Source organism: Molothrus aeneus, chromosome 1, assembly GCF_037042795.1.
Source record: "Molothrus aeneus isolate 106 chromosome 1, BPBGC_Maene_1.0, whole genome shotgun sequence".
NCBI lineage: Eukaryota > Metazoa > Chordata > Aves > Passeriformes > Icteridae > Molothrus > Molothrus aeneus.
In genome coordinates this window covers 98,242,171-98,386,349 of record NC_089646.1, presented here as the reverse complement: position 1 = coordinate 98,386,349, position 144,179 = coordinate 98,242,171, and the positions used below count along the sequence as shown (strand labels likewise).

Below are 144,179 nucleotides of genomic sequence, written 5' to 3'. Positions count from 1 at the left end.
TCTTGGCTTTATTTCAGAGTCATGGCACTGAGGATCTGTGTAAAGGGGCAAAGAGAGTCCCCATCTGCAAAAATCTTGTCCCAGACTGTGGTGAAGAGGAAACACAGCAGTGAAATCTAAGGGGTTCTGAGTGATGAGAGCTTTTCTGCAGCACAGGCAAGGCTGGAAGGACCACCAGTGTCCCAAGAGAATGGCATCACCCCAGGCATCACCCCAGCCCTACTGACCATGTGAGAGAGCACTCAGAGGGCTGGTCTGACACAGCTGCTTTACTGAGCAAGCCACTAAAAAAGAAGAGTATGGAAGAATGCAACTAAGTCCTTTTTTACCTGTTCTGACTGCTCTTGAACATTAAAAGTTCTTTTTTTTCCCTTACTGATTTTTTTCCTTGCCTATAGAATTAATCTTTTTAAAATCAAAATTGAAAATGCTTTTGAAAGAAACATGAAAAGCTAAGACATATAGATATTTCTAACGCATTTTGGTTAATAAAACACATTTTGCTTATTTATTATTTGTTATTTATGTTTTTTGTTTTTTTTTCTTTTTTGACCAGATGAATCCAGCCCTAGATAAAACACAATTCCATTTTTCCCATTTTCTTTCAGCTCTCTGACAAGTGTCAAAACACTTCTGTCCATCATTTCTTGATGACACAAAACAGCGATTATAAGTTTCAAGTTATAATAATAACATAAAATATGCCAACATAAAGATTGTCAGAAAAATATTGTGAAGCTAGCACTGCAATTACAACCAAGTATGTTTTCATGAGCTTCCTAGCCTCAGAAGAGTTAAAATACTGGTATGGATCCATAAACTAAATATAGGAAATTGTTTTCAAGTTGCTGATTGGGAATAAAACTTTTAAAATACCCAGGTTATTAACAAATATGCCACCTTCTCATTATTATCATTTCTCTGAGACACAATCTTGTCCGGCCTGAGACACACAGTGATAAAAGATATAGCAAGAAAACTAACTTTCCATTTGGCATTCTGGTACTTTTTTCAGGTTTTTTTTTTTAATCAGGATGGAGGCATTCAAAAGCTCAAGAACAAGTCCTAAGAGTGAGAGATGGGGTCTAGAAAGGGCTACAAGGAGTCAGGATGGATCAGTAATGACAGCAAATTAAAGACATTACAAAGACTCTTAATCTTACTGCAAACTATGCTCCATCAACAGTTCCAACTGCTGAAGCAATCCAGAACTAGGGAGGGGGACATGCAGCCTAAGGCTCCAGAATCCTTCTTTCTGAAGGGTTCCACTTTGTTCTGTTAATCTGAAGTAGAGCAGACTTACTGAACTATCCCACCGTGTGTAAATTAAATGCATACTTCTGAGGGAATGTTCATTTCATAATTACAGAATCTGTAGCAAAAGGCATGGGAAATAGCAATGTAATTTTAATAATCACACGTTAGCCATTTAAGATTGAAGAAAAACACTATACTGACAGAAAATGTTTCAAAAAATAGTGCTATATATTTATCTAGAGAAATATAATTGTCTGTGCTTCTTTACTGTTTTTAATGGCTATTTTGTTAAATATTTCAATTAATTTTTATTTTACAAAGTAGAAGAAAATTAATTGCACTATAATTTAAACAAATATGTTTCTAGACGCTTTTTTGGTGCTCCTTTTTTTAAGAAAAAATCTTTAAAGTCCCAAGAAATATTCATTTGCTACAACTGTCCATACTTAAAACATAAGAATATCTAAAAAATCTCCATTAACATAAAAATAAGGAAACATTGAATTTCAGCATGAAATAGCATGGATGAGGATGAGAAAATGTCACATACGCTTTTAATTTATCTTCAGTAAATCTGATGTGTGTTGCTAAAAAGTCTTAAAATAGATTGATTAGTAGTGCATTAAATTATTTGAAAATATTCAATAACACATATTCAAAATTATTCTGCTCCTGTAAAAACAAAAAAAATCACAATACTTGTTGTTTCTGATGCCATCAATTATACTAAAAATAGTTCAAGAAAGAAACCCAGAAATATAATACAGCTGTGGTTTCTCTATTTGGTCAAAATGTTGTCCTTACACCCCTAAAAATCATTAAGGATTCTTATATAAAAAGAAAAAAAACATAGAAAATTTTTGTGATAAAGGATTTAATAATGAGAAAATATATATGTGAACCTAAATCATCCCTAACCATAGAAGATTATTATTTTTTCTGACCTTAGGTGGACATCATCTGCTCATTAATTCAGATTAACAAATGGGAGTTCATGGTGTTATGTTTGAGGGTGACATATCTAGGACATATTTGAAAACCATAGTATTACCAACAATGTAGGCATATGTTAAGTGCTAAGAACGTTGAACTTCCCCATTTCAGGGTTAGCATAGGTCTGCCCAGACAAATGCTGAAAAAAAATATTTTTGTCTGGATATGTGCACTCATTTTTCTTGTCTTTCTTGCATCAAAAAATATGTAAATATGAATGAAAAAATACAAAAGTGCAATTCTAGTTACATGTAAGCTGGTAAAAAAACTTTTGATTTTATTTGGGCTGCTTTCTGTGACAAATATAATAAATATAATTTAATGTAGAGCATATTTTATTACAAAAATTATACTGCAACTGCATCAAGTACATTAAAATATAGCCAAAACACACTTCCTGCTTCCTTGTCTTTGCTTAGGTTTTAGATGAATTCTGAGACCTTAAAATGCAGTTGTAATTTTCTTCAGCATAGCAGCAGATGTCTTTCACATGTCTTGCAGCCTATCCAATCCGTAGTCCAAAGTAAACAGCTTTTGTTTCTGATGCAATTTCTGGGAAAAATCAATTGCCTTGAAACGAAAGAAAATAAGGCCAGTTTCTTTACTCAAAGAGTAATCTGCCATGGACAAATATTTGTAAACAGAAGTAAACCCTAGACAAAGTTAAAAAGCAAAGTAACTCAGGTTATCAAGTAGATACCTAAGCAAACCTGACACTCTATGTCCATAGGCCAGGCAGGATGCTTCCACAAAGGATGAGAGAGCTAACTGATGTAATTTCATGGTCACTTTCAATAAGATTTGAATGATCCTAATGAATGGGAGAGGTTCCTAATGAGTCAAGGCTCAAGGATATTAATTTGAGTTTTGAGATATCTTAAAAATGCCTCATGAAGCTGGATCATCCAGTGTGCTTAATTTATACACTCAACAGCATATGAGATCTTGTTTATGCTCTTAGTGTCAGTGTTACTTTTATAGTTTAGATAGGCTGAAATGGGATATTTAGTTTTAACTTGTTGCTGAGGATTATCAGATCCTGAAAGGTCAGTGTGGATTTCATAAAGCATGCAAATTTATACCAGCTAAGACAATAGCCCATTGGCACTAAAACCCCTGCTTTTCTTGTGTTTCCATATCCTGCTGAGTGAAGAAGGTTAACTTGTCATTGCCTGGATCATTAACTTTTTGGAGAGAGATTTTTGAATGCTCTCATACATAAATTTACATGGCAAGATGAACTTCTCAACTCCATAAAGTAGACACTTCAGAATCTCCCAAGGACAGCATTTGGAAATCAGCATTTTGATGAGCAAGTGGGTTTTTTTAAAAATGTAATTTTGAAATAGCACTGAAATACTATTACAGAGGTATAGGGATGATGGATGCATGAGGTAAACAGAGAAGAAAAATTCTCTTTTCTTCATGAAAAGGATCACACTCCCCAAAGACAAATTTGTTTAACATATGTGGAGCAACAAACAGGCTACAAATAGTTGCTACCTTTTTTTTTTTGAAGTCTGTTTTGAAAGAAAAGTGTAATGGAAAAAAGAATGAAGTCCTACCATGACTATTTTGTTTGTATTCAAATAATGTCATAGAAGCTCAATGCAACTTTGTACTGTCATAATTTTCCCACATTTCACCTATTCTATCCTACTGTCCTGTAAACTTCAACAGCACTATGCATCTGCAGCTACGTGCACCAGCTTTTTGACAGCAATTAAACTTGGCATGTAGAGGCATTCTGAGATGAAATCTTATAATTGACAGGCTGTGACACTAGCCAAAGGGGTATTCATTTGGGTAATCCCTGGGCTGAAACACTGCTGGTTTGTCAGCCTCTGAAATTATTGGCAATCTCATAGACTGTATCTAGCAGCTGAGAGGAAGCTGTGCCAACTGGTGGCAGGCTTCAATAGGTTTAGAAACGCCATCAGTGTAATTGTCATCTTTAACACTGAAAAGTGCTTATCTGCCATTGTGATAAGTGTGATAGAAACTGTGTAAATAGAAAAGAGCCAGCAGAGTCTTGGAAAAGGCATTCTGTATTTACTGTCCCTTGCTGCTTTGAGCTGCCTGCAAACAGAAACTTTAAAACAACAGACAAATATCACATCCCATAAAGTACAAAGCATTATGAGAATGACCTTAGTGAATTTCTCTGATGCATTGTGCTGCATGGCAACAGGGGGATGAGGGCAAGAGCTGGCAGTTCTCTGGATCAGACAAATGCAAGATGGGACTGTGTCTCTGTTCCTGACACTGAGAGAGCCAAAAAGCATGGGGGGTGGATAAACACTTGCTGGGGAGTTTTGAGCTATTGTTAGTTTGCTTTATTCAGGGGAGGACAAAAACCCCACCATATTCTCAAAGCTTTAAGTATTTCAGTACGAGGGCCTTTGAACTAGCACAGAAATATTAAAGCTATATCAGTCATGCTACACAGTGTGAAGCTGATATAATTTTTCAGGTTTATTTTGCTGGTTTTCTTTTAACAACAAACCAGTCACTTCTTTCATTGTACAGGATGGTTGTATGTTGATGAATGGAAAACAATTCTATCATCTAAAAGTCTGTAAGTGTTAAGGCATGATGTTAGAAAAAGTATGGATAGTTTTGAAATAATTTCATTGTTAAGTGCCATAGCACTAACAACAATAAAGGCAAGAGAGAAGCAGGTGAAAGTTATTCTAAAGCAAATAATCTGGAAGACGTTGTCCTTGTGTATTGACTATTTATTTTAAAACAACCAAATTGAAACAAGACTAATTCTGACTTTTTGAAAAAGTGATTTATTTCCTGCTTTTTCTGAATGATGTAACATATGCACACATTTGTACACATGTAGAGGAACGCTATTATCTGTCAAACAGAAATGTGTATAATGCTTTTCAGCTTCTCTTACCCCAGTACTTTACCTGTTGAGAGAACAACACAGCCGGGTTACATGAAATGTCATTTTAGGGAAAATATCACTACTTTTTCTTGATTTATAGTGTGGGGATTTTTTCAAGCTAAAAGAGAATATTTCATTTGTTGTGTAAAATATATTGGTCAGCACAAATGTACTATTGGTCAGCACAAATATACTAAGTAAAATCAAATTAAGTTTTTTCTTTTTTTTTTAATATGCTAAAAATAAAATTTATGGGGAATTTTATAAGCATTCTCTTTAGTGGAATCCTTCACCAAGGATTATGGGCCCATTAGGAACCCACTGTGTCACTGTTGGCCTGTTTGTACACAGTCCTCATTCAAGTGTTACATGTCTGTCAAAAAATTAATTTTGAAAAGCATTTGAGTCTTCTGCATTGCATTTTCTGAGGTGCCTGTGTCTCTGTTTCCAGGCAAGCTTGAATTTGTTTATCTCAGGCTCAAGAAAGGGTTTGTTCTTACAAGTGGGTGTGCTCATGCCTGCTGAGTCTGGCTCTATCCAAATTGCAGCAGAACCTAATGCCTCCTTTCACAGAGAGCTGTTCAAAGAGCCATGGATTATTGGAAGAGGCCTCCAGCCCAGCTGGAGAGAGAGTTATGCTGAATTTGCTACTCTGGCACTTCAAATAGCCTCTAGAGAAGTGTGATAAAAATCAAGGCAAAGGGACCCAACCAGGTAGAAAAAGAGTCCTCAGAATGAAATGAGGTAATTCCATTAAGTAATGCTAGACATTCCTTCGAATGGAATTAGAATGAGTCAAGGGTGATGCTGCAACTTTTAGAGGAGACTCCTCTATCTGAGAAGCTACAGGGCTGTGTTTGTGTGATTCTGCTCTTCAAGCCAGCGTGGTTCAGTTGGTGGCACAGCTTGACAATCTAGCTCTGAGACTGGGCTGGCAAACACCATCTTCACATGAGGTCAGGAAAATCCAACCAGAATTTGTTTCTAGACAAGGATCCCCCACATGTTAAACCTGCACACCTTCAAACCTCCATATCTCTAAGGAGTTAAATATGCTGAAAACCTCCCCAGATCCAAAGGTGGGAGTTCCTCTCCTGATGTGCAAAATAAGAGGGTAAACTGGGACAGTATGTATGTTATTATTTAAGAAAAAATAAAAAAGAAAAGCACATTTTCATATTCACTTCTTGTATGGGAGAATGTCTTTACAAAACTACCTAATAAATCTCTTATAAATTTATGTTGTTAAAATAAAACACATTTTTTAAAAAATATTTCTTTCCAATGTCTTTTCTGCTCTGCCAAGAGAAGGATGAATAATGAGCATTTGAAGAACAAACATGATCAGCACAGGGCATACACTGAACTGTTAGTAAGATTGCAGATAGCAGAGCCTTTTTAGATCTCTTTGATTAGTAAAGTGAAGCTTTTCCTTTGTACACATAATGTTCCACCATGTATTTACACAATAAATGGAGATGAATCAACATCTTATCTCTAAAGGAGATTAAAGCATCTCATTCATAAAATAACAACTCAGAAGCATCTGCTTACACATCCTTATTTAGACAATATGATGCACAGTTTGGTTGCTTGTAGAAATATAGCACATGTGAAATAGCACCAGTGGCATTCCCGTATTTTACAGACTTGCATAAAAGTATAATGGGCTACTGCACAATACTGAAATTATTCTAATGCAACTGCAAGTAAATATGGTTTTTTCAGTGTTTCTCTAAGATTATAGATTTTTTTTACACTTCATGCAAATAAGGTTAATGAGGTTCACTAGTTTATTAACATCTTTTTCTAATTTCAGAAATATTTGCCACCAGTCACTTAGTGTAGATTGGCTATTTGGTGAATATGCAAATAGTGCTTTTCCCTTGTATTCACTTTCAGGAAGGACCTGAAATATTTAGGTTTTATTTGTAATGAACAAATAAAATAACTGGAGTTTCAATTTTCCACAGGAAAAGGCTTTTATAAAATAAACCCACAAATTGCACTGCACTATTCTTGGCCAGTCTTGGATGCTTTTGTTTTATTGATATTGGTCAAGTTAAGCACTACTGTTTTGCCCTTAAATATATTCAGTGTAAAGCCAGGGAGCAAGTGTAACATTTGAAATTTTTATTTAATGCCTACAGAACAAGCATAATCTCCTATAGGTTCAGAGGAAGGCTGTGCTGTAGGTACTCTACTCTGCATACAGAAATGTGCTGTAGGTAGTCTAACCTGCATGTTTTTGTGGCAAGTAAAGATTCATTAACAAAAGAAAAATACACACTCTATTAATTTAAAGATATTCTGACCTGATTTAATTAATCTATCCTGCTTTTTTTTCTTCAAAGGCAGTTGTTCTTAACTAAGATACTTCTCAGCAGTGTAGATAAGCTCTGATTTTCTAATGAAAATTCTGTAGAATTATTTGGACAATATTTTCTTCTAATGATCTGAAAAGCCCAAAAAAGTGCCATAAAAAGAATAAAATTGTTGAGTGCATTTTATTGTAATTGCCTACCACAGATTTTCCACTCTTTATTAACTTTTAATAGGCATTTTTTAAATCCCTAGTAGGATCTACTTAAGAAAAAAAATCATTTATTTAGCATGTGTCCTTGTGTGTTCTGAATAATGAAATCACAGAATCATATTCTAATAGTTTTGGTTGGAAGGGACCTTAAAGACTACTCAGCCAGGGCCAGGGACTAGATGTCACCTTCCAAGACAAGGTGGCATCAAGACTTATCTAACCTTGCCAGTTTCCCTGGGCAACCTCTTCCAGTGTCCCAGCACCCTCAGAGTTATGGATTTCTTCCTAATATCTGATCTAAACCAATCCTTTTTCAGTTTGAAGCTATTACCTCTTGTCCTGTCCCTGCACAACATTGTAAAGCACACCTTTTTTTCTTTTAGGTCCATTTAGGTACTGGAAGACCGCTGTAAAGTCTCTCCAGAGCTTTTTATTCTCCAGGCTGAACAACTCCAACTCTCTCAGCCTGTCTTCATGGGAAAAGTACTCCAGCCCTGTGACCATCTTCATGGCTCTTCTCTGGACCCACTCCAACAGGTGGAGTTCCACATCATTCTCATGTTGCAGGTCCCAGAGCTGGATGCAGTACTCTGGTGGGGTTTTACCAGAACAAAGTAAAGGGGCAAAATCATCTCCCTCTTCCTGCTGCCCACACTGCTTTTGATGTAGCAAGGTTACTGTTATAGCTTTCTGGTATGCAAGAACATGTTGTTGGCTGATATTGGGCTTCTCCTCAACTAAGAAAAATTCCTCTCCTCAGGGCTCTTCTTGATCCATTCTTTCTACAGCCTGTATTTGTACTTAGCAGTGCTTCAAACCAAGCGCAGGACTTAAAACTTGGTTTTGCTGAGCCTAATGAGGTTTGCATATGCCTGTGTCTCAAGCTTGTCAGGGTCCCTTCTTTGCATGGCACAGCTCAGTGCTGTCAGAAAACGTACTGAGGGTGCACTCAATTGCACTGTCCATGTCACTGACAAAGATGTTAAACAGCACCAGTACCAATACTGACCCCTGGGGAATCATTCATCACTGGTCCCCACTTGGACATCGACCTGTTTGCTGCAAATATTGAGTGTGACCATCTAGCCAGTTCCTTATCTACTGAGTAGTACATTCATCAAAACCATGTCTCTTCAGTTTAGATACAGAGATGATGTGCAGGATAGTGTCAAATTCTCTGCATAAGTCCAGGTAGATGCCATTGGTCACTCCCTCCTCATCCACCAACACCATAATCTCATAGCAGAAGATGTCCAAAATTGACTGGCATGATTTTGCCTTGGTGAAGCCATGTCAGCTGTCATTCTCATTTTTTATAGCTTCAAAGATGATCTGCCCCATGATCTTGCCAGGTACCAGTGTGAGACTGACCAAGGTATGTGGTTTCCCAAGTCCTCCTTATTTCCCTTTTTGAAGATGAGGGTTATATTTCTCCTTTTCCTATCAGTAGGAACTTCATTGTATTGTCACGACTTCTCAAATATAATGGATAGTAAGTTACTTAGCCACTTCATCCACCAGTGCCTTCTAGATCCATGGATACACCTCATCAACTCCCAAGGATCTGTGCACCTTCAGGTTTTTTAAATTGTCTCAGACCTGTTCTTCAGTGGTTACTGGTTTTCCTGGTCCCTGCCTTGCTGTCTGTAACCTGGGCAGTGTGGCTGCAGCAATTGCTGGCGAAGACTGTAGCAAATCTGTCATTGACTACCTCAGCCTTCGTCACACACCAGGGTGGTCAGATCTCCCATTTCCTTTCAGAGACAGTCCACATTATCCCTAGTCTTTATTTCATCACCAGTATACCTACAGCAGATTTTATTGCTATCCATGATATCCCTGCCCAAATTTTATTCTGCCTAGGTTTTAGCTTTTCTAATCTGATCCTTGGCTGTTCAGACAACTTCCCTGTATTTCTCCAGGGTTACCTGTACCTGCCACCCTCTGTAGGCTTCCTTTTTGTGCTCTTGAATTTGTCCAGGAGCTTTTTATTCATCCATTCTGGTCTGCCAGATTTTTTTTGCCCAACTTCCTCTTTTTTGGGATGCATTGTTCTTGAGCTTGGATAAACTTGAATATTAACTGGCTTTCTGGGGCCTTTCTTCCCTTAATAAGCTTGCTTTCTTCACAAACAAATGAAAGGTATATAATGAATGGATGAAATACCATAGATTACAAAGGTCAGTCATCTCCTCTGAATTCCTAATACCCAAAACCTGTTTGCTATCCATTTTCTCATATGCTGCAGCACAGGTAGTATAAGGACAGTCTTACAAAAATAGATAGAACTGTGTCCAAGGAATGTAGAGAAGGACTGTTCAGCTGGTTTTGTAATTTTTTTTAACTTTATATGCTTTTCAGCAGTGATTATTAAGGATTTATTTTTGTAAGATATGCTTTAAGGAAGTAAATGGCTGAATTCAATATGCATTGAAGACCCAGACTTTTCTTAGGCATAGTCTCAGAGTAATGCTAAATAATTTTTTCCCTTGCAAACAGAAAGAAAATCCTAGGAAAATTCAGTAATAATTACCTAACCAAAATATATGCAAAACAACCTAACCAAGAAAAAAAAATGTAAGCCTCTTTTGGAGGCTTTTGGAATTCTTTTGGAATTCAGTTTACTTTGTAAACCCTGCTGTGTTTCATCCTGGAAAGAAAGAGATGGGCAAAATAACCTAAAAGAATCAGATGTCTCAACACAGCTTAGTATTTATCAGAGCAAAAAAATAAAATAAATAAACGTGAAAAGGAAATTGGAAGATCAATTTTATGTGAGCAATAAACAGCAATGTTTTTTTGAAATGTCAGCTCAGAAAAGGAAGAATAATAAATAACAAGAGTATTTACATCAACAAGAATAGTGATAAGCCAAAATGATTACAGTATTTTGCAGATTGTTTTGAGGCACTTTCTTCCCTTTATATGTTAGAATAAAACCTATAATCTTTTGCCAGCAAATGAGAAAACAACAATTTTAAGCTATTTGACACAAAACTGGTTGATATAAAAACCAAAAGTGCTGTGAATGGCGATGAGAAGTTTCATGACTGCATTTTATAATGTTGAGGTCATTCAGTGAACACATGTATGTAGCATATATAATTGGGAGAAAAAAATTCAATGCAGGCACAAAATACAGTCAAAATCTTCTTGTTATTACTGTTATAATTTTCCAAATGAATTCTCTATTGAATGTTGATCTATGCTGGATCTGGCTGCTTTTAATGTTTTTTTACAATACATAATTAGACATTCCTGATACCAATGCAGCTTGTTAATGAGTATATTTATCTGAACTTTGTGGTAGTTAGAGGCTATGGCAGTCATTTCAGATAAACTAGAAACAAAAAACTGAAAGTAATTGACCTTGTTAAAATGGACACTCAGGATGAAGTAAAGTAAATGATTATGAGTTTTGTTGAATAATAAGAGATTGCTGAATCTCTTGTTCTAGGCTTCATCTGCAATGTAAAATTTTGAAGTCATTAATTCAGAATTTATCCATATCTCATTACTTCCTATCAGCTGAGGGGATGATTATCTATCATGCTTACATTTCTGTTAATGTAAGCATGAAATTAATTATTTAATTAATCTATCATGCTTACATTGCTTTTAATTTCATTCTCACACAAATAAAACATAGTTTGGACAAATTCTTTGCTATCTGGTGTTTCAGGAGGACAATATTGTAAACTATAATTCATTTTGCAATTTCCTTATTATATTCTTATTGTCTCTATTCATGTTGCTTTGCTGTGTGTGGTTGTTTTGTTTTCCTGAGACCTTTACATATTGCCTATCTTAATCTTAATAGGTTAGAATGTGTCTTTCTTAAAATCAGTTGGCCCAGATTTCATAGTGATGAAGCTAAAAGTGAATTGGTGAGTTGAATAAATACATTCTCTTGTATTTCAATCATTCAGGATGGAATAGACTTCTATTAAAAAGTTAGAAGACAAACTGGTTTAATTCCTATGGTACTTTTAAAAAAAAACAAAAACCCAAGTCAAAATACTTAGTCTAGAGCATTTTTTATTTTGAAAGTGTTCCATTTGGAAAAAAAAGTAATTTATTTGTTTGATTGACAAACTTATCATGAACACAGTGGTCCTGTGAAATTCACTGAGAATTTTTTGAAACTGGTAACAACACTGGTTTCAGGAAGGCTGCTGGAGAAGGCAGGTGAGAGGGGCGAAATACTGAGGTGGTTCCTACACTTCACATACTCAGTCCCAGTGTCTCACATGTCTGCTGGAGAGTTCAGAGGGTTCTCAAGCACCTTGTACCATAGGAGAAAGATACCTTCAGCTACTGTATGAGAAGACATTTTATAACTTTAGAGAAAGTCTGGGTAATTTATAAATGTTCACAGGATGGATACTTAATTGCAGCTAGGATTGAGAACCTCTCATGTTAGGGTTTCCTTTTGTAAGAACTATGATGCTCTGATGTGTTTACCATGTGACATATTAAGTGATTGGCATATTGCAAAACTGAATATTTAGGGGAGGGTTGAGTTTGTTTCAGGTTCAGCTGGAAAGTCATTGAATTCAAATTACCAAATATATTCCATGATTTTCAGCTGTTGATATCTTTTAGCTACAAGAAATTGCCTCAGAACATCTGAACTGAATGGAAGATATACAGTCAAGAACCTTTGATTCATTAAAAAATTACATGTTATTGTCTTTAAATTTTTCTATCTCAATGTACATTTTAATATAGGCATGCAAGGCACCTAAGAGCTTACTTTGCATAATCATGAAGTATAGCATAAAACTGCAGGAACTTCAGCACAAGCACTTTAAATAATTTTTTGAAGTTCACCTCACAAACCAGGAAGATCCAGAATCAAAACCTAAATCTCCTTACAAACCTCTTTCTTTTAGTAAGGTAAAAGATTTTTTTCTGATGTTCTTTCTCAGTGAAGTAACATACTTCTCATTAATTTTAAATAAAAGATAAAATCTTTATGTCTTTTCATACTGTGGTACAAAAAAAAGCATTAATAAAATACAATCTAGAAGGGAAACATAACATTAGAAGCAATACTTCAGCTACAGGGCCTTCCTTGAGCTTTAACCAAATATTGAACAACATTAGATTAGTTTCCTTCTAATCTTTTACTTCTCCCCCCATTCCTGACCCCCCCACCCCGACCTATTTAAAATTCCAAATTCCAGGAGTGTGGGGATTTGGTCTTTTCAGTCGAACAAAGAGGTAGAATGCCATTAATAATACGAAATTTCTAGCCTTTTACTCAAAACTAATTTTAGTCTAGATTTAAGTGTTCCTACCAAAAAGGAAAAAAGGAAACATTCATGCTCTAGAAAAAAAATGTAAGTACATGCTGAAATTTGAAATAAATTTTATAAAACAGCATTTTTTTTTCCTGAAGGCTGGATATATGTTACCTTCAAAATATTTTCCAAGCTGAGTTTATCCATTCTGGCTGGACAAAAATAATCCTTAAGAGACAGACTTAGGGAAAATTTCCATACACATTTTGTAGAACACAGAATGATAATTTTGTATAAGACCAAACCCAAAATATAAAAAATACATAATTTAAAAAACAACATAAAAGCAACATAAAGAATGATAAGCAAGGTGGTATCTTTAGAAGGAGAAATAGTTTCTAAAATACCAGAAAAAAAATCTCACTACTGTTGATGCATAATCTGACTAACAGAGCAATCCTTATCAGAGAGACACAATCATTTTCCTTGGCTCACACTGAATTATTTTTAAATTATGAATTGAAACTTGAAATAAGAAAAAAATAGATATTAAATTTACCTAATTTATTTTTCTATCAATTTGGAAAGCCCAAGTTCACATATGTGGCAGTCATGTTGAATTTTAAATTTTCCAGGATTTTTGCAACACAGCTTACTTTCATGGAAAAAGAGTCATATTCTTCTCCTGTTCTGCAATTTTATATATAAAAAAGCAAGGAAGGAAGCCTGTTTTCCAAATTCACTAGCTCTTTCCTTGTTGGTGCTTTGCACCATTTCATTTACCCTAAAAGTGAAATCTAGACCTAAACAAAAGGAAAAGACCCCTCCTAACAGGAAATGTCACCAAAAGGTTCATAAGGTACAACCAACAGTTTGTCTCTCTTCCCTGAAGTCCTTACATGTAGATAACCAATGTTTCTGTTTGGTTTTTTTTTAGCATTGTTAACCTGTGAAGTCTTTGAAGCAAATACGATCATTTGGATCACAATTTTTTCACTCCTAAGTGCAAAAGAGACTCATCCATGACTGGTTCTCTAGGAGGTATGATAAGGCATTTAAAAGTATACTTATAAAATTAAAATTAAAATTAAAATTAAAATTAAAATTAAAATTAAAATGTATCTCTGCAAATGGATCATAAAACTAGTTCTGCAGCGGACACACTTTCCTACACATGAAGTGTGAGCAGAATGTTAAAAATAATGTCAAATGCAGATTAAAATCCACAGCATTAAAACGCAACACATTTTTTACTTGGAAAGAAAAAAAAAAAGTGTGTACTCAAGTTTAACATGGTAGGTACCAATTAATTAATTCTGAAAATAAGAAGTTAAAGTTTTCTTATTTATTTTTGACAGTTTATTCCTCAAATAGTTAATGTATTAGCTATTACAGGGTAATTTTAGTGATGCCAGTCAAGATATCTTTAGAGTAATAGCTACTATTGCTTACAAGTGTCAGATGTTTTATTGTAAACCAGGAGAGAAAAAAACCCAGCAAACAACAAGCCAACAAGTAACACCCACCAACCACTCACTTCCAGAAAATAAAAATCCTCTCTGCCGTCATTATTTGTGATTGTGGATGGACAAAAAAAAAGGAAGCACTTCAAAATAGACAATTTTAATAGAAGCCACTATTTTATCTGAAAAGTGAACACTGACAAGCCTTCCATCAAATTAATTATCTTCCAGAAATTTCTAAATAAATTTCTGGAAGCTTCCCAAGCTCTCTGTAGTTTAGTGATGTCCTTTGGTTCTCATGTTTACAATTCAATGCTTAAAATTTATTGCCAACCTGAATTTGGAAGCTAGCCTATGAAATCAATGCGTTTATAAAAGACTGGAAAGACATTTCAATGAATGACAAGTTCAAGCTAATAATTTTCTGTCTCTGAAATCCCAGATAATTTTCTATGGTTCTGTTAAACTTGGAATAATACATTTCACTTGTTTAGAAGCTACAGACAATTGTTTTGTAAATGTACCATTTTTAATGTGTTTTGCATTATTTTAATCTATTCTTGAGTCAAATTGTAAAATAAACTAAGTGATGAAAGATTGAGAAAGAATTTTCACTTGCCTAGATATATTAGAAAAAAAAAAGCCACCTGGATTTTACAGAACATTTTAAATTCAGGTGCCAGTTAAAAAAATCTGTTTCATACAAAGCAGTAAAATACTACTTAGTCTATTTTACAAGTAGAAAAATCAATCAAGATTGTCTCAAAGTCACTAATATTCCAGAGGTTTGAACATTGGTTTCATTGAGATTCTGCTGCAAGATTGGCACTCAAATGCAGTAGAACATAGGTCATAAACAAAAGGTGAAATCCTAGAATAACTAAATCTGGAAACCATTTCCAGGCACATAATGGGCAAGAAGTTGGTTAAAAATGATCAGCAAGGATTTGCAAAGGAGAAGACATGTTTGACTACATGTGAGAGTCTTCTACAATTGAATGACTCTGTGGGTAGATGTGGGGAGAGCAGTGGACATTGGATACCTCATCCTGTGGAAGGCTTTTGGCTCTGTCTCATGTAAGATCTTAAAAGGCAAGTTGCTGAAGTATGGGCTGCATAAGCATGGAGATGGATTGAAAACTGTTGAGCAGCTGAGCCCAAAACGTTGTGATCAGTGGCATAAAGTCTAGTCAGAGGCCAGTACCAGTCAGTGTATCTCAAGGATCCATACTGAGTCCAGTCCTCTTCAAGATCTTATTAATGATCTAGGGGAAATTCTGAAAAAATTCACATTCTGTTCCACAAAACAGATATTTGGCTTGTGGAGAGGTAAGAGGGAGAACCTAGGACCCCCTGCCAACGCTAGATATGGCAGTGCAGGTCAACGATAACTTGTGTGACTCTCATAAGGAATCATTCACATAATAAATAACTTTCTCAAAAAAAAGTCATTCAAAGAAATAGTCGAGTGAAAAGTTATGACTGAGATGTAAAACCAAATGCTACAAAATCTTGAAGCCAGAGAAGCTATTACTGAATGAAAAAACAAGTTTCACTACTTTGACAGCTGATTCCTACAGATGGATGTTAATATATAACAGAACAAAAATATGTTTTAAAAGCAATTCCACTTGAAACAATAAGACAACAACTGAGGAGGAAGTTAATACTAAAAAGAATACTTGAGAGATTAGAATGTACAGAAGAGAAACACAGCAAAACAACCATTTTTATGGACTAAGACAGCCTTGTTTTAGTCTGGGCTCATGCTGGAGTCCCAGCATACCTGACAAACTCAAATCAATGTCATGACATTGCCTCAAATGTTCATCAGGAATATATATATATACTATATATATATCTATATATTATATATATTTATACACACATATATGGAGCTGATAAAATGGTTGTAAAATATCTTACTTCCGAATCTTCTACCAGGAAGTGTAATGAAAAAGAAAAACAGAAGAAATGAAAAAAAGAAAGAAATCAATGAAACTGACTGAGCAAGTATCATCAGCTGTGATAGCTGGTGTCACATATTGAACAACCAGAATTTGTCATTCTTACTTGGTGCCAACTCTCTTCCCTGGCATCCTCGCCAAGAACTTGATGGTCAAGAGAACCTTCATGCAAATTTTATAAAACAAGTTAAGGGGAAAGATACCAGCTGCATGGGAGCTTCTATCTGAATTGCCTTTTGTGGCAATTCGGAATGTATGGGAACTTTTTCATGCCCCTTGCACAGACAAAGCTTGTCATGCCTTAGCAGAGTTCATTCTAGAGCCACGTACCTTCTGGCTTTCAGTTTAACTTTTTGTGCACTAGATTTGGGTATCTTAGATTTAATCACCAAGCCTAACTTACCATTAGCTGACCGTGCTGCTTAGAGTGAGGCACTTTGTGTAAGTTCTGACCTCATTACCAACGAGGAGGATGAGATGGGTGCCCCTTGCTTTTCCTAAGCTCGGGCTTCTTTAAGGGAATGCTGGTTGTTTCATCAACAGCTCCCTTTCCTGGTCTCCGACTCTCTTACAGAAACCACTGCAGGCCCTGAACAGCAAGAGACCTATCATGATGGAGAAACAAAGGAAGCTCAGTCCCTAAAACCTTCTACAATTTCCTTTTTCTATTATTTTATAAGAATTCTTGCTTTATTCTTTTTCTTAGAGATCTTTTCATATAATGCTCTCGCTTGGCCTGATTCTTCAGTATGTGCAGTATTTCAAAGCTTTCATTTAAAGCAATAACATTTCTCCATTGGCTGGTATTGCTTATTTTTCGTTCTTAAAACGATAATAATGTCAAAACAAAACAAACATCTGCTCAACTGCAGTAAATTATCTGGCTTTCCATTCTCTGTGCAGAGCAAAAATAGCTGAAGTTTATTTCATAAAGTGAGTGTTTTCAGGCTGTAGCATGCCTGACATGAGTACTGCTCAAAGGCAGAATTTAACCTTTCATATCTGGTTTAAAGTGCTCAACTATTCTCCCATAATTTCCAGCAATTTTTGGCCCTGAGTTTCTATAAGTCTTACATGATCAATTAATTAAAAAACAGAGCATCACTTGAAAAAACAAGTGATTTCTAATGCAAGGTCCACTTCTGTAATTTGCAATGTTACTGGACTCTGTTAAAATAGTTAACCCACAAAATACTGATGCCTGTTCCCCTGAGAATCTGCTCTTTTGAATTTGACCCCTACAGTAAAATAAACCTCACACCAAATCCTCATGCCAAAATTAGTCAGGATGAGGCTAATATTAGATCACCTCTTTGCAGAGAAGTGCAGGTGTAGATATGTCAGGGCAGGCACATGTAAACCTGTTGTGATTTCAGAGCTGCATAGTGGAGCTGCTTTTAGAACAAGTTAGCACAATTTCTTTCTAATAAGGGTTTATTTATGGGCTTGAATGATAATATGGTTTCTATAGCTACAGCTGGCTGGTATCTGGACAGCTCAGGGGATGGTGGGACTATTCACAGTGCTCTTTTTTTTCACACATACAGACACATGAACCAGAGTGACAGGAGCAGAAAAACTCCAGTGCAGATCCTCTTTGTGACACCTTTCTTTTGCCACTTTTCCAGCCGCATCTCATAAAGCAGAGCATGCTCCACGACTCCATATGCTGCATTGGGTACCACTTTTCACAGCATTTTTGGTGAACCCATCAAGCATTCCTAGTCTCTTGCACAGAAACTCTTATTGTCTGTATACAGCTAAGTAAATAATTTTGAGCTGTTGAAGGATGGGGATCAAGATCCAGACTAACAATTTGTTTTTATATTTAGATTTACTATGACTATTGTTTTAGAAATCAGAAGTAAAAAAAGTTCACGAGGCAGAAAGATGCTGTACATGAAGAGGCTTAGATAAGAAAATCAAACAAACAAATAAAGGATGCTAGTTTGTATACCTATAATCAAATTAAATTTATGGGTTTTTTTGAGACAAAATATCACTGCATGGAGTATCAGCTGCATGGAATTATATATGTCTTAAGAGCTCTACAATACATACATGCTTATCACAAGAATATCAAATACTTTAGCATTTCTTATACAGAAGAGCAATAAAAATATCATTTTCCTACTCTCCTCTTGGAGCTGAACCCATATAGGTAAGACACAAATAAGCCTGAGTTGTTTACCAGTGGATTTTGCATTAACAGTTACATGTTATTTGATAGAAAAATCACTTGGAAAATAAAATAACTGAAATATTAGCATTCAAAAGCCTTGTGTGAATCTATGATGAAGTGAATCCTTTAAGAAAGAATTAGAATTATTTGCAAAATTGGTTTACTAGAAGCTGAAAAAGAGGAAGTAGAATAAAAGCATTTTATGTGGAAATAGTGTATTTCTAACCAAAGTGTTCAACTGATAAGTGACATAAACTTATTAAAACCTAGAATTAAAAATCCCATTCTGTTGCCACTGAAAAGTTAATCACAGTGTGAAGCTAATCCTGGATATCTGGATTTTCCCACCAATAAGCTCCACAGTATATAAAGTAGGCCCTACAGTAGCACATCTATGCTTTACATGCTAAAACTTGAGCCCATTTGAACCATCTTAAGTAAAAAAAAAATAAATAAATGAAAAGAAAGAAAGAAAATGAAAAAGAACCACAATAATCAGCATTTAAGTTAATACAGGAGCATGAAAGGATGTATATAATCATCTACTTAGTGGAAGCTGCTTGTGCAGTAATTCTCAATAAGTACTGGATCTTTGGGTCTTCTGTAAAGCAGAATTGCTTAAATAGAGGAAAAAACTGTTTTCTGCAACCATCAGAAAAATAAACTAAAAAAGCCAGCAGACCTAGCTATATTTCATTAGGATTGTTTCAGTAGCTTTGCAAGATAAGTTCAGTTGATCGAAGGTTTTAACACCACAAATACTCTGCTGCAACAACAAAGATGTGTTGAGTAGTAGTTCATACCTCAGGAGCTTAGTCCTATTCCTTTACTCGAAATTTTTGCAGTAAGGTGCAGAAAGCTAATGGACAAATATTAAGGTACTTAGTGAAGTGTATAGGCTAGCCGAGAAATTCAGAATACCACTTACATAAAAAGGTTGGGCAAACGTTTTCAGGATTCTTTCAATGGTATAACATTGTATAAAACTTCTCATTGTTAAAGCATATGAGCATAGCCTTAATGAGTCAGTGTGCTTCTACAGACACACAGAATTTCCAGCAGGGCAACTGTTTAGTGATCTTCTTCCCATCCATTAGTCTAAGCAAATCTGCATGAAGCATAACCCCCAGTAAATGTCTCCACACTTTAAAAAAAAATCAACACTATACATATCCCCAAAATGACACTATTTTAAGGACTTTTTAAATATGGTTTCTCAGTGTATGGACAATTGATTGTTCCAGCCAAAAATCCTCTCAGTAAAAATAAAAATACCTTCCAAGAAAATCAGTAGACACTTGTTTATTTTTTACTTGTTTTATATAAGACTGGGTTAGGACCTCAGAATATCAGTTTCAGGTGGTAGGAATTTAGAAAATGTGTTGTAAATTGGATAATTAGTTTTTTTTAATTAGCTGTTTTGATGAGGAAGCATGCACAGTCAAAAAAGGCATCTGAGAACAGAAGAAGAAAGTTTTTGAAAGTTATATTGTCAGATTGAGCTGGTCTGCTGCCTGGAATGTACTCGAAGATTAGCCTAAAAGCTCAAAGTGTAAATAGCATTGAAGAAAATAGTTTTTCTGTCAGAAAATTATGTTTTCCTCTCTTTACACTGTTGCCACATATGTACTTGAAAACTCAAAGGGTGGTTCAAGGTATAGTGTCATTTTAAAACAATCACAAAGGAAAGAAAATTGATGTTTCTCTCTCAGGTTCATCTTTAAATCTTGCCTTTTAATGGCTTTTCAAGGTCTGAGTTTTTTCTGATTTCTTTGTTTTTATACTTTGTTATAGAATATGAGTTATGGCTTAATTTTCTTAATTTGATTTTGAGATGCATGGCATTTGTTTTCTTTCTTGTCCTCACACATTCTTCTCTAAGGTACAGGTTGCAGACCTTTGCTTCAACTGCTATGAAAGATAGCAGTAAACGGGTAGGAATACAAGAAGGCCTTTGGGTATGCCTAGGTTCAATCTAACATTTTTTGGGGCATGCCAGCTTCTGGAAAATGGCAGGGAATATTAAATTCCCAGGAAGTCAGAAGCAATCAAACATATGCAAGTTACCTAACTGTGATCGAAGAAAGAAATAAGCAAGAATTGTTGGGATTAAGATGATGTGATTTATCTAAAAAGCCAATATGCTTTCCCTACCTACATAATACGGTTTTCACCTCTTAAAAAAAAAAAAAAAAAACAAAAAAATACCCAACAGATTTTGGGGTGGTTGAAGTCCCCTTCAAGAACCAATGGAACTTGTCTTATTCTTTCTTGTTTGTTTGTTTTCTTGTTTTGTTTTTTTTTTTATTTTTTAAAGTTTGTTTTGTTTTGTGCAAATTGACATCAAGATATTATTAGCTCTTCCTTAAACATTACCTGTAGACAAGGAGCACTCATTCTTGGACTGTTAAACCACCAGACTTCAGAGGTCACCTTTCATACATGAAAAAATAATAATAATAAAAATCAAAGGAATATGAGATCAGATAGTTTTTGTTTAGTGATCCAGATTACATCTTTGAAATTTTTCCCATTTTCAACTCCCAAGTAAGGATTATAAAAATGCTTCTCACCACACTATCATGAATTTAAAATCTACAGTGAAATATCCATAGTATATCACTCTAAGGCAACAACATAATGGAAAGCATTTCTAATGTCTTAGGTCTCTGCAATAGAAGGAGTGCTGTTAGGCATCAATAAACATATTTTGCATCCTAAAAAGATAAAAAAAAGGCTGAAATTCTTATTTTATTACAGCTAAATACAGTTGTAAAACTCCCAGTAAGTTCCATTTCTGATTGTCTTTCCAACTCCATTCCACAATGACACTTTTACATGCCTGCTGAGGTTTTGGTCCCCTCCTGCTCTTTTTTTTTCTCTCTCTTCTTTCTTTTTTTCCTTTTTTTTTTTTTTTTCCTCCATTTAAAGGTAAGCATTAAAGAAACATCAAGAAAATGCTCAGAGCAAAAAGTGCACACTTGTCAGAATCCTACAAGCCAGTAAATCAATAAGGAGGAGAGACACGGAAAGCAAAAATTGTTCTGCATGATCTTTGGAGAAAACCAATATACAAATGCAATGTGTATTTTGCAAGGAATGTCAGGAACAGTTAATTTATGTCCTGGATAATGCAAAGGAAAAATTAGAAATATGGTACAAACTGGATTTAATTTTCAGTGCCAAGAAATTGTTTGTTGCCATTTACACTTCTATTTAGTATCAACACAATATATTAACTATACTAATAGCCTGAAAACATCTACTTTATCCCTGAGGAGTGAAGACTCCAGAGACCTCTGCTGCAACAGCTATTTGGTGCATTTGGCTGTCCCTACAATGACTTGCATTACAAAGTTATTTTCTTGGACAGCAGAAAAAGCAAACAGGAAAACATCAGCCAAGTATATTTTTTGAAATTTTGCTGTTCCAAAATCAGCAATCAGTTTGTGGATTTTTTTACAGGACTGCTCCTCTAATCATTACGTTCTCATTGTCTCTGCCACTCTCCAATAATAATGGAAAATAAATATTTCAATCCTGTTGCGATAAATCTTGAAAATGCTTGTGGTTGGTTGCTTGCTTGGTTGGTTGGTTGCTTGGGTTTTTTATTGAATCCAAACCATCTATCACATAGGAGCAGTGAGACAGCAGAAGAGCAACAAATTTTCTGTTGGATGAATTAATAAAAATGTGGTGAACAATTAGGAATTTCATATTACAAATATACTCTGAAGAAATAGCAAGGATGAAACTACATTTCTGACAAATACATACAAATTATAATGTTCTAATATTGTTTACTTTTTCTCTGGTAATGCAGACCAACAGAAAGGTAAGGGAGATCACCTCCTTTCAGGGAAATTCCTCTTCCAGAAATACTTGAAATTTTAGGAGATTAATTCTCAGTTACTTAATGTGTTTTCCCTTTGAAAACTTTCCAGTGATTTTAGATGTGTAGGTAGTAACTATGCAGATGTTACTGTTTGTGAGTGGCTTGGTATTAAGATAACACAGGCCAGCTATTCTCTGGATTTATCTTGGCCTGAGAGAAGAAGTTATGACTTGCTTAAACATAAAGAATTACATAACCATCAGGTAACTATTATCTGATTTGTTTCAGATCTGTTTAGCTTTATATAATCATATGGTGTAACTATATTTCTGTATTTGTATTTCTGCAGTTTTTTGAAAGAGTTATTTGCTGTAGAATGAACCTATGATCTTAAAATAAAATCCAGACTATAATAAAGTAATAAAATGAGAAGAGGCCTTGAAAATATTGTTCCAGGATTCTTCCATTGGAATAAGAGGCTACAAGGTGCAAACAGCTTACTAGTGCTTAGTTTCTGATCACTGAATGGATGCAATATTGCAACCTGGTTAAAATGAGCTTTAGAATAAAGAAGTATTCAATCTATGTAGAACAAACCATATAAAATATAATCAGACTTGTAGACCAGCAAATAAAAACTAATGAGTTAAAAATTCGAGCAAACATATAAAATGTCCTCCAGCAAATATTTTAGTCACAGGCCAAACATTTTTTTCCCAGTGACCTAGAAAACCAGAACTGACCAACTCAGGTGAATATAGAGTTTTTATATGAAATGTTGTGGTTTAAAACTAGCTGGGAATTAAATTCCAAATGAACTGTGCCCCCTTCGCTGTGCCCCCTTCTGGTAAGAGAGGGACAAAGGCAGAGCCTATGGCTTGAGGTAAAAATTTACTGAAAACAAACATTAGTGGGATGAGAAATGAACAGTAACAACAATATTAATAACAAAAGTATACAAAAGAGAAGGTGATTTACACATAAACAAGGTGCTCACCACTTTGACTCAGTTCCACATGGTCACTGAGACAAAGAAAATTGAAGGATGATATTTCAGGATCTACAAGTTGTTTCCAGCTCAGTAGCTTAACAACTACAGGAATCATTTGACCTCTTTTGGCCTTGATTTCATGCATCTTTCTCTGTATTTCCTGAAATTTGTGATATCACAATAGCTATTTCCACAAGGAGCTAACTTGGAAACCTTCAGCTGTTAGCAGGAAAATATAAAGCAATATTAATCATTCAAGACTGACAGGAACTATCACCAAAGAAAAAACATGGAGTTTTTAAAAACAAATCCAAATGTACATGAAGGTAAAAGGACTTAGATAAGTCCTTATACCACTATCAGTTTGGAGAAAGTAGATGAAGCTTTGGGAGTCATTATCAGTGAGTTAGTGTCCACAGTGAGATGAAGGAAAGGTATTAGGAGGAATTCTTTGCTGTGGAAGGTCTACTGTGTCTAAGTCTTTCCCATAAGGAAAGATGCCTCTATTATTTTGAAGTCCTGGAGAGTCCATCCTGCCTTGAATTTCTATGATGTCTGAGGTAGTGGCAGCACAGGATGGGGAGGAAGTTGAATAACTCCAGGTTTTTAGGTGTGTGAGGTTGAGTGAGATGTACCACAGGGGATGCGAGTGCTTATAGAAACTGTCTAGGATGTTTTTACATTCAATGGTGGAAAAGCAGAGCAAGACTTTTGTGATAACAAGATACAGAAAGAACCTGGGAGATGTATTACTTTAGACACTAATCTTTGAGAATTCTTATAAAATAATTGTAAAGTAATTGTACTAATACTTTGAAGTCATAAGTGATCTGAGTAAATTGTCATTTGCAGCCAATGAAATGAAGTTCATCAGATAACAATGAAAGGTGGGCATATTGAGTTAGGCTGTTGAAAGTCAAGAAGGAGATGTTTAAAGATAACTTATCACCTTTTTTATATATCTTGGAGACCTTATCTTGGTTTGCCAAAGTGTTTGTACATTTTCAATAAATAATAAATTAGAAACTAGATTTTTTGTCCTATGAAAACATTTTATAGCAATATTGGGTCTATTTTTGGCATACTGTTTAAATGAATGGGCGAATTTCAGAAACAATACTAGTGTGGCTGGTCAGAGTCTGACAAACAGTATGAGCTGTCAAGTAATTAAACAGTGGGGTAGTCTATTATTGATTTAGCTTCATAGTCAACATTTTATATTACCTATTGTATTGTACAGGTGTTGTTCATATTTGATTTTTTTTCTGGAATGAATGTTGTTGTCATTTCATAGTTATTTTAGTCGCTAGACTAACCTTGCCCTGTTTAATTGCCTACTGAATTAGTACCCAGTATAAGAGCAGATTTTTATTTTTTTGAGTACTATTTCTAGAGTGGATGATTTTTATTTTTGTCAATACATTTTACCAATTTTCTATTTTTCTCTCTTCAGGGTCATCCAATTTTTTTATCTCTCAGGTGTCCCCACTATTAATAATGCAGGATATTTTTTGACATTTTTAAGCCCAATTTACTGAATCAGTACATAAAAAATTCCTTTTCCAGCTCCTAAGCTACTAAAATTTGTCAAAGATGTCCTTTTTAAAGTCTTTTCAGAGGAATTTCTAATGACAGAGACTGATTTACTTACAACAGTGTCAGAAGTAATGCTTCATATATTATTTTGTATATATATATATGTATATATTCCTATGGGTAAGTCTGTATCCTTTTAAGCTTTAATGTAATAGCTTTTGTAGCATCCATTTGGTCAGATACATGTATGCAGACTTTAGTGTCTCTCTACAAATCAAATCTATTTGAATCACCATATGTGGAGCATTACTTAAATTATAAACTTTAATATTATGAAAGTATTATCTAAATAATAATTAAAATGTATGGGGAATTAAGATCCTTTGATATCCTGTTTCAGTTTCTGCTATTTGAGAGTTTTTTGAAGCACTGATGTTTTCTAATTATATTTATTAGGTTTTGCTCTTAGTGCAACATATCTAACTGCCTTTGCTGGCAAACTTCCTATTCAGTCCTATACATATTTCTGACAAATGTTATTATCTGTTTGCTGCAGGTAAGGTGTTTCATACTGATGCAAGCAATTTCTCTGTATGCATGTTTTAGCCTTCTCTGGATATCAGAGTTAAATGTTACTGTTCCTTGAACTCCATGTATGATTCAGAAGGCTGATATAAGATCATGCATGTAGAATTTTTCTGTTCCCAAACAAATACAAAAGCAAGCAAATTATTATTTCAAAATTTGTCATTTTTTATGAACATTAATTCTCTCACTTTTTCTTTATAAGACACAGGTTTTTCAGTTTTCTGGTAGAAAAATGTTGCGGGCTTTACTAATAGCTACTAGTTTTTTCATGTAAATTCTATTCTATTTTTTTGTAATCTAGATCAAGGTGAAATACCTTTTTTTCCAGAGTGAAAAATCACATCAACTTCTACTCCTGAGAGAGCATATAGTAGATCTGATTTTCAAGCATAAAATGTGCATTGTCATTTCAAACAAGTGTTACCCTCATCTGACAGGGTGACCCCTTATAATTCAGAATGATTGTTAAAATAACCAGATTTCCAATGCAGATTTTGAAAGCAAAGCTAGACATGTAATGACAATACCTGTGAGAAAAAATGAGGTAGGAAAATTATGTGAATTGAAGACTAAGACTTCCCACAGTAATGTGCACAATTTCTTCCCAGTGTTATGATAATAAAAAAACCTGCATTGGGATGTATGAAGTCAAAACCAAACTGAAACTTTTTATTTTGGTTTAATTGATAAAAAAATATAGTTTTCTAATCACAGCAATGAGTCTGAAGCTGCAATATGCTATTCAGTGATTTGCATATTTTTTTTTAGTTTTAGACATCTGAATGCTAATTATTACTAGTATTATATATGCATCGTGTTTATTTCCTTGTTTTTTATACAATAAAACAAACCCACAACACTCAGTGGGTTTGGTATGAATCTTTATGAGTCAGACTGAAACAGGAAGCCAATCTTTTGTCTGGTATTTCACCAGTTCTTAAACTCTCTTTTTGCAAGCTTACAGAAAAAGACACCTGTAGGAATATCTCTTCAAAGTATTCATACAGAAAAGCAGTCTGTGTGATGCTTCCTTTCACCATAAGGAATCCTCAAGCAATTAAGTCTTCCTTATATTCCCTTGGGCAGGTCATGAGCAGCTGAATATTTGTTTATCATCTGTCACCCTACCTGCACTCTTCAGTTCAGCCAATAACATAGTGAATTCTAGCTAGTAATCAAATTTTGAAAGATAAAGATAGTGGAAGATTCTGTTGGGAAAACCATGCTACAATTTAATAGATTTCATCATCAGAAACTCCATCTTATAACTTATCCTTTATTAATTTCATGTTACTCATGATTGTGATCTCTTACATGATATTTTTTTAGAATATTTACTTCCTTCAAATAATAAGAGAATTCTAAAAAATAGTTTTCTACTCATTTTTCAGCAAACTTAAAGAAAGTGTGAAGTTAAAGTGTGAAGTTCAGTGGTTCTTTTCTCACATGTGAAAATTGACAAGGCTGGGGTAGATTGAATACTAAGAACCTAATAAGATGTGGTCCAGTAACAGCTAGGAATAAATTCTTGTTTCAGAGCAAAACATGCCCTTTGGCTGTTATGTAAACATGATCTAAGGCTTTTTCAGCTAAAAATCATTTAAGATCCATTGCAGGCCATCATTCTTTTTTACATAGAAATTACTGACAGTGGCCTACATGGGGTTAAAAAAACTATGTTAGTGGTATGCACTACTTACAAAAAATATTTGTTGTTAAAATAGCTCACAGTAAAGACAGGAAATTATAAACATGATGGTTTAGTGTTGAAGGCTATTTCCCACATAAATGGACAAAACCTCTGGATTGAGAAAGGATCAGACACTGTTATCCTTTTTGTACCAAATACAACCCGAAAGCACAGAGAATTCTCTTAAAGCCACTGGGACCATCTGTGGAAGAAAGATTTGTTTAGGGTATAACCCACATAAATCTATAGACCTAATCCTAAATATGTAGCTTTCACTGTTGTCAACAACTAGTGGTGTATAGTCTTTCTCTCTCCATGAAGCAAATTATTAATATGTAAAATATTTTCTCAAATAAAAGTAATTTTGCCACTTGTGTTTGAAAGTCATTGGTGTAAAAGGTTGAAGTCATTAACACAATGTTTTAATTTTAAAGCTCGTTTGTAGCTGCTCATTCACACTGGCATCCTACCATGAGATTGAGAAGAATCTTTTTTCTTTCTTATGAAAACAGGTGCTGCTTCATCTGCCTCTGGTCAGATGGCCACCCTGTCCCTTACCCCCCTACCCATAATTTTTCAGCTATGAATACAATGACTAATATTTCTGTTCTTACCAGACCTCACACTAGAAATCTCTCCTTATTTTCAAACACGTCCATGTTTTATTTTTAGGTAACAGGAATTTAAACAGCACTAGCACTTTTCCACTTAGCCTACATACCTTGGTTTTCTTCAGTAAATAGCAACTGTAGTAAACATTACAGAATTTGTTTGTTGGGGCTGGTTTATTTGTTTGCTTCTTCCTTGCAAAAGCTTTCCTGAATTTGTAATTCAGTTTCACTCACCTAAAATTTTACTTAGAAAAAGAAAGAAAAAAAAAAAGGAAAATTGAAAGAAACATGTTGCATAATTTGGTTTATTATGATGCCAGATTTTAGGTGATTGAATCAGTTGATTGCAGGATATTATTTCTGTAAGATGAGCCCTCAGTGAAAGAGAAGTGAGTAAAATAGAGAGGGGTTGTTTTTTTTCAGACAGACCATTTTGAAAACATTTGATGACCTCAGTTCCAAAATTGCTGCTGGGTAGTAGTTTCAGTAAAGAATTGTTCTGGGATAGCTATATATTTGTTATGGAATGGTTGGAAAAAAATACAGTGTAAAATGAATTTTGAAATCTTACTTGAGTCTTGCAGAATGATTCAGGATCATTTTCAAAGTGGATTAGCATTTAAAGCATTTTATTATCTTATTATCTAATGTCATACATAAAGTTTTATAACCATCAGTTTAGCATTTTAAAGATTCTTAATATTGTTATTATAAAACTGACTACTGCAGCTAATTTTATATTCCATAATAAAAAAATAAATCTGTGCTGGTAAATCAGTCATCCTTTAAACTCTTAATAAAAGGTAAAAATGCCTGTATTTGGACAGCATTTTGTACTAAGTGCAGTAATATATAATGTGGTCGATTGCAGTATTTAAGTTAAATATTGATTCTTTTTCCTATCTTATTTGCTAAATTAAGTATTGGTTTACACATTTTCCAATAGCTTCATTAAAAACTAAAATGGCAGCAAATACTTGCTGATGTCGTAATGTGCTTTAATTTTTCTCATAGGAAAAGACATTTGTTTTAGTTTTATCATCCTAAGAACAATAAATAGATGATCTTGTAAGCTTTTGACAATGGTATTAGAATATCTAGGGTCTACTTTTTCACAGAATTATATTTATATAATGAAGCATTATACAAATATGTGTGTTTAACTTTGGTTAATGTATATGTTCAACCGCAACAATATAAGTCTGTCAGCTTTGGAAACTGTTTAAAGCTTATGGATGACAGAATGTTTACAACATCCATTTATGGCTTCTATTCCTCCTTTTATCCTAGCAAGATCCAGATTTTCAACATCCAGAAGAGGATCTAGATATCCAAAGCAGCAAGGTTTGCATTTAAGCACTTAGATTTCCACAAGGTTTTCAAACTATAACCTCCATCCCTTCATGCAGTAACACCCCTGGTGTGTTTTATCCTTTCAAGAGGTTTCCACATCCAAAACTTTCCATATTAAATCCTTTGGACTTTTATTTCTCCTCTTTAATGTGGGATGACCTCCTTTTTAAAAATCCACAGTTGTGTTTGGTTGCTGAGACTTAGGAAAACAAAAGAACAATTCAGAAAGTGCCTAATCCTCCACAGTTCTGTGGGAAGAATACATGCCTGCAAGCTGCTTAAAGTGAGGTCCCCAGTCTGCAAGGTAGTCATAGCTCTGATCCATGTCTGAGGTGTTTGAACCCAATGAGCTAAGGGATCCTGCCAAGGAGCCAGTCCCCTCAAACGCGTAGGTCTGAAGTGAGTCATAGGGAGGAACGCTAGGATCCGTATTTGCTTCTTCGAGCTTTTCTGAAATGAATTGCCTGAAGATTGCGCTGTCTGGGCCAACCTGCAGAGACTGTCTGTAGAGGCTCTGGATTTCGGAGGCCATCTTCTTCCGAGGTTTGTGTGTTCGCATGACAGTGCGTGTCCTCAGTGCTGAAATATCAAAGGCTTCTGTGTCCTCCTCGCCCCCTCCTTCATCATCATAACTAACAATGTTCTCTCTGAATTCTTCCATCTTCTCTGAAAAGGGAGGCTTCTTCTGCTGCTGCTGCCTTATGGTTACAATTGCCAAAAAGAACACTGACAAAATAAAAAGAAAAGAGAAGGGACAAGAGAAAAAATTACGCAGAACTAGATCCTATGAATGTGCTTGGAAATATTTAAAAAATCGTTTCTTATCTTAGTATCAAGGCTGTTGAATAGTGAAGCTATCTTAACAAATTTATAGAGCTGTAATTTTTATGCATTTCATGGTTTTGAGATGAGCAATGGGTGTGTTGGAAAATGGCTACAAAGGGACTTATAAAAAAAGTGAATTAAATGGAGCAGTTCTTTTGGTAGATGCAAATTTGAAACTGACAGGTTATGTTTTTTGAAAGTGCTTTTTTTATCACATTCATTTTTTTATCACATTCACAGATATCCATTTCACATTCAGAATTTAAATTCTTAATCTCTATCAGTCTCTCTGATAAAAGCCCCATCAAGATCAAATGAAAAATGAGACAATGAGCAAGATATCCTCCTCACCTGGTTGAATCATTCAGTTCCACAGACTGTGCTGAATGGTGTTCAACTATTTCTGTTGTGCTGATTTTAAAATTTGAAGACTCACTAAATTCTGCGTCATTTTACTGTCAAGCCTATGAATCCAATGATCTTATTTCTTTAATATGTGAAAAGTTTCTTACATTTTCTGTTAAAGCATTATTTTTTAATCCCACATAATTTCATTTTAACTGAACAATCCCTTTGAATTAGTCTATGATTTTCAAAGAAATTAATTCTTTCACTTTTCACTATATCTTGCTGCAGTTCTATGTAACAAGTATTTTGTGGACTGTAATGTTTTTACTCAGAACATAAAAGGATACAACTATCAAGAAATATAGCATTTTACTTAAGAACTTGAGGAACCTGAAGCAGTTCTGTTTTCTGCCTAGAATAGTTTACAATATATATTCTATTTGCATGGGAGATACCAATACAAGACTTGAAAGCACGGAAAACAAGAATTTCTACTATGTATTCACAAAACAGGTGGTTTTCCAAATGCTTTGCCTGGTGAACTCTTCTGATGGTATACTTTCTACTTGAAAATTAAATTTCCAGATATAAATGGCAAACATTATATAGAGAACATGTTATTATTTAATTTTAAATAATTTCAAAAATACATTCAAAGAATTAAGGAATTTAAAATATATGTATTTGTAAAGAGTGTAGTAGATTAAGTTTTTTCTTCTTTTGGACTAATATATTTATCTATATTCCTGCTTTGACCTTGGTGATATGAATAGGTCCAGTAGATGCCATGGGTTTATTCGACCTGGAGAGAGAACTTTTCTGCAAGAACCCAAGAAATCATCGATTAATAATTCCCATGATGGCCTGGATAATGCAGCGGTACAATTTGCCTGAGCCATAGATCCTGAACTCAATAGCACAAAGTGAACCTATTCAGATACCCTGCAATCATCAAGCAAAACTTGAAATGCACACTGACCTGTAAGCTTAAAGTGACCAAAAGACATAAGGCAGATATCTAAGCTCAGATTTAAATAAGACAACTCTGGAGGTGCAGGCAAGCCTAGAAAAAACAAATTCATTGTATGTTCCCACATCTTCAATTGGAAGCCAGGGCATGGATGTAGGAAATATAATGCATCCCTGGGCTTTTCTATGGAGTCAAGAAATGGCTGGTGTCTAGAATGGCCAGCCTTGAGTTGTTGGTTTGGCTATGAATGCTGTTTGTCAGCTGTGCACGACCCTTTACAGAGGTACTAGAAAAACTTATGTGCATTTGAACCACTCTCAATCCCAGTTTTCACATCCACAAATTCCCAAATGTATTGGAGGTTAAGCTGGTGTCTCCAGAGAGGAAAAAGGAGATGTCCAACGTTTGGAGAAAATGGTGTCTAGAGATGAAACCTTAATTGGGAAAGAAACTCCCTGTGTCTGGAACTTTCTGGCTGATGTCAGATTCCCTGTTTCTTTTATTATTCATAATTGATCTCAGTTCTACATTTGCCATTCCTAAGGCAGAATAAGTAGGGTGCTACTTCTTTTAATATATTCCTACACTAGCAAATTTTCTTGAATAATGCTGTCTTCAGCTTTACTTGTGATCAATACAGACTTTGGGCTCTGAAATCTTTGTTATTTCACTGCCAGGAGAGTTAAGAGGACCATGACTCAACTACACCCAACTTTTAGGAAATTATGTTAGAATTCAAATTTTACTGAAAACTGGGGAAAGGAAGGGAGAAATTATAGTTAAGAAAACAGGAAAGAAATGAAACATTTGCCTTATTTCAATTTTTACCAATGGCTCAGAATTCCAGTCTTCAAGTGAAGGGTCCATCTTTGTTACTTAACCAACCCCTCTGTAATAGGAAGCAAAGTCATTTTTCTTACTTGTACTTACCTAGGAATATTAAGATGCAAGCCAAAACAGCAACTAAAGCCTCTGTGCTGAGGCCCAAGGAATACATGAAAGCTCCGTATCGGCAGTAGAAGGTGTTAACTTCAGTGTCACAGTCGCAGACAGTGACAGTGAGAGTATTTGTGCTCGTCAGCGGTGGGGTTCCATTATCCTGAATTAAGATTGGCAAGTAAAAAAAAAATTGCTCTTGCCTGCTGAAGCCACTTTTTCCTGTGAAAATTCCAGCTGTGTTATCTAGAAGATAAATTATTATGATGATATGCATATATGTATGTTGTAACCACAACAATAATATTTAGTGTTATCTGACCTGTTTAAAAGCAATCATACTCTGCAAAGCTACACATTAGCAAAAGTTAAAAACATAAAAGCAGGCACTGACATTTGGTGCATATTTTGTCAATTGTGAATAAATTGTATTTAGTTTTGATATATTTACTCCAGGGGCAATAATAAAATTTGACTGAGGAGCTCTGGTTTTAATGTTCAGAGCTATAGAAATTAACATCTTTTTCAGTACCTGGCACCTGCTTAGACTAATTAATTGGTTCTTAAAATGGTTCCATGTATCCAGCTGCTACCAAGCCAGAAGTTCACAGATAAAGTACAGACAGTTTGTCAATCAAAAAGGTTAAAAAGTATTTCTAGCAGCACATTGTGAAAACAGGTGGCAAGGGAAAGAAGAAAAAGCAAGAAAAAAGTCCACTAAAATGGTCTTTTATTTATTTCCCTGGCACAAAAAACTCAAGCTAGCTGGACTTTTACTGCCTAAAATAGCAAAAAAAATTAGATGCTTTCAATTTGCTTTGTATTTAAGTATGAGTGTTTAGAAATCTGTTCTGTAAAAAACACAGTAAACAGTTTAAATTCAGGTCCTGCTGCATATCAGTTAGAGTATGTAACTTAGATTGCTGCAAAACAAAATAGTCCTGTCTACATACATGTGTAATGAAAAGAGGAAAAAAGAATCTAGAAATATTTCTCTGTCAGAACTTTTTCGCATGGCAGAGTGAAAGACTGCACGTGTGTATATGTAGAAGTAGGGAAAAAAGGGTTTCTACCATTATTTGCACAATACATCTATACAAACAGTCTACTGAAGTTAATTCCCTCACATATAAGTTGTTCTAGGTTTCTATCACAGTTCAGAAAGTAACTCTGAGATAAAATACTAGAAATCTACAGTCTCTTTTTCTCTTCCTTAGGGCTATCAGAATTCAACCAGCCATTTCTGTTGGACGTAGCAGAAAGAGGCAGGATGATATCTTATTGCATCATATTTCAAAAAGTCTTTCTTTTCCCCATTAGTAACCATCAAAAGGAACTGAATGGTTTGCTTTGTGTGAGGCTCTGCTTGGGTTTTGGGCAGAAAGAGGAAAGGTGGGAAAGGCTCATGGCTTGTGCACAATTTGACCTTAATATAATGACTTATCTCTTCCTGGAGGGGAGTGAGAGATGAAGATGGGAACTGAAATTCTTATTGATACATTGACTAACTTTGACGATAATTGAGAAGTAGTTTTGCATTTAATGTATTTGGAGCTCCCCAAAAGTCATTTCCATTGATTTCCTCCCTTAGCCAGAGCATTCAAATAATTACCATGGTCAATAAGAACGATGTGCACTTTAGCTTAGTCTGACAAAATTTTATTTTGTAGTCTCAGCAGACTGACTATGAATGGTCACCTCCTTGAAATTCCATCAGTTATCACACCTGTGTTTTCATCTTAGTCTGTTTTTGCTTGATATTATATATTAGAAAATAACATTCCATTCCTAGTTATCTGTTTTTATAATGTTGGTCTTGCTGAATTAATGAAATAACAATCTTCTTATATCAATCTTCTGTTTCTAATGGTCTTATTTCTCAGGAAAATAATTTTAACAAGAAAGTTGGAAATGACCACCATATTCAGCATTAAGAAAATAATTTTTAAGAAATATCAGTGTATTTTTCATCTCAGCTGTTTTTTCTTTCCCTGAAATAAAACTGCCTTTTGCTGTTTATATTATTCACTTGAAAAAGAAAATGCACTTTTTGATACTATTAAATTATTGTTTTGAAGTGGACCTCAGAACATATTTAATTTTTATGACAAAAATTTGTCTTTAAATGGAAAATTTTAAGAAATTAAGAACCAGTTGGAAGCATGCATCTTCCATAGGAGGGTCTTAAAAAACTGCATGACTGACACTACCTTGATTGTCTTTGACAGTAAAATGTGAGCTGTTTGAGTCCTCCTGAGCCAATGAGAAATAAAAATGGTGACCTTCTGCTGAGTCATCTTTATCCACTGCACTGATCCTTTGAATTAGCTGGAAAAATAAGAGAACAGAGTTGTTTGGAGTAAAAGAATTTCCTTGTCCTTTAAAGCAATAAAAAGAATATAAAAGATATGTTAAAATTAAACTATTGATGTTGAAGTTGTGATCCGTGAATCTGTGTTGAGTGCATAATATGCAAATATTCACCAAACACCCAAATAGGCTTATCGAGACTTATATTCTGCAAGTACTCTGCTTTAAGTTTTCATCCATTTGAGACAGGCAGGCATTGAAATCTTGAGAAAACTTAAAATGCTTTCCAGATCAAAGGACCAGGAGCAAATGAAGTCTCCATAAATCTAAAAAAAATTATATAAAGAATGTTTTGTTCCTTTTTTTTTTTTTAATCCAAAGTGAAGAGTACATCATTCTGCATTTGAAGAAATCTTTCTATGCAAAACCCATTCCTTTTGAGTCCACAAACACATTATCATCATTCAACTGGTATATTGTGGCTCCAGTAAGTTACATACGTTGACAAGTTCACATGCTGAATTGTTGATTCTGGATATTATAACAGATTGATTATGGAAATTTTTGGCTGCTTTTTCTCAAGAAAACAAAATAGTCTTCATTTAGAAATCTGTCAAACCAGACAGTCATTGCAAGATAAAATAAAAAGTAACAGCATTCAAAAGAATGTTTTTCATCTCTGTAAATAAACAACCACATAGTTAACATAATTAGCAGTATTTCTTTTTAAAAAGTCTATATTTCTTATATTTATCAGTAAATATTTAATTATCAGCATATATTAGTGAACATCCTTGCTGATCAGGAGGAAAGCAAACTGCTGGAAGTTGACCAATTTTCAGAAAAGAGAGGGTCAAATTTGAACTTTGGCTCTATTTTATCAGTTATCTCATGCTCTTTATGTATTTGAACACAAGAACTTGAACCCTCAACTTTTCTCAAACCACAGATCACCTGAATGATACAAGCAGGGCTTTAAGTCAGTGGAAGTGGCTACTGATGGTTTCCATCTGTGCCTTTGACAACTCTTTTCTGGTTAGATCCTTTTTCAAAGATCCAGAACTTCAACACAGATTCTTTTTCTTTTTAAGCAAGCCAGGTTTGGTGAAATCATCACAGCAGAGTGCAAAATGTGGCTTACACACCAAAAGCTTTGTATTCTTAACACTGTTCCCTCTTCATATGTGAAATTTATTTTAAATCTATTTTTGTTCTATTGAAACATGAGGACCTTTGAGGTTTTTAGGTTTGGTTTGTTTGTTTGTTTGTTTTATTGCCATTAATGAGAGGAATAGCTTCTCAGTGATGTCATGGCGTACAAGGGAGAGAGATTCTTGAGGGATTTTTTTTTCTTTCCTCAGAACTAACAAATTAAGTGAGGTGATGCAAATACAGGTAGAAAAAATTCAGGTCAAGAAATCAGTGAGGATAAACTGACAACTATCATTTCCTTGACTACCACAGGCATCATTTTTATAAGAAAATGTAATTCCCAGAATATGCTCAACATGAACAGAAATAGGGTACCAAGTTTAATGTCCAGTCTAAATTGCAAAGAAGGACACATTTTATAATATTTTGCCACCTACCTCAAAAAAACTAAAAGAGACCATACTGGCTTTTCTTGAAAATTTGCTGGTTACATGTCACAGATAAGGATAAATTTCGGTATGAATGTACGCCTGTTCTTAAAATTCAGGGTCTATTAAGATATGCAGAATAAAATAATGATCTACAAAGACATCTTGGCCACATTTAGTTTGTTTTATTTTAAACCAAGATGTTTTGGTTTTAGTTCAGTTAGTTGGTAGACAAAAATTACCTACCAAAAACTAAAAAAAAAAAATCATTCAACCAGGCATTACCAATATCTTTTGAAAACATATTTTTAAGAGTATATAATGTATGAAGATCATAAAGTTACAGCAGTTGTGAATTAGATACTGCTTTACTATTTCATTATTGACTTCCATATGGTACATATGGAATGTATTTGGCTCTGTACATTTTATCTATGTGTGATTCAATCAATAAAATTCTAAGGAGAATGTGGCTAACTGAAAAAAACCCCAAACTATTTTCCCTTGCTTTGATCTGTGCTGTCCCATTCTGCACAAACTTAAGATACCCATGTTTGTTCTAGATATAAATATAGATATATATAGATACATGCCTTTAAGGATTCACCTTAGCAGCAGGGGAAAATTTGGAACATAAGGACAGGACAAATTCTTATTGTTTACTTCTTGCTGTAGCACTTCTACTAAGATTCAACAAAGCCCACATTATGCTACAAAATATGCAGAGAGCAATAAGTACCTCTGATTTTACTGACTCAGAAGGAAAAATCACACAGAGTGAAGGAAATCCCTTTTTTTTCTGATTTCCTAGGTTTTTGTACATCTAACCTAGGAGATTCTAACCTCGTACCAAGGGAACTGGCATCACATTCTGCAATTACTGCTTGTGGGTTGAGGCTTACACTTTAGTGTATAAAAAATAAAATATGAATGATTTGTTACTTTTGCAAGGTTATGTCAATTGTTGTGTTGATTTGGCTGAAATTTAATTGCTTCAAAAACTCTTATTTCAAGTCTCATTAATGTAGAAGCTTTAAAGATCCATCAGTTCATTTAAAATGAGTATTTCTTTGAAACAGATTGATTCACTTGATTATTTTAAAAAAACTGATTTAAATTTATGATGGCTTTTGAGGACTTAAAGAATGCAGTGAAATATCTCAGTGTGCTAGCAAAGAAGAAAGCTTTCATAAGATGAGCCACCAGAAGCATAGACGGGAAACATGAACATGCTCATTTTAGGCCTAAATGGAGGTGAAGGTTTGGAATCTGAACATTGGACAAAATTCCCCTGTGAGAACTTATCATAACTGTAGAAGGTAACAACAGGAGAATACCAGGAGTGGTAAATCAGTTGTGAGTGATCTATCTGAACAAATATTCCCACCCTGGCAAACTGAAAGAGGAAGAAATTCCTTATACACATGCCAGCCCAGGTTGTCTGAATGGCATCTTGTAACTAAATTATTTATTATATTTGATTGCATTTATTCATCTTGTAAATAAAAACCTGTGGATTATGGGATAGTTGACTGCCAGGTAAGCTTGAAAAAACTTAATTGGAAATGTATTTCCGGAACTCCAAATGGTTTTACTTTATTGGAATTATGGAGAGGTCCAAAAGGAAAGGTCAAATCTTCTTTGTTGCAGTCCTTTCTGCTTCTATTGGCTTTCAATCAAGTTAAATTTAAGACATAAATTGTCTATCTGATCAACAGTAGTCCTTATTTTGTTGCTAGAGAACTCTGAATGTAGAATTTTGAGTCCTTTATGTGTTAGTCTACCAATTCCATTAGAGAAATGGAGGGAAGTAGAAACATTTACCACCTCTCTCTTTCCACTTCAGTTTCTTTATTTTGTTTTCCACAAAACATCCTTCGATAGGAGTTCTGCTGTGGATTATAAGATGAAGGAGATCTAATCATCCATTTTTTTAGGGAGTATAGAACTGATTTTGTTTAAATTGGCAGAAGTCTTATAAGCAGCAAGATATTTCTCAGTCTCATAAAATTTACTGATCATCAGAGTTTAGAGCAGGTAAAAGATTAAAGTGTTGATTACTAGTCAGCACTACATGTTCCAGGTAGAGCTTTTACCTCAAGAGCCAGGTTCTCCTGTTGACTGCTTCTGTTTTGAAAAGCAAATTGGCACAGTATTCAACTGATTTATCTGGGTCTACTGTAAATGTTTCTGCTCAACTATAAATAAAATTGTGTACTTATCTGCAAAGAATTAACAATTACAAAGCTCATGCCGTGACACTGAGGTGCTTTTTTTATGTTTGTTCACATATGCTAATAAACTTCTCCCACCTGTGCCATTTTGCTAAGAGATAATGTTGTGGAATCATGGTCCACGTAAAGCAGAAAAAGGAATTTTCCATGGGTCACTGTGCCCCCTGTTTCAAAACATCACATGTTACACTCAGTGCATCTGCAGGTATAGCTCAGAGTAAGAGTCTGTTATATTATACATTGCTTTCACAGCTTCATCATGTTTTTACACTCTAAAGGATGCATTCATTGTTGAGGGTTTTTTAACTTTTTATTTTCTTATCATTATTGCTCAGATGCTTTTTGTAAATGTTGAAGAAAACATGGAATATGAAATAATAAACAGTCTTACCTCTCACTTTCATTTCTCTGCTAGGAAAAACAATTTTGCATCATGATTTGCTAGAAAGTATCTGTTTTAGCAAACTACTCATTTTTAACATTAATCATATGCTCATAGGATTTGTTTAAAGATTTCCTCTCTTTTCTTCTGTCAAAATTTCATTATGCAGAGAAGTAATAGCAAATGAGTACTTTTCACTTACACTGTAACTGATTATTATTTTATTATGTGCCAAGTACTGAGTAAATAAATTTGGTTTTTTTCTTATCTCTGACTGAAAGTTTCTGCATACTCAATCACTTCTTTGAATCTAATAAAAATTGCTAAGCCAGCTGTAAAATCAAAATCACTTCATATGTGATCCCCAAACTAAAGGAACTCAGAATTACCAGAATAAATATGCATTAGAGATGACAGATTAATTCAGAATATAGGTAGTTCGGTATAGTTTATCTTCAGTGGAAATCAGCTTTCTCTCTGATAGGAAGAAAGATCAATATTCGCAAAAGGGCTGAAATTACCATGCATAGGTACATTATGGACAGTCAGCTTGCTCACATATAATATAAGGATTTTGATACAGTCTACATCAATCTTTCAAGCTGCATCATCCAGATGAGTTAATTTGTTAATATCTTGGAAATTAGGCTTTTTTTTTGAGATTCATTCTTGATGAGATGTCTCTAGTGCTACCTTTGGGGTGGATTTGGTCATCTTGGTGTTTTGACTATTTGGAAAGCATATTTCCTTGGAAGTTCAAAGGTTTGTACTTACTGTACACACCCATAAATGGTAAATACAAACAATTTATAGAACATTGTGGTCATAATTTACTGTATTTACATGCAGTTATAAAGTCAAAAAGTCTAATCAAAAGGTAATCACAGGTTTGAATGCCTTAATAATTTTGTTCTATTTTATCTGATGATAACTATAGCCGTAGTGGAACAGAAGACTATTTAACAATGCAACTTTCATGTTCGATTCATTTGGAAAACAGTTTATACAATGGTGGTGGTGCAGTGAAAGTATTTTTCAATGTTTTAAAGAAAACTTGAGTTGTGGTGTAGTATACAGCTGACTTCTGTATTATAGGACAGTAGTAAACGATAACATTAAATGGATAGTGAAAATTCCATTCAAGATGTCTAATAAACACGATGAATGCATTCAGTATGATGCCAAAAACACCTAGCTATCTTCTTTATATCCATTTTTTATTGTCAAATTTGGATTATAGTCCCACAGACTGAAATCTAATCCTTTTGTTTGGATGACTTTTGAAGGCTAAGCTAAACATAGCTGTAACTAGCACAAAAACACTGTGCAGGGGCTTGAAGGTCAGCACTTAGCAGATAAAAGCGACCAAGAATTTTCATAGTCTTTCAGAAAACCCAAAACTTCAAAGCAAGCTCTCTCATCTAGACTGAATTTGTTATTAACTGTGTCTGAGTCTGGATAATTAGGACAACAATTATTTTTACTCATGATGTGTTTTATATTCTATATCACAAATCAGCATACTCTTAGGCTATGTAAAAATAACTTAATTGGGACCTCACTCTAAATTACTTTTATAGTAAACCCAGCTGACACCAAGATAAAGTCTAGATTGAATAAGACAATTCATTTTTTGGTGGTATCTTTCCCTCCACAGTGGCTTTCCTTCCTTTTCCCCTAAACATTTTAAACTCGTGCAAATGTATTTTGGAATTTCCCATGAAATGAGACACAACTCAGCTCAGATCAGGGTAAGAAGTGAATTGCAGAAGTGCAGAATATCTCTGAAAACATCTTTCAGCACAGTGATTCCAGCTAAAATGCTAGATAGGTGTTGTGATAGTGTAGCTACACAATCTTTAATCTCAACACGTAAGCAGATTCCATAGCTGCTTGAAATTGATTGCAGAAATATGGTTAAGATAAAAAGGTATGTAATATCCTGAATAAGTCCTTTAATTGTTTATACTAATTCTTCTGAAATGTAAATTTTCTTATTCATTGGACAACCAGGCCACCTATAAAACACATTTGAATATTTTGGTTTCTTGCTGAGAAAAAAAAAGGATGTTTTTTCTGGGACTAAAAATTAAAAAAAAAAAAATTAGCAACAAAGAAGACACATCAGCTAACAATTCTGTTTTAATCTTAAACGCTGAATAAAATATCATAAACTCGGACAGTGGTAATTATGCACTTCAGTAGCATTTTCCTGTTGTTCTTCCTAAGATAATTTGTTAATGAGAAAATTATTTAACATTACTGTTGCAGTCTCAACAGGCTAAACTAAAGATGCCTGTGATTCTCAAAAAACATATAAAAATGAAAACAATGAAAAAAAAGTAACATTTTTTGTAAAAAAAAGTAACATTTGCTTTTCTGTAAGGTGAGAAAAACATCACATTAATCCCTCGTTCATATATTGCAATGTCAAAGAAGAATTATTCAGTGTACTATAATTAAAGAATTATTATTAATACTTTTAATACTGCTATTCTTTGTAGAACAGTTTTATCCAGTGATTCTCAAAATACTTAATATATATATAATTGACACTGAAAAGTAGCTATTGATAGGTTAGCATACAGATATTATTTATTAGTGGAATACTAAAAACCTTGAGAAATAAATCACCTGGGTTTTTATCTTGTAGGCAAGTCTAAGACATGGATAACAAATATCCATGTTATAAGCTTCCATATTTAATTCACGGTGTCTTGAAGCCAAGGAACATAAAGTGCATGCCTGCACTTTAAACTGTCAATGAGATACCCAAAGACCAATAGAAATGGCTTACTACAAATACCTCCTAAACAGAGGTGGCCTTTGCAGACAGGAAGATTTCCAAATGCAGAACAACGTAGTTTCTGATAGAGAAATATATAAATGGTCATAAAGAGATCATTTGAGCAACAGAAAAGACTTTATTTAACCACAGAGTAATTGAGGTCAAAATAAACCAAAATGGCATAAAAAGAGAGATGGTTTGACTGAGAAACCAACACAACAAAACGTTTGAACAGAACCATCATATATATGCTAAAGGTCTTTTTTTTAATGTCCAAATAATGCTTTAGAGTGGTGGAAAAACATATAGATGATTTTCTTCTTATATACCTTTATTTGTTTGGTTGGGTATTTTTGGGTGTTGTTTATGTCGTATATTTTTCTTTAAAAAAGATCCAAACCAACCAATCAAAAAAAAAAAAAGCCTATCCAAAAAAAACCCATTTTTTGAACATCGTGTTTTTTTTTTTTTACAGGAGGAAAATGGAAAGACAGCAGTGTAACTGGGAATTGGGGTAGCTGACTGATGATACTCCATTCATGTGGGTATCAAGTAGGAAATGGAAAATAACCTCCTGGGAAGGATGTTAAATATAACAATAAATTAAGCTGCCAGCTAGGGAAGGTGTTGTGAGGGCTGTGTCTTAAACATTTTAAGACTTGCACTGAACTAGTCAGGATTTGAATTCAGTTCACAGTAAAAGATTTTTACCTGAAGGACACAATGGATCTGGTTTGAAATTGGTCTAAGCCTGGATCTTACGTTGTTGCTGAAGTTACCAGCCACAGGTTTTTTAACTGTGACCCTAACATGAAACAAATTTGTGTCCTATATTTTTTTCAGAAGTCTCTGCCTGCACTTTATTACATTTTTTAAATACAAAAAAAGATATACAGATTTTCTTTTACAGGGGGAAAAAATACACATCACTGTACAGAAATTTAAATTTCATATTATGCATATATCAACAGAACTAACTTTGAAATAGAAAAAATGCAGTCTGTACTCACAGAACTGAAAGAATCAACGCTAAACATCTCAGAACAAATCTTGATTATAGTGAGAAAAATGATGACTAACTACTTCATGCTCACCTGTCCAGAAACTGCATTTTCACAAACAAATGTTTCATAATTTTTAGGGAATTCTGGTGCATTATCATTAACATCACGAACTTGAACATACACATTTGCTTCTGAAATTTTTTCAGGATTTCCTAATGGTTGAAAAAAGACAGAAATAAAAAAAAAGTTATGAATAATCTTCCACATATTTCAAAGTAATATAAAGATTAGAAAATTTTAACTATATTCTGCAGGGAAGAAAGTAATTAGAAAGACCTATGGACATATTTTTATACTATTACAAATAATACAGTACCATTATAATTGTATGTCTTGAAATAAGATAGTTCATGTAAAATTTTGGATTCATTCATGCTTTTCTTTACCCAATCAGAAACTGATTTAAATGTAAAAATGAAACCTGATCAGGAAAAATTGAATAATGTTTTGTTGATTAAGAAAAATTTACTGTACAAGCCATATCTAAGGTTATGTGGTAGGAAAGTGTCGACTCTTCTAAGGGTATCTGGTCATTTTCCAGTGAAACAGGAGTTAATAAGACAAAGAGGAAGCCATGAACAACATACTGGATCAAAAACCTGAGGGACAAGTGATAAAGAGAGGGGATGATGAGGACATAACCAGGTCAGGTATACTAATTCATGTGGGCACCTGAAGTGTGAGAATGTTTTTTCCATCAGATCAGTGACCTTAACAATTGATAAACCAGTGGAGAAAAAGGGGAAAACAGACACAAAACCAAGAAACAGACCTGACAAAATAAACACAGAGACTATGATAAGGAACAAACCTAATGATAATTGATGGGTTATCCAGAAAACACAGGACAACAATCCCAGCTAGATCAACTTGGACTTTGTAACTGGCAAGACTTTAAATGAGAGGTAACCCAGATCTGGGGAAGTGGGGACTCAGTTGAATCTCAATGGACCCACGGGATACATGCAGAGAGGAACAGAGTTCAGCTAGAAAAGGGTATAGAAGGGGCTGGTTGTGTGCAAAACAGGGCCAGACAGTGCATTTGTGTGTCTTAGCCTTGCACCTGACCACCAGCCTGTTCTATTGACTTACATCTTCTCAATAAACATTTTCTTAGCCATGTTTCTGCATAGGCCCACCCTTTCTCTCTGCATATGTATGTGTGCTGCAAGGACTAAGTGGCAGTTACTGGTGTGACCTGCATATATGTGAAAGAAAATTGGTTCAAGATACTGGAATGGGATGGGGGTCTGTGATGCCAGCTACTGACTCAGGAGCACAGGGGACAATTGTCTGTGCCCTCCTCAGACTTGGCATGCATGGGGTTCATGTATGTTTTTACTGACAAACTTTAAACTGGACTCAACAATGGTTAGGGATCCTTGGGTCCAGGAGAAGTGCTTGGGAGGCTCATACTTAGGGAGGACTTGCAAATCTGGGGTGCACGAGGGATTAGTATGTAAGTTCTGTGGGTTTCAAGTAAGCACCAAGGGTGCACTGGCTCGTGAGCTGGGGACCTGTGAATTAGATAAGATGACTTGGGATTCAGGAAGGGGTGTTGGGCAAACAGATACTGAAGGGATCCGTGAGTGTGTTTGTGCTTGTGAACCTGGAGAGTGCTGTGCATGTGGGTATATGTCTGCATTAGTGATCTTCTGCCTTCCCAGAAGAAGAGGGGAGTGGACTGCTTGTGCTTGTAGACAGGGGGAGTCCTGTATCTAAGTGCTGCTGAAGGCAAAGCCTTGTCTGTCAAGGCTTGAAGGCAAAGCCTTGTCTGTCACTCAATCCGAGTGACTGACTGCTACTGGCTGAACCTGCAAACAGGTCAGCAGCATTCCTGACCTGGGTCTGCTGGTTGACAGAAGCTGAACATGAACCAGCTTGTGCCCAGCTGGACAAGGATTGGCTGAGGGAGCTGGGGTTTTTTAGCCTGGAGATAAGGAGGCTCAGGGGAGACCTTATCACTCTTTGCAACTGCCCAAAAGCATGTTGCAGGGAGCTGGGGACTTGGTCTGTTTTCCCAAATAAGAAGTAACGAGTGGCTTCAAGATGCACCAGTGGAAGTTTAGATTGGATATTAGGAAAATGTTCTTCTTGGAAAAGGAATTGGAATAGCATTGGAACAGCATGCCCTGGGAAGTTGTGGAGACACCATCCTTGAAGGTGTCTATAGTGCCCGATAGTGATCAGGCAGCAGGCACATGGTTTCATGGTGGGCTTAGCAGTGCTACATTCATGGTTGGATTCAATGCCCTTATCAGTTCCTTCCAAACTAAACTACTCCTTAATTCTTTGATTCTATGTTGGATACCTCTTGGAAGTCCTTTACCTATCAGCACATTGAATCCTGACTTACACAGCATAGCTTTATGCAATATCTGCTTCTCCACAGTGAAATTTATTATTCTTGTAGGCAAAAAAAGTTCCTTTGCAATAGCAATGCTCATGTTAACTTGGATGTGTTGTTGGGTAATGAAGATGTTTTTCCAGTGATTAAAGTAACCTTAAAATATTGCAGGAATACTGAACATTTTTCAGCCTAAATGTCTGTCAATATATCACTCACCTATATCTAAACCAGGAGTGAATCAATAATTATAGTTAAAATATGTCTCATGTTCAGTGCTAGTGTCACTGCATCTGACCTGTTCAGAAATTCTTAAGGCATTGATTTAAATTAGTCAAATGGACCTTTAAGAAAAAAGCTAAATGTACTCCTCTCTGCCTCTTTTCAAACTACATGAGTTTGGTTGGTTCTTACATCACTTTTTTTAATGCATAATACACTAGGTGCTTGGAGCAAACATTTGTTTTCTTGGATCTTATGGAATCTATGCTGATAACTTTGAGTCTTTTGCTGAAGGAAATGGCAGCATAAACATGTACCACAGAGATAAAGGCATAGATACTCAGCAGTTTCACATTTCTATTCTTCCTGTGAAGTCATTACAGCTGTGCTAATTTACCAAACCTTGTGATCTGTCAGACTCATTTCAAGAATACTTCTTTGCGGGATACATTTCTCTTGTTGAATCAAACATCCATAATAATACAATAGGTAATGAAATAGTGCTCAGCTTCTTTTAGATAAACATAAAAAGTAGCATGCTTTCCTTTTAGACATAATATCAAGAGTGTAGCAGTTACTTTAATTCTTTTACTGAAGTCACAATTGGATGTATAGGGCAGAGATTTGACTACATTGTCTTTCAAAGGAGAGCTTTGTAATCTTTAATAGAAAGCTGGGAATACTTTTGGTGACTTCAGTTGTATAAAAAGTGGCACAGGAAGGAGTCAGCTAGTTTTGCCTATTCTTCCCTTGCTTGTTTGTGAGATTCATGGCTACTATATTGGCTTTAAAGCTTACCCTTTTCTTGCACAAACATTTAGGTAGCACATTGTTGGAATCACATCTGTATTCTTTCAAGAAAATGTTGCGGCTTTTTTTGTTGTTTTTTTTTGGGGGGGGGAGGGGTTTTTTGTAATAGCCTTGTTTCTAATTCTTTAATATATTTGAGTAGTAGTTTCATAGCTGCCTTGATGGGATTTTTTTTCCTTAGTATAGAGTTAAATGACGAGGAAGATCATTTCTCTCATTTCTGTATCTATGGAAGTTTCTAACAATATGAAAATTTTTAATTTTTCTGAAATCATAACTGTTTTGTTTTGGGAGGGAGCAACATATTTCAAAGCCGCTCTTGAAATCAGTGTCTGGTGAATATTTAATTACAGTTATTACACTTTTGAAGCAGTGTTACTGCATGAGTTGCATTTTGAAAAGAAGGTAGGCAACATGCATTTGGCTAATGTACCCATATTGTACAACATCTAAATATCTCCCAATTAGAAGAAAATTTTTCGTCACAATCTCTACAAGAGAGATCAGGACTTGAAAAACAAGGACAAAGAGAAGAAGATGTCAAGTGCAACAAGATGGATCAGTGTGGAAATTAAGATAATACTTAAATTGCTAGGGACCTGTATTATTAAATTGAAAATAAAAGCAATTATCATCTCTAGACACAAAACAGAATTCAGTATATGCAGGGGATTAAAGAAAGCTTACATTGACATCAGCCAAGTGAACATAAACCTTTAATGATAACAATAATACTAGCACTACTACTAACAATAAATGCTATCTTCATAATTTATGTTTTTATAGCATGACTATCATTTATGCTAAGGCAAATTTCTTTACTTCCTAAAATAAATGAACCTAAATAGTTTTTAAGAAACGACTACTCCAAAAAGTTAAAAGCTTATCAACAAAAAATATATATGTGACCAAGGCAGGGTGACATTCAATTTTAAATTTATATTATCCATACTGAAATTATCACAGAACTTCAGTCCTGTATCCAGGTCTGGAGACCCCCATGAAAAGACACCTGCAAGAATCAGACATAAAATGACTCTTGTCTGTTTTGAGTTAATTTTATTGGGACTGACAGTATTAAGTAAAACTGATCACAGAATCATAGATAATTGAGGTTGGAAAAGACTTTTCACTTAATTAAGTCAAAATGTCAATCTAACTCTGCCATGTTCACCACTAAACCATGACCCCAGGTTGTAGCATCCCATGAATTCTTCCCCCCTGGTCAATCCTCAAGCCCTCAGCCCTGGAAACATTAACTACTTATCATAGAATCATCCCTCCCAAAGAGAAAAACAGTCTCCCCCATGGTGTCACAACTTCCTTGGATTTCTCCTTCCCTGGTCATTGCCCACCCCTTAGCTCCACCCCCCACCCCATCCCCTTTATAAGCTGCATGCTCCACAAGGTTGATCTTCTTTTCCTGGGTTTGTCTTTCGGTAGCAGTGTTACTCTGCTGGAATAAAACCTTGCAAAAGAGCCTTTCTTGCCTCTATAGCTGAGCCAGCTGCAGTGAGTGTTGAGTGGAGGTTTGACTGCATTGCCTGAATGTTAACTCAGCTTGCCTTTCGACAGGAGAGGCTTGCTGGGGACTAGAGATAGGCAGCTGCACCTACCACTTTAACACCTGCATTTTTACCAGGTATCACATCCACAGGTTTTTTTGAACACTTCCAGGAAAGGTGATTCATTTACTTCCCTGGGAAACGTATTCCAATGCTAGACAACCCTATTGCAGAAAAAAAAAATCACTAGTATCTAATTAAGCTTACCCTGGTACAGCTTGAGGCCCTTTCCTCTTGTCATCTTACTTGTTACGTGACAGAGAAGACTGACCCCTACTTCCCTGCAGCTTTCTTTCAAGTACTTGTAGACAATGTTCCCTCCCAGCCTCCTTTTCTCCAATCCAAACAACCCCAACTCCCTGAGCTGCTTCTCATAGGACTTGTGCTCCAAATCCTTTACTCTCTCTGTTGTTCTCTCCTGGATATGCTCCAGGACCTTCTGGCCACTCTGCTCCTGGCCTGTAGTGCCATGCAGGGTTGTCGTGACCTAAGTGCAGGACCTGGAACTTGTTGGACTTCATACAATTGGTCTTGGTCCATCAATCCAGCCTGCCCACATCTCTCTGCAGAGCTTTTCTATCCTTCAACAGAAGAACTTCCCACAGCCCAGCTTGGTGCCATAGGTAAGCTGATTGATAGTGCACTCAGTCCAATCATCCAGATCATTGATAAAGCATATTGAACAGAACTGACCCCAGTACTGAGCTTAGGGAAAACCAGTACTGACTGTCTGTCAATTGGATAGTAAGGATTCAAAAGTTTCTTGCTGTCAGGCAAAATTAGAATGCCATTGTTTGTGCTTCAGCTTTGTACTTGGTGAAAGTTTCTTACAACCAAGTAAAAACTTATGAAAGGAAACTTGACTTTTCTTGAGCTTTAGGCATAAAATGTACAGTCAAAAGATTGCAAGTTCTCCCTGCTCACATTTAAGTTCCCACAAATTAACATTAGGCCCTAATTCTGAATACTTCTAAAACATGCTCCCTCAATGTCATAAGGATAGGATAATCCGCATCACAGGTCCAGAATAACAGAGTCAAGCCTCTCTCACTAATCTCTGATCCCTGCAATCGTTGCAATGGACTCAAAAGTCTTGTGTAGTGTACGAATGTCAGGGCATATCAACAGGCTCCTGGGGCCTGTTGTAACACAGTTTCAATACTTGACTAAGGTACAATGAACATCTTATTTGGATGAACTCTAATGACATTTTGACTGTGCTTTGGTGGAGCCACAATGTCATCCACCAAATGTCTCATGCACACAGTACATATAACCATATTTCAAGGAATAATATACTGCTAGTTCCTGATAAAAATCCTTCCAGGTGTGCCCAGACCAAGGTGACCTAACTTCAGATCTTTTGAACATATCATTATAGACAGTGACCTTATCATCATTAAAGAAATAAAGAATAAGAATTTGAACATAATGGGGTCTCCACTTCTCTATAATAACTTTCATTACCGTGAAAGTCTCTCTTTTGCTGCAAGAGACAGTTATTCATTTGTAACATTTGGTTCTCTCCTGTTTTATTGTTTAACTAAACAAAAAAGTCTAGGCCAAAGTTGTCCTGCTGTGTTTCCATAGAGCTGTTCAAGACATGCCAGAGATCAAATTTGCTAACACCTGTCATCTGCCCAACAACATGAGAATGAAATTCATGCTTAAAATCTCGCAGAGACGCTGAAAAGGAAGATAGTACCATCAATTCCAACAAGTTAAAGACTTCAATGAAAATTGATACTGAGTATCCTATAGTAGACTTCCAGTGGTAATGTTCTACAGGGAAGTCCCTTTTTTGGCAACACTGAAGTTGAATAATATGTGTTTAAAGTGGTCATAGCAGTAAATTACATTTAACTGAGATTCGGGAGTAAAGAACTGGTGCTAAGATTATTTGGCAAAATAGGTCTGATTTATTGATTTTACTCTAGTTTAATATTGTTTTTCTCCTTCCTGAGAATGAATGGGAATAGTTTTTAAATAATATCCCAGTAATCTTGTTAAACTGCCTTATAAATGAGGTGCTATTAAATTTCTAGTGCTGTCCCAGATTGAGGGGAACCAGCTCACCAAAAACACAAACAGAGGTAATTTGCATTTGACTTTCAAACAAAATTGACAGGTGAAAACTATATAAAGGGTGCTTCAAGGCTCTAATTGTCCCTGAATAGACGTCTAGATGATTTAGGCCTTAACATTCACAATTAATTTGAGCCACAGGTTTCTGACTGGTGTTAAATTAGACCCTGGCTAATTTCACACTAGTCAAAAATCTGGTGTGAAATTAACCAGGGTCTAATTTAACATAAGATCTTGCATTGCAGGAGGAATTCTTATGCTTCAGTGTAACTTGAAAGCATTACACTCTCGATCCTATTACAATTTCTTTTTTCATAAGGTCATCTTTTATGAAAAAGCACAGGACCTTGGAGCTCAAATACATTCCACTTTTATTTAACTAATCATTTTAATAATGCTCCTTAGTGTAGCAAGCAACAGTAATATAATCAGAAAGAAGAATGTATTCTCCACTTAAAAGAAGGCACATACAGAGGATAATTACAGTTCACAGTGTAAGAACCCCAGCGTTCCTTACATTTCTTACTCACTTGTTTCTGTGGCTGTAACAGTTATGTTGTGCCAAGAAGCTATCTCTCGGTCCAGAGGTTCAGTGGTAATGATTGCTCCATTGTGCTCATTGATGCTGAACAGTCTCTTTAAATGCCTGCTGTGGACAATGGAGTACCTGCACCAAAAAAAGGAAAGACATTCTGTAGTACTGAAAAGTTCCATCAGAGGCAAGGATATAGAAAGCTATTGTCAGCTGAGAAAACAGAGCTGTGCATATATGCATATAAATGTGTGCTGCAACAACTCAGAAATCATGAAAAATGTACATGTATAAACATTTAAAATTCACTGCTGCCAAGATCAAAGCTCTTCTTTTTATAAAACTAAATACGTCTCAGATCTATATTAATATGAACTGAATCCGAAATGCATTATTCATTCTTACTTCTAAGTCAGTCTCCCAGCAGGTGAATGACTTCATTGAAAAGAAACAGCAAAATTGCCACTTGTGAAATGAATAACACCAACATCTAAGTGGAGGTATAATAGCAAATCTATTTTATCTTTGCTGATATGCTCTGATGCCAAGGGAAGGGGCACTGTAAAGACAGACAACTATCTGTCATGAGGTGACACTAAGGCAGAGTACAATATCCTACTGCGGGAGATTGCAGGAAAGACTCAGTGCTCCTGAGTCTTTTCAAAAAAGGATCTGGATGCTGTGGATATGTGGATATGTACATGTGCACATACATAAACACATGCTGCTCAAGCTGTTAAAGTCTAACGGCTTGTCACAGGACAAAGATGAACTGAAATAGCAACCAAAGATATTGCAATTGAAATGGCAACCAAAGATAATGCAAAATATATTTACTGCTGTTTTTAATGGTCTACAAAGCAAAAGACCATATGATGCAGTTGCTAATAAAGTCTATTTCATGGAAATAAAACCTGTTTGAATAATTGTAAGATTCTTTCCACTCCAATTTGGAATGCCCACATGCAACTTTTCCTTTTTATTGTACCTTTAATTATTCTTGACAAAGCCTTTCTGTTTCCTGTTGACACTTAGGACTCCAGCTCAGACAATGTGTCAGCAGTTAAATGACTCTCTAGTTTGTTATTTATAGCTACATTTTGTCTGTTTTAAAAAAACAGTAAGAAAATAAATCGAAGAACCAGCAAAATACTATAAGTGAAAGCTCTTATAATTTGAAGCAAAGTTTGGATACTTAGAAATTTTTATTTAAGGTATTTATAGTTTTTCTGATATAGTCGTTTTTTCTGGGCATTTTTTGGTAATCTGATTCTTGATAAAAATTTTCAGAAAAAATATATTAGGTATTTGTTATTTTTTATTTTTTATTACTAACATAGTGAGGTTTTGTACAACTTTTTTAATTTATTTGTTTGAGACCTGGAGTCCACAAAGCAACACAAGTTGTTTTCTATATTATAAGTACTGTTGTCATTTATGATAAGAATGGTTTCAAAATTAGATTCATTTTCATGGCACTTAGCAAAAAAACATATCTTTATATAAGAAATGATATACTCTATTCTAAAATAACTCATTGATGTATCACTGTTTTGGGACTATGTGGACATATTCAATTTGAAGCCAGTTCCTCCAGAACATTTCTGACTAAGAAGTTATAGATATGTGTTAATGTTTAATTGTTCCACAGGAGATATTGAAGTCATCTAATCAAATCACCAAATGAGCCCTCTTAGAGGGGGGAACAAAAAAATCTATGTACATTTTTTTTTTCTTATTAGTTTAATCTATTATTAGTCTAATAAATAACAGTAAATTAATGGAAAATCATTACAAATCACCACTTACAGCTCTGAAGCTGTAGCATAATATATATGTATTTCTCGTATTAGAAATCTCTACACCATAAATTATTTTGTGTCTCAACCATTTGTCACTGTATCCTGCTTTGTCTAAATTGCATAGTACACAGTGATGTCAGGCAATTCAAAAAGCTATTTTAATTTTAAATCCCATGGTAAAGATAATTACCTGGTTTCTCCCTTAAGAGACAGCAAAATTATTTATCATGGATAGTATAAAAAGAAGAATCTGCTTTGTTGGGTTGAGTGGCTAGGTGTCAGTTGGCTTGTGGTGAGAAATTGTTTTGGGTCTTTTTGCATGACTGTTTTTTTTTTCTTGGGGATTTGTTGTAGATTTGGGATTTTCCCATCTCTTATTTTCTTTGATACTATTATTATCATTATTATTATATCAATAAAATAATAATTAACAACTGTCTTTATTTGAATTGATTTTATTTATGAGTTCTCACAACTTTACGCTTTCATCTCTCTTTTGCATCCCAGTGGCTGTAGGAGTGAGCAAGTGCCTGCGTGGTCCTTACCTGCCGATGTGGGTTAAACCATGACAAATGCAATAACCTTGGCTATCACAGTAAAAGCACAATTAACTGTAATTGTGAGCTGTGGGAAGGAACAGAAATATCCTTTGGAAATACCAACTGCATTTGCATTTGAGGCCTGTTCACATTTTAAGACAGGTACCTGACTGGACTTTCATCAGCATCTGGATCTCTAGCAGTTACAACCCCAACCAGTGTGCCCCTCATAGCGCCTTCAACAATCTCCATCACATAGTTCTCCAAGGTGAAAACTGGAGGTTCATCAGCATCTTCCACATTGATTTTGACAATGGTTGTGTCTTCAAATGGTCCTTCTTTCAAAAAGCGCTCATCAATGTATCTATTTACAGCTTTTACTTGAATACTGTATCTCCTTTGGATCTCATAATCCACTCTCTGTTAAGAATGAAAGTGAGATTTAGAATATTTATTTCTTCATATTTAAATTATATATAGTTCAATAAATGGTGTGAGATTAAAGACAAAGTAGCGTTATACTTCTTTTAAGATTGTTTTAAAAAACGTTACTACTAGAAGTTAATTCTAAGGTTTCCACTTTATGTTAAAAACGCTTTCAAATTCAAATGTGCTTGTTTGCTTTCACATTTCACACTGGCTTTAATGCTGCAGTCAAGCAAAACTGTAAAAAAGAATTCCCATGGAATGTCACCCCTGATGACATATTGTTTCACTGCAATTTTATAGTTTTTTTCTTCTGAATTAATTAAATAAACAAATATATAACAAAAAAATCTACTAAATAAATATCTTCCCAAACTAAAAAAAAAACGAAACCACAAAACAAACAAAAAAGATCAAAACAAACAAAAAAAACTTTCACACTTAAAGCATTCAATTCTTCAGGGGCCTACATTTCACTAGGCTATTGAACTCTATCTTCATTTCAGATGATCCCTGAGATGACTGAGAAATCTTTCTGAGTGATTCCAAAATAAATTGCACAGTATCAAAGAATATTAATTTTCTTAATTCATAAACTGGTCTTTTTTGATTGTACTTAGTAGCTTTTTAAAACTATGTCCCAACAAAAAATCCACTATCTAATATATTAATGAATTCTTGTTTCAGTTAACAGGAGGTGTTGGACGTGAGGTGAGATTGCTTTCTATTTATTAAAAAATATTTTACAGGCAATGCACAGAAGAGATAGAACATTTTCTCACAACAGAATACACTGTGTGGCACAGTTAGGAATAATATTAAGGTTTATCTGACTGTCGCTATTATATCCAGCAGTAATAGGAATGAGTGAAAAATGTCAACAGAAAGAAAAGCATTTTCTTTTTTATCCCTCATAATATTCCAATCAAATCACAAACCCTAAATAAAAAAGAATAAGAGAATCCAAAGCAGTAGACATTTTTTGCACATCCAGCTTGCTTGAGGATTTTCTTTCAATTATTAGAGATTTTTTTAAAGTTTCTGAGATCTCACCTTTTTTAGTAAGATAATTCCTTCTTGAGTCTCATCATTAGTAATGATGTTAAAAACACCTGAGCTATCTGCTTCAATGAAATAGTCCATGGCTGCATTGTCCCCAATGTCTCTGTCTTCTGCGAAGACTTTGCCTACAGTGGTGCCCACGGGAGCCTCTTCAGAGACACTCATGTAGTAGAGTCCTAAAGAAACAAAAACTGGCAAAATGTATCTTGAGGTTCTCAGAGATTGGGGAAAAGTCCCAGCTTCTACCGGAGCAATTGATGTGATCTGGCATTGTATAGATTTTGGGTGCAGGGCAGGACAATCTTTTCCTTTGGGAGCCCTTCGCTCTCAGCCCTACTTCATCAGTGTATAGAGCAAAGGACTAGAAAAAAAACCAAAACAGCTCATGGTTTTAAACTGAAGGAGGGAAGGTTTAGATTAGATATAAGAAAATAGTATAAGAGTATAAGAGTTTTTTACTCTGTGGGTGATGAAACACCAACACAAGTTGCCTAAAGACAAGGTGAATGTTCCATTCCTGAAAAATTTTAGGTCACTTTGAATGCAGCTCTGAGCATCCCTGCTCAAGGAGGGTTGGACTAGATGACATTTAAAGATCCATTCCAACACAAACTATTCTAGGCTTCTATGACTGAACATGGTGAAAAAACAGCCAAGGACACACTTTCCAACAGTGTAGTTTTTTTCTGATGGCCCAATGAGCAGCTCCCACATCTGCTAGAAACTATCTGGACAGAGAGGTTCACATCATTTGCCAAAAACTCTCTAGCACGTGTCAGAAAAAAATGAAGAGAGGAAAAGAAGAAAGAAGGTGAGTGAAAATGATGCTAAATATCCTGTTTTCCATATTTTAGGCTGAGGTTGTGCAAATTATAGGGAAAGCAGTTAAACTATTTGTCTCCAGAGTCTATTAATAAGTGAAACCAGCAGACTTGAGATTTTTGAAATGATAGATTTTCTTTTCCTCTTGTTTTTTGAGCTTTTGTGAGATCTTTGGGTTTTTTTTTTTTTCACTATTTTATTTTTTAAAGCTGTATGCTAAAGTCAAAGCACAGCCATGTTCTAAAAAGACCTACCTGCAAACCTAACAGAGACACAGTAGAGCTAAACTTCCTCAAGACTTCCATTACTGTAATTAGCTTCTACTCACGCTGCTGAAATTCAGGTGGATTGTCATTGACGTCAGAGAGATTGATGGTAACAGTGGCTGTTGCAGAAAGTGCTCCTGGTTGCCCAACCATATCTTTGGCTTGAATGATGACCAAATACTGATCTTTTGTTTCTCTATCCATTTGGGAAGCCATTCTAATGACCCCTAAAAATAAAAAGAATAATACAATGGCATATAAGTCTCATTTTTTTCTCAACATCTGACATGGGTTTATAATAAAGTATGCATATACCATGTATCACTGCATCCAGTTATGAATTTTCATTCTAAACTGTGCATTAGCACAACTGTTCTTACACTGGGTATTAGTAGTCCTCATGGTAGCAAGTACACTGTACTTGTCAAAACCATTCTGTATATTTAGAGTTCTGGGGAGCAGAATACTCCATATATTTCCTCTAACTTATAGAAACATCTCTATTACTCAGAAATTAGGTTTTTGGAGGGATGTCACATATCTGTTGTTTCTCAACATACAGATAGTAATATCACATGATGTGCCATAGAGGTATTGATTCAGAATTGTTCCTAGATTAATTTATAAAGTGTGATATTTAGAGTCTAACAAGATAATTTTCTAATAAAGTTTGGATTTGCTAGAGAGAAAGAATTTCATCTTCCTATGGGAAAGAAAAGTTGATTTTTTTTCAGCTCTAGGAGTTATGCAGAGATGGAAGAGTGTAGAGTGGTGTCACTTGATCTTTGTTTAAATCAAGAAAAACAATTTTGCTTGCATCCATTTTACGAGTTTATGAATGTACAAATGCACTTGTAGTACCTGTCTTCGGCTCCACAGAGAAATAAGGTTGTCCCTCAACAAGACTGTAAAGCAGACGAGCACTATTCCCATACGAAGGATCATCAGCGTCTGTAGCTGTTACCTGTGTAACCGAAGTACCTCAAGGAAAAATAAAATAGATTATGTTTGTTTTCTTCTTGTATAAATTGTCTCATAATTACAAAACATAAATTCTTTAAAAACCTTTTAATATACCAGTTACACTAATAAACAGTCCTAAAAATTTACAGGAGCAAATGGCATCTATTAAATTTACCATTAAAAAGGGAAAATATTTCCTCAGCAGCTGTTCTTCTTGCATTCAAAATTTCAATTAAAACAAAAATAAACCATATATATTTTTCAACACTACATTTATATTGCTTAAAATGCTACATATATCATGCCTATTTTCTAATATGTCAGTGGAGTAAAGCAAATTGTTTCTCCTCCTCTCCTTCAAAGTATTTTACAGAATTTTCCCACAGGAATAAGAAAACACAGTCACTTTATCACCAGTAGGCCCACTGGTGATAAAAATATTAATTGTTAACAAGCAAAGCAACCAATAAGTATGACAAGGCTCTGATAAAATTTTTTATTCTTGAGTCTTTAATGAGCTTGTCCCAGCTCAAAACTTGTGGCAGAAATCCCAGTGCAAAAACACAGTGGAATCAAACTGCAAAGCTTGGTTTCTTCTTTGATGGGAAGCTGTTCATATCCTAGATAGAAGATTGACAGTAATCTCATGGCACCTTGTCTAATGACTGTCCTTTAAAAAAAATATCCACAGTAACATCATTTTTTAAGGTAATCATTATTTTTATCTTTTTTTCCTCACCTAGATTCTGCATTAGAAAACAAATAACACTTCTTGTGAGGAACAGCAGGAAATCAAGCTACTTTCTAAAAATTTCTGGCATACATTCAGACGGTTGCACCTGCTTATCAATACAGCAGTATAGTTAGGCTGGAGGGGAAAAGAAGAAGAAAAGGTGGAGTGCAAGGAGTTAGACCAAAACCACCATTTTTTAATGATAAAAGCAAATGTGATATTTGTCCCAAATAAAACAAATATATTCATTGCTGGGTCTGCTAGCAGCTAAATAGTTTTATTTTTAAATAGAAAAGAAAAGAAAAGCTTTCTCATATAAGTGTAGTATATGGTAGAGATAATTCATGCTATATATGTGTATAAAATATTGTAGAATCTAAGATAAGTCTGTGACCACCGTGGCTGGGAGTGGAGTCTTATGTTTATTCAATTAGTTCCTGGACAACCTTGAGATAATATCAAGTCTGTTAACATATGAAAGAATGGGCCATGATTACTAGTTTCCTGGGCCATGATTACTAGTTTCCTTGGAATGTCTAAATCACTCACGGGGACCTTCACCTGGGAGGATTACGTCTACCTACTCAAGAACTGGTGTCACTGCTACATCCGAATACAGAATACAGGCTCTGCCGAGGTGCTCAGACATCCGTCTGGACACCTGGACCTACCTTTGTCTATTCTTGCACATGTGTGGACCGAGTTCTACATGTGAAGAGACACAAAGAAAGGTTCGGTCATCCCTGCCTCAGGCAGAATAAGCTGTATATAAGCTATCTGCTTGAAGCATTCAGGGTGAACCACTGGGGAAATGCTGGCACTTTGTCGGTCGGATCTCGGTTCACCCAGCGCCTGCACCTGGGGCTGATGCTGTCTTGGCTGTGGTGGTTTTTCAAAATTATATTTTTTGTTATTGATCTAATAAATCTTTGTTAAATTTTTATTACATATTTGGCTGCCGATTTGCTCATTTACAACTTAAGGAAAGGCTAAAATAAATCATTTGTTTCTTTAAATAAAAAATTATTTTTCATTTTCTCTCAATTTATTGAGCAGCATTTGAAGTGATTCCATAATGCATGTTTTCTTCTCTCGGGCAGAGAGTAATCTAAGCCGTTATTAATTCACACCAAATTTTGGACATATTGGTCCTTCATAACTTATCTACAATATCAAATATCTGACATGTGGGTTTAGATGCATAAATATAGATGACTTAGATGTGTGTATAGATGTATAAATATATAAACAGATCCTATTGCTTTGTAGAAATTTTAAAGTTAAAATTACAAATTCATATTTAATCAGTGCACATATATGCCTCAGAAAACACAGAATTCTTTAATAAGTCTAAAGAGCAAATGGAATCTTCAGCTACATGACTATTAACTTCATATCAGCTGTGATCTATGAAAATTGGTCTCAGAGTTGCAGAAAACTCATCCTCTAAGAACATTTAGCATGGCTAGAACACAGTTGTTTAAAAAAAAATTGCTAGTTAGGAAAGGATCAGGCACTATGGATGACCCAACAGGTTTAGTATGTCATTAATGCCATTTCTACTAAACAAACTCAAGTGTCCACAACTATGTTTAGGAATGCACTTATTTATAGCAACATATTTAGTAAATCAGTGATAAAATACAACATATGTAGGTCTTCAAAGTCATCATCACAGCCTTTGTACTTTTAAAGGTAAATCCATTTTCTGCACAGTTTCTAAGCAGTATAAAGAAATATTGAATCTAAATTAGCATTTCATTCTTCTCTGGGACCCAAACACACTTTTATTCTTGTCTGTTAACTCTTCTAGAGTATTTCAGAACACAGCAGTAAGGCTATAATTTCTCACATGTTTTTAGAACAAAGATTGTGTGATAAGTACATGAACCTCTAAATTAAGGATGGACTATGTAGCAAGAAGAAGAAAAATGTTATCCTGGCTTTAGAGTACTTTTTAATTTTCCACTTTCTCAGTTTTTAATTTTCCACTTTCATGAAACTTATATTTCTTTATTCATTTAACCATCAGAAAAAAACAATCCACCAAAACAAACTAAACTAAAACTGAAACAAAACCCCAACAACAACAAAAAACAAAACAGAACCCAGAAAAAACGCAAAACCCACCTCAAACCGTTTGCAGAATGGTATCATATTTACCTAATATTTGTATTTGGGTGGCTGAAATTGAAATATTAATATTCCATACTCAAAAACTCCCAAGAGCCATTATTTGTAACTACATGATTGTGAGAAAAATAATTGAACAGATACAAATAATTTATTTTAAAACAATCAATTAACATATTTCACATTGCACACACCCCCCCAAAGTTAAGAAACCACAAAGCCCTAGTCCTGACATTGCAAACATCACATGATATAACTGACAATTGAACTTTTTGATTAGCTTTATTTAAGGCAAAGTGCTACTTTGTATCTCTGCAGCCTTGATTTTACCCTTCTCAGGCGAAATATGGTAGAATGCCATTTATACCCTGCTGCCCATTAGGCATACTGTGGGGCCCTCATATGGCAAATAGCTCTTCATTTTTCTAACTAGAGCTTGAGATCTATAAAGACATTAAATACTGATAGATGATTGCATCTGACTCTTAACCACTCCATCAGATATACTGCATTTGTACAAGTTTAACAGTTTTAAGGAAGACAGTGTAAAATTGTAGCAGATGCCTGAGGGTAAAGCAGAGTCCTGTGTTCTCAGAAGAGAGTCCATTTGCTGACACGCTGTTCATTTACTGTGACACTTGCATATAAAACCCTAATAAAATTTAGTACTGAAGATAAAAGAGAGCTAATAAAGAATTAAAATGTATTCTAATTTGTTGGCACATTTGTATATATATTGGTGCTTGTAAGTAACATCAGAAACAGTTATTTGAGTGTATTTTCTGGTTTTTCTGTGGTTGTCTGAGGCAAGTGACCAGCTCTGAATTATTATCTACTCGCTTTCTTAGTTCCAGACAAAATGTGCAGCAGCAGTGACCTGCTTTTCCAAGTCTTGACCATGCTTCCTAAGAGTGTTTTCTGTGAGGAAATTACCAGGAGACCGAGCATCAGTGAGCTCAACCAAAGCTAGAGAGCACTGAAACAGAGCAAAGAGCAAGCCTCCCTATTGCACTGAATCATTTAAATTAACTCTGTTCTTCACCCCCTATTATGCAAGAGTATGTTTTAGTTTACTGGGAGAAAACCACTAATATAATCAACCACTATGCTACTGATACTGCAAACTTCAGTGGGCTATCCTTCCTCTCTGCTACGAGTTTATAAATTTCCTTGTAAGATTGGTTTAGAATGCACACTGAAACAGGTTCCACCTCAGTAGTGCAGTCCCTGCCTTTTGAGAAGCAGGGTAAGTGAGGCCCCAGAAGTGCTCATGGTGTGTGGCTCAGTTGTTTCATGTTTTGGAGCTGACCACTATCAAGTATACACTCCACTTGCATTTTATACTCCAGACATACGCATTAGTATTCCAGTAGTATCTCCATGGAAGAAGTAGATGAAAGAAAGATCTCTGAAATGGCTATGGTATTAGTGCTAGAGAGGTCAAGTGTAGAAGCAGTAATGCAGAAAATATTTCAAGATCCTGGATGACCTGGATTCATCTATCATACACTGGATGATCATAAATCAGTAAGTTTACTATTTCAGGAAGTATGTCTGAGAGAGAAGGCAAATAGGGTTCTTACTTCATTTTTTACCCATTCTGACAAATGAGACATGGCTTTACTTCTGATTTTTAATTTAATTTTTCATTTCATATGTTTCTATATTTCACTGGAATACTTTTTTAATTTATAATATTACAGGAATATCATAAAGTAAATTACATTTTCTGCAGCTTAATTAATTTTATGCTGAAGTGATACCATGTTTTAGGAATGTAAGTATATAATAGATGACACAGGAGAGTGGACAAAGACAGCTGAGCCTTTCATTTTTAGTGTATCTCTTTATAGCAAACTCAAGGCAGTAAAGAGTGAAACTTCTCAATTGTCAACTGCTTGTTGATGGTTTCAGGTAGGAAACAGAAGTATATGGGAAAACTACTACTGTTGTTTTTGGTCTTAAGTACCATCCTACTTGACTATTTTTCTTTTTATTTTCTTTTTTTCTCATTTAGCTGTCATAAAGACAGAAAGATAAAATGTAAGAAATTCAGTTGTTCTTACATTTATGTGAGTGGTTACAAATCTCTACGAGTATAAATGAAGACATACTAGATAATCAGCCATTCAAAATATATTTATAACAGACTAAGGAGTCTATAAACAGTGTTTTACCACAGAGGGAAGAAAAAAAGAAAAAGAAAAAGAAAGGATTTATCAAAGTCCTAAATTTTTGAAAATCCTAGGTAATTCTAGACAATGAATTGTATTCATTTTTACTATAAGCACATAAAAAATGCAAAGGTCTTTGACAAATAACCTATCTTGTCTCCACACTTGAGCAAATTAACAAGATGCAAGAGCTGGAAGAGCCCTCTGAACTAGCAACTGATTATGTTAGAAAAAGTTATTTGAGCAAGAGGTCAGGTGCAGAATTAAGTCTGCCTGCACAGAAGAAAGTGACAATGAAGAAACAATAGAAGTAATTTCCCTGGTGGAAAGTGGTATAAGCAGGTAGCAAGTATCACTAGCAAGTAAATTGATCAAACGCATGTCTTTTGCAGCTACTGCTGGTAGTGATGATGAGCTGCTGCATCCTGGCAGAAATTAGGATACTAACCTCACTTTCAAATAAATAACAGGCATGAATATCCTTTTCTTTAACCTTCTATCCTGGCTGGTAGAAGAAGATAAAGTTCATGGCTTGCTGTCAAATATTCACTGATTCTGCTCTAAAACTTGAGCAGATAATGCTTAATAGCATCTGATGTTATTACAATAATGACCTCACTGATTCATACTATTTAAAGCACCACAATATTTGAATTTCTTTTCAATATCAGTTGCAATAAGAATAAGCAAAAGAAGTAGGTGTATAAATTTGAAAGATTACTGGAATCTTTTCTGTAAGATCTGAAGAATGTAGTTTCCCTTTGATTTTCAAGATACCTATTTGGAGATATTACCTATAACATTCCTGTTTACGGCAGCTGTATAAACACTTTGGGGTTTTTGAAGGCTTACATGTCCACATATTATGAATGCAGATGTGTATGTAAACATATGTATATACATATACCTATATTTGCCAGATGTTGACTTTGCTTTGCATTTGTTGTATTAAATTTCCAGATACATGACAGATCCTAATACAGGATCATGTAAAAGTGAGAAAGAAGAGGTACAGGGATTAAGTTTTTCCTCTTGACAAGAAAATCACAATTCATGTACTTAAGAAGTCAGAAGGCAGAATGCATTCACTGCACACTATCTAATCCAAACAAGGAGAAGCTGACTGAAAGGAAAGAGGCTTGGTAGTGTAAATAAGTAGGCAACATGCAGACAGGGAAAGTAGCTATCACTTCTTCCCAACTGGCTGCAGTACTCTACCTATTTCTACTGAGAACGTTATATTTTTAAACAAGTGCAAATTTCAAGGCTGAATCACTGACGGGAAAGACAAATGTCTATAGTCAATCCAGGCATGTATCTAGAATCTGTAAAAGGACTTGGATAGATGCAGGTACCTAAATATTTAAAATCAAGAATGTTAAGTAGAGGTATTTACAACCCTCAAGTTAAGAATATACCTTTGCAAATTTCCAAACCTATAAAACAGTTTCCTTCCTTCTTACTGAGATGCAGTCTGTTAAATATGCTATGAAAATTTTACTTCAACATAGCTGTCTAGAAAAAATCAGGAAATAAAGAGTTTGATTCACAGTATATCATACCTTCAGGCGACATCTCTGGAACAGTGGCCACATATGGTCCATCCAGGAACTGTGGCTCATTGTCATTGATATCTCGAACCTTGATGATAAATTCTGAATCAGGTTCAACAGGAAGCTGAGTGCTCCGGTTAATCGCTTTTGCTGTTAGAATGTAGAAAGGTTTCTTTTCTCGATCCAACTTTTGTTTTACATAAATTTTGCCAGTATATTTATCAATGTAAAAAAAGCTTCCAGCTCCCTCCCCGGCCAAAATGTATTCTAAGTTGCCATCCTCGTTGTCTAAATCTGATTTCAGCTGAAAGTAAAAGGGAGAAAAATAAGTCACAGTTTAGGAAGAATGAAGTTTTGAAATATTCATTTTATGTTTTGTTTTGATTCTACAGTGAACTCTATTGCTAACGAGCCTTCTTGGACATGGTTGTTTGAAAGGAGGTACTGTCACATTTTCAGCCGACCATTTGAATTTAAATTTTTTTTTATTTATTTAAAAGTATTGATATAACAGACTATTAAATGTGTGATATACCTGAAAAGAGATGCTCCAGTTACTTTGAAGTGAAGGGAATGCATCTAAGTACCTACTTTAGTTCATGTTTTCAGGTCCCCTACAATTCTGCTGAAAACAGTGCAAAGGTCATTAAACATTATCTAATTTTTATTATTGAAGATGATACATGTACTTTTTAAGTTGTTTATTTTTTTTTTACTCAACAATGCTAAGTGGAAATATATGCAACAGTGATGTTCTGTTTCTGTTGAAATATTAGAGGGGAAAAGACATTCTGGGTGAAAGTCTGTATTATTTATTCTGTATTATTATATTAATTGATAGACATTTTCCATTTCTATCCAGGATGATCTACATCCTTTGTTGTATTGCTAAGATGAACTTTATGGTGATGATTCCTTTGATGAAGCTGAGCTTTGGAGACAATTTTAGTCCAGCTGCATTTGTTCACGACAACCAAATAGTTCTGTTAATATTAGTGATATATAATAGTGCAATATTTTAAGAGCAATAACCTAATTTCCTGACATAGCAAGCATCCACAGTTGAATTTTATGGGAACAAAAATTTCCATTATATCATTAATTCTCTATTTTTTTTTCTCCACTTATTTTGGTTTTAGAACAAAAAATATGAAACTCTCTAAAGAGCCTGGATACTAATTGAAAAATCCAAAGTTAAAAAAAAAAATTCAACTTGCTTCTCTTATGAAGAAACATGTTTAAAACGCAAATGATATGCCTAACTGTTGACTTTAATATCTCACTGTTTTGCTTATGTTTATTGAACCTAAAGGTCCTTGTAATTGTGCAGCCATAGAACGGGAAAGTAACAGTTCCCTGTTGGATCTCCTCAAATATTTTGTAATAACTTCTGAGGTTGCAAAAATAGTTTTAACTTTTCTTTGGAAGAATGACTATGCCTTTTAAGATTTTCATAATGCATAATTGTCTGCATGCATCAGATGGATAATTGATTCAGAATGTGACTGGGACACAGCTCTGAGATATGAGGAACAGTTTTGAGTTCCTACTCTGAGTTCTGTAAAAGTATTTAACACCTAAAATATTCAGAGTTAATTGTCCTTGCCAGTACAAAATACAGAATTTTCAAGTCTTAGGGAGTTTAGAACCATTTAAGATATGAAGAACTTAAATATTTTCAACATAAGTAGTTGTGTGCTAAACATGGACCATGTTACCCCCTTTATAAGTGGTCTGATCAAACTCATTTTAACACCATCCAAATCTGGCATCTCACTAAGGGGCAACACAGATTCTTTGTTACCCATAGATCTTAGTTTCCTTTTCACATAAGCCAGGACACGGGAGAAGTGATTTATATCTAGATCTTCAAACTAACATGGGGCTCAGATGTGACCACAGAGTGTATCAATCCCTTAGGGTCTGGGAGCATGCCTTTGGCTGGCTGCTAAGACATAGCCTGTGTTTAGTAATTTCACTCAGAATCATTTATCCACAAAAGATTTCATGACCTTGAACATGTTAAATGAGAGGTCCCTTACAGATGACATTTGCTGAGAAAGAATAGCAAAGGTTTTAAGTTTACTTGTTTTTTTAGGCTGGGAACAAAATAAATGGTCTTACCATTGTAAATGAGAATTGAGAACAAATATTTTTCTACTTATCCTTGTGTATCTGCCATTGCAGTGCTGATGGACACATTTATTTTTTTCTTAATCTTGATAATGGAAAAGGAGTAATGAGTCTATGTTAAATAAAATTTGAAAATTTATTTCTGACTGAAAAAAGATTTTGATATGGAATAATGGTTTAAAAACAGAGACTGTCTACCTTTGTATTTTCGTTGATGCAGTTTTCTTCAGAGCCTTAATTACTAAAAATTCATGTGTTGATCATAGACTACCACTTCATTTGCTCAAAGCAGCGCATATTCTACTCAATAAAAAGATACAAGTAAACATGTCTTATTAGACAATTGTTTCACTGCATTATATTAACAATAATCTTCAATAAAATCCCCAGTTAACCTGTGAGAAATAAAAAAGTGAGATCATGAAAATACATGACATTTATGCTTTGGTTTTTTTTTTTCAGGAAGTACTTTTCCAAAGTATTGAAAAAGTAATAATAGTTGTTTAAAAAATAGACAGTATTCTGTCTATTCTGTCTTCACTTGTTCTTTCAGAAGTGAGACATCACACTTCCATAGTAACTACTTTGAAAGGGCTGTGAAAAAGTAATTAATGAATTTTGAGCACTTCACCCTTTGGGCCCAATTAAATTTTAGTGCTAGTTAATTAGCAGTTAAAGTTATTTTAGCTCATTCGTCTAAAAAGGGCCTTAAAGAAAAGAAAAGCAGATCGCAAGATTAAAGTTACTTCTAGCATCCAAAAATAAATAATAATAATAAATAAAATAATAATAATAATGATAAGCAGAGAGAAAAGGGGGCAGATAAACGCTCATTAAGACAATTATCTTAAAGCACATTTTTAAAGGAGGGTGAAAAATAATTGCTCGTTGTACTAAACCTACGTTAATCTAATGAACCATGCAGATTCCTGTAGTTTCTCAGTGGTAAAAGGATTTAGTATTAATCAGCTTCATTAAAAATTAATGAGGGGTAAATCAGTTGCTACTTAGTGTAATAGAAAATCAAACTAAATACTGTTTGTAAACTACACTACACTCAGTATGGCTGCTTTGATGCAGTGCCAAAAATAGCACAAGCAAATTGCCAGATGTTGATAAATGAGTCTTAACTTCCACTCAGAAGGAAGAAAGGAACTTTTCAGCTTTATACCTTCATCTGCTGCGCATGGAGCTAGTTTTAGTAACAGCATGTGAAGTTTCCTTGACAGGAGTCCTCAGTGAAGGAAGGTGCTTGGTACTGTTGTGGCCTAAAGCTCTTGGACTTCTCTGACCTTGAGAAAGATCACAGGAGAGGAGAAATGTGGTACTGCCTTATTACAACTTCCTGAACTCCTCTTTCTGCTTTTCTTGCTATTTCCACGCCACTGGAGATATTTGGCTTTCCAAGTCAGGGTAGAAGCTGCTACTCAGCATGCTAAATGTAACCTTGTGCTGTCCTTGAATCATTACTTATCATACCTGTCCAATATACACAGGATCTGGCGAAATCTGTTCCTCAGTTGCAAAAAAAGGTTCCCACAGCCAGCCACGTTTCACTCTTCGAACTGGTGTGAAAGACTGAACTGTATTTTGAGCGCTGGAGTTCTGTGTGCTGGGAGAGCAAGGCCAAAGTTGAACCAGCATCACCATGAGACATAGCAATACTGAGGAATTCATGCTGAACCGTTCTTTCAATCAGTCTTAATCTGTGAAAAAGGGAAAAAAAAAGTTTTTGACAAAGCATCACTTTTGTCTTTCTACTTCTATATATTGATTCTGTGCTAATGTAAGAGCTGATTTGCTGTGTTAAAACCTCCTCCTCTCCCCAAAAGTAAAGAGCTGAAATGAAGTCTGTTTCTTATTAAAATTTTAATAAGAGATTTTAAAAAGACCTTTCAAAGTCTCTAATATGAAAGTCAAGTGCTTAACTTTTCTTTATGAATATCCTACACAGGGACTTATTATGCAAAAAAAAAAAAAAAAAGCAAAACAATCCTTCAATTAATTCATCTTTCAAATTAAGCTGGATAATTGTATTGTGTAGCCTAGGAATAATTTGATTGGAATAATTGTACATTTCTGCTTAGATAGGGCTCATTTTGAGCTGCAGTCACAAAACTGCCTGAAGGGTGAATATCTAGCTTTAGTAGCCCTGATGTCTGACAGCTGAAACAGAGTGATGCAGATATTTTTTTAACCTCTTCTTACCCACTTTCCCTGCTCAGCAAAATGCCTGCAAAAATGTTAAAGGTGATAGGGTACCATGAAGAAGCAGCAAAAATTTACAACTTTCTCCTTCCCAGCCAAACAGCAACATGGACAAGGCAGATGTGTTTAATGGATTCTTTGCCTGTGCCTTTGGCATGGATGATGCACCAAGGGGTTCTCACAGCCCTGAGCTGGAGGACCATGACTGCAACAATGATCAAACTCCCAGTCAATTCTGAAATTGTCCAGGAACTGCTGCTCAAGCTGGATCCCTAAAAATTTATAGGGCCTTATGGGGTTGATCTGAGAATTCTCAAAGAGCTGCTGATGTCATTGCAAAACATCTATCAATTTTTTTTGAATGGTCTTGGGAATCCAGAGAGATCCCAGATGACTGCAAGCTGGTGAATGTTGTCCCATTTTTCAAGAATGGCACGAATGAGAACCTCAGAGACCACAGGATTGTCAGTTTCACTTCGGTGCCTCCTCAAGTTATAGAGAATGTTATTGAGGAGATATTGAAAAATACCTGGAGGACAACACAGTAATTGGTCACAACCAGCATGGCTTTATGAGAGGAAAGTACTGCTTATCAAATCTGGTTTCCTTTTATAACATGGTATCTCACCTAATTGATCTGTGGAAGCCAGTTGATGTAATCTTTCTGGATTTCAGCAAAGCTTTCAATACTTTCTCTCACAGGATCCTACTAGACACATTTTCAGCACACAGCTAGATAAACACAGCATGGGTTGGTGTTGGCTGAGTAACTTGCTCACAGGTTGGGTGCAACGTTACAGTGAATGGGGTGATGTCAAACTGGAAACCTGTCACTAGTGGTATTCCACAGGTCTCCATGGTCAGCCCTGTATTCTTCAACATGTTTATGATTTTCATGCAGAACTGGAAGGAATATCAAGCAAGTATGCAAATGATTGAAAACTGGGAGAAGCCTTTGAAGGCAGGGAGATCTTGCAGAGAAAACTCAAAAAATTAGGGGGCTAGGCAATCACCAATTGTATGAGCTTCAAAAAGGGAAAGTGATGGATTCTGCACCTGGGATGAGGCAACCCTGGATGTATGTACAGACAGAGATGCTAGAAAGCAGTGCCACAGGAAAGGACCCAGGGGTCCTGGTCAATGTCAAGTTGAGCCTGACTCAGCAGTGCCCTGGCAGCCAGGAGGACAAAATCCTGTCCTGGGGAGCATCAGGTACAGCAGCTGGGCAAGGGAGGGGAATGTCATGCTCTGCTCTGCACTGGAGCAGACTCACCTTGAATATTGTGTGCAGTTTTGGGTGCCACAATACAGGAAAGACATTAAGCTATTTGAGAGCATCTGAAAAAGAGCCATGAGGATGGTGAAGGGCCTTGAGAGGAAGCACTGTGTGGAGAGAAGGAGGTAATTTGATCTGTTCAGCCTGGAGAAGAGGAGACTAAGAGGAGATCTCAGTGCAGTTAAAAGTTCCTTGTGAGGGGAAGAGGAGGGGCAGGCACTGATCTTTTCTCTGTGGTGACCAGTGACAGGATCCAAAGGAATGGCCTGAAATTTTGTTAGGGGAAGCTTAGGTTGGATATTAAGAAAAGGCTTTTCACCCAGAGAGTATTTGGAGACTGGAGCAGGCTACCCAGGGAAATGGTCACGGCACCAAACCCATAGACAAGGTTCAATAAGCATTTGGACAATTATCTCGGATACATGGTGTTACTCTTGGGGATGGTCCTGTTCAGGGCTAAAAGTTGGACTCCGTGATTCTTGTGGGTCCCTTCCAACTCAACATATTCTGTGATTCTGTGAATAGAATTTGTCATAACAGATTTTACCACCTCTCAGATTATTTTCTCCAACTAAACTGACAAAGGGCAAATGTATCTTAAAACCTGTAGGTTTCTGTAGCTAGTTTCATTTCCACTATCTGCACTTTAAGAAAATGAAGGCTCTTCACAAACTGTAAGCTATTACTGGCTTTTCAGTGATTTTTGGCACAATGAAAGAAATTTTAAATATAATTCTATGTTTAGTTAACAATAGCCATCTTCTGTGAGGCAAAAAGAAAAATTTTGAAAATACCTACCCATTTGGCAATGGCATTAGACATTCTTTTCAAGGCTTTAGCATTGAAGAATAACATGTCTTATGAAGGAGAAATCTGGTTTCTGAGTTTGTAACACACTAGTCAGTTTGAAAAAACACACTGAAAAAATATATTTGGATTAATTTATCTCAGATCTGAAAAATCCTTAAGTTTTTTAATTATTAATATTTTAAATACTCATCCTTATCTGTAGCTGCATTTCTCTTCACAGAGAAAAGCAAGGCACAACTTCCCGTGGATATTTCTGGGATTCACATTCTCTGAACCTCAGAGAAAGAAAATAACAATTCCTATCTCATTTACTGCTCCTGTGTTTTGGAACAAGTGGAATGCACTGTGGAAGATTGTTTACCTGGAGGAAATTGGTAATTGGAGTCTGGTATGAGTGTTTTGATTCATTGACCAATTGAATCCATGTGTGTGTTGGGACTGTCGGCTGGCAGTCACGAGATTCCGTGCAGTTGAGTGCAGTTGTGTTGAGTTGGGTGCTTGGCAGATTCAGTCTAGATGTAGTGTAATACAGTATAGAATAATATGGTATAGTAAAGTAATTAATTATATCCATGGAGTCAGATGCATCATTTCTCCCCTTCATTGGAAGTCACCATGCTTTTATTATACTTATTCAAAAATAATTGCTTAAATAGACAGACAGATAATAGCGAAAACTATTTATTTCCTTCCAGCATCTTTGTATGATGTAGGACAACAGTTTGTTAAAATGTAACAGAGATGGAAAGAGAGGAGTTCTAATAGGAAAGTCAAATAGAACCACCAAGACTAAAGTGTACATTCCAATTTTTTCCCATTTTATGTTTTTTGACTGTAAAGCTGTGACAGAGCAGGACAAGATTTGAATAGAAGGAATGTGACTTGGGTATCCTCTTTTTCCAGTTTCCTGTAGAAAACTTCCTATTTTCCCATGGCTGCAAGAATAATATTTGTGACATTGAAGAAAAGTCCAACAAAGCTCAACTTGGCTCTGAAATAAGTCTTGAGTGAGGTTTAGAAGGCCTAAAGACCTTGGAGATTCTCTATGCTATGAGTGTACTTAATTCTAAGCAGTAATCTGCACACAAAGTAACATTGAAAAGGAGCATTCATTTCATTTCAGCACATTGCGAAGGACAGATTACTCAAAGAACAAAAGCTGAACAGTCAAGGAGACCTTTCTGAGGAATCACAGAAAAATGTATTTCAATCACTGTTTATATCTGAAGAGAGGTTTTCAGTCTCGGCAATAGCAAATTTTTCTGGCTAGGCTTTTTTGTTGTTGTTTTGGATGCTTGTTCGAGCATTTTTCACATTATTCAACAAAATATCTCAGGCTTGTGGGGCAGTATTTCATGCAGAGTGAATGTGAAAGAAACAGTCCTTATCAAACTTGTCTGAAGACACTGTGTATTGAAAACAACATAGTGAGCGTGCAAAAGGGCAATGCTGGTCTGCTGTTGGCCACCTTCTTGCAAGGTACTCAGCAGTTACATATGAACTGCATAAAGGATGCAAAGAATGTTTTGGAGCATTTTGGTGTCTCCTTTTTACTAATTTATGTTAATATCCTGTGTTACATGGACTTAAGCATCATGTCTCTGACAAATTGGAACAAATAAATATTTTTTAGATTCTGATATACTGCACACACTCTTAGTGTAAGAAGGCTAACCAGAAAATACAGATGGTAGGCATATTCTTCTAAAAACAAAGCTATTTAATGGAATTGAGATCTATATGAATCTTTGTTTTTCTCTCCTCTGCTATAGCAAACATTCTGAATTTGCCTTTGCTTTCAGGACCTTTCAAAGCCTATTTGCTTCTAACATCTTCCTACTCATTTGGCATTGAGACACTGCCTCCAGCTTCTGGCCAGCATGTGTTGCCATTTTTTATAGTCCAGTTATAGTCCTTGTGAAACAATCACATTCTTTCTCTTCCACTGGTTGTAGCTCAGTCTCGGAAGTCAGTCTCATAAAATATCCAGAAAGTAGTTTCTTATTCCCTCATCATTTTCTAGTCTTTTCTTTAAAAATCTAAACTTCAGTATTACCTACTTAAAAGAAAAATAAATATAAAAGGGCTCACACTGTTAAGATTATTCTGTGCTGAGACTGCTGCCTATCACTTTGTCTAGTATTGCCTCATTATTCCCTCGTACTTTCCTGTCTTTCCCTATCCGTCACTTGTCTCTTGTTTTACACTCATTTGCTATGGTCTTTGTAAATGAAATGACCTTGTACTCTGTGTTATAATTATAGTATGCAGCAGAAGGGAGGATTAGTAAAAGCACTGAGCTTTTGGGCACTGCAGTAATATGCCCTAATAGATAATTTTTTAGTAGAATAGTTTCTCATTGAAAAAAAAAAAGACAAATATATTTTCAGAGATGAGCAAATGATCTATCACTAAAAATTTCCCAAGAGGAAGAAAGGAATGGAAACTATTGTTCTGCTCCTGTCCTTTTGGAAGCTTGTCTCCAGTTTTTCTCACATGCAGTGAGTTGCAATAATAAAGTCTGATAGTAAGACCAGAGCAATGAGAATATCCATTGCAATTGTAATAAATGGGCTGCAGCTTTTAAAGCTTATAGAGCAGCATCTTCCTTTCATATCCAAGAGAAACCACAAGTTCCCTGGAGACTAGAAACAGATTTACCTTCTTGGAACAAAGTTGATGAGTCCTTTCAAAAGTTTATTTTGGAATCTTCACCCAGTGACATCCTGTCTCCATTTGAAACTGGATGTTATTTCAGGTGTGCTGGTAGTATGACTTGGTTCTGAGTTCCCTTTGTTTCAATTTTTTTTTTTCAATTATGATTGTGTAATTACATTACAAAATAATACTTGCTACTTCCTAGTATTGCAAGAAAAACAATATAAAGAAACAGAGGTCTAAAAAGGACTGCTTCTGGGATACAGTGAAGTTACATATTTGTTGGTGGAGAAAATAAAAGACTAAAGTTAGAGACAAACAACAGCTTTCTAAAGCAATAAAAAATAATCTGAACAGCAGGTTAGAGTGCAGGCGCTGAAAAATTCTGTTCCAGTTCTCTAAGTTGAAGAATAAGGAACAATGAGCTTAATTTTGTAACAAAAGTCCCATAATTTGATATAAGTAAAGCCTTTTAGTTAGGAGGTAGCAAAACACTGAAATAGGGTAACAAGGGATGTGGTAGATACTCCTAAGTAGAGACCATTAGGACTATCTCCTATACATGTTTGGTGCTACAATTTTGAAACTGACTCCTGAGAATAGCAAATCTCTCTGTCCTTGAATGTACTCAGCCAAAAAAAAATATTAAAAATTCAGATTGAAATACATTCCTTTTGTGGAATTTGGTTCTGTCTTTTCTTGAGTTAATAATGTCAAGCAAACAACGAGAGGTATAATTCATGTAAACCAACCTAATTCATTAATATGCAACTTCTGAAACATTTCTTATCTCAAGAACAGCCTTAACATGATGTTGTTTCAGTTGCATGTTCTGTTTTACGCCTTGATGTTATTATGATTGTAGTGAAATCTGTCTCCCTTGTATGTTGCTATCTTTAATTTTCACTTAATAGGATAAAGAAGAAAGGCTATGTGTAACTAACCCCTACAGATTACCATGTTATAAAAAGATTAAAGGAATAGAAACCTTCATATTTCTCCTCTACAGACTTGTCCATTTGTTCTATGTCTACTGGCTATTCATCCCAATTGCATTTAATGGGGTTGAATACTGAGGATCCTAGTGTATTAGAATGCTACTGCTCTATCTTTTTGCCAGAAAACACTAGATATGAACTCATTTTCATTGACTAGTTTAGGTCTTGCACAATATGGTAGACACCAAGACTATATTACTTAGGTGATTCTCAGAGAATTAGTAGTAGCTAATAATATATATCTGAACTATTTTAATTAATGCATATATTTCTTGGGTTCACTAGTTTGTTTTTTGGGTTAATAATCTCTACAGAACAATGATAAAATATTTTGGCATGGGCTTAATCTTATTCTTGCTAGTCCTTACCATTGTTGAATTTCAGATACAGTAGGATAATAATTTTTACAGTTGGGTGTGTTAAAACTCTGCCTTATCTTTTTCATGTATTTCATCTGTGATTTAGTCTTTTGCAATCAGTACCAAGATGTTTTTTAAAGAAGGCTTTCCATTTTTCTTGTATTTTTACTATTTTATTTGGAGACATTAGAAGAAGGCATACTAAACTCCTAAGGAATAAATATGGCATATCTAACTCCAATTATGCTGGAAGTCACTATTTTGACAATAATGTTTAACTAATTTTGTAATAAAGCAGCAGTGAAGAGAAAGTACTAAAATTTACAAGAATTTATTTTGCACTTTGAACTTAATTTTTACTAAATACAATTGCAGTTACCATTTACCATGCATACACATTGTGTGATTGACTGAGTGATTAATTGATTTTTGTGACAGGGTAAAATTGACACCAGTCTTGCTATAGCTTAAGGCACCTTTTCCACAATCCTCTCAGCTTATATTTATCTGCCTGAATTCATTTATTTGTAGTTGTCTAGTTTAGCTATTATTTTTATTGAATCTGAACATTTTAATTTCATCTATTTTGTCTTTCTTTTCTTTCACATATTTTTCTTAAAATAAATTTGGACTTCTATATCTAACAAGTATTCTGAATTTAATTTTATAGTGCTTATCAGAACTAACATCTAAATGTTAAATTCTCTTCAGTCAATTAATTAGAGGTATATCAAAAATTGTCTTTCTAGTCCACTGCAAAACTAGCTTCTTTAAAAGCTGCTACTTAGCCTTGAGAGGTGTTTTCTTTAATGCATATCTTGATGTGACATTTGACCAAAGTAGGTTGACTAGTAGTGCATATTAACAAAGTATGGCTGCATGTGTCTCCACCAGTCACCCAGAACTTCACTGACATGGAGAGCAGTTACTTAGATCTTATGAATATATTTAAATTCCACTTCATTGTAATTGGCACATTATTTTCTTCATTTTGAAAATACAGCATTGTGCCATTAAGGAAGACCTTCAAACTATATATTAGAAGTGTCATTATCTGTCATATATACATGGGCAAAATAGCTTAGAGAAAGGAATTTTTTAGTTGATTAGTGTCTTTAAGGCTGTGTATTTTCATCAGTAGAGAGTAGACTCACTAGAAATCATGTCATTCTTAGTGTTTTATATATATTAACACAGTATATTAACACATCCCCCATATTTTGCTACAATATCTGTTGCACTGTATGAAAAGCCCAAATGACATTTTGGATGACAAAACCCTGAGTCTTCAAAGCATGACAAGCAGTAGCTAGATTTCTGTCCCTACTAGATATTCAAAACCACTTTTTCAGTGTCAGATTGTAATATTTATTTCTCAAAATCCTATGTCTTCCATTAAAAACCGATGACAACTCTAGGCAAAGATAGCAGATTTGTTTAAAATGAGGGGACGGCGGGCTAAGGTGAAGGATGAGATTTCTTGTAGTGAGTAAAAATAAAGAGAGGTAGAGCAGTTACTTGTCAAGCTCGCAAGTCAAAGGATATTATATAGAGGATGTGGTGACACACTCTATGTTCTACAGCCTCATTCTGCAGTGTCATTGGTGGCTCTCATTTTCTTAGTGGAAATCTCTCTATATTAATCACCAATGGACACGAGTAAACCCATATTGAGAAACGACTCTTTGATTAATTAATTAAAGTTGGTGACTTTGGTAGTATTTTATTCCATCTGAACTTTGGCATGTAAAACTGGCTTCACAGTACTTATTTCCTGATGGCCACGAGCACACATGATGATGTAACCAGTCTCTTGCCTTTTTCAACTCTGAACCACCAGTATTTTTAGAACTGATTAATTGATTGCTGACCTGTAAGTTTGCTGAAGATATATATAGCTGGAACCAGCTCAATATTTCTGTGTGTGTGGTGCAGCATTCTTATGTTTGGCTTAGGGGCTTGCTGCCACTCACTGCAATACGGCTAAATGCTACTTCAGTCCAGATGCTTCCTAGCTAAATAAAAATTGAAAAGATTACCTTAGAACTTAAGAAAAATTATGTTCATTCTCTGCATTCATTCAATAGCTTCAGACATTTTATTCTGATATAAAAATCGATTTGGTAAACAGATGCTGAGATGTTAAAAGACTCAGTTATGCCAGTACAAGTAGTTGTGGTACACCACACTGTCTACACAAAAAATAAGCAAGCATTTAGTTTTAATTGTAGCTTTCCTTAACTAGGACTATTATTTATTTCTAAGATAGCGTGCACTATAGAAAATTACAACTAATCCCATGCATTTTAGCATAAATATTTTGCTTCTTTAAAAAGACTAACACATGTACAGAGTAAAAACAGAAATTCTTGCCTTCTGGCATTTGCTTTTTATTGTAGGCAAGTAGCAAATCCCATTACAAGATGTTTGATTCACTGGGCAAATCCTACTGGAACATTTTTGGCTCTGCAGGATACCACTCAGTACTGAAGAACCACTTGTCAGCATAATGATGTAAAGGACTGCATTCCGTGATTCACACTTGAATCTGTTTGCCAAATGATTTTCAGGATGGCACTTCACGAAATGCTCCAAAACTCTCTGTAGGATTTAGGTTCTTTTAATCTCTTTAATTCATAATTATTCTTTGCATACATTTAAGCTAATATTGCAGAGAAATCACCTTTTCCATGGTTTTGGAGAAGATTTAATTCCACCAAACATGAGATAAAAAGAATCTTTGATATTTAAGAGGATGCTCTTTGCTAGAATTTGTCTTATGTTTAACTTCTGGGTTTGGTTTTAGAGTGAATTTTCCACATAAAATGAGGCAAATCAGAAACACCCTGAAATTAAATAATCCAGTATATATCAATAGAAAACCAGAATGAAATCAGATTTTAATGCTTATATTTGAGGAATCTTACCAGGATGTGTTTGTAAAGTAAATAAATATTGCAGAAAGCAGTCCCTTAGAAGCAGTTAAGGAAAACATCTTTACATTAGAAAAAAAAAAAAATAAGGAGAAGAACAAAGGCCATTTATTTTTTTTAACACTCTTTGTTCTCTGTTTATTGATAGAACACATAAGATAAATAGAGCAAGGAATAATTACTTTTAATGTTATGTAGAGTTTTCATTATAAGCAAGAAAATCTGCTCTGACATGTAATCCAGCAATTCAATTTAAAGGTATAATTTAAATTCATGGACAGAAAAAGTCTGTCCACCACCACTGTGGAAGTCAGTTGGAAAAATGCTGAAAGAATGCACCTGCCTCAGAGCGTCTGCAGTTGCATCAGATAGGAAAGGGTAGAATTTGTCTGCGTTTTGAAAGAGACAACACATTGAAGGTTATGCATATTTTTCAGAATAATGAGAAATAGAGATAGAAAATATCTAACTGACAAAATTCCTAAAAATATAATATATTTCCTTGCCTCTTTATTCTCTTAATCTGGTAATCTGTTGATGAATCTTCCCTTATCTCCTGCAATGAAATAAACTCTGTTTCTGTTTTGCCTAGGTCTCAATGATCAGTGGCTTGTCTCTCCCTTACCTCTGATTTCAATATTTCACTGTTCTGCTTTACTACTAAGAATGTATCTTTTCTTCACTCATTCTATGACTTACATTGAAGGCTGATACATTTTTCGAACCTCTAATATATCAAAAATATTTTAATTCAATGAGGTCGTTATTTGATTCAATAAAACTAAGCATTTTCCAGCACTGAGTTAGTCAGAACAGTATAGGAGCAGAGTATTAGGTCATCCAGGCAACACAAAGGGTGTTGTACATTAAGTTTCATATAAAAATATTTCAAAAAGCTTTTCTTTTCTGTCATCTTTCAAGGTGTGGAATAAAATTTTTCAGATAGGGTCCAACAAACACCATCAGATTTGCAAACTGCTTTTTTTTAATTAAATAATATTTTATTAGAGTTATAAATAAAAAAAAAGTGAAAATGGAAGGAAGTTTCTAGCTATTGATATTGAATTCTCTAAAAATTATTTACTTAAAAGCTATTTTTAAAGGATATGTGTGAATTTAGATTTCTGACATCCCTATATTCAAGATATACTATCAGGTTAAACAAAAATAAAATTTAATGTGCATAATATCTGGGACTTCACTCTCCATAGTAAAGTTGCCTTGTGATATCTCAGAATAATTTTTATCTATTACTTGCATGCTGACCCATAGAATTTCTAATTGCCTTGCTGCTTGGTACATGCAACTCTTCCTATAAAGACGGGGGAAATGCTGTTTATACTTCCATTGTCATTCAACATAGTCCTTACAATGAAACAAAATAGGATATCTTTGGATATTATTATTAATTATTAATTTGCTTTGACTAAAAATCCACTCATAATGAAGTCATGAACATCAATGAGTATGTGTTGAAATTTGCCTTTTGAAAAGGAATTGTTCTGGTTTCACTCTGGTTTTGGGCGAGTTCTGTAAGGTACCTATGTAGGACAGAGGCTTTGAAAAATTTCTGTTATTATTTTTGTGCCTGAATACCTACATATGCTGCCTTTGCAATACACTTTTATCACAGGTCCTTACATTCTGGTCACTCTTCAAGATTTATGTTGTTTCAGAGGGGAAAAGTAAAAAAAAAAAACCATTGTGATAGCTGTGGAAAAATGGATGAAAAATTCAATATGGCTAAAGACTTCAGAGTAACCCCCAAAACTCAGATGATATTAATTCAGTTAAGTGTTATTGTTAGTTGTCAACATTACTTAGGTTCTGGACTAGTTCCCCTGATAGAAGAAAGCCAGACACCCAGGTTGCTTTGAATCTGGAAAAAATATTGGTTTTTATATCTCCATATTTTTTTGTTCTGTTTTTTTAAACTTTTCATTGATTTCTTTCCTTTTACAACCATTTTACCATGTTTTACCTTACTAAAACATAATTCTTCCTCTTTCTTGCCTGCATTGAAGACTCCATTTTCGCTGAGAAGCCGAGGCACTGAATGTTCCACCCCACTTTTTTTCCCTCTCTTCATTTAAAGATGTTTCCTGTTTGCACCTCAGATTAATGAATTACCTATTCACCTGTCACTTCTGTTCCCGCTGCTGTAGGTCATCTGCAATAACAATTTATTGCATCCTTTTCCCTCTTTATAATCTTTGTGTGCCATTCTCCCCTTGTTACCTGTGTGACCCTCTGTTGCTTCTCTGCTCAATGTTATCTCTCAAACAGATCTCTCAGTGCAGACTTCTTTTGATATATTCTTTTATAGAAGCCTATTATAAAAAATTATATTGTTGAGCCAAAGTCCCCATGCATCATTCAGAGGACAATTTTGCCAATTTCAAGAGCTCTTATGTACTTTGTAGCCTTAGCTTTTGTATCTCCAACTGAGCAGGTATCATCAGGACTTTATGTATTATCAGAGTATTGGAATGCACAATCAGACAGAAAATTTTTACATTTCATCACCTACTTTTTCTTTCAATTTAAGAAGCTTCTTAAGCCAAGAAGCAAGTGGAGGAGACAGGTAGAAGCACAAGCAAAGTAATTCCCGTCTAGGATGACTTTAATAGGGTAGGAATCACGGTAAATGGTGACAAGAAGCGAAAAGTAAGGTGCTTGAAATGCAAGACTTCATTCTCACACAGTGATAAGGCAAGAGAGGAGCTATACACGAGCTAATGCCTGCATTAGAAAGGGGAACCAACTGTGCTGAGCTGGGGCATTTTCAGTCCACAGGAGACATTTAGAGGACAGCTTCCCTCCTGGTCAGTACACAGCTCTGTTGAGCAGGGCTTTGGAAAAGAGCAGACAAGTCCTTTGCATGTTCCAGTTTTCTCCACAGTTTTAAAAACCATACTAATCTGAAATCTATAGATATGTCCAGTATAGCTCAACTGAAGTTATTTAGAAATATTACTCATGGGATGGTTTTGTGTCCTTTCATCTGACATATTTATCAGTTGTTTAAATTCAATGAAAGAAACACATGTCTGGGAGAAGTCAGCAGAGCACTCTGTTAAGTATGAAGTACTCTCAGTTGTTTCAAAAGAATATTGAAACCAACAAAGGCTGGTGCTGGTGCTGTGACAACAGTGTGGTGCACTGTGTGGTCAAAGTAGTGTCTCCAGAACAAAGGAGGTAAGAGAAAGGATTAAGAAAACTATAGAAATTATTGTTATCAGACCTTGGTAATGAAGTGGCCCAAGACATACTACCTGAAGAAGCTGTGCAGTCGAGAAAGGAGCAGAGTTTGTGGAAAGCAGATGTAATCTGAGAAGATTTCAAAGAGCCATGAAGAACTGTATTGACATGCAGGAGGCAGGAGGCTTGGGAGTTGAATTAAGTTGCAAATTTGTTAAAAAATGATGCATGTTAAAGGAGGCTAACAGGATAAGAATGAGTAAAGGTGAAATATTAATTTCCTGGGAAAAAAGTTCTGGATAAAGAAACTAAGTAACAATGTAGATTTTTTTTAAAAGGTAACAATGTAAAAAAAAAGGGAAACCTACCAATACAAAACTAAATGAAATTTAAAAATATATTAAGGGTAAAATTGACTTTATACAACTAATTTCATATCATTATCTGTATTGATTTTCTTAAGTAGAAGAGACTGTATAATAACCAATGATTCACCTTGGAAACTTGTCTATAAAAATTAGAGATTTATGTGTCTAAGTTGGCAAAATATGACCAGCACTATTTCTGCCATGACAGTTACCACTTTTTATTTGTAACTATTATATGACTCTGCAAATTAAAACAGCAACTCATGAAGAAGAGCAGAAAGAAAAAGCATGGATTGTAATTCCCATCTCTCACTGATTTAATTACTAGATTTATGAGACACATGGGGGAATTTCCCCCTGGGAAGTAATGTTTTAATAAAATCTCAAGACAGGAGATAGGACACCTCTTCATCGATGCACATGTATATTTCAAAAGTGATGTGCAAGGCTTTGGGTACTTCTTTTAAAATTAATCCCTTCACAGTGGTGCATGGAAAATAGTATTGAAGAAATAGCACTTCAGGGTACATTAATGAGTGGATACTTTTCAAGCCACTTGAAAACCACTTCTTGGCCCTGGACATGGGCATCAACACTCCCACTTTGTAGAGTTTTCCTTTCCTTCATCAGGCTATGGAACTTTATTTGATACCTGTGGAAAAAGCTGGATAACTTCAATGCATATAAATGCATGAATATGCAGGAGCTTTCAGAGACATCATGGTTCACTAAATCATAATTTGCCCCCAAAATAAGTTCATACAAAAGAAATTACTGTTATAGGTTTTTATGGATAGCTCGCTATTTTAAAGCAACTTCATCCACATAATACCTCTTTTTTCGGGAGCCTGTCTGAGTTTCTGACTTTAATTCATTGCAAGCCAACAGAAAGTGGGAAGTCCATGAAGTTGCCATAGTAACTTAATGGACAAAGACTTAATTCCCTAGTTTATATAAGACAGAACTCATATCCTGCAGATAGTAATGGGCTTAAATTATTTAGATCTAAAAAGTCAATGGGTTATATATATTTAATAAATACGTGTCAGTTCCTTAATTAGTGAGAAATGAGCTTTTATTGCCCCATGCTGTCTCAAAAGTATTTGTGTGTGAGATAGTAAGCCAATCAAAAAGCCAAGGGGAATAAAAAGGAAGAGGAACCTGGGTATGGTGAAAGTTAAGAGAGGCTATGAGCTCTGCAATTAACTTATTAAGAATTTATTTTGAAAAAAATTCCTCAAACTGAGCTGTTAAGGTCCATAAAGGCCATGTGGATTTTACAGAAAAAGAGGATTGCACACCTGGAATTTTGCAATCTAGTGAAAACAATGGGACAGGCGTGAATTGTTGTTTACGGTTCACAGATATAATTTGCAGTAACAGTGCTGAGGTAACAAAATGTGGTACAGCAAAACTGAAGAAGTCTATTGAAAGATGTGTTATGAACCACATAATTTTGTCATGGGCAGCAAGTTTTACTGAGGGACACTACATAATTTTTGATTAAGAGTGTGGCATAATCAACAATTGGGCTGGGTTGTGTCAAGATGAATGTGACAAAAATAATGAAAGAAAATATATATTTGCTTATTCCAGAGAATTTCTCATTTCTCAACTTCTTGATCACAAACTGAAAATCTTTTACCTAGAATTAATTTGAGATCACCCACTAACAGAACAATAACAGTTTTCTTTTTTCGTCTGTTTAATTTTGCCCTCCTTCCCCACACCTTCTGCTTTATGTCATATTTAGCAACTGGGTAGAGTGAAATCATAAACCAGGCCTGCTGCAATGCAACTTGCCTAAATAGCACTGGTAAATATAAGTATAATGAACATTCTTTGGAAATATTGTACTAGTAAATGTATAGGGACATTTTAATCATCAAATCTACCAATAGCTTCAAGTGTCTTAAAAAAATTCTATATAATTTAATTCCCTCGAGTAATGAATTCTGTAGGTCTTTTTCATGATGTTCCTGAGGACATGAGTTGTTTATTTTAATCTCGTAAGTGCAAGAAGAACAGCTCATAGGGGAATTACCACCACAGTTTTATTGTATTTTATGTTGGTTTTTTTATTATTTTCTGATATTTTAATTTATGTTCCAGATTTCAATAAGATATTGAGCCTGAAAATTTCCCATGCACATTTAATTTGAAGAGCAGACTGACATCTGTATTTCTTCTGGGATACGAGGTAATCATGCAATCAAATTTTTTCCTTGTATTTACATTTTTTTTCATTCCAGCTATCTCCTATCATTCCAGTGTTTTGGGTCCTTTCATAGTTTCCTGCTCATGACGTGTAAACTGTAGGTAAATGGCATGAAATGCAACAGGACATGAAAGCCTATTCAGACAAATAAAAAAGACTGTTACTTGCAATCAAAGAAAACAGGGAGCAGTTAGATATGCCACTATCATAAATTTCTTTGTTGCTTCATATGATAACAGAAGGCTTGGGGTTTCTTGTGATTTTAGGTAAGTTTTGCTTTGTTCAGGAATTTCCCATGACTTGTGAGATGCCATAGGCAGTTGCCTTAATGATAAGTTTTCTTTCATCTCCCTTTTCTAACCTCCACTGCTATTCAGCACACTCGAATTTTTAGGGGTTTCTTACAGAAAGCATCCTCTAATTCTGAACCTTTTATATATGTATACATGTATGCATATGAGTTTGGGTTTCCTTTGGTCATGTGGTTTTGGTATTTTTTTCTCTCAAAAAATATTTTTTTCTGTTACAGAAGACATGAAATTTGTATTTTATGTGCTGTAGCCTTGTAAGCCTTCCACGGTAAGCATTAATTTTAATGAAATTATCTGTCCTCTGGACACTCAGAATTAGAAGACCAATCAGGAACCAGTGTCTAATTCATTACTTTCACAAAGGCCATTAAAAATGCCAGTGTAATAAATGAAGGGTATTTGCAAAATACAGATATTTGCTTACTTAATTTTGTTGAAACTTCATTTATTAGTGCTTCATAATTTCACTAGGTCTTTTTTTAAACAAAATTAATTAGGTTAAAGTACCTAGGCTGAAAATTCAAGTAGAGACAAACTGGGATTACTCCTTGGTCTCATGGTTTTGCTACAGGGAAACATGTAAACAAAAGGGCAATAACAATATTTTAGTCCTGAGTTTTTGCTGTTATTGCCAATTCCTGTCAGCCAGGAAAGCAAATTCTGTACATTTTCACTCTCATTTTCCTTCAAATTACTTTTGTGACCCCCTTGGCCCTAACTGAAATATGACTCCAAATATACATCGCTAATGCTGATTATGTTATTGCACTATTTCACCTTCGCTGTGCAGTATCAAAGGAACAGAAACAGGGACAGGGTATTGGCACAGTGCTATGGAATGTTAAACACAGCACAGAAATCCCCCTCTTTGGGAAGGGGCCAGGGCCATTATCCATGCTAAGAGAGCCAGCATAGCAATGTGAAAACAAAACAAAAAATCCCCACTGGATATAAAGTGTCATTTTCCAAACAAATAAATACAAGGGTTTCAAGTTTTCTTAGTAGAACATTAAAATAAGCTCTATTCTGTAGAGTAATGAAGAAATCCAGTGTGTTGATTCTACCCATTGCTAAAAAAGTGTCAGGAAGGATTAGGTAAAACTAAAGGAGACAAATGTATGAAGCATTCACGCACAACCTCCAAGAGAAAAGAGGCAACATACCAGCTAGAACAGGGAATAGATAAAGGATTTTAGATCATCTGAACTTTTCTTTTGGGATGTCTTGCCATTCCTTCACTTGATATCCAATGAGTTTTGCAGAATGCAAACAGCAATATTTAAAATAAGACAATGTGGAAGTACTATAGTACTATATATACAATACTTAAAATTGAAATATGCTCGAACAAAATGTTTTACCTTGAGAAAATGATTGAACTCTGAGCTATTTCAAAGTTGAAAGTTTCCAAGTTAATCAAATTATCTGAAATTTTTCAATAGATTTTTTTTCTTTGTGGAAGAGAATAAGCAGGGGAAAAAAAATCTCATAAAAATCCAGTTAGTTCATATAAGGAGAAAAAGAGGGCAGGCATTTTTTTTGTGTGGATCACACCACTTGATTTTTTTTCAAATACTGGTGTCAAACTGGATGCTGAACTATTTGCAGCTAGGATCAAGTAGATACTCAGTAGGCTTTGTGAAAAGGTAACCTTAAAGTAAAATATGTTCTATTATCAGGATTCTTTCAGTACAGTCTATTTGGATTTATAATCTTTGTGGAAACAGCAACTGATTCAATATACAGGGCACATAATTCATCTGTAATGAAAGCACTTCACCTTGAAGAGCACTTCCACTGGCTCTCAGTAGAACATTGTTCTATATTAAGAATTCAGGGGGGGAATTGTGCTTAATGGTAAATGAATTGTAAGAGTTCTCTTTTTATCCCAACAGAGGACTATGCTGCTCTTCTGCAATCTTCTTAAAGAATAGTTTGCAGTTTATAGCTTATAGTTTAACAGCTGTTTTCAGAAGTCTGCCTTTTCCCTGTCTTATTACTTTTGCTGTCCCTGGTCAGCCCCTCTTGTACTTTGAGTAGAGAAATTCTATGCTGTGAGTTGAACAAACGATAAGAAAAAAAAAGCAAAACAAAACAAAACAAACTAAAAAGATTTTTTTTTGCCAGTTTACTACTTGTGCAACAGAAGAGAAGGTTTGAAGGAAGAAAATGCCTGATAAGGTAAGAGAGTGACTGTCATGCTGAGAGCATGTTTTACGGCTTCAACTCCTTCATAAAGATGGTTTCTTTTGAAGGTTAAAGTTAATCTCTTGTCACAGGACTTTTTCCTGTACAGTGTTGAGTTTGTTGAGCATTTTAATACAAGGTCTAAGAGCTACTTCCAGCATCACTACATATAAATCCAAATGCTCATTCCTCTTCAGAATGCCTGTACAATATCACCGAAATGATGGGATTTATTTCTGCTGAGGAAGCAGAGGGATTACAAGAACTGAAAGAAAATTATTATTTCAACGTAATATATATAAATATTTAATATTTTAGTACATTTTCCTAAGTGAAATACAACTGTCACAAAGTAGAAAGTACTTGGAGTTTAAGTCCTTTATCCGTCTGATAACCAAGATCCTTCCTGATTTTCTCTTTCTTTATAGAAAGAGGTCTTTGATTAGGTTGAGTTCAATGGAATCAATTGAGGTCTCTAAGTTGTATTTACTGCAATCAGAAAATGACAAACTAATCTGAACCCATGCCAAAAAAATTCCCCTGCTGTAATTGTAACCTGTTTTCTTTATCACAGATGTAGAAATGGGAGAGTTAGAGTGCATTATAACTATTGGAAAAAAACCCATGAACATATAAACATCTATACAGAAATATTCTAAATTTTATAAATAGTTTAGAAGTTCAAAGGAGAAAATAGCTTCCAACACTAGAAGTGATGTTTTTTAGCCCACCATTAACATCTCTGCTGGACTGTTTCTGTACATACAGGTTGTAGCCCTTAAAACCCCAAAACCAACTCCAATTTATCTTTGTAAACTGAGGAGCTTCTATGTGATCTAATAGAAATGCTATCAATTTGCTTTCCTTTAATACATTTATATGTAATTATTTTTAAATGGTAAATAGTGGTAAACTATTATTATGTATCAATAACTAGCTGCCTAATGGGGTAGACCTGAATACCTAAAAAAATTACTGTTGAGGTATGCGTTCTTAAAGTCTTTAAGGTTTGTGTCCTCAGTGCCAGATACTTGAATTAATACTTTTTAATGCAGTAAATTGTTTTGATGGTATTTTATGACCAATTTTATAAATATCTTGGATTCAAAAATAAAAATTGTGGGTTTTCTATATGAAAAACATGTAGTTTAGCATCTCAGATTTTCAAAACTTGCTTTCTTCAACTTAATTTCCTCTCTTGAGAGAGAGATGTGACAACAAACAAATTGAAATTTGATTTTTTAATTTTTTTTTATTTGACTGATCTTTCATTAATTGTGAAGTAATTTCAAACTAACCTTTAACTAACTCCTAGGATCATGAAGCAAGGGCAAGATGGAGCAGGCTGTGCCTGCTAACCCCCTTCCCCGTGGTTTGTCAGCAGCGCTGCTGTGGGCTGAGTGCCTGAGCTCGGCGGTGTGACTGGCAGCAGGGCTGGGCTGGCTCAGCATCCCGGTTATCCCTGGTTATCTCCTTCCCCCAGCTCTGTCACCCACGGTTCAGCCTCGCATCGAGCAATCGATGTGTCTGATGGGCGAATACCTCGCAGTGTCTTTTACACAGATGAACTTGCTGCCACTTGACAGAGTTCCAACCTTTTACACCTATTAAGGAAGGAAACAATAATGCTGTCCTCTTCTCCCCAGGGTTTTCTATATGCTGCCCCTGACTGTGTCCTAAATGAATCAAGAAATCAATTTGCAGCCTCTCAGCCTCAGTTAAATCAAACTTATTCACAGTTTCTGCTGAGTGAAAAACATCCCATGCCTCTCTTCAGTACCCACTGTCATTTTAAAAAGATCTAGCAGAGCCTTGGCCAAAGCTACACTGTCCAAAATGTTTCATTTTGCCTTTTCCCCCTCTTTTTATCTTTCCTTGTTACCTTTTCATTATTTTATTACTTTACCTTTATTAGTATTATTTGTGGAAATTATTTCTTCTCCTAGAAACATTGTCTGCTAAATACAGCTGCCAAATGAGGTATAAAATTGATTTTATCACCAGAAGAATGGAACATAATATGGAATAAACTTCTTTTATTGAAAAATAGTTACTACAAGATGAAATATTACAGTGTTTATTGTGATCTTATAGATATTATAGGCCTGGTAATAACCCAAGAGTTTATCTAATTTTTTCAGGTGAGTGTTTACTCTTTATGGCATAGATAACATTTTTGCTTTTAATAATACAGAGCCTGAGGGTCTCATGTTGTCTTGAGATGGCATTTATTAGTGTAAACACCTGAAAGTTAAAGACTTAGTGTAATATCCAATGCAGCCTCCCTAAATAGTCAATGGAAAGAGAAAAATATCTGTGCTTTACAGCATTGTAAGAAAGGCAAGCAGCATACTGAGTCTAAAACACCATCTTTCTGTCCAGAGAGAATCTTGGCAATTAACCTAATGTAATAAGTTACTTAAAGACATCTACAGGCAGCTCACAAGTTCATCTATTAGGAATGTTTTCCTTTCAGGTAGCAAAAGATGATTCTAGTAAAGGAAATTAGACCAGAATAAACATGTTTCATAGATAAACTAGTTTAAAATAATGTTTAAAATTCTTAAATAATATGCTATTTATCTTCTTGGTACAAACTACTCTGAATTAAAATATAAGCCCTTATTTTTTAACCCATTTTTTTCTAGATTGAACAAAAGGAATAATGTTATCCAAAGAAGTTGACATTTCTTCTTTTTTTTTCCAGTATATTTTTTAAAAAGATAAAGAAAAAACTTCAGAAAACTTTTTCTCACATATTTTAATCCCTCCTTAATGCAGCTGATTGCCAGAATGCTTTTTCTCCATATGATTACTAAGTTTTATGATCAATATATCATAATGTCATAGTATTGTGGTATCATATTAACATATAAATCCTAACCACAATGTCATGTAGAAAGAAAAAAAAGAGAATATCTCTTTAGGATATGAGAAAACATCAAAACAAAATAAAGTCTTATTACCTCACTTTATAGTGATTTTGTCACACATACATGTAGATTATCTCATTTTTCATGCATTAGAGGTAAATATAAGTTCAGTCTTTCACTGACATTAATTCATTCTCCAATAGGTTCTGCTATATCAGCCCATAGAATCACCTCATTTCCCTGGTTTGGCTACAGTGAACATTGCTCTAACATAGCCAGACATAAAAAAAGAAAGCCTACAGGCAACAATTATGAATTCCTAGAAATCTAAAGTTGTTGCCAGTGGAAGACCACTGAAATAGTTCCAAGAGAGTTTATCATCTGATATTCTCCTGAAATAGTGTGCTTTTTACTCCTTTTGACATTTATGATTAGTAATACTCAGGAATACACTCTATCATTTTTATGATGTAACAGTTTTTGGTGTGCTGTCTAGATTTCATTTGAAACAAAATAGGCTGAATCAGTTTGTAGTAGTTCAGACTCAAGCAGTATTTCTCCACTTGGAAATCAGCTATTATTCTGAAGAGGCTATCAATCAGAAAAACAAAAAAAAAAAAAAGCGAAGAAAAGAATAACAGAATAAACAGGCAAGTTACACTACAAAAACCCAATGGAGGAAAAAGCAAAAATCCATGATTTATGACAACAGTTATTCACATGTCTGAATTATTTACTTTTGAAGTTTGTGTAATATAGGTAGCAAATATAAATATAAATTTTTATTTCAGAGTTTCTTTGAATGTTTCATGCATGCAACAATATTGTGCTTGTAGACACTACACTTGGGAGTAAGTTCTTGCTTCAAATTTTCTTCTCTTCTGAGACAATAATTTCATTTTGGGAGGAAATAAGCAATATTATCTGCTGAAAATAACTTCTTTTTTAATATTTAATTATTTGGAGGGGGTTTAGGTTTATTAATCTCAGGTTTGCTCTTTAAGGACTCGATGTAATGGAAACTTGTTTTTTTTGTTAGTACTGGGTTGCTAAGAGCACTGGGTTGCTAAGTTACACATCAGGGTCCTTCAGATGGTGGTGGTGGAACTAACTCTGCCCATCAGATGAGGATCCTTCATGATCCAGTCTTGGACTGTCACCTGAGAGTGGCTCAGGCTCCCAGTGTAAGCAGTTTGTGGTGCTGCTCTACAGGAGCCACCAGCAGAGGAGAAAAGCTCTGAAAAACCAAGTCACAGCCACAGTCATGGGTTGGTGTAGAGTGCTGAGTGCTGGAATGGGGAATCCCTGCCAGATATCCACCAGTAGTTGATGGGGCTGGGGTTGCTCAGAGGGTTATGTGGGGGAGGCACCCCACAGTATGTGAAGAGAGAAACTCTGTGTGCATGTGGGAGGACTCAAAGAGGGAATCAGAGAGACCCATCCAATGCTGTGCACCATGTGGTGGAGAATGCTCTGTTGACCTGCCCCAAGTTCTTCCTGGAGAGCAGCGACACTGCCACTGCCCCAGGCTGCAGGCTAGAGTGGTAGTGTCATCCATAACACTTCATATAGCTCTGATTAAAATTTTCAGGTAACTGGTCCCATTTATTCTGTACACCATGAAATTTGCCTTATGCTGTGAGAGTCTTTGAGTCTAGGCTCTGTTTTCCTGTTACCTTTAAGTGGAAAAATTTTTCCTTAATACGATCACTTAACAAAATAGTTGAGATAAAGAGCTGAGTAGAAGAAAATTACAAGTGAGGCACCAGAAAATGGGTCTAATTTTGTAACATTTGCACACCCCTGAGAGAGTGCATATGAAAAGCTGAGCAATCATCACAGTTTATCTCTATGTGACATTTCCAATGCTATTTATACATTTTCTGGGTCAGTCTTTTATGAAAATAGCCATGTATGCCAGCTATCTAATGACCTGGCATTTGAAACCAATTCAATTTATATGTTAAATTTGATGTTAGGGGAAAACCAATACACTTACCACATTTTCGTTCTGTAAGACTAGTTGTCGTCTTAATTTGTCTGGAAACATCTTTTTATTTTCCAGGAGTATCTCATGAGATATAAAGTAACATAAATCATTCTAGCTCTTCCACTACTGGGAATTACTGTTAAGGGTAAATTTTGGCCTAGTCAATATACATCACAGTGATACATAGAAACAGCACCAGCAATGCCCTTAATATTCTCCAACAACTACCCGCATCTCATAGAGGAGTGAGAAATCAGCTGTTCAAAGTTGAACTGGGCAGTAACTGAATGCATCATTTTTTTCTAATTTGTTAGCAAAGATGGAAGGTTTAGATCCTATTTGCAATTCTGAAAAGGTTCTCTATAGGGAAAGGACTGTGTAACCACAGTCTTTATCATTTAACAGGAATTGTCTCTTTAAATCCCTTTTAATTTTTGTAATCTTGGTAGTTAGAAAACTCATCATTTTGAATAGACCATCCAAACACTAACAGTGAAAAGCTTCAAACCTTCTTTATGCTGCATGACAATGAGCACAGGGCATTTGAAATATTTTTTAACATAACAATATGGTCTATTATTGCTTAATAAGCTTGTAAACCCAGTCTTTAACCAAAAATTTTTAAGCAAAACAAAACTTCAAGAACTTTAATTTTCTGCTTTATTCAAGACCATCTAAAAGATCTGTAAAATACTGAAACATTCTGTAGACCTATTTTGCAGACCTGGTTAGATTTTAATCACATGATATACTAAAGATAATATTCAGTCACACAATTCAGTTATTCTTTTGTTACTCATATTTTATAATTTATGCTACCAGAGTGTCTTTTGGCTTCCAAGGTGTCACAATTATGTGTAAAAAGTGAAATGTTCAATGACATCTTACACTTCCTCTAATGTTTAGTTAATGATTTTAAAGTTGCAACAACTGTCATTCCCTAGTTATAAAAAAATTACATACAGGGTCAATGTAAAAAAGAGTTTTTCCTCCCCAAATTGAACATTGTATCAGAGTACATGTGTTAGAGTTCTCCCTCAAGATAATCTTAGCAATCTTTAGGTATCGTATTTTTAATTCCAGTACTGTATTTGCAGATACAAACTCTTTTACTGAGGTTTTACTTTCCTTTCTTTTTTTTTTAATGGTTTTATTGTAATTAAATATCCCTTTTTCCTTAATTATGTTTTCTTAAAAGGAGTTTACTTTAACAGTTAGGTCAGTGGCCTGAGACTGAAAGATTCTAGTTTAATACCAAAGTCTTTGCTATGTTTGTGTCTCTAATAGAAAGCCTGGGAGAAATGTTCTTTTGCAAACATTGTTAGCAGTTATATCTTGTTAGCAGCAGCAACTGCAATTTCTTTTGTGCTACAGGCAATGCACATGCAGAGAAGAGACCTTGACATGTGTATCCAAAGCAGAATTATGTCCCCTGCTCTGTCCCATGTGGTCCTGAGCCACATCAGCTTCCTCTGTAATGGATGTGTACCACGTCTGCCTAGCAGGGTCTGTAATGGATAACCAGGATAACCAGGATAGCTGAGATGACCACAGACACTCTCTTGCCTTTTGACTCATCCATTTGCAGAAACGAATATGTTTTTGGATAAAGAAAATTGGAAGGACAGATAGGAAGACCATTGTGACACATCTCACTCCCTTTAGCATCAAAGGGGTTGGAACACAGTTGAAATTGAAAAAAAGTTAAGGGACTGTGGTGGAACCTACCTCTATTGCCTGTGACTTACAAAGTAAAAGGAAAATAATTGTTTTTACCTAAAAAGGATCTAATATTTTAAATCAGTATTATCTATTGTATTGTTAGATCTGTTGGCAAAATTACCTTATAAATTAAACTCATTTGAGAAACAGTCAAATATTTCTGATTAAGTTAAGAAGAAGATTCCAAGGATTTTTTTAGAAAACATGATGCAAAGACTACACAATGGAAATTTCATCCAAAAGTATATACATATAAATTATCAAATCAAATAAACCAAAGAACAATGATGAAAAGCAACAAGTAAATTAAGCCAAAGACATCATTAAAATATGCCAGTACAGCATATAATATATTCTTTTCTTTTTTCAATATCAAATTGTGCTGATACAGTCTGAAAATTACTTCATATCAGTAATTGGAAAACATTCTGACATATGAAAGAAGTATATAGACTTCATTTTTAGGATACTATAAATTTTTCAGTTTTGAATATAAAGTGTGCATTATAATTCCATAGATTACCTTACACTGGGTAAAAGAAGTTAAACTTTGATTTATGCGTGGCTTTCTGTAGTATATTTTTGCCTTTGTTCTTTAATTTTAAACTACTTTTCTTAGAGTATTTTGTGAACAAGGCCCTCTCTCATCCTCTCTCCACTACCTAAAAGTAAGTCCAAGAATAGGTTTTTGTTGTCTAGTTCTTTCACTGATGCATTTTTTAGTCTGTAAAAATGCAAAAATCTGAAGTCCAGTTCAGCCCCATATTCATTTTATGTAAGTGTTTGGTTCAACACTTCCAACAGAAAAATGCTGAACATTGAAATGTATCTTCATAAGTCCTAAAACTGAGTCCATAGATTAATTTTTGCGCCATAGTGCAAATTCATCCAGGTATAAAATAAAAGTAGTTTATCTGAGGTGCTTTTGCAGCCATAACTGAGTCTAAGTAACAGTCTATTAAAAATAATATTATAATCCAAAAGCTGTGTAATTCCCACCGGTTTCATAGCAAAATAATTTGCAGAAATGAACAAGTTGACAGACACTCAGTATTTTAATAACAAATCAACAACTATTAAATATCTCTGGGCTGTATTCTACTGGATGCTTTTTGGCTACAGTCTATTTGAAAAGTCTGAGCTTTAAAAATCAATTTTAACTATACCTTCCAACAGAAGTGTTACAAAAGAAACATTCAATGTAAATATTTTGCCAGTGTATGGAATGCACTGTTCTTTGAAAAACTCATGTTAAGAAATTGCCATTTCACACTCAAGATCTGAAAAAAATAGAGGCACACATTTTTTGTGGTCTGAAAGGCATTGCAATTTCTGGCTGGGAGATTATAAAGAGAAATGGAAAAAGAAATGTGAATGAAAACAAAAAAAAATATTCTGTTTCTGGAGTGAAGAGAAACAACACAAGGAGTATTTCCTATTGTTCCTTTAAAACAGGAAAATTTTCACTCTTGATGCCACCCTCAGAAATTGTAGGCACACATTCATGACAATCACTTGCATAAGTGCAGCTGAAACTACACTTATAAATATTCTGTCAGAGCTGGGGGTCTTGCAAAAAATGGATTGATAGCATGAAAATTGTAATGTATAAGTTGAACACAAAAAAAGCATAGTGAATATTTCTCCTGGTAAATCCAATTTAGACATTTGGAATTTCACAGATACAGAAGTTAGACAGTGGACTCTGAAGAAACAAAAGCAGACCTCTCTTTCTAGAGGTTTTGAGGGGCTTCTGGGTTTTTCTTTACCTTTTGTGTCTTTTGCACTGGAGGCACCCAGATAAATGTTTAAAGTTTGATTTTAGAATATAATAAATAAAATATAAAAGTAGAGATATATCTTACCTGTGTAATTTCAGGGCCTTCTAGAGGAAAAAAGGAATGGATATTGCAAAAGTTGCATGAAACATGGATGCAGAGAAGTAAGCAGTCCTGTTTTACTTCACAAATCCTCAGAAAGCTCTAGGAGTTACAGCTTCCTGCCAGTATAAGTCAGTTCTGCTTTTACTTTTGAAAACTCACAGTATGACACTGCTTACTGCATGCTATTTTGGGTGCCCTGAGTAAAACTATGAACACAGGCACTTTTGTGCAAAACATCATAAAGCCTCTCTGATGTTCATTCAGAGTCCAGAATTAAAATGCAGAAGGCTCTAGCAAGCAAAATACAAGCTGATTTTCTTCTTCCTGGTGGAAAAATAAAGTACTCTCTGGCAAGTAACCAGGGTGGTGGGAAGGTAATTTATTTTGTGTGAGAGCATTTTGCAAGTGAAAGGGATATGCCTTCTGTTTAGAGATTAGTCAGGGAAAAAAGTGGTCAATTTAGAGCAGTCACAAAAGTTAGTCAAAGAAAAGAGTTTCTATAGTCTGGGTTTTACCCTCTGGCCATTTTTTTTTTTTTCTACGTAATAATTTAGTTTCAAGAATCATACAATCTTCACACTGAGTAAAAAACAATTATGCCTAACATATTGGTTTATCTCCTTACATGTTTTTAGGGACATTAAATGAATGTCTTTTCTTTTGTTATAATTCTCTGTGAAAATTGAATATTATATACTAGCTAGTGTTGGGGTTTCATATGAAAAAATATAATAAAAATAATATAATTAACAAAACACAAAAATCACCTAAAATATTGTGGAATAATTATGCAACAGGTAATAATCTTCCATAGACATCAGCTTTTATCTTAAGTGAATTCAGCAAATTTTGAGGATTAATTAAATTATTCATTGTGCCTTTAAAAAAAAAAAAGAGTATATTTGGTGAGAAAACAAGAACTGTGTATTGCAGTAACACTTTAGCAATTATTATGGAAGGCATGTTATGGTGGGATAATTTAAAGCCTAGTCTTACATCAATTATAAGTCCAGGCCAAGAAGATTTCTGAGCAGTCCTAAATGGGAAAAAAAAAAAGAAGAATATATTTTTTAAGACATAATGTGCCCTGCTAATGATAAAACTAAAACTAAAAAAAACCTCCAAGCCACTAACCTCAAGAAAAATTGCTCTTCCATTTTCTTCTTCCTCATAGAGTTTCATAAAATTTCTATGTGGAGCTAGAAAACTTCTTTTCTGTGCTTCTGTCACATACATTGTACTTTTTTTTTTTTTAAATAAGTTATGAACAGCTATGCAGATCTTAGTCAGATGTTCAGGAATTTCATGGGCAGAACACAAGAGATGGCAAAATGGCAAATGAGGAAATGTGATTCTAGAATGGATAATGCTGTCAAACACCGTGGTGAGATCATGGTCTGCAAAGACAACAGTTCTGGTTGATGCAGATGTGAAGTCTTGTACCTTGGCTATTGCTGAATCCCTGTTTAATTTATTTACATCTAGATGTCAAAGTCAAATTGACTTCTACCAAATAAATGCAAGCACCCCTAATATCACAAACTTTAAAACTTGAATTGAATGGGCTTGAAGTAATACAGGAAAATTGTCCACCCATCATGCCCATCCTGACAGAGTCAGAAAGACTTGTTCTCTATAGGAAAGTATGGTATAAATTATCTGAGTAGCTGGATTTTTGTAAGATTATTCAGAATCACTTGTGAGTCTTTTGAGGATGATTTCCTGAAAACTTCTTGAATATTTTCTCATTCTAATGACTTTAGTATAAGTAACATAATTTCAGTATCAGACTGGAAATGAATGCAGTTTATAAACTTATATACACATTTAGCTTTAACAAGTAGATAGATCAGCTAATGTTTTTGGTTTTTTTTTTTCCTCAAATCAAAGCAAACATAATGTTATACAGCTTAAGGTTATTTGACAACACTGTATTTCTAGTACACATTATTTAATTATTCATAAAATTATATATTAAAACAAGCTGATAGAGATTTATTTCTGCTGGTCTTACCTCAAGTATTTTTTTGTCTGCGCTAGAAAAAACTTGATTTGTCTAAATCTTGACATTAGATTTGAGGAAGGGAATCAAAAATGAACTAAGATCATATTTTCATATCTTCTACACATGTTATCAAGCTTCATTTTTTGTTTGCATGTTATAAGAAACAGGAATCTTTGGTGAGAACTGCTAATTAGTGAGAATGGTTACTTCTTACTGTTTATTCATGGTCTGACATCAGCTCTGTACAGATTGAGGTAGAGCAAACCAGAAGAATGTGAAGAGGAGACAGACGGTCTCCTAAGCTCTGAGGAAACTGAAGAAGTGTAATTGGAATTCAGAGATATGTTGCTATCTACCACCTGGAAAAAACTGCTTTTTTGAACGATACTTCTCAATGACTTTCTACTAATAAAGAAGAGGTGATAGATCATTCACCAAGGCAGAATTAACTAGACACAGATGTAAGAAAGGGCCAAACCTGTTGTTGGCAGATGTCCTGTCAACATCCTCATTTACTGAAATGAGGATATCCTCATTTACTGAAAATGCTGGATCTTGTCACAGGATATAATCTAAGCAAGATGTGCCGTGTGAAGCAAACATAAATGAGCCCTAGAAAGCAAACAAAAATAGAAATTTCTTGGAAATGCTTGTTGAAGAGCTGATGAAGAGGGCTGGGCAGAACAATCGCCAGGTTTTTGACAAGGTGAAGACAGGATGCAGCTATAAGGAAAAAGCTAAAGCTAGTTGTACAGGCTGCACCTTAAAAAAGTAGTCAAATGAGGGCTAATTCACACAATTATGAGAAAATTTTCTAACTCAGAAGAAATCACATACTTAATCCCAGTACAATGTTCTCATGTGATCAACAGTCTCTGCTTCTATTTGTGTAGGCACCTTTTAATGATCGATCAGCAGGCTTTTTGGTATTAACATAGAGATGAAATAATTTGGACTGCCATCCATGAAGGAACACTTTTACCTTGTTAGCTCTTTCCTGATTTCACAGACCATATTTCCTCTAGAGAAGGACCTCAGCTAAATGGGAGAGTTCAGCAGAATAACTCTACTCATCACCTGAACAAAACTTTTCAGGAGGTTTGGAGGAGTTGAGTGAATTTTTATTCTCTAATAATTAAACAAATGAATGAGTTTTTACAGAGAAAACAAGAACTAAAAAATACAGTTAACCTGTTTGGAGTATTTTCTTTCACTGTCTTTATCGTAATTTAAAATAGGAATTTTACCCATCCAAAACATGGATTAGGTGTTTGCTTAGACGTAAGAGCATAATAAATTTGGAATTAAAATATATATATAATTTAAAGCTTGCTTACTGGTCAGCCAATTAAAACATGATATTTATTAACTTCATTTAAATATAAACCTGAAATATAGTGTTCAATCATACTTTATGGATATATGTGTACATGCTATAACAACTTGAAGAGACATTCTTAAGAATTTAGTAGAGTTAATTGCCTTTTCTCTTTTTTAAAGAAAATATATTCCATTTTCCAGAAACTGAACAAAAATAAAGATGGAGAAATTCAAGAGAATTGTTTGTTTTTCTAAAAAACAAAGAACACTGTGAATTTTTTAAAGGGGTCATTTTTCATTCAAGAAGATGCACGCTTTGACATTTACCTAATTGGACTGATGTAATAAGATTTCACTCTCTTGGGTTCACTCAGTTAGCTGATATCAGAATAAGTTGAATTTATTCAGTGAAGGAAAGGAAGTATGGTGGGTAGAGGGACAGAATTTCCATGATTTCAAGGGGGATGATTCTCCCATACTACTTCTGTCCAGATCATGGCTCCTTGGAATTTGCATTTCGAATTTTCATCAAGATAAAAAAGAATTAGTCCAGGATAGGTAAATAGCCAGCACAACACTTGTGGAAAATGGAAGTGCTGGGAAAATAGAAGGAGTTTCATTGCTCACAATAGCAGGGAAGTCTTTCATAATATCTGTATCTCTGGAGACTCAATACTGAATTGGTGGGATTTGTGTTATTTGTTTTGTTTTGTTTTGTTTTCTTGTTGTTGGGATCTTTGCCATTTCTAGAAGAAGTTTTTAAGAGGGATTTTGATATGCAGCTTTTTCTAAAGCTAGTCTTACTCATAACCACTTCAGGGAGGTATAGCTTCAAGAGGAGCCAAGTGGAACCAAGAGAGAACAGAAGTGAGGCCTGGAGGGCTTCATAGGCTGAAATACAATAACTTTTTCCTTCACTCCTGAGAAGTCTCCTGTCACTATTCAAAATAAATGTACTACTCTGAATTATTTTTTTTTAATGTATCCTTTTCCCCCTCCCTTTCATCTTTAAAAATTTTGCAACTAGAATTCCATTTCCACTAAAATATCTTACAAGTCACAGCTTATGGAAGAGAAAATAGAAGTTACGCATGAGTCACTGTAAATACAAAAATGCATGGATTGATCTATTATACTAATGAGATTCTTTTTAATTGAATTATCTGAAATCTATTTAAAAATAATTTTCTGTATTTTCTAATATTATTTTAATATTACTTAATGATAATCTTGTGCATTTTTTTGTTTTCTGTGTAATGACTTTTTTTCCCAGAGGGAAAAAGGTTTAATGAATTGCAACAAAATATAATTACTTATGACTCACTTATTGGCTTGTTTGAAAAGTCTGTGGAAATGGTGCATAACCAATCATTAAAAGACTCTGAATATCTCACTGTAATCAGATCTTTCCAATGATATTTCCTTTCTCTTTTACTTTTCTTTACCCTTCCCTTTTCCTTTCCCTGTGAATATTGTTATGATAGAATACACTGTGTTTGGAAAATAATATTCAGATACAGATTATCATTTTCCCCTCTGTTTCTATTCCCACCACAAGATAGAACCAAATAAGAATGAATTCAGAGCAGGTAAATCTTCTAGATGATCCCCTGAAGGAATGGAGTTCTCTTATTGTCTTACTATTAAACAGTGTTTAGATATAAATTGAATGAAATAGGACATGTCATCTCTTCTCTATCTTTAGCCTGAGGACTTATGCTGATGATCAGATCCTAAGAGCCTGAATTGGGCTGGTGTCTGTAAGTAAGTTCTCTTCTCCTGCAGAGAACACACTGCCTATCATGAGATACAGATCATATGTAGTGCAAGGCAGAATTCAGCTGTGAATAAAAAAATATGTGGAAGAATAGCAAGACAAATATTTTTCCCATTTGTTTACATAACCCTCATACATTTTTTCACATACATGATCAGTTGCCTACAAATGTTAGAGCCTTCTTATTTCAATGTAAGTAGCAATATGTCTTAGTTCACCCATTTACATCTAGAAAAAAGTTAGGCATGAAAAAAGAAATATTAGAAATATCAAATGTATGTTTATGAAGAAAAAATATAACTGTGTCTGATCAGCCCCGTATCTTGCTGCATTATAATGTCCCAATTTGGAAATAAGTGTAAAAATTAGTACAAGAACTGGAATGGGACTACAAATCTGGGACATTTATGGAACAGACACATGTACAAATTTCAGTGGCAGAAAAGTAACTGTGCTGGATTAGTTCAGAAAAACTGAATTAAATTTTCCAATTTCAGAAATGTCAATGTGCTTTGGTTTGTTTGTTTTATTTTGTTTAATTAAGCCTCATGACATTTCAATTCTGAAAAATGAATGACGTCAAATAGAACAAAATAAAATGAAGGATTCTCACCTGAAGAATTCCATAATGTCAACACTTCTTCCCATATGCCACCAGCTAAGCTTAAATGATAGCTTGGAAGACAATTGTGTAAATTTTAAATCCTATGAGATGAGCTGCTGAATAAAGATCCAACGTTTATCACTTTTGCCATGAGGAAGATGAAAATAGAATGCCAAATTTTTTTTTTTTTTTTGTTAATGGGTGCTAAAAAGATTACATAGGACAAGATACTCTCAGTCTATGCTCAGTGAACCACCCTAGACCTCTACCTTGTTTTGATTTTTAGGGCATAGAGGAAAGGAGTAGAGCATTTTTTTTTTTTTGAGTTGTCTGATTTCTTAGAATGAAAAAACTGGGCTTTTGTATTACACCCTGAGAAAAAGTTTTTCAGCCAGCAAAAATGAAAGAAGAACCTTGCTTTGTTTAACACCAATGCCACCTCCCATTTTGTTTGGTTTTGGGTTCATTGGTTTTTTTTGTTCTTGGTTTTGGTTTTTTTCCCCTAAGAACCCCCTCCTTCTATGTCTTTTTCTAATTCAGAGAAAAAAATGTTTTCCTTTTTTTCTACATTGAGATTCAGAGGTAGATGCTTAACAGAAGAGAATTCAATACAGTTTACAGTTGTATTCTGGACACAACAATTATACTAACTTGTTTTCTTTCATGTTTACCTAGAGGAACCCGTGACTGGGTCTGTACCATCTGGCCTGTGTGGTGGGCCAATGCCTCCACACAAACAGAGCTGTTGAAGGGGGAGTGCCCACTGCAAACCTCAGACTGCAGCAATTCCCAATTCTTTCTTTTAGGGTAGCAATGGGCAGCAAGGAGGGGTAATGGTTTTGAAGTAAAAGAGGGTGGATTTAGATGAAATATCAGGATGAAATTATTTGAAGGTGTTGAGACACTGGAACAGGTTGCCCAGAAAAGTATGCCTGCCCCATCCCTGGAAATATTTAAGACAAGGTTCGGTGTGGGCCTGGTTTAGTGCAAGGTGTCCCTGCCCGTGTTGGGGAGCTGGAACTTAAAGTTGACCTTAAAGTTCCCTTCCAACTCAGATCACTGTGAGATTCTTTTCTATGATTCTATGATCTTTAAATATCAAAGACATGAAAGATAGCACTGAGTAACTGCTCTTTGCAAAATGTTTCTATTTGATCTACGAGCAGGACAGGCAAATGCAAATGTACCTCGCTTCATTGGCCGCTGTGTACAGTTTGCCAATTAGACCAGCTGATGCCCTGACATGAAGTCTATATGAGTAACAGCATGGAAATGCATTGACCTCGAAGAGTCAGAGTCAAGAAACAAGCAAGGCCTTGCGTGACAAAATCTGGGGAGAAAAATGAGCCAGTTAAATGAGATATTTCATGGTAAACTGAAAATATTCACAAAGACTCGTCCTTTTAAAAATGTTATCTCTTCATGTGTTTTACCCTTTGGTACCAAAGATATTTTTTAATATGTAATTATTTCTATGAATTTGTGTTGTAAATATCTTTACCCACTGGAGAGGGAGGAATGAATATATATGCACCTAGTTGATAGTGATGTATCAAAAGGAAATTTAAAATATAGTACAAATATTAGAGATTTTTAAGCTGTTCTATTTTTTGGAAGAGGGGGTTGTTTTCACAAAACAGCAGAGAATAAGTAGGAAAGTTGTGTAATGATGCTGAAGTGATCTTGTGAGGGACAATTTCACAGAATTTAGGAGGCTTTCTGCTACTGGAGGACACACAAGAATCAAATAAATAAAAAATCTGAGGGGGAGGTGCAGGGGAGGAAGCCACATCTCTTCTCCACAGTTATGAAGAAGTCCAGCCAAAATTAAATATGTGTAGATGATGTAAGCAAGCTGTGGAGAGAAGGTAGGAAGAGATCGACTGTTCTAAATTAAAATATCCAGTTCATCTTTCCAAGAATAAACCAGATGGAGAAACTGTGACTGGATTGGTCTGGACACTAGCCAGATGGAGGACCAGTTATTCTGGCAGCCAGGAGAAAGGGGAGAGCAACCTATGAGAAGCACAGCAAGGTTCCAGACAGATGAAGATGTGAGTAGCCCAGGAGCAAGGTCAGCTCTGCCTTGGGTGCTGGCCAGCTCACCCGCAGCAAGATGGGGAACAGCTTGTGCAGTGGTCAAGCTGCTGCCTTCAGGAGCCAACCCACCTCCTGTGTCAATGGCAAGGCTGTGGGGCTTCACACAGGGAAGGATGTTGATAGCAAAAGCAGCTATTGTTGTCACTGGATGACTCCGTTCTTTAGGGAAGGTTAAGAGAATCAGGAAGCTCAATCTAGCAAGGATGAAATGGGATGCTTGGATTCTGTTGTTTCATGCACAATACTTAAGATCTACTTTTTTTACTTTTCACCTTGGCCAGATAACATGCTTTCTGAAGTGGAAATTCAAATTTCCCAGTATTTTCAAGGTCAACAGTAACATGTATTTTATGTCTAGTCTCAAATTTGGCCATTTTGACAAAAGTTTTCTTTGTATCAGGTTTTTGTAGGTGAATATTTTATAAGCTGTAAAGGCAAAGTCTTCCTTTCTCCTTAATAAAATTCCATGTCTGTTTGCAAATGCAGATTTGAAATCTGAAAGTTTGCACCATAAAACTCTGAAAAAATGCATGTGACAAAGGAAAACTGAGTTAGTAATCTAGAAACTAAGATACATGAATAATATATATACATGTAATCTCTTTCATAGGTACCAGTATACTAAAAGTACCTAAAAGCAGGGTTTATCTGCTTGGTTATACTTCTGATTTTCTGTGATTATATGTAACCTCATAAAATAGATCTGCTTTTCAATAAAATGACACACACTGAAGTAGAGATGAGTATAGCTCCTTATTTTATCTCTCATCTTAATTTCAGGTATTATATGTGCCAGAAAACTACACGTCTTGGTATGCAGGGCCCATATGTACTGTGGAGCATTCTCATAGTTATGGCAGCTACCTGGTCAGTTTCATACCACTGAAACTGGTATGAAAAGGAATATCAGGGCTAAATTTAACAAAGAGTGTAGACACAGCTATGTAGTTCTGCACTGCATTATATGGACTTGACAATTTTTTCCTTCAGCCATTGTATCTCCATTTTACTACCTCTTAGGACTGCAGTTTCCCAATAAACTCCTGAATCTAAACAGTATTTCAGGCCTCTGTCACCATAAGTTGGAACTGTATGAAGAAAGTAGGAGTTTCAAGATTTACAGCTTGTTAGTTTAAACTATGTTGCAGAAAACAAAATCAAATGGCATGTGCCATTGCAAGCTCTGTATTAAAAGTATGCTCCAGGCCTGACCTGCAGAGAATAATTGCTCCATAGTCTCTCACGGCTCTATAATAACTAAAAAAAGAAAAAAAAATCATCTACTATGCCTATGTCTAACAAGACAATCAGTTTATCAGATTTATCAGATTTCCATTGTGAATGACTCAGTGCCTGACTTTCAGTCAGTGAGTGATTATATAAATGCCTTATAAATGGACTATATCCTAGGACCTCCTTTTTCAAGAAAGCAAACTCAGCCTTTGAGCTGTGCAGAACAAGATCATTGCTAGTTATGGGCTACAGGTTTTGTGGTGAGGAAACATCACATGCTCTAGGATTTACCATGCTTTGCCTGGATTCATGTCTGAAAACCTTTTATTTTTTAGCTTATTTAACAATAAAAGAGGTTATCCAATGATCAGTTTAATAATTATCTGACTTTGTTTTCTCTTTCTTTGGGTTGTAAAATTGTGTAGCTGTAGCTATACACGTGCATTTTTGTGTATAGCTCTACACACTTTGATAGCTGCTTGATATCCATATTCAGCAGCTGTGTTTGGTGCAGACTGAACTCTCTATGACCCCGGAGTAAAATGCTGCATGGAAAAGGGGAGACACAGGATAAGAGAAGAAACCTTAAAATTATGGGCAGGGGATGGTGCCAGAGCTGCTTATGAGGAGGATGTAACCTGGTGACCTGGGTAAATATGTAAAACATGCATAGATAGTGCACTTGGATCAGACATGGTCCTGCAGACCAATGAAGAAAGATCAAGATACTACAAATGGGGAAAAAAAAAAAAAAGAAAAAGCACCTCAAGCAGTGAGGGGGAAGATGTTAACCATCCCAAGAGTCAGGTACTTACAGAGAAAGGCTTCAGATGCTGATGCTTCAATGCAAAATTTCCTTTAACCCTCGCTGAAGCTACTGACCATAGCACACAGCAGGCCACTAGAAATGATGATCACTTCACCAGAAAAATTAAGTGAACATACCAGGAAATTTGAGCACAGGAATTTTAATTGTCCATATTTTGAACTATGATTTATTAATATGGTTATTGTGATGGTATTAGTTATTTTTTCATTTTACTCTTGAGACTATAATTTGAAAAAAAAGTTCTTGATTTTTGAGAGAATATGTTTTTTGCCCTTTGTTTATAACAAGGTTTGAGACTGATTAATTCCAAAGGCATTTAAGCAGCCCATTCTACAAATCAGGTGCACCAAACAATCTGGTAGCACAAGTATGCATTTACCACAGTGTTTTTGAATTTGAGATTCTCTGTTACTCAAAAGATAATATTTTCCCTACAGCACAAAGATTTTGAGGCAGTTAAGGAAAAAAGGTAAATGCTTATAAGTAGATATTTATATGTCTTTGCTCAGCATTCTGAACATAGTAAAAATTTATTTAGTTCACACACAGGAAAACGCAATGCAATAATAAAAGAAAAAGTGTTGCCTTCTCATTTCAGCTAAGAGATTCAAGAGGAAGATTTAGGAGGGTGTTTATAACTTTAGTTTTGCAATCTCTTCCTAGGTCGAAGCATATATTCTGCATGTTTAATTATTGCTATGAATAAAGTAATTTTCATTAATTAAATACCTTCAATTTTATAATTATAAGCAGTAAACTGAGTTCATAAAAAAATGATATGCAAACAACATATCACATCAATTGGATGATGTATAAATTGATAGCTTCTCCTGCATCATAAAACTTTCTGGAACCTACATTTCTAGGAACATTAGCATTCAAACGTTTCTTCTTCAATGCAATAAATAAATTTTGTTTTCAGTCTAGTAATGATATTTCCAGAGGAAGTTATTTCATTACATATCACAGATTATTTTTTCTCAATTAATTTATCTGACTAACCAGATACAATAGGTTTATAAAATATTATATGCCATTAGGAATTTTCCAAAAGATCATATTCAGCAAAAGTAGAAACAAAGTATACAGAATAATACCCTAATATTCATCAAACAAGGCAATAAGTCTTTCTCATCTTCCTTTTTCAATGTGACCTAATACTTACAGATTATAGTATTGTAATTTTTATACATAAACTTTTACAATCATTCTTAAAATAAGAAATATAGAAAGGGAATGCAGAGAGTTTCAAAATGTAATTTGTGGCTAATAAAATTAACACAGGAATATTACAAGAAATAATATTCATTCTCTAGAGGTCAATGATACAGCATTTCATTTTTAGTTGTATTCGACTTTCTGCCCTTTTTGCTTCAAATGCAAATATGTTGCCATAAACTAATTCACTCTTTCATGTTGCATCTTTACCATTTGATTTAATTTCATAAAACCTTCAAACTACTAGAAATGCAATTCTGTAAAAAAAATAAGGGTGCTGCTCAAGAAATAAATTTATTCTGAAGTGTTACCCCAGAAGGTTAACAATATTATTAGTTTTTCCTAGTATGAACAGTAATGTCAAAGAGACTCTAAGAAATAGTATTTTCACTGTGTTAAGTATCATAGCCAAAGACAAAAAAGTTCCTTCATGCAAAAAGATATATATCCTAAATATTTTAATTAAAAATCAGAGGTTCTGATGATCTTTTTAAAGGTTGTCTGATATTCATAAATTAAAGACAATAACTCATCATCTGTATTTGATCTGTTTGTTTTGAGAATAATCAGGGAAATGCCAAAAAAGAGATATTGTTTCAACAACAACAACAACAACAAAAAAAAACAAAAAAAAACAAACAAAAAAACAAACAAAAAAAAAAACGCAAAAAAACCAAACAATAAAAAAAAAAAATCAAAAAATAAAAAATCTTGGATAAATTTGTATGTCCATAACACAGCACTTCCAGTATAGAGAAATTATCATCTTTGAATTTACCAAAGATGAGTCTGTGAGTCTGAAAATCTAAAGATTTTCTAAGAGCTTATGGATGCATAAGAGTTTAAATATTCTGTTTAGTGACTGTAGCAGGTCAGGAACAGGTAGAAAATGTTCTGAGACCTCAGCTTCTGTGTACTGCCATTCAGGAAGCATAGCTACAAGCACAAATGAAAACTATATATTCATAGATATTTTTAAAAGTAAAAAATTTGTGTACCTTTGCTTTCTTTGTACTCAGTTCTTGATTAATTCAAATTACTTTCTTGTCTTAAGGGAAAACAAGTACTCCTGGTGTTTTGTACAGGTAAAATGCATCTTAGCTGTGCTTATACTGGTGACTTAAATCAATTTTGTACCAGAATTTTGCACCAACCTATTGTATCAATATTTGCAAGGTACATTCTTCCTATTCACTTAATGCAATATCCACCTCCACCCTTCTTTATCAATAATAAAAGTGACAGGGATAACTACTTACAATAATCTCTAAAAATATTTTTGCAGACCATGCATTCTTCTGAGAATATTTATGACCATGAATTCCAAGGGTACTTAAAATCTCTTTAGCAGAAAGTTGTAATAAATGCAGTACCAGGACAGAGGAAATTGCAATTCAACATTGGAATAGCCACCTTGGATGAGGCTGAGGTCTAGCTAGAGTAGGAGCCAGTTTTCAACAGTTTGTAATGTTAACTAATCCAGAAAGTTATCAAAATGAGGTAGCTAGGCATTATGAGGTGACATGATTCTCTCTTCTTTTTCTGAATTATTCTCATTAATAGCCTGATCAAATCCTTAGGCAGCTTCAGGTTTCTTCAACACCTTTATCTTGAAGACAAAAAAGGTAAAAAAGTTTTCCAACAGAGCAGAGTAGATGTGGAAGAGAGGACAGGTTTTTCAAAAGGTGATAATACTTCAGAATGGCCCAAATAACTGTGGCCTTTCCACAGAGTAAGTAAATTGAAAATATGTGTCATAATTCCTTCCACTACGGTGGGAAAAGGACTCTGCACAAGGCACAAGGACTGGTTAAGGTGTGTTTCTTGAAAAAATAAAGAGCAAGTTAGCATCTGACAAATAACACCAATAAAGTCCTTATATGTAAACACTCATAAGTAAAAATCTACCATCTCACCCATAACACTGAAGATTTGGGCTCATATTTGTTCTATTTCTTGTTTTTGGAGAAGGTGAATTAGCAGTCCAGGGGCTGGAATGATTTCCCATATGAGTATCATAAAGGTGTTTGGCCCAAAACACAAAGTCTTCCAAAGTATAGCATGATAAATAAATAAATAAATAAATAAATAAATAAATAAATAGATACTCAGATCCATGTGAAAAGTAGTTACTAGAAAGAAACAACACTGCTAGGTATTACATATCAGTAGAGGTGTCTCCAGGTTGTAGCGCATTTAAATTCTTGCTGAGGAAAAAAATGGGGAAATTGGTAAAATGGTTGTGATGATTTTTTTGGGGTTTTTTACCAGGCTTGAAATAAAGCAGCCAATGGAACAAGAAAACAAGGAGTGCTATTCACATCATCAAATATATCCAACATGAGAAAAACAGCAATCTGTTATAAGCTAAAGCTCAACTATATAACAAAGGAGGCAAAATCAGCTGCGTAGTAAAATACATAGAAATGAAATATGACTTGACATTAAATTGGAAGGGTAAAAGCTGGTAATTATTTTTAAATATGGCACCAAATTAAGAAACAGTTGGTATTTGCAAAGAACAGATGTTAAAGATCATTATTATAACCACTGGCAATATTGTATCTTATAATATGCAATATACCAGCACATAATAGCATAGGAAAGAAAAGGAAAGAAAATCTCCGTTGAAAATACAGTTTTATGAGCAAAAAACTGTCCTGGTTATTATTCATTGAGATCCTAAAAATATAGTACATGCTTTAAGTAATCTAAGAGTCACACTTTTCTTATAAAAAGATAAAGTAAAAAAAAAGTTCTTCAATCTCTGTGGATAAATAAAGAAGCATAAAGACCTTTAAGAGCGACACCTCATGTAGTGATAAGTGGAAAAGAGCTTTTCACATCTGCAATGGAGCAGATGACAAACATCATTACTGTGAACATCCATATCAGCATCTAAGTTACACGCACATTTGAACAGTGCAAACGTACTACTCCCAAAGGGCGATGCTACTGACTGCTTCCAACCATGGGAAAGAACGATGTTTCTTGTACCCTGTTGTAAATATACTGGTTTGGAGTCCATGGGACATTCAATTGAGATATTAAAGGAAAAATATAAAAATGTAAACCAGTATACTATCTAGCTCACAGCTTAGGCAGCTAATATATGAAACAGGAAGAAATTACTTGACAGAAATCAAATATGCATGCAAAACCTCCAGAAGAATTTCCAGGAAAAAAAAAAAAACCCACAACCTTTTTAAACACAGAATGTGTCCTAGACTCAGTAATACCAGGGTAGATTGTGGGGTGGAGAGGTTTGGTTTTGTTTTGTTTTGGTCTTTTTTTTCCTGGAGTAAAAGGACTGTCAGAAGGTGAAAGACTAGATGAGCTTTGAGAAAGACATTCTGGTAATTGTCCACATTGATATTCTCTTCTATTTTTTGCTGCTTTGTCTCCCTAACATGGGTATAAAAAGGAGAGTTTCTCTTGAGAAAGTATGCACCTTCTTTTTGTTAAGGATGGCAGCAATAACTTCAGTACACACATTAGCAAAAGAGATAAATGAAAAGCCAGGGATTTTCAGGCACTGAAAATACCTTCTACAGCTTGAACTTGACTTGGTAGTCCCAAGTTGTGCTTTAATGTTGCTGCTTATTATACTTATATTTTATTTGCTCCTTTCCTACCATCTAATAAGGAAACTGAAACTGCAAGGATAAAAAAGACAGAGAGGGAAAGACATACATAATGCAATTCATACAAAAGTGCTCTAAGTGGCTCATTTAGATATAGTTTTGACATATGGGCTAAATTAAGACTTTAAATAGTGCAATACATCTTTTAATGCAAAAGAAATAGTATAAATGGGACTCAATTAATGAGCGGAAAATGTAAAAGACATTCTGGAAAAGCTATAAATTGCTTACTAAAATAAACCAGCAAAATTAATACATAATGACTCTTGCAGCTCACTGTCATGTCCTCTTAACCACAACATCCATCAGAAAAAAAACATGCTTAGACCCAGTTATTTTACTTATTGAAGCTGCATGATTGAACACTTTGATGCGGATAATTGAAAGTCTCTTAAACTGCCAGCACAGAGGTAAAGCAGGACTGCAGATACAAAAAAAAAAGGTAATCCTTCCAAGCCCCATGTGCTGACACCTGTCCCTGCTTCTGAAGTAAAAACAGAGGCCTCTATCAGCAAGGCATGAATCCTCAGGGTGAGGGGGTGGTTTCTGGTGTGTGCTCCAAGCAGGGCCTGCCTGGCTCCCAGGCTGCTGCTCCTGCAGATGGATGGCAGAGCAATGGCCCAGCGGGCAGCCCTGTGGGAAAGGGAAAGGCGGAGAGAGGCGGGCAAGGGGCACATCCCTGCCTCACCCACTGGCACTGCTGTGTCAGTTTTCCTTCCAGGGAGGAGGGGAACAAGGCAGCGGGGCACAATGCTGTGTGTCTCACCACAAAATGATTAAGACAACAGAAGTTTTTATTTCCTTTCCTGTAACTGTTGACGTTACCGCTATTGCCATCTTCTGAGATAAATTATTCATTTCAGGCTTCAGCAGTTTTATTTCATGCTCACAGAGGAAAAACTGATGAGGTGTTGTGATTATTTATATTACTGCTGGGGATGGTGACTTTAACTCTGACATTCAAAACCGATGTATAGTTCTGCTTTACAAAAGGTACATGTGATAGTTACCATGTCATCTTTGATTAGTGAACTACCATTCAGCTCCTCAAAGAACAGTGATTATTATCTTTTTCTTTTATTAGACAAATATGAATAATGCAAAATATTAAGATTATTTATGTTCTTTGATCTACTTGTATGAAGACTTTTTCTTGTTACAGTATTTTTAATTACTTTTAAGACAATCTAGCCAAGCATGTTCTACAACTCTTAGCAGTGCCCTAAACTCCAATGAAGTTCTGTGTGTTTTTACTTAATTTATCTGGTGTCTCCCATAACTACAGTTCTAGGGCTGTTTTTCTTTTTTTGTCCTTTTCCTTCTTGATACTTATCATACACATGGTACTCTCTGATTATTAAGTTATACGTCATTTACAATAAAACTCTTTCTGAGGTTCCTAGAATGCTCTCATTTATTGTTTAACTTCTCTGTGTCTTCAAGTATTTATAATTTTCCCCATTCTTTTTTCATTTCTCTTTTGCACACAGTTGGGATTGGTCATCTTTCTGATATTTAAAAGATGGGAAGCAGAAATGAGTAACTATATGGGAAATTATTATGGGAAGCAGAAAAGAGCACTAAACCAGGCACAATATACCCTGATTTCAGAGTACTTTTGTGAATCAAAAGATCCTTAGTCTGAAACTTGGCAAATGATACAAGAAGCTGCTTTGGAGAAAGAAGGTGGTCCATGACCTTCAGTAACTTCCAATGACAATATACCTTGATATCTGTCTTTGAAGCCCTTCAGATTTGAAAAACTCATCTTTTCACTAAAATTTATCAGATTTGACAAACTCATCTTTTCACAAAATATTCACATTATTTCTAGTCATCTTGTAAGCCATTCAGCTTGCAGTGGGCATAGCTGGTGTTTTAGAGTGATGGTGTCTGACAGGGAGCTCAAGAGATGTTGGGGGAGGGAGGGATGGAGGGCAGGATTTTTGCAGTGATTCTGGAGAAAGTTTAGAAATTTAGAGAGACATGACAAGCATGACAAGTTATAAGTATGTGATGACATGCTTAGATATATTATCATCTGGAGACCGAACTGTCAAAAATTAAACACTCATGATAAGGCTATGAAAATATGGGCATATGGAGGTCTTCATGTATATATCCTGTTTCTGTGAGCTACAGATATGTTTCTCCAGAGGATAGATGAGGTCACATATGTATACTTGCTTTCTTATAGCATAACACATGCATAGACCTGAACCTTTTTATCTGTAGTTTATCATAGCAAGTTTAGCTGCATCATTTTGCTTTGGTTACACTAATAATTTCACATATAAAGCAAATGTGTTTTTCTGTTTTTTTGGGGAGCTTCATCAAACTAACTAACATCAATAATAATTTTGGTCATTTACACAATCCCAGGAATTGTGTAAATGCAATGATTTAGACATAAGTTGGCAGAGTGGCAAAATATGATTGAGAGCAAATATTGGAATCAGACTCCTGAATGGAGAGAAAATGCAAGCTTTTTTAAGGAAATTTAAAGATCAAAATGAAAGTAAGATTTCAAACAAATTAAGAGAGATGCTTACAGATCATTGCATCTGAATGCTTTCCAACGCTCCAGGTAATACGATTATGCTGTGGATTAGGCTATAGGTCCACAGAACTGAGGAAAATCTCAGCATGCAGAACATTTTGAGAAGCCTACACAGTTATTGTGGTGTTTAATAAAGAAGAGCGTAATTGTTAAAAGGCAGTCTATTGCAATATATAACTTTTTTGAAATAATGAAATCTGTTAAGAACATAGGAAAAAAAAAGAGAAGCAATAAATGAAGGAGTAGGATAAAAGATGCACTGTGATCTTCATAGGAAGACAACACAATAATTAATGTCATTCTATATGAGACAGCATGAGGATAGGTATCATGGGAATAAATCTAGCAGTGAGAACAGGTAAGTTATTTCTTGGTTATAAACTGGTAGGCATTGAGTTATGGGTGATTTATACAGGAATTTACAATGTGAGGTAGCAAAAAAAAAAAAAATTGATGGTGGTGGAGGTCTGGATGCAGGAGGAAAAATACATGATAACATTTGGCTTTTAGGCCAAACTATTGAAACATCTGTCAGCAATGTTTCAAGTTCAGATGATTCAGCCTTTTGAAAAAGGAAAGACCTAATGATTCCTTAAGGTCCAGCCCAGTTTGTTTTTTCTATGATACCAGGGGCCTGGGATATAAGGTTATCTTAAAATTATGTCTTTAAATGTCAAAAGGCTGCAGTAGCAATTTGCTCCAAAAAGTAATTTTTCAACAATGTAATAATTGTCCTCCGCCAAATTTTCGACCAGTTCTCCAAGAGGTAGAGACTGATTTATACTGCATGGGTGAACATGTTTTTAAGGTTCAGTAATTCTTAAACCCATTGAATGAAATGTGGAAGGAAGGATCTTTTCTTTCAAAATTTATTTCTCTATACTTCTCTGAAATATTTTAAATCTTCTTATGTCATTTGCCTTAGACTGTGCCTTTTTTCCCCCATACTTGTGCCACTGTAAGCTCTTATCAACATCAGATAACCTGGCACCAGAACTGGTATGAAGACAGTGATTTTGATTTGCACTAGTGACTACAGCAGCTGGACCTCATATGAAACTCTGTTCCCATTCTGACTTGATTATAAAATGGGTAAAAACATAAGATTTTCAGTTCTTGCTAGATCACGAAGAGAGTCTAGTGAGGGCTGCCCTCAAGTTTTATGTTTACATCCAATCTTTATTTCTGAAAATCAGTGAAATAGAAGAATCATCAATTTTTCTTCCTTCAGAGAATTTAATTCAGTTCTGGATTAATATTAATTTAAAAACATTCCTGAGGCTTCAGACACTGGGCCGTCAGATAGAAATTACAGTTTTAGAAATCTGCCAACGCATGTGCCATTCACATCTACACAGAATAAAGTACCTATGTCAAGTCAACCAAACAAAAGAAAAAAGTGGGAAATTTACTTCACATATTTACAAAAATACATCTATTTTTACACCACCAAATATTTGAGAGTAGAGAAGTGATGTCGGAGCATGAGGCTGATTTTTAATATGCAAGTAAGTTCATCCATTTTAAACAAAAAAACTTTGCACTACTCCCAAATGCTTTTTTTGCTCGAAGATAAATAGCCTAATGGCACTTATGGAATATCCTAAAGTGCTTTACATCAACAAAAGTTACTATCATAGGTATGTGAGTGAATTTTTTCTTCACATTGAATTATTATTTATGCCATCCCCTGCAGATATATGACTCCTCTACAACATATTTTCATAAAGATTTAATAGGTTATTCCTAATGAGTTGGCTTCCTTCTTTCTTTGCAGCTTTTTCCCATAGTAAAACTTGTTACTGGAAAAAACCCCATTTTTAAAACAGTATACCTCAGCGATAAGTTTTTTAGTGAAGAGTGTGTTTCTGAACTGTTAGCAGAGCAATACTTAGGAGATAATATCTCATAAAGGTTGGAGTACTCTCTATTTTTCATGTGGTAGTATAATAAGAAACAACATGACAGGCTGGGAGGAAGAACCTTGAAGTGATAGCTACCTGAATAGAAATGAGAAATGGGGGGAAAGAACTTGAGTGACCTTGCTCTGTCATATGTGTGTCATACTCCCGGAGCAACAATCAATTCTAGTAGGACACAGGCACTTGCCTTAGTGACCTCAAATTGCTAGTGATGGTGGGAGTCAGTTACTGCTGCAAAGAACAGAAAAAGAGGTGGACTGATGATAAATAACAGAGAAAGGAGGGTGAAAAAAGAAAACAGCTGGATAGAAATCTCCAGACAGCATGAATCCTTGGAGAAGGATGGTTGGCCCAGTAAGTGTCATATTTTCTTTTCTTTCTTTCTTTCTTTCTTTCTTTCTTTCTTTCTTTCTTTCTTTCTTTCTTTCTTTCTTTCTTTCTTTCTTTCTTTCTTCCTTTCTTCCTTTCTTCCTTTCTTCCTTTCTTCCTTTCTTCCTTTCTTCCTTTCTTTCTTCCTTTCTTCCTTTCTTCCTTTCTTTCTTCCTTTCTTTCTTCCTTTCCTCCTTCCTTTCCTCCTTCCTTCCTTCCTTCCTTCCTTCCTTCCTTCCTTCCTTCCTTCCTTCCTTCCTTCCTTTCTTTCATGAGGCTTTGGTTTTGGTTTTTTTTTTTGACAATAAGAATATTTCACATTTATGTACAGCCTACTATTCTTTATTGTAAAAATAAGAATTATTCCGATGAAAGAACAATTGAATTCAGCACTTACATATCTCTAACACAAAACTCAAACAAAGAAGTAGCTTAGCAATGTACCACAATGCTCTGCAAAGAAAAGGAATCTTGCTTTGCAAATTGAGTAAAGATCATATCAGATACACAATGAAATAACAAAACTCTTATTCTGGGTTTCAGTAGACTGTGAGTCTTTTTGAACTCCAGAATGGTCTGGCAGATAAGTGAATAATAAATGTGTCTCAATTTTCTACACTGTCTAATCTGTCCATTGTGGGCTTGATTCAAAGTAGAAACCTCATAAATTAACATACTTTTTATATGAATTCCATTTTAAAGCAAGAACAGAAACCAAGGAACAATTCAGTATTTGAATATTTAATGGCTTCTTGTGTGTAATTTGAAAGCAACCTGAAAAGGAGTGATCTAGCCCAATGAAGTATACTGTGAAGATAAAATTTAATAAAAATATGTTATTCATAAAGATAGTGACAAAGACATAATGAATAAAGATATGAAGATAGACATAAATGTATAAAGATAAATATAAAAATAGACACACTTCATAGGAGAGAGTTTTCTTCTCCCATATGTATCCTACAAGAAATATCATGGGGAAAATCCTTAACAATATTTTAATGTCCAAGACATGTTCTAATGTTAATTTTCAAAATCCTTTATATTTTCAGCCTGCTTTACCTTTAGTCTCTAATTCTTACTTGCTTTCTGCTCTCTTGAACATGATGCTCAAAAAGAATATTTTATTTCAGTGTAACAAATGGTTTCCCACTTTAATTCTTTATATTGAACAAAATATGTATCCACATAATTCTGCTTCCTGAAAATATTCATGAATTACTGCACATGCTTTTTGGGTTTCTGTAATTGAGAAAATATGAATTTGCATGAGCAAGGGCTACAGTCCTCTTCTAAAATGTTCTTATGGGTGATTTGTACACTATATCTTTGACTGTCACTTGGTCTTGTCTTTTGTAGTTATTCCCTATTTTTCTGCGCTCATTAAATAGAGACAGCTTCATGTAGCACTGGGAGATTATGCCCTCTGCCAAGCAGCATGTCTCTGCCCTGGAGGATGCTGAATAGTACATCTGAGGCAGTTAGGAGGACAGATCAAAATCTATGCTCTTGTTGGGTTGCCAAGGGTACTTACACTCTCACCAAGCAGAGTAGGGTTTTGAATATGTTCTCTTATTTTTTTTTAATGACCCTTTCTCTGCCTATGAAAACTGCAACTATATCATGCTCTGCATCTAGTTTTGCGGCAGAGCTATGTTAAGGCTTATTTAAAAAAACAGTTATGGCAATAAAGTAATTGACAACGCCTTGGAAATATATAGGCACACACAAATCACACTTGTGCATACACATATGCAGACATATTTGCACACAAAATCAGCAATGCTAGGATTTATTACTTCCTCCTGTAAACAGGGAAATTGAATACACACATTTGTTCTTTAACATGGTGAATATCAGTTAACAAAATATATGGATTAAAGGCAAAGATGCATGAATCATGTTGCCTGCCTGCATCATCTAAGTGGGCTCTTATCAATATGAGCAGGCATCTATCTGTATTCATTTGGAATTACTCTGATGACCTTTTTTGTCAAGACAAATAGAGTGGTAAGTGCAATAAAATTAATTTTTATTGTTTGAGAAGAGAAATAGTATCAGGGTCTTGCTGAAGAAGTAAAAACCTGATAAGATAGAGTTTTCATCTCTCCTAAAAGACGGACTCCAGAAACAGAAGAAAAATCACAAAAGTTTCTGAAAAAAAGAAACAGAAAAAAGGTACAGGGATGGGGGGAGAAGATCAGCCCTGCTGAAGTGAAGGTTCACTTTCCCCAAAAAAAAGCAGCTCAGAAAACTGTGGCAGATGTCACCCTGACAGGGAAAGTGGCAAGCGGCCATCTCAGCTCTGCTTGTAACTTCTTTCACAAGACTCAAGCTGTTTTTTCCACTCCATTCAGCATGTTTGTGAGTGCTGGGTTTGTTCAGAAGACAAAAAAGGGCAAGAGCTCTAGAATTCAATAGAAGGTCAGAATGGCAATCTTTTTTGCGGGGCTGGGCTTCCTTTTATACTGTGACATCTGGAGCCATTACCAGAACAAATTAGACCAATTCAAACCACCAGCAGGAAAAAGTGGGTTTTCTGTTTTCCATACAGCAGAGCTACAAATTTGAGACCAGCAACTGGGGCTCTCAACAACTCAGCATAGAAATAGATTTGCTATACTTGTTTTACAGATTCATATGGCAACAAATGTAATCAGTGATTATGTTAAAGATGTCCACCCTTCAGCAAAGCCTCCACAAAAGGAAGAGAAGAAATAATTACACTGATGAGTTTGCACTTCATTTTCAGCCTGTTAAAGCATGAAGTACTAATAGTTCCTAGGAGGCATGCAGCAGAATACAGAGCACACCTCCTCTGCCTGTCTGGCATTTTAATATCAGTGACTAATGTAATTTTTTAATTCCATATTCCAGTAAATAATAATGAATATTTTACTTGTAGGTACAGATGTAGACTAGATTATTTAGAACATTAAGTCAGTTACTAATGTTAAATATTTTGAGTATCTGGCTGACTTTAAACTTTAGTGCTCAAATTCTTTTCCGTTTTACCCTATACTTAAATAGAAACTCTTTCTACTGCCTGTAAATAGGAGAGTTACACAGTTAATTCATCTTCTAGGTACATTAGCTGCAGGCAAAACCAGGTCTTCCACATGTAATCTATACTTGTTAGTGGGACTCTGTTCAAGAGTAAAACAATTTATTGTGTCAGATTGGACTGACTCTCACTTTCAGGAGACTTTCACAGCTTTTATTGTTAAAATCTTTCCCCTGTCAGAATTCAATTTTCATTCTGATGATATAAGCTTTTTTTTTTTTTACAAAACATATCTTGCTGTGATTCAAGCAGAAAAAAATGCATCTTGATGAGGTTGAGCAGAATTGTGTGTGCAATACCAAGGTCCCTGGTCTATTAATAGGAAATATCAGAATATCAAAGATATTATGCTCTGTTAACCCAACATTTGTAAAAATGTTACCTTCAGGCATCAATCTCACCTTCAGGCTGAGAGCCTGTTCTGACATGTCTCTGATGTCTTGATATTGGGCGGATGACCAGCAGATAATGCCTTTTACTTGTAGTGCTGAGGGGACTTGGGGGACTCATACTCACAGAATGGTTTGGTTTTGAGAGGACCTTAAAGACAGTCTAGTTCCAACCCCCTGCTATGGGCAGAAACAGTTTCCAATAGATCAGGTTTCTCAGAGCCTCATGCAGTCCGGCCTTGAACACTTCCAAGGATTGTGCAACTTCTCTGGGTGAATTATTGCAATGTCTCACCACCACCATAGTAAAAAATTTCTTCCTAATATCTAATCCAAAGCTACCCTCTTCCATTTAGGAGTCATTCTCCCTTGTTCTATCACTACATGCTCTGGTAAAAAGCTCTTCTCTTTGTTTTTTGGGGGTTTTTTTTAAGATTTTTTTAAGTACTGGAAGGTCACAATCAGGTCCCCCTAGTGTCTTCTCCAAGCAGAGCTGCCCCTACTCTTTCAGCCTGTCTTCATGGAAGAGGCATTCCAAGGCTCTGATCATCTTCACAGCCCTCCTCTTTGATGAACTGCTTCTCTCAAACTGCAGATTATTTGAGTGGCTACTATATGTACAGAGGGTTCCTGAATAGATATATAATATAAAAAGCAAGCAACTGAAAGTACATATTTTAGAACACCACAGGCACCCTCTAAATAGTGAGAATCCATTTGTTCATACATTGTTATTAGGAGGAACTGCATTCAGTGCAGATTGAGGATTGAAACATATAAAATTTGAGTTTCAGTGGCACTAAAATTCATTGTGGAGTAAATCTTATAACTCAACCAATAATAGCAACTTTTTTTTTCCTGCCTTTTATATCCTCACTTGCAATTTTTAATTTCGCCAGAATTGTGATCTCATGGAAATAACATGTGTTACTGTCTTAGTTCATAGGGGCATGGTGCAAAGTTTTCACCCTGCTGTGTATTACTTCTTATCTGCCAGTGTTGTCCCATTACATCATCTTCAAGAAGACACGTTGTTTTCTCAACAGAACCCTTGATACTGAAGGACATCAGTCATCCAACAGATCAAAATAATTTTCAAAAACTGTCAGGAAACTGGTAAATGCTTTCCTATCATCTAGTTTTGTAGAATAATAAAAAAAAAAGCCAAACACATTTTTCACTACTCGTTATCCAGAAGACTTCAAACCTCCCTTTAGGATGAAGACCTCTTTACTCAGAGATGGTCCACAGTTATCAACAATCAAAACAGGATGTCTGTCTTGTTTATGGAGTGTCTCGTGTTCAGTAGGACCCCTAAGTGTGAGATTAGCACTGGATAAAACAAGTTTTTGTCTCTATAAAAGGTAGGCTACTCTTCTGAGGAGCAGGGAGTTGGATTCAATGTTCCTTTTAGGTTCTTTCCAACCAGAGATACCCTGTGATTCTAGGAAGATGTTATACTTTGTATAACTTGCACAGTGAATCACTCTAACCAGCTTCTGTTTGCTTTAGAAAGACAAATTCAAGTATTTTCTGATGGGATTTTACTATAAATCTACTATTGTACATGTCAATCCATTAAAAAAAACAAACTACAAGACCTGATATTTGAGACCTAGCTAACAAGAAGTACAGCCCTTCTTTTCTCACAAAAATCATAGCAGAAAAGACAAACCAAGAGTTTCACCATTAGGTATCATCTAATATTCACTTGCCAGAATAAGTCAAGCTGACCATACAGTAGTAAATATAAAAACTGAATTTACACAGATGTGATCAGTTTATCCATTCATCCTATGTAAAATATGTTATTATGTCACCAGGTTGCTAAGATTAATTTACAAGCCAATATATGGCTTTGTTTGGTCCTTGCCAGCACACGGGATTACCATGATGAGCCACCCGAATTATCAAAAGGAGTCTATGAATATTAGTTTTTCAGAATCTGGCAAGCAAATAATGGATTTTAAAAGGCCATTGTTCCACTGAAAAGGACTTGAGCTGAGTAAAACAGTCACCAAGTTGAGAAGTTTGCATTTTATTTAGTACACGCTGTGGCATAACTTATTTATAGAAACCAAAAGTTTTAGTGTCAGGTAAACCATAAAGGAAAACTCTATGTCCTATGCTCAGCTTAACCTAACTAAATAACATCTTAACATGGTAGATATGCCATATTACTTCTTTACTGGTGTATACTTTATCTCTTTGGAAGTACTCAGGAAAACACATTTTAGGATCTGTGGCAGCACAAACGTAATAGGACTTTGAGAGAGTTACATTTCACAGAGCATATTTTTACCTACAGGCATTTACTTAATGAAACTATTTATTTCAGACTGAATATTCCTTGCCTTTATTGTTTCATAGGAACATACAAATTCCTGCAAATAATTAATATCAGTGAGCCCTGAGGAAAGAAGCAAAACTATCTAGAGTCTCCTTGACACTAAATCACTTCATGACTTTTGACAGTGACAACTTCCTTAGAGAAATTATGTTTCAGGATACTTGCTTTATGTATTTGTTTCACATTCAAAATGACATTCATTCTAGTTTTGCTGAAAAGGAACCTACACATCCTGAGCATGCTGACAGAATGTGAATCATATTCAAGGTTGATAACACACTTTGCTGTTCAAAATACATGCCAAACAAATTATAACTTTATTAAGTTCTTTCATCAAGCCTTCCTCCCAGCAATTCACCTTTAAACAGATGACTTTTAAATGCTCTGCAATTAATGTTAAGCTGGTCTAGTTAAAGCAGAGGAAGAGATCCTGACATGATCGATATCAAAACACTCTATTCTCCAAAGCTGAATCAAATGACCTGTGAAAAGTACTTTCTATTTTTATAGCCTTACACCTTCATATCTGAAGACAGTGAGCAGAAAGTATAACCTGGATCTAAAATGAAATGGTCTGTCCATCAATATCCAAAACTAAGATTCCCAATCTGAGTAGTTATTACAACAGGTAAAACAGAAATACAACTCAACAGATTAATCACTCAGATGATAATGCTAAAATGCAGGGATTGAAAGGAATGCATAAATTGTATTATGCATTCCTTTCAATTTTTTTATGCATATAAAAAATTATTTTAAATTAACTTCTACATTAATCTCTTACTCATGTTTACTAGAACACTGTGCTGCAGAGCTTGTTGAGGTATGGAATCATAAGATGTTTTCAGGTATATGATTATTTCATTGCTTATTACTAGAAATACTGCTAAAAGTGTTTGCCATGTTGTTTTTCTCTTTCCCACTCCCCCATTATGTACTCTGTGTGCATTTTTTCTCTTGAGGAATACCCAAGCTGTATGCCTTTACATGCAGAAAGAATTTTTTATTCACCAGGGTGGATAGCAATGATAATTGTATGTGCAAAGGTAAAGGCTTGTATAAAAACAGGGCAGCAAATCTCAGCTGAGATATTCTGGGGCAGGTCACCTTCCAAGGGTAGAAATAACTCCCCTCAGTACACAGAGAGTCAAGGTTTCCCTTCTCTAATACATGAGAAACACATCTGCCTGAACACAAGTTTTTTTTACTGATTTTTTATAGAAAATCACAATAATGGTCATTAAGCTGACTCTCACAGAGAAAAGTAAATCTGTAATTCTTTGTTCTGTATGTGCAGTGTAGCAGTCTTACACTGTCCTGATAACAGTAGCCTGGCACAAAACCAGCCTAGTTTCCCTCTGGGCTTACAGTCAAACATTTTGTACAGGCTAACAATAGAAAATGATTTCATAGGCACAGGGTCTGCCCTGAGCTCACCCAGAGGCTTAAAGTCATTCACGCAAGCTCCCTCTTCTACTCTGTCCTTTTCCCCTTGTGCCCTTCATTGACATCCAGAACACAAACCATCCTGACTGAATTTGATATTTATATGAAGTTTTCTCTTGCCCGAAACTGAGAGATTTTCAGTGCTTTTCAGTACCTTGCTGAAACCTCAGTACAAATAATTGAAACTCTGAGGCCCAACGCACATAATGAAGTTGTATACTAGAATAAAAATTTGGTAGCTTCTTCAAAATATTTTCTGTGTACCAGAGCATACTTCTTTTATATGAGGTTTAGCCTTCGGATTGTAGCTTTAGATGGTAGTGTTGGTGATGGGTGCCATGAAGAACCCTCCTAAACTTCAGTTCTCACCTGACAACACCTGTACATTGCTGCAATGGTGAGTCACACAGGTCCCACTTCTCAGACATGACTGGGAGTTGTTACTGAAAGAGACTCTTTCTTCACTTCAAGAAAAGTAAAATAAAAGTGGGATTTTCCAGCTCTTAAAGAACTAGCAAAGGACTCAGGCACTCATTCTTCTAATGTGACACTTGCTAGAAACTGCCTCGTTTATGTGTCTCAGAAGCGTTCTTCACTGATCCTTTAATAGGAGCTGTGTACTGCCTGGTTGGAGTCATGGGGCTAGGGAAAGCTTCTCATGGTTATCTTTGGGATCCAGAGAGCCACTCATTATATGCAGCAGGTTGATACATCTAAAGAAAAATAAGAATCCTTTTCCATCATGATCCCTTGAAAATGCATTTCTCTGTTTTAATTTCATTTTTCAGAACTGGAGAAGTAGTGCACCATTTACGTTTTATACTGCCAGGGGTGAAGTGAAAATCTCAAATGCAGAAATAGAGGGCAATGCAAACCTTTTTGAGATTGGCTATCAGATCCAATGGGAACCTAATAAAGCTTTTCATCAAAGTGTTTGGCTGTTGGAGGGTTGTTTCCATCTCTTGGGTGGTTTAGCTTTTTTTTTTTTTTTACAAATCTGCCCATCCCTAGAGTGCTGGATAACTCAGAAGTATGACAGCTTCTCCTTTAAGGAATAGCTTCAGCCTCCCAAAATAGTTCTTGTTTTAGCACATAAGGGTATAACTTTCATAATAATATTTCATAGATAGTATTTTCTCCCCAGTTTCTTTAGGTCTATATAAAAAAGAAGTATTTAGCTAGGAACTGTGTCCCAGTGTTTGACAGCTAGATGCTTCCTGCCTGGCTTGGTGACAAAGACTGAAATGATTAGATGTCTCAAATGTGTTTCTAACACAGATTTGAGATTAGTCTTAATAAGTGGGTACATTTTATCTCCTCAGGTTTGTAGAAGAAAACTGTAGTGCTTAGCTGGAGATTTTTTTGCACTCTCCCTTTCTTTTTTCTTTATATTTCATTTAGAAAAAGAATAATTGCAAACTTTAATACCACATTAACCTTTCCTTTGTAAGTTTTTATTTTAGCATGCTTTTTGGTTTTCTCTCTTCTAATTTTCAGTATTTATTTAGCTTTACCTCTATGAGAACTCTTAACTTCAAGGGCAGAAATGAGTGAATTGGTGTTTATAGTTTGTTTTGCATCCCACTAGTTCTCTTCTGGTTTTAATTATCCAACATGTTTTTTGCATATTCAGATGGCCTTTTACACAGCACTGGTACAGTAATTCAAACATATTTGTAATATTTGCCAAACCATTTTCCGTAACGGCGTCTATTTATAGTCACTGTTGATGCTAAGTCTTTGGAATTACTGTGAAACAAAATGTTCTTATATTTGGGGTTTTTTTCTGAGCATTACTTGAAATGATGTCCATTTTCCACACAAACTGGAACATCTAAATGTGCTTTCAGATAAGATGTCCCAGTTTTCTTCACTCATTGCAACTATCTTCACATTGTAACTATCAAGAGGCATCAGTAATGGAGACATAAATTAGAAGGTAAAAACTCTGCTAATTTGCTTTGTGGACAGAGAAATACTTTGTAAAGTTGTGGAATCACACTTGTGGTACATCTCAGAGGAGAGAAGATTCCAAGGAAAGTGAAAAAGGAGAGATATATGTAGGTCTGTTTTAAGACCATATGATACATGTGGTGAAAAAAAAGAGGAATACATATGTTTTATTATATTTACAATCAGAATATAAATTTTATTAGAATGCGTATAATCTCTAAGTTTTGTTCAAGTTAGACTAAGTTCTCAAGTGTGAATGGTACAAACTCAGCACACAGAAAAAAATATGTCATAGATATAATGGAACACCCTTGCTGGAACACTGCAGAATTGCTGTGCGAGCTTTTGTCAGCCTTGAATCCCATAAGTCATGAGTTTTCTGGTTCTGTTTATGGACATTCTCTGCCTCTGCCTGTGGTTCATTAGATATGAGCTTCCCCTAGTACTCTGATAATCCTTTGGCACCAAAGTGCCCAGAACGACTGGGTCTTGGAAATCAAGTTTGCCTTCCCCAGACACCTCCAGCAGCTCTGACTGAAGATTAAATTCTTCTTTTACAATAAATGTTTTAAAGAATTTGTGACAGGTGTGAGTATTACACATATGGGCATTTTGCTCATACCTGAGAGCAAATTGCTGTCAGACTATATGTCAGACTACATTAGAAGAACCAGACAAAACCAATAAACAACAAAACACTCTTCCCTGACTTAATGGTCTCATTGCTCTGAAGTATTCTGGGATACTTCTGAAAGCATACTCTTACTTATCCTCTGCATTTCATGGATTCTCTAAAATAAAATGTCTTCTGTGCTTCATAGAATCATACAATCACACAATGTTAAGGGGTTGAAATGAACCTTAAAGATCTTGTAGTCTTAATCTCTTGCTATGGGCTGGGACATCTCCCACTAGACCAGGTTGTTCAAGACTTTCTCCAGCCTAGCTTTTGACAGGGTTGGGGCATCCACAGCTTCTCTGCGTGACCTGGTCTAGTGTCTAAATACCCTTACAGTGAAAAATTTCTTCCTAATATCTACCCTAAATTTTCCTTTTTTTAATTTGCACACATTACTCCCTGTCCCATCACTACAGTTCCTGATGGAAAGCCCCCTCCATCTTTGCTGTAGTCTCCTTCAGATACTGGTCTCCACATAACCTTCTCTTCTCCAGGTTGAACAACTCCAACTTTCTCAGCCCAGTTCTCTTATCAGCTTCGGGGCCCTTCTCCTGACTTTCTCCAGCAGTTCCATCTCCTTCTTAGCCTGGGGACACCAGAACTGGACACAGTACTCCAGATGGGATCTCACAAGCACAGAGTAGAGGAGAAGAATCACCTCCTTCAACGTGCTGGCCATGCTCCTTTGAATGCAACCCAGGAGTCCATTGGCTTTTTGGGCTATGGGTACATTCTGCCAGCTCATGGTGAGTTTTTCTTCAACCATCACACTCAAATCTCTCCCTACAGAACAGCTCTCAGTCACCTCTTTGGCCATTTTTTTCTCTTGTCACATTGGTCCTATAATTAAACCAGATAATCATTCTACTTCTTCTCTGCCTTAAGAGGATAATTTCCCAAACACAAGAAATCAATAATTTTATTTTCTTTCCAAAGCATCCTCTGTGAATTTGTAGATTTGACCCATTTTTTCTCATTTCCCCAGTAATCTGTTTCTGCCATACTATGTCCTACAAGTTTTCTCTGCTCAAGTTCTAGTCTCACAAGTTACATTCCCTCTGAGACAGATAGTGTAATAATTCCTTTGAGAGCACACTGACTCCCTAGGGCATCACCACTGCAGGTTAAGAACATAGGCCTGATGATCTCTTTGTTCCCAATCCCAGAAAGATTTGTTTCAGCTTCTCTTTGCCAACAGGAACTTCCACACTTTCTGAAACATTCAGTCTTACAACAGGAAAAACATCAATGAATGGAACTTCACAGCCTTTATCTGATCTAATAAACTGTGCTGGCATATACTGCTTTTATTTGCTTTTCAGGGGAAACTGAGGGTTATTTCAAGTTTTGATTGCTGGCTGCTTTGTTCTCTTAGATGTTTGGGTTGCATGGAATTCATTGCCTCAAAATATGGCATCAGGGGCATATTTCTAGCTCATTTCTAGCCATTCAAAGCACAAACTATGCAGCTTGATTTTTTTTGTTGTTGTTTTTAATGGAGTTTCAATTTATTTGTGCTTATTATGCAATCCACTAGCCAGGGGAGGAAAGTTCATGCTAGAAATCAGTCTCAGTTTTCACACTTACAATAACTAAACACTGAAATCCTTTCATCAATATGCTGTTGAGCTGTGCCTCTGCAAGTCTTTAATATTAGACTAAGAACCTTTCTAAAAAAAAATTTGTAGCTCTACCAGATGTTATCTATGCTCATATACTGAAATAGTATGTAAAAATGTAAAGCCTTAAGATAGATACAAGAACTATGGGATAAAATCTGTCACCTGAAAAGGTTAAATTAGGTGACCAAAATGTCCGTCCCTGTGACTGGAAATTGATTAAAGAATAAGGGTGCCTTGGCATCTCTTTTCTATCTGGTCAGTCTTACCTTTGAAGAGAAATGTAAAAGAGATTGCAGAAGCTGCACTCCACACCATAAAAATAATCCTTTATTTGGATTCACTCTGAGCCTCTATTGAGATTGACCTTAGAAGAGCTTTTCAGCAAGAGTGAATAACTGCAATGCTAGGAAAACATTATTGAAAATACGGTATCTAGAAGAAGGAACATTTTAAATTCATCCAGCTTTCTTCTCCCTATTGATTTTTAACTAGAAACATTTTGACTTGTGTACATTTATTTTAGTTCTCCCTGACTTCCATAAGTATCAAATTTTAAGTTCCTGAACAGATATTTCTTCTCTTGGGAAAACTTCAACATCACAATCTTCTGTGTGTGCATGTGTGTGTGTGTGTGTGTGTGTGTGCGCTCATTTGTGCCTAACAATGGTTACATGCTACACTAATTTAAAATTAAATTCCTTTCTAAAGAAGAAATTTTGTATAAAAGAAAAACATTTAAAAAGGATGATCAATTTTTTCCTTAGTTCTTCTACCATTCCTCTTTTTGTCTATGAGGTATTGTTTTTTCTCTGCATGAAGGATAAAGGACCTCAGAAAGATTTCAAGAAACCACTTAGATACAGAAGACCTTTAGGGATTCAGACACCCCAAAACTTGAGGAAAACAATTGTTAAAGTGAACATTGCCCTTCAGAACAGTAAAATTAAAACACTTGGAAAATAGAATAGAATCACAGAATCATAGATTTGTTCTGTTTAGAAAAGACTTGAAGGCCACTGTGTCCAACCATTAACCTAACACTGCCAAGCCCACCATGAAACCATGCCCCAGCTGTCACTTCTATGTATACATTAAATGCCTACAGGGATTGGCCTTGGCACATCAATCCAGTCTGTTCAAATCCCTCTGCAGAGCCTCCCTATATTCCGTCTCCATCAGGGAGGTCAGCACTCCCATCCTGTTTAGTGTAATTTCCAAATTGTCTGAGGATGCACTCATTCCCTTCATCCAGATTATAGATACAAGATGTTAACACAGGACCAGCTTCAACACTGAGTTCAGGGGAAGCCCTCTCATGATCAGCCACCACATGAATGTAACTCCATTCACCACCACTCTCTGGGCCTGGCCAGATAACCATATTTTTAATTAGTAAATTTTTTTACCTATGCTGTTTAGAGAGCAGAATATGGTTGGTAGGAAATCCAGTCCTTGATAGTTGCTATGATTCAGCTGCTGCTGATTCAATTCAAAATCCAAACATCTCACCTCAAATAATAACAAAAGTATATTTGAACAATAGGGTATGCTCATGTACTTAAAGGAAAATACAAGATATCCCAAAGCTGATTTGGTATTATTATAAATATTAAACAAGTAGAAGGGAAAAACAAGAGAGTAGCAGATGCAGTTACAATGTCAAAAGAGAATGCAAATCTGTTTCTTATATTACTAATTTAATTTGTATTCAGGATTTAGAATTTACTGATGAGTATTTTTGTCACATCATCCATCATAGCCTGGCACTAGAGAGAAGGAAGATAGAAAAATTAAAAACTTGCTTGTTACTGTAAACTAGAGAGCATGAACAACATCCATCAAAGACAGACAGATAGAAGATAAAAGCGATTGCCAAAGCCAAGTGATCTATGCTGATTTTCTTTTAAACATTTATTAAAAGGCTCTAAATGTAGATCCACTTTCCTTTGGTAAATATTTATTGTTATTTCTTTTGCCATGGACTGGAAACTGTGAACAGTGATAAATTAGTTGTAGAGGTCTGTAATTTTACTCTTGATTTTAAAAATATGTTTACATCTTCTACTGAAGTGCTGTTTTTTATCTCTGATTAACAAGGATGCATTCTATGCCAGCTGTTAAGTAAGATGCTCTTTTTGTTGCTGAGAGAGTCACAGAACAAGGCATGGGACAATAGCAGAGGACAGATACTGCACAAGGGACCTTCTACAAAGTTAGCTGCTGCCAGTGGAAGTGTTTTCGTTGACTCAGTAGGCTTTAGATTAAACTAGAGAGCAACTCCTTTGTACCCTCAAACCGTAAATTTTTGAGGTTTAACTTACACAGAAATACATGCATTTTTCTCTTAAGAGGTGCTCTGAATGCCAGTCTATTTCCAAACTGGAGTTAATGCAATTGTACCCTCAGATTGGAGAGTATCAAAATGTATACAATGGCTTGCCTTTTAGAAAAAATTGCAAGGTATAACATTCCTGATAGTAGTGCTACTGCGTCTTGGACAGCAAGTGCGAGGATGGTGTGAGAGTGTTAAAACTGTGTTCTGACACATAATGCACAATTGTTTCCTTTGTTTTCTCCTAACAAAGGAAAACCAAATGTGTTCAAAACAAAATTCAAAGGGTCTTACTGAGAGACAGCTCAAGTAGCTTTACCCAACAACTGCACCAACAAACTAAGGGTAGCTCAAAAAGAGGAGCTCTTTTGGCTACAGACAACAAAAGAGAGAAATGTGTTTTTTTAATACAATTAAAGCAGAGATAAAAAACAATTAGGAGGGTGATAGAAGTCAAAGAAACTGACATGAGTATAGCCCATGCTCATGTTAATGAAAAGCAGAGGGACAATGAAAAAAAAAAATGAAGCCACTTGACAGGAAATTATATTCATTGTCATATAGAGCAGTGTAATGCACCTAGCAAGGAGGAGAGAAAATCCATACAAATTAATAGATTTAGAATTTGTTTTAATCTAAGAGGAATAAGATCTATGTGTCAACACAGGCAGAATATTGAACTTGGTTTCTCAATGCAAATAAGTGCTCAGAGAAGCTAACAATTTTTTATTTAATTATCAGAGGGTAGAGAATAATATGAGAAAGTGTGTTGAAAAAAGCTGACACTCATTTTCAGAACAAGACTGATTTGTACTACATTATCCAAACTCTGTGTCACGAAAGCTCCATTAAATCCTGTGCTACCACAGAGTACAGATAGACAGCTGGCTGCATCACATTTTGTTTGCAGTTCATCTCTCAGCAAAAACATGTTGGTTGCTGCCATAACATTCTCTATAAGAGACTCCTGCCTCTGCAGCTGTTTGCCCTACAAGGTCAAAAATAATGTCTTCAGCTTCTTCATAGCCTACAAAACATGGGCTCTGGGAGAAACTTTGAGATTCCTGTTTCTCCACTGGGCCCTCAGGGCTGCGCTAGGATGAATATTTATGACTTAACCTCATTTAACATTGGGCAACTGATTTAGAAGTCAACAGGCTCTTAGATTCTTTGCTGAATGTTGAATCATTCTTCAAAAAAATTGTTAATGCATTTGAAGGCAAAATTAAATTTTTAGTCTTTTAAGGTAGTTTTATAAAGTCTGGCCATAAGCTAGGTATTTGTGTGGCAATACCACATCAAATTTACCTGTTATCCTTTCCAAACGATCATATCCTAGTGGTGCAGTTATGTAGAAACCTGAGATGATTTAGGAATTTTCTACATTCAAATGGAAAGAACAATATTTTCTTTGAAGAGAACAATCCTCCAACTCTACTGCTTCACCACTTCATACTGTACAACCCTTCCCAACCTTGAGCCACCAAAACACTGTCTGTGTGGTAAATCAATTCAATAAACTAAATCTGGCTGAAAAAAAAACCCAACAACAAACCACAAAAGATAAACTCCCCCAACAAAAACAAGAGAGTATTGTTACGACAAGTAGGTTTATCAACCTATTGCTTTCACAGACTCTTATGTACATTTGCTTTCAAAATCAGATGCGTCACAGTGGACACAAGAGAAGTGAGATTGCTGCACAGAGATGAATGCAAATATGAAGTGAAATTGAAGGAGCTGGAGAAGACAGAGGAATGATTGGACCAGGAAGAAGACGGAGGTAACTGAACCCCTTGAAGTAGCTATGTTAGTGGCTACATCCAAAGAAGTGATTGAAGCTTATGTTATACCATGTGTATTTTCACACACTTTCAGCTTTAAATGTGCGGTAATTTTGATTAAATTACTACATAAGTAACACATCATAATTACTATGTAAGTTCCCATTCCCCAATTTTCAAGGCACTTATCTACCTATAGAAGGAAGTCTGAATAGTGCTTATGCTTAGTCACTAATTCAAAACAGAACATAAATATAAATAACTCCACTGCCTCATGGAAAGGATGGCATTTGCTGATTTTCTTGAAAACGTTTTATTTGTGTTGCTTGGGTTAGAGGAACTACACTGCAGTAAAAGATTCCTAACCCACCAAGACTGACACAGAGATAAATCTGTATCAAACTTATTAATATAGCAATAAAATAATAGAAACATTCTAATTTTACCTGCCTAAACATGCTTCCATTCTCCATGTAAGATTTGCTTTGTTCATTTCCCTTGGGAATTTAAAATGTAAACAGTAAAAAATTCCAAGTTCCTCTTTCCCTGCTGAAGAGTAAACTTAAGCTTTAGCTTTCCTTTACATCTAACTTCATTCATATTCAAAGCAGGAGACTTCTCCCAAGAGCTAATAAGCACCTTAAATGTGAGCTAGCCTGCCAGTGTGTTATTCTGGGTTCAAAACCAAGAGCTCAGTAATGTGCTGACATTGTGAACACTGAGCAGTGACTTTGCAAAGGAGTTCACCTAAGTGTTGAAAACCTGAGTTAGCATCAGTGTGGAAACAAATCAAGAGTTTGGATAAAGAGCTGACCTCGAGATCACCCTAAACTCTATCAGGACCTCAAAAAACAGTAAAGAACTTCACCAAAATGCCTTAGAACAGAAATAAGTCTAACCCTGGAAGAAAATTATATTTCCAAATGCCTTTAATTCTCAGTCTCTTTGATGAAGTTCCCAAAGAATTCCAGTTCTGATGATAAATTTCCTGATGGACACTTGCCTCCCAGGAAGAGAGCTGCTACAGGTACTGCAGTGATTTTTACAGGTGCTATGGAAAAGATACTGAACTTCAAAACGTAACCATCTCTTTATTTGAGTTAGGTAAGCATCCATGAACTACAGATTAAAATATTTTCCCATACTGGAGCCAAATGGAATTTTCAATCAAACAAAATTAAGCTTTTGTAAAAAATTGTAAAAGCATTTTAAAAGACTAGGCAATGAGTTCCAATACTGCATACAACTAATAAACTCTTGTGTATTTCTTTATAGAGAGATAAAAATCTGTGTAGGGTGGAAAAGAAAAATCAACCAGTTTAATGTTTATGGTTTGGGTTTTTTTTTCTGATTTGATTATGTGGTTAAAAACGTAGATCTATGGAAATATAGCTAAGAAAATATGTCCTCCTTTAAAACATTATACATATTTGGTCAAAACACATATGTATAATATAGAGAACATTCTTCAGATTTCAAGTGTTGAATCAAAAGCCTTTCTATTTGAGAAAGAAACTGATAGCTGTTGGTGACAAATTTTGAATCTGAAGAATATATTTTAACACTAAGGATTTAGGAGTAAATAGAAAATTAAAGCAGGGCTTCTATAAAAAAAATAATAAAGCCATAGAACAAGGGTAAAGGTTCAAGAAAAGAGTATAAATGAGTTCAAGAGATTCCTAGGGTATAATTGTTTCTCAACAAGGAAGAAATTGATGGATATGATGAAAAGGTGAGAAGTTGAATTCTGGGAATAAGATAAACCTAGGGGGAAAAATACACATGCGGAGTTGCTTGGGCGCTTTGTAGTTCAAAAGTGTTTCATGTTCACTAACCTCTGACAGAATTCTTTATCAGTTTGATTTGATTGTACTTCAGGGTGCACTGTGGCAGACTTTTGCCAGAGCTGCCCATTGCTTCAGCAAGAGCTGTTAGCTAGAAAGTGCAATGCTGTCTAATTATTTCTCTTGAAATATGAAGCTCTTTGTACGTATTGTGTATTATTTTAAATACAATTCAAGCCTTTGAGAGAGCCACGAGTGGCCAAGTTTTCGGAGGCAGTCCTAGGTTTTTGTATGCTCTTTTAGGGAATGTGCTCTCCTTTTTACAGGAAGATAAATGTGATTTGGTTGTCATTTTGTCAGTCAGGCTGCCCAGGATTTTGCAATTCTTACATGTTTGTTCAAGTCATACCATCATCCTGGTAAATACTGTTGCACAGTCCATTTTCACAACCTGAGTTGTTGTGACAGTTACTGTTTGAAGACAAACTTGCGGGTTTACCCAAAGATTTGGCAACCTGGACTGATAATAATAAAAGAAAAATTGGTGACAACCCTTTTTTGTGCCCATCAAGAATAGGTGAGTGGTGGAAGTGTATACATGATAGGTTCTTTGTCTTACTTGCATCACTTTTTGAAAGACCAGTATGGTTCATCTGACTTTTTTCAGTAGGCTCCAGTGCTTTAACCAGGTCCTCTTTACACTGACAGGAGCCAAGGGGAGTTCAAAACATGTATACCAAATGACAAAGTTAATAATCTTTATAGATCTTGCTGAAAAGCACAGGTTTGCTTTTGCTTTTTGAAATATTCTTTGTTTCCTAAGTGTACTTTCATGCTGTTTTCATCTGGAACAACATCAGACCCATAAGAATGTCACTTGCCTCTAATTATATGGCCTGTATTGTCTGATTTCAATTGATGTGTATTCTGTGAGGGTATTCACATATGCTTAAACTTAGAGACTTCTTGTACTTTTCAATTACAGAATTAAGAGAGGCCAATCAGGAGAGAAATTTGGCAAAAGATAAAAAGGAACATTGTTCGCCTCTATCTCTACTCTTTCACTCAATTTCTGCTGCTTTATCTATATCCCAGTCCATGCTCAGTCATTACGTGACATGAAAAAAAAATTAATATCTGAGCCTGGGAAAATCAAAGCTTGTTTTTTGTTTGTTGCTTTGCCTATTTGTTTGAACACAAGGACTCCAAGATTTATTAATCATCCCACCCTTCTGAATCTTTTCAGTCTGGTTATCATATGAACTTCTTTTCCTAAAAAGAAATTTTTTATGTATTTTGTGAAGTCTCACTTGAAACAGAGAGGAAAATGCTCCTCTCAGACTGGATTTGTATTCACTCCGTACTGAGCACTGTGGCTGTGATCCAGCAAAGCATTTAAGGTTAGTTTATCTTTAAGCATAATCCCATTGAAGTTAGTGGCATGATCCATGTACTTAAATTTAAACACATAGCTGAGTGCTTTGCTGGATCACAGCCAGAGTACTCAGTACCTTGCAGGATTGAACGCTCTCTTTTCCTTGACACTGGCCTGGGGCAAGATATACAGACATGTGTGAATATATGTTCCTTATAGTATAGAGGTTAAACACCGTGTTATTCTCAGATTCTTTCATATTCCATTCAATAGAAGATATTCTCCAGTTTCTTAAAACTCTTGCCAGTTGTACTGAAAGTGGAAACATTACAATTCCAAAAGAGTCTAACCTAGACTGTCCCTTTTCTTTCTCTTTTTTTGATCATGCTGAATTTTGTAGCTCAGGAGATTCAGGTCAAGCTGGTGTTCTGAATGAAGGTAATTTGTTAACACACGTTTAAATCCCTGCAATGTTCTGCTGACAAAGGCTAACTTAATACGCAACAGATTCAACACCTCTCCGGTGGTGGTATGTGCTTTAAATGAAAGTGCTTTTTACAGCTTGGACTAACTTGAGCCATTTGGGGCTGATTGAATGTCAAGTGCTTCAGGCAGCTGAAGTTAAATGTTTCTATACAAGTTTGTTTAAGCCTGGTTTGGATAGTAAGACCTACAGTTCTTATTAAAATGGGGAGATATCTTGAACATTTGTAAGTAATAAAATATACAGTCCTAGAGAAACAGTGTTTCCATCAGATTAAACTATGCATATAAATAAAATTATACTGTTACAGAATTTTTTTCCTTTTTATTGGCTGCATCTCAGCATATTTAAAGGTGATTTCAAATCTGATTAATGGGAATAAGTTTGGACTCAAACATGGATTCACTTGGAAGGTGTTTTTCCTCTCCTTCTTCTCAATGCTTTCTTTTTTTCCCCACTCTTAAGCACTCTTGTACAATTCAAAGTCCATGTTCCTTATCTGAATACCAGCCAATCAGACTTTGTATCTGTACAGACTAATGATACATTCCAAGTATTATTTGCTTGATTATAAAGCCTGGTTTGATGGGATACAATCACTTTTCTGTTCTCAATGACCCACTGAATGATGACATTACTCAGAATTCCATTTAGATGATGCAAATGACCTAATCAACTTGTCTTCTGCCATGGCACTAACTGAACTCAAATGTCAAAGAAAACTTAGTAAACAAAATCTTCCTTTTATGTAACTGAAGTTATGCTATGGAAATCTTATGAATATTAGCTATAGAAATTGTTTTGTTTTTTTCATTTACATAACATAGGTGTACAGGTCCATACTCTTAAATACACTCAGAATTTTGTTTCTAAACAAAGAAAGAAAAAATACAGAGCAAAAAGTAAAATTACATTATATGAAAACTGCAACATGGTTATTTTGTTTCACTTTCCATAATAAGCTATAAACTATGTCTTAATTCAAATTTTACACCAAGTTCCCAATGGAGTTAATATTCCTCTTCTGCCTTTTCAAGTACTGATCATAGTTGCTCTGTTTCCTCTGTTTCTTTCTTTACCATTAAAAAAAGCCTCAGTCATGCAAGCTATGAAATATCATAAGTATTGTACTGGTAGAATAACCACAGTAGCTCAAGGTTACTTGTTTCAAACACTGTCATATGGGTCACACATATGTCACACATATGACACATCAAAATTAAACTGCATATCTTGGTAGCAGTCTAGTTTCCACAGCACTGAGATTTCTGGAAAACAGCCACTTGTTTTTGCTTTGCAGGCCTATGTAGCTGAGTTTGCTGTTTTAGCTGCTTTTTACATGACCTGCTTTCATGTCTTGGTTGCAACATATGCTTCCACAAAATTGTCACCTAAAAACAATGGAGATAGTCTTCTAGACTGCCTTAGACACACAGAAGAGCTTTTCCACAAGCAAATGTTTGAAAGTCCAATCCAGTCCTTGCACATTAATTTGGCAACATCAGGGCAAAAATCTTAATCGCTAATGTTAAAATGTTGCCAACTAGTTTTCCAACTATTTCACTTCTTTCTCAATATCATACTCAGTTAACTGTAAAATGATATTTGATTGTTTTGAGGGTGTTCTTACACTGAAGAAATGTTAATTAGTGTCTTTCTGCGATAGAGAATTCAAAGTCACTATCAATGGTAACAGTGGTTCATTGCAAGTGATCCCACCTTCCAGGCTGTCTGTTCTTTTGATTTTAGGCCGATTTACACATGCCAGAGGCCATAGTGATCTTTCCATAATAAGGTTATGTTCCTGAGGTATTACATGTCTTCCTTTAAACTGAAAATCAAGACTGAAGTTTGATAGTCTGCAATCAAAATCACACTTTACATTCCTTGAGAAAAATCAAGAGTACTTGATCCATTACATTTAAAGCATGGGTATGATAGATAATTTTCTTCTTTTTTTCTGGATACTAAGCATACACACATCAGCATCTGTAAGAGATGTTATAGATTTGTGATGAAAACCTTCACTGTTAGTCTGTGGCTCAGTGATGCAGTGCTCTCTTCATGTCAGTGAAAATAAGGTTATTTTTATGTAACCAGTGTCTGACAACAGAGAGATTCATAAAGACATCATGTTATCTACTACACCAAACTATATTAGTTTAACATCGAGATAGAAAGTTCAAATTTGAATTTTTTGAAGCACCTCAATGAACCATGCTCTTATTTCTAAGTTCACTGAACTTGGAGATTTTCTTCAAGATATAAGATCACAGCAATTAGAGGAATAAATAGTGAGTATAGGTAACCCTAATAAAATTTAAAGTAGAACTATATTGACTGTGACTATTTTTACATCTCAGTTGTAATGTTTGAACTCCATTTTTTCATACAGTTATAAACATCAAATAATACATACTGAAGGGTGAATAGACTGATGCATTATTTTGGTGTAATATGTATCACAAAAAAAGGCATATGAAAAATATTTTTTACTCTGTGGAACTAACTCATAATTTTAGAAGTTGTTAACTTAAGCACTATTTTATTTGTACCTTTGATCTGACATATCTTCCATTTAGAGTTTTCAGTCCAGTTAATTAACTTCTAGTTATGGTCAGCAGCCCAAATTCATAAAAAATATTTTATTGTTATGTATAAGTATGTTAATACATGCACACATATGTAATAATATTTATCTTTAGTGTAAAAAGTCACCCAGAAATGTTCTGAAAAATTCAAAGCATGATAAAATCTATTTAATATAATTACCTTTAAATGCATTGTGCAGTTTAAGGATTAACATCAGCCTCACAATTGTTTATTTCATCTGTGGTCTTCAAATATATTTTATTATTTCTTCCCCCTTTTTTTCTCTCACTTTTGTTTGAAATAGGAGTAATTAAATTTAAAATCCCAGTGAGTCTACCACAACATTCATGAGAATGAGATAATAAATGTCCTACAGCAGCCAAGGCAAATCATCAACATTGTTTTACTGCAGCTTGATGTTTTTTGCCATAAAGATTATTGTGCTTCACACACAAAAAGCTCTGTTGACTATCAATCTTAGAAGCATGAAATTTTTGTTTCACCTTTTTCTTCTTCTGTAATACTCCTTGCCTTCAATTGAATATTGTCTGATTCCTTGGTATTATGATTTAAAAAAAAAAGCAGTAAAATGTTCAAAGCCTTGAGCTCAAGAAGAAAAAAAATAAGTTAGTTTTTTATATTCACAAGAACTTATAGTTGGATTTTAAATAACTTTATTTATCATGAGTGTTTGGATTCCATCTGTCACCACTTTGGGTTGTTCATTTCATATTTGCAAATTATAAGGTGGGGACACTGAGTGTATAAAGAACATCTTTTCCTTACTGAAACAATCAAATATAAGTATCCTTAAGGCTATTCTTTTCCCTGGATTTGCTAAGTAAGTGGTGTGTGACAAATTAAATCATGATGAGACAAATTATCTACCCGATGTTTCAAAGACCACACAAATCAAGAGCTCCTCTGAAATCAGGAATCTAAGAAAATTCTCAGTAAGAGTCTGCTTTACTCATTATCAAGGTCTGTCCTGGATATTCCAAACCTTGACATCTCAATTTTTGTTTAGCTTAGGGATTTTGCTTTTGTATTTTCTGACAAACTTAATGAATTTTATGAAAAAAACCCTCCAATAATATACATTTTACTTGTAGCCTAATGAGAGATGCTTGGATAACATTGTTAGCTCAAAAATTAAAATCTGAAAGAATTAAACAAGTTTGGAGGAGTAGATGTACCATTCCTTCCCCTACATCACGAGTCCAAACACTATTTCTGTGTCTGAGTAGGGCTGATAAAACTAAAGAATATGAGCACATACCCCCATATATACACACATATTTCGACTCAGTGTTTAGAAAAACAAACAAAACCTATGTTCCTTAAAAATTATTTCATAGAACACAATGAAAGTGTTCTATGAATGGGTTTCAATAAAGTAGTATATATTTCAATAAAGGAGATAATTCAAGCAAATTGGCCTACTAGTTATCTGGGATAAGATGCTTTGTTCTATTACAACAAAATCTTTCAGATCTTCTGGTTTTTGGGATTTTTTTGGTTGGATGTCACACATCACTTCCATAGGTCTATGAATTTAGAATGAACTAGAAAGGTCTGAATCAGTTACATACCAGGAAATGGAATATGCAAAATTTCTTTCCAAGAAGAACACCACTTCTAATACAGAAATATGATTTTACAGTAATCTTCAAATGATGACTGAAAATATACAGAGTTAAATACTTCAAATGTTTCAGTTAAGATTTGTTGTCACTTTCTAAAAGGTAAATCATCATTTGTTATTTTTCTTTTAATGTGGAAAGATATAATCACACAAGGCCTATAGTTTATGTTTGTTTAAGCACCTTTTCATTTCTCTGTTGCAGCTCAGAAGCAGGGTACAGCTGTGGGAGAATGGAAGAAAGGTACTATTGCACTGGAAACCTTTTGGCAGACTTGAAGAAAAGGCCTGAATAGTTCTGGTTTGCTTTGTTCTTCTGTTTGAGTGTTTCCTTTTTTTAAATATAACTTTAATTAAGAGAGTTGTCATTAATGTTTTAATCAAAATCCCCAAGAACTTCTTGTTGTTATACTAATCTGATGTGGATATACTCATGAACTTTTGTAAATGTAGACAATTATACCAAAGAAATACCAGATTTCACTTTACTGACTTCTACTATCAGGAAGTGATCTTCACTGTCCCAGCTAGGTTACTGCACAGCAGAACAACAGCCACAGCCAAACTTAACGAAATTCAGTATGATCTCACCTAAGAGTTTTCTTCTTCTCTCATGTGACGTGATTATCCTCAGTTAAACTCAGACAAATATGTTGTGCAAGCATAAGATCTGATTTGTAATAAGTCACTGAAAGTAAAGTAAAGTAAAACTTTACCTATAAAGTTGGTAAAAATGCATTTGCTATTTAAATTTTTCTGTATATTTCGCATACTTCAATATCTCCTTTAGAGCTGCACTGGTATATTAATTCTGGGTTTGCATATGAGAAAGTCCTGAAAAAATGGATTTATAATGAGAAAAAAAAGCAAAACACGAGAAGACCAGTACACATACAAATCTTTAAAATGAGCTTTATTTTTACGTACACAGAAGACAAAAGTAACAGATCTCCAATCTATTCTAATTCTTGGCAAAAAGGCTTCTTTATTTGTAGATCATTGATCTGACAGACTGAAAAGGCAATGACTTCTAGTTCTTTTGGTGGCTTACACCAGTCTATTGCAAGGAAAAAAGACAAAGAATTCAGATTTGTGTGCAGTGGCATCAGTTTGAACTCTTCTGCTAATGTCTGTGGTTGCCTTCTCAAGGAAGACCATCCAATGTGTGCACTGTTGCTGAATGAGTTGTTTATAAAAGCATTTGTAGAAGAAGTTGTATAATTTTTGTGTACTGTAATATACTGAAGTTTCTGGGCAAATAAGCTTTACAGTGGAGCAGGTAAGCCATCTTGTTCTTTAACAAATTGATAAAGGGGAATGAGGGTATTTCTTTACACTCCTGAAGAGACAGAAGGAATGAATTTTTGTGGCTAGTATGTGTCTCGTAAACAAGTAAATTGAGTCATCTGATGCAAGCAGGTAGTGTGAAGAAAAACATTTTTTCAAACTCAGTTTGCTTCCATGGGACAGATAACTCTGGGTTCAGGATACAGAAGAGAACTGCTGGACTGTGAAACATAGGTTTCATTAATTATTCTGCTAGATTTGTAATTTCATAGCACAGTCCATAGGAGAATATCCAAACAATCTTTCCCACGTCATGCTGTCTGCATACAAAGATTTCATCCTTCCCACCAGCCATAAAACTTTCACTCATTTTCTGATATTCTTTAGGATATAATAACATTTACTGTAATGATGTAGACTTTGTACCCCCATTGTGGAAGAAAAGAGTTAAATGTATCCCAGACTCAAAAAAATCTGCTCAAAAAAATTCTAGCTCTGTGGGAAGCAAGGATAAAAGTATGATCCCACTGTAAGGAAGAGAAACACCATACATGGATACTGATTACGCTTCCCAGCTTCCTTCGTGTTCTTTTTCTGGGGAAAGAGGAGATTTTACTCCTTTCTTTTACATTTTAAAACACTACCCTTCTTGCAGCAGGCCAGGTTAGGAGAGTTAATTGGACCCAGATGTCTATCTTGTCATGACCCAAACCCAAAATTCAAAGTCCCTTTGTTTAGTCAGCTTTACTTCTTCTGAAGGGAAATAAGGAAATGGGTAAACACCTGAGTCATCTCTTGATCTTAGCATGCATTAGAGGAGCAAAAATTATTATAAAACTAGCGTGACATTTGGCAAAGAGGCCTATAATTATTGATAGAACTGAACTGAAAACCATACTTCTATTTGTGGCTTCTCAGGAGTGAAAGAAAATTCATTAATCATTCAGTACCACAGTCTGCTGTAATATCACACCTTCCATTGAACAAATGGATCTATGATTAATCGGGTTAATTGATTTTGTTGCTTAAATCCAGACTACTTTGGCCATGGAATAAATTTAGGCTCTAAAACTAATTCTGAGAGAATAAATAGGGCTAAAAGAATACGTTATCATCTGATGATTAATATTGTCCTTCCAGTGACCAGCCAAATTACTTTCTGATCAGTTTGTACCTATTTAATCTTGTTTTGAACTGAATATGGTGATAATGATCAAGGGAGGCATGACATGATTTGCAAAATTTTCTGTGTTCCTATTATGAAGTAGAACTGAGAAATAAAGTCTATGAAAAAAAAAGGGAAAAGTTTTGCTTAATTTATTCACTTTTCCATTCCTAGCTGTAAACCATTATATATATATATATATTTATTTATTTATTTATTTATTTATTTATTTATATAGTTTCCCTGGCCTTTAAGATTTCTGAATTAAATGAAAATAAAAATGAAGCAAAAAAGATAATAACTTAATAACTTGTTAATCTCCAGCATTTTTATCTCATCAAATAATAATTATTTTTAAAATTGGTATCGTTTTTTTCCTAAAATGAAATAAATTTCAAAATGGAAAGTCATTTCAATCAAATAACTACAAATTGGACAAGCAATTCAAACTTTTAAATGGTAAGGCATAATACTTTATTAAATTAAAAGTCTTTTTTTCCTTTCCTGTGTAAGAAAAAGCAATTTGTGACTGCTTACATTTCTTCACTTATTCATATTGCATGTAACAATTTTTTTTTTCAAAAATTAAAATTTCATTAGAACATTCCCTCATATATGTCAGCAATTGCCTAAAGAGACACAAATTTTAAAGAAAACATTTTAGCATCAACAGCAAATTAAAACAAGCAATTTTTAAACGTTTTGAAATCTATATATCCACATGGTTGCTGGATCATACCACTTCAAGTGGATCTACAATTACCTACACTGGGGTAAGTTTAAAATGTCCTCATGACCCCTGAATCGGTGTCAGTGAGTGACACTTTAATACTCAGCACTGTTTGGTTCTGAACCTAAGAGCTGAGCGGATAAAAGTCTGTGGTTTCTTTTAAAAACTCTCCTATTATTGCTGGAAGTAGATGAGAGCCTGGTATAACATATTGCAAATTCTTTGATTTTTACTTTCAAACACCAGTGTTTCTGAGAAATTTATGCCTATTCCATTAAATATGTGCCACACCACAGTCACCATAGACTGTAATTTTTATATTTCCCCATAAATAGGATCTGACATAATGCAGAGCCAAAACTCAAAGTGTTCTTTATCTTCCAGATCTTACACAAGCTACTGAGCTTATAGGTCAGGATTTGAAGGTGGTTTCAAAACCAGATATTGAAGAATAGATAGAGCCAAGATTCATAATTGAAAGATAATGACTGAGGCATTCATCTCTGGAGTTTATGTGTGTTTTCAATTAGTTGCAAATGTTCTTTACACAGTTTAATATATGAGACAGGTTAGAATGGTGTCATGGTTTAACCCCAGCTTGAATTGAAGTTCCACACAGACACTCACTCACTCCCCTCCCCACCAGTGGGACAGGGAAAAGAACTAGAGGGGTGAAAACTGGAAAATTCAGGTGAGGACAGTTTAATAGGGAAAGCAAAAGCCAAGCACACAAGCAAAGTAAAACAAGGAATTATTTCACTGCTTCCCATGGGCAGGCAGGAGTTCAGCAATCCCCAGGAGAGCAGGGTGCCATCACATGTAATGGTGAGTGGGGAAGACAAACTCCATCACTCCAAACCTCACCTCCTTCCTCCTTATTCCCACACTTTATGTACAGGACATGGTGCCATACGGTCTGGAATATCCCTTCAGTCAGTTGGGCTCACCCATCCTGGCTGTGTCTGCTCCCAGCCTCCCATGCACCCCTAACACCCTCACGAGGGTGTCAGTACAAAAAGAAGAAAGGACTTTGGCTCTGTGCAATCCCTGCTCAGCAATAACAAAAACACCTCTGTATTATCAACCCCCTTTTCACCACAAATCCAAAACACTGACCCATACCAACTACTGTGAAGAAAATTAACTAAACTTCAGCCAAAACCAGGAAATCTAGAAAAAACTGTACAGCCTTTGAAACAATAGAGATGTTCTTTAGGACAACTCAAACATTTTGAAACTGGGAATAAAAACATGAACAATCAAAGTGAAAGGAGGAAAACTAGGAACCCGCTATCCATTTTGGGGGAGTAAGAGTAAGGCATATTGAATCACAGAGCCCTTTTTAAGTTTGAACGCTGCTTTCTCAGAAGAGCAGAACACCTTTCAAGACCTCACTCCTTTAGATGCTCTTGATCACATCTATACCTATATAAACCCATCCTAGGAACAAAGAAATAAAGCTTTTCCTGTCATGACCAAGATTCTGTCTTAAAACAGACCATGCAAACAAGTCCTGAGTTTAAGAGAGAAGGAAAACAGATGTGCAAAGGAAAAATAAATGCTATACCTGCTCTCTTCATTTAATGAGTTGCCTCTTCCTGTGAAGGAATTCCTCCTGGATACTCTTTTCTCTGCTTGGCTGTGTCTCAGCATTCACTCCTGTTGTACATCATTTATCAGTACCAGCTCTGGGAGATAACCAGCATCTGTGAGATGTGTAGTATGTTTTGGATGAAAGCTGTCCCTGTTGCCTTTAACAATGCCAATTGTTCTACATCCCCAGTGTTCTGCACTTGTCTTCTGTGGTTAGAAACAGCATTCCCAGCTGCAGTGGGAAAGGGTTTTGAATAAATATTAAGCAGACAGCAAACATGCTACATGTAAGTTTTTCATGAATGGTATTTAAACTGGGAGTAACAGTAAGTTTTAAAAATTTTATGAGTGTCTTAATTAGGGGCTTATTTTTTTAATTATCAGAAAGGAAAAAAAACATTATTGCCCTATGTTTTTCAGTGAATAAAAAGAGTCCGGCATTTCTGATTCAAGATATTGGATTCAGACTTGAGATCCCAGACTCTGGAGGCTCTCACATGCCTGACAGCAATTCCAACCACACTATACTTTGGTAGAAACAATTTTTTGCTTCAAAAATATCTACAGAATTTTATGTCATGATATGATAGCTCCTCTGGTACAAACCACCCTATCTGCATCATTCAGTCCAGTCTTCAGAAGCGTTGGGCATGAGGAAACTTTCTGCTGCACGGAGAGGTCTGACTCATCTCTCACCATGGTGTCCAAGCAAGCTGTCTGTGGCTGCTGTGATAGCAAGAAAAACAGCTGAGATCTGTAAGAGGGAGACTGCCTCAGGGTGTCTGTGTTCCCTATTTAGAAGTCACATGGATCCAAATTTAAGAAGATGGGATAATTCCTCAATTTCCATTCTAACCTTGACATGGGGAGTTTCTGGAGGTATCCTCCAGATGGGAAACTACAAATCTACGTTTTGGCACACAAGGTCACAGAAGTATTGTGTTCACCTTTACCTTTTCAGTAGTAGACAGGACTGGACAACACCCAGTGGTGGCACCCCATGACTCCTCAAATATACCTGCTTACATGAATGATTTGGATAATAAGATGTCTTGGTTTGAAAGGACAGGTGTCTGCTAAGGCAGGCAGGAGCCTCTCTTGAAATGGAAAATGTAAATCCCCTCCCTCCAAATTATTATAATTTTGAAATTAAGGGGCATTCAGACAAAGATATGGGAGTAGGAATTACAGTTCTTTATTAGGAAAAGTAAAAACAAAAATGCATTAATACAAAACAACAATGACAGAACACAACCTGACACCCTGTGGGTCAGAGTGTTGGTAGCAGTCCAATTAAATGGTGAACTGCAGTCCTCCTGCAGTGACATGTGGGGCTCTGTTGGAGCAGTGATCCTGTAGGAGGGTATAGTTTTCTTCCGAAGGTTCAGTGGTAGTGTAGATGGGCCTGGTCTTCTGGGAATCTAGAGAGAAAAGGCTACTTGGGAGTCCAATGGGAAAAGGCTACATGCAGTGTTCTAAATCTCAGATTATATCCAGGTGGGAATGCTTAGCTCCTCCCCCTGGGTGGAGTATCTCACAATGGGATGATGGAATTTTATAAGTCATGCAGTGAGACTCAATGGCCCATTTACAGAAGATATTTTCTGGAGGGAGGACTCCCTCCTGGTTTTAACAGGTGACCCAATTAACAGCAGATAACTGCCCCACCTCTAACAGAAGGCAATAGAATACACACCCCCAGTCACATCTTGCATTTGCAACTTGAGACTAAGTAATATAATGAAAATAAAGGTAGGATGGTATCATAAAAAATTGTATTGGAGCATCTAATTTAAGGGTGTATACGCTGACTTGTTTTTGAGCAACTTACCATTTTTCATTAACACTCTGGAGCTTATTATTGGCTTCATAGATGAGATGACGGGAACCTGACATACTGGCTGACTTCACTGTTGTTCAAAGACACTTCCACTGCAGAAGAATTGTCCAAAACCAGGCACAGCTTCACTCTTTCTATTAATCTGGAAGTTTGAAAGTCAATGAGAAGACAATACCAATGCTTGCAAGTTCATGGAAATTAGTCCTTTTTCCTTAAATTATGATTCCAGTTTTACTATGCTGTTAAAATACTTGCTACAAGTTTGTTCTTATTAGTTGATTTTGTTATTGCCTTGGACTTCAATAGCTATCCTGCAATCACAAAAATGGAGGTTGTCAAGGAGAACTGATTTTCTGCTTAACTTCAGGCTATTTATCATTCTTGCCCTGTATCTCTGTGTATTTGCTGAGACATAGGTACATCAGTCATCTGTCATGTGCTGGTTTGCAGCTAGATCTGGATTGTCCCTTTTTATTTTCATTCCATGCACAAGGATGAAAGGACAAGGCAGTAGTGACTTTAGCTTTGCCCTGAGGTGTTGCCAGGGCACAATTCAGAAGTAATACCAAGTTCTGCAACGCAGTAAAATTTCCATGTCCTCTACTTCTGAGATATGTGCTTTGTCTTAAGTCTTGGCAGGCTAGTTAAGGTTTAAGGTTCATTTAAAATTTGATTTATTTCAGGCACTCTCAAGAGTTTTATTAATACTAAGTGCAGTGGGAAGCCCTGTGATTATCATTTATATGATCAGATGAGATAAATAATAGGCAGATAGGGGTTTTTGCAGGGATAGGAGGAAATACTTCTTAAATAAGGTGCTTACAATCACATCATCATCATAGACATTAAGAAGTTATTCACATTTGCAATATTTCAAACACATTGCACAGAAATGAATTTTGGTGACCAGTAGTATAATTAAAATGTAGAATGAAACACTGTGAAAATGAAAACTGTGAAAATATCTATGAGCTTTCACCTGTCTATATTATTTCTACCTTTTATTTATTAAGTTTTATTCATCTGCTTCCATTAATCCTATGTGGCCCTGCTTCATAAGGCACTAATTTTTTGCACAGTCAAATAACTTTGACTTGATGTGGACTGAAAGTGAACAAGTGGCTGTTGCAAAACTGAAACAGTGACAAAAAGAGGAGGAGTATCTGTAACCAACTAAGCTTCACCATGATGTTTCCTAATGTATTTAACAGTAGTTGTAACTAGACTTTTCCAGTTGTTTATAATGTCAGATGCTGCAGCTTGCTGAGTGACAATCTTAGTCTTCTTCACTGAAAAAAAAATACAACACAAAACAAACAAACCTCGCAAGCCTATTTTATGCTCTGCTATGTCTCAAAGAAGCTGTCAGGTAATAGCATGGAAAGTTTCTGATCATTGAACCTCTGGGAATCTGGGTATTGACATGAATACTATTTTCAATGTCATCCTGGAAGACAAATTATTATTTGCCTGATTTTGCTGGATGAACGGGTTAATTTTTTTTAGACATAAAATTGTACTCCAAAACATTTAGAAAAAAAAAACAGCAAGCACAGCCTTAGCAAAACTAAGATATGATTTCCCTCACTTACTTCTTTAATAGACACATCAATCTCTCTTGTCATGGTTTTGTTGCTATACATATAGAGCAAACCTCTTTTTTATTCAGACTGATTTACTTTTATTCTAGATTGAGGAAACCAACAAACAAGAAAACAGCAAAAGAGGAATTGCAATATGC

The 144,179-nt window shown here is 35.2% G+C and overlaps 1 protein-coding gene across 3 annotated transcripts; it reads right to left on the bottom strand.

Annotated features, from left to right (window-relative positions):
* Positions 1–28,083: 28,083 nt before the first annotated feature.
* On the bottom strand, positions 28,084–140,649 carry LOC136563691 (cadherin-19-like). 3 transcript variants are annotated; one of them, XM_066561246.1, is made up of 12 exons: positions 140,573–140,649; positions 66,231–66,457; positions 62,628–62,922; positions 55,924–56,043; positions 55,125–55,289; positions 53,966–54,150; positions 52,653–52,906; positions 50,144–50,280; positions 42,615–42,736; positions 34,437–34,554; positions 32,221–32,472; positions 28,084–29,873 (listed from the first exon to the last, which is right to left on the bottom strand). In XM_066561246.1, exons 2-12 carry the CDS (start codon positions 66,426–66,428, stop codon positions 29,380–29,382), a joined length of 2,340 nt encoding a protein of 779 aa, XP_066417343.1. In that variant the 5' UTR covers positions 66,429–66,457; positions 140,573–140,649; the 3' UTR covers positions 28,084–29,379. The 3 variants fall into 3 exon arrangements, with proteins under 3 accessions (XP_066417343.1, XP_066417335.1, XP_066417352.1); XM_066561238.1 differs by lacking the exon at positions 140,573–140,649 and adding an exon at positions 92,729–92,838; XM_066561255.1 differs by lacking the exons at positions 66,231–66,457; positions 140,573–140,649 and adding an exon at positions 65,923–65,974.
* Between the last annotated feature and the right edge of the window lie 3,530 nt (positions 140,650–144,179).

Excerpts from the sequence above, each read along its gene's own strand:
- LOC136563691 (XM_066561246.1), bottom strand. The coding sequence starts at position 66,428 with ATGAATTCCTCAGTATTGCTATGTCTCATGGTGATGCTGGTTCAACTT. Across the intron at positions 42,737-50,143 it reads TGTTACAGCCACAGAAACAA|GAAATCCTGAAAAAATTTCA; the intron begins GTGAGTAAGAAA and ends TTCAACCATTAG. Across the intron at positions 34,555-42,614 it reads AAAATGCAGTTTCTGGACAG|CTAATTCAAAGGATCAGTGC; the intron begins GTGAGCATGAAG and ends TTATTTTTCCAG.